The 122,985-nt window shown below is 36.0% G+C and overlaps 6 protein-coding genes across 8 annotated transcripts; 4 read left to right on the plus strand and 2 right to left on the minus strand.

The window, feature by feature from the left end:
* Positions 1–2,565: 2,565 nt before the first annotated feature.
* Positions 2,566–3,060, plus strand: LOC132563496 (SUMO-interacting motif-containing protein 1-like). The gene has a single exon (XM_060228255.1). It carries the CDS (start codon positions 2,566–2,568, stop codon positions 3,058–3,060), a length of 495 nt encoding a protein of 164 aa, XP_060084238.1.
* Positions 3,061–5,792: 2,732 nt separating this feature from the next.
* On the plus strand, positions 5,793–26,279 carry LOC132563489 (sterile alpha motif domain-containing protein 12-like). Of its 3 annotated transcripts, none has more exons than XM_060228246.1 (6): positions 5,793–5,864; positions 7,192–7,276; positions 10,885–11,068; positions 11,581–11,647; positions 14,145–14,221; positions 21,500–26,279. In XM_060228246.1, exons 2-6 carry the CDS (start codon positions 7,217–7,219, stop codon positions 21,571–21,573), a joined length of 462 nt encoding a protein of 153 aa, XP_060084229.1. In that variant the 5' UTR covers positions 5,793–5,864; positions 7,192–7,216; the 3' UTR covers positions 21,574–26,279. The 3 variants fall into 3 exon arrangements, with proteins under 3 accessions (XP_060084229.1, XP_060084230.1, XP_060084228.1); XM_060228247.1 differs by having other exon boundaries at positions 5,817–5,864; positions 7,179–7,276; XM_060228245.1 differs by lacking the exon at positions 5,793–5,864 and adding an exon at positions 5,963–6,039.
* Positions 26,280–32,171: 5,892 nt separating this feature from the next.
* On the minus strand, positions 32,172–46,568 carry LOC132563487 (trimethylguanosine synthase-like). Its single transcript, XM_060228244.1, has 12 exons — positions 46,503–46,568; positions 43,585–43,673; positions 42,768–42,843; positions 42,335–42,496; positions 39,606–41,157; positions 38,829–38,931; positions 37,447–37,554; positions 36,729–37,276; positions 36,372–36,503; positions 34,995–35,211; positions 34,608–34,686; positions 32,172–34,001 (listed from the first exon to the last, which is right to left on the minus strand). The coding sequence occupies exons 1-12, from the start codon at positions 46,560–46,562 to the stop codon at positions 33,072–33,074; spliced, it is 4,056 nt and encodes a 1,351-aa protein (XP_060084227.1). The 5' UTR covers positions 46,563–46,568; the 3' UTR covers positions 32,172–33,071.
* Positions 46,569–49,909: 3,341 nt separating this feature from the next.
* Positions 49,910–52,899, minus strand: LOC132563494 (alpha-ketoglutarate-dependent dioxygenase alkB homolog 7, mitochondrial-like). Its single transcript, XM_060228253.1, has 4 exons — positions 52,468–52,899; positions 51,292–51,465; positions 50,855–50,979; positions 49,910–50,084 (listed from the first exon to the last, which is right to left on the minus strand). Exons 1-4 carry the CDS (start codon positions 52,894–52,896, stop codon positions 49,961–49,963), a joined length of 852 nt encoding a protein of 283 aa, XP_060084236.1. The 5' UTR covers positions 52,897–52,899; the 3' UTR covers positions 49,910–49,960.
* Positions 52,900–54,040: 1,141 nt separating this feature from the next.
* On the plus strand, positions 54,041–66,345 carry LOC132563495 (cilia- and flagella-associated protein 57-like). Its single transcript, XM_060228254.1, has 19 exons — positions 54,041–54,511; positions 55,521–55,771; positions 56,221–56,386; positions 57,176–57,328; positions 57,743–57,888; positions 58,327–58,492; positions 58,674–59,000; positions 59,207–59,380; positions 59,830–59,991; positions 60,494–60,649; positions 61,402–61,495; positions 61,703–61,893; positions 62,165–62,338; positions 62,911–63,069; positions 63,760–63,903; positions 64,253–64,369; positions 64,719–64,850; positions 65,590–65,733; positions 65,936–66,345. The coding sequence occupies exons 1-19, from the start codon at positions 54,041–54,043 to the stop codon at positions 66,245–66,247; spliced, it is 3,639 nt and encodes a 1,212-aa protein (XP_060084237.1). The 3' UTR covers positions 66,248–66,345.
* Positions 66,346–70,650: 4,305 nt separating this feature from the next.
* LOC132563490 (uncharacterized) lies at positions 70,651–107,530 on the plus strand. The gene is made up of 12 exons (XM_060228248.1): positions 70,651–70,899; positions 75,280–76,242; positions 76,535–76,677; positions 82,074–82,357; positions 88,218–88,381; positions 98,144–98,233; positions 99,252–99,378; positions 100,161–100,236; positions 100,560–100,617; positions 103,204–103,289; positions 103,893–103,968; positions 107,372–107,530. Exons 1-12 carry the CDS (start codon positions 70,651–70,653, stop codon positions 107,528–107,530), a joined length of 2,475 nt encoding a protein of 824 aa, XP_060084231.1.
* Positions 107,531–122,985: the final 15,455 nt, after the last annotated feature.

Genomic DNA, 122,985 nt, shown 5'->3' on the forward strand with positions numbered 1-122,985 from the left:
CCCGATACTATTACTTCGTGACAGAACATACTTTAGTGTCCCGAAAACATTACTTCTTGACAGAACATACTTTAGTGTCAACATACCATTACTTCGTGACAGAACATACTTTAGTTTCCCGATACCATTACTTCGTGACAGAACATACTTAAGTGTCCCGATACCATTACTTTGTGACAGAACATACTTTAGTGTCCCGATACCATTACTTCGTGACAGAACATACTTTACTGTCCCGATACCATTACTTCGTGACAGAACATACTTTACTGTCCCGATACCATTACTTCGTGACAGAACATACTTTAGTGTCCCGATACCATTACTTCGTGACAGAACATACTTTACTGTCCCGATACCATTACTTCGTGACAGAACATACTTTAGTTTCCCGATACCATTACTTCGTGACAGAACATACTTAACTGTCCCGATACCATTACTTCGTGACAGAACATACTTTAGTGTCCCGATACCATTACTTCGTGACAGAACATACTTTAGTTTCCGACACCATATATTTTCTACGTGACAGAACATATTTTAGTGTCCCGATACCATTACTTCGTGACAGAACATACTTTAGTGTCCCGATACCATCACTTCGTGACAAAATATACTTTAGTGTCCCGATACCATTACTTCGTGACAGAACATACTTTAGTGTCCCGATAGTGTCCCGATACCATTACTTCGTGACATTACTTAGTGTGACATTAGACAGAACATACTTTACTGTCCCGATACCATTACTTCGTGACAGAACATACTTTAGTGTTTCGATACCATTACTTCGTGACAGAACATACTTTAGTTACCCGCTACCATTACTTCGTGTCAGAACATACTTTACTGTGCCGATACCATTACTTCGTGACAGAACATACTTTAGTTTCCCGATACCATTATACCATTACGATACCATCACTTTGTGACAGAACATACTTTAGTGTCCCGATACCATTACTTCGTGACAGAATATACTTTAGTGTCCCGAAAACATTACTTCGTGACAGAACATACTTTACTGTCCCGATACAATCACTTCGTGACAAAATATACTTTAGTGTCCCGAAAACATTACTTCTTGACAGAACATACTTTAGTGTCCCGATACCATTACTTCGTGACAGAACATACTTTAGTGTCCCGATACCATTACTTCGTGACAGAACATACTTTAGTGTCCCGATACCATTACTTCGTGACAGAACATACTTTACTGTCCCGATACCATTACTTCGTGACAGAACATACTTTAGTGTCCCGATACCATTACTTCGTGACAGAACATACTTTAGTTTCCCGATACCATATATTTTCTACATGACAGAACATACTTTAGTTTCCCGATACCATTACTTCATGACAGAATATCCTTTAGTGTCCCGATACCATTACTTCATGACAGAATATCCTTTAGTGTCCCGATACCATTACTTCATGACAGAATATCCTTAAGTGTCCCGATACCATTACTTCGTGACTGAACATATTTAAGTGGCCCGATACCATCACTTTGTGACAGAACATACTTTAGTGTCCCGATACCATTACTTCGTGACAGAATATACTTTAGTGTCCCGAAAACATTACTTCGTGACAGAACATACTTTAGTTTCCCGATACCATATATTTTCTACGTGACAGAACATACTTTAGTGTCCCGATACCATTACTTCGTGACAGAACATACTTAAGTGTCCCGATACCATTACTTCGTGACTGAACATATTTAAGTGGCCCGATACCATCACTTTGTGACAGAATATATTTTAGTGTCCCGATACCAATACTTCGTGACAAAATATACTTTAGTGTCCCGAAAACATTACTTCGTGACAGAACATACTTTAGTTTCCCGATACCATTACTTCGTGACAGAACATACTTTAGTGTCCCGATACCATTACTTCGTGACAGAACATACTTTAGTTTCCCGATACCATTACTTCGTGACAGAACATACTTTAGTGTCCCGATACCATCACTTCGTGACAAAATATACTTTAGTGTCCCGAAAACATTACTTCTTGACAGAACATACTTTAGTGTTTCGATACCACTACTGAGAGAAAGTCACTGCAGTTAATATATACTACATTGTTTTGTCCTGTTATAGAATATACTGATATAGTAAATTTGTGCGAACCGTGCAGAAATGGAGTCAACGATATAGAGACAATACACATAACTGGCTCGAGACGGGCCGCAGGTCATTTTATACTGTATGTGCCTGGTCTGATTCCACAGTAACACTTGCATCAAAATACCTATTAAAAAGGTTTTTTTTATAATAATAATACTGATCATCATCCTCTTCGACAAAATAGACCCTTTGATGTAACACCAGCTTGTTTCTTCCTAAATTAATGTCCGAGATTCATTACCAATACCGGACGCCTCTTTTAAGTAAATTTGATTTTTTATTCATTCAAACTACAACACACAGTCTGGAGTTTGGGTCCACTTGACAACTTCATGAACCGGGCACGGGATTGTGAGAGAGTATGGACAGTCTGTGCCTGCCTCAGTTTAAATGTTGATAGAAATTTTCACTCAGTAATGATAACTGATGGTAGCGTACCAGGAAAGACTGACTCTGTAATGATAACTGATGGTAGCGTGCCAGGAAAGACTAACTCTGTAATGATAACTGATGGTAGCGTGCCAGGAAAGACCGACTCTGTAATGATAACTGATGGTAGCGTGCCAGGAAATACTGACTCTGTAAGGATAACTGATGGTAGCGTGCCAGGAAAGACTGACTCTGTAATGGTAACTGATGGTAGCGTGCCAGGAAAGACCGACTCTGTAATGATAACTGATGGTAGCGTGCCAGGAAATACTGACTCTGTAAGGATAACTGATGGTAGCGTGTCAGGAAAGACTGACTCTGTAAGGATAACTGATGGTAGCGTGCCAGGAAAGACTGACTCTGTAAGGATAACTGATGGTAGCGTGCCAGGAAAGACCGACTCTGTAAGGATAACTGATGGTAGCGTACCAGGAAAGATTAACTTTGTAATGATAACTGATGGTAGCGTACCAGGAAGGTAGCGTACCAGGAAAGACTAACTCTGTAATGATAACTGATGGTAGCGTACCAGGAAAGACCGACTCTGTAATGATAACTGATGGTAGCGTACCAGGAAAGACCGACTCTGTAATGATAACTGATGGTAGCGTACCAGGAAAGACTGACTCGGTAATGATAACTGATGGTAGCGTACCAGGAAATACTGACTCTGTAATGATAACTGATGGTAGCGTACCAGGAAATACTGACTCTGTAATGATAACTGATGGTAGCGTACCAGGAAATACTGACTCTGTAATTGTAACTGATGGTAGCGTACCAGGAAAGACTGACTCTGTAATGGTAACTGTTGGTAGCGTACCAGGAAAGACTGACTCTGTAATGATAACTGATGGTAGCGTACCAGGAAAGACTTGACTCTGTAATGGTAACTGTTGGTAGCGTACCAGGAAAGACTAACTCTGTAATGATAACTGATGGTAGCGTACCAGGAAAGACTGACTCTGTAATGGTAACTGATGGTAGCGTACCAGGAAAGACTGACTCTGTAATGGTAACTGTTGGTAGCGTACCAGGAAAGACCGACTCTGTAATGATAACTGATGGTAGCGTACCAGGAAAGACTGACTCGGTAATGATAACTGATGGTAGCGTACTAGGAAAGACTAAATCTTGATCACTTATGTTGTTCTCATAAATGAAACAAAACAAAAACAAAAAAAAATGTCAAGTAATCAGAAGAGGAAAACTAAAATGTGATAAGTTGAAAGATACATTTCTATTGTAGTAGTCGTGCTTCTTCGCATACCAAAACCACAACTCCGAGGGTTCGTTTAAGCGTTTATTTTCAGATAGTAATAAAAAAAACCTGCTACAGATACAACATATATTACTACGAATCACACCTATTACACACTAAGAATATCACAGAATCAATGAGTGTCATCCTGACCGTAGTCAGTTACTAATTTAACAATTACACTGTTAACTACATTCCTATAAATTATACAGAAATTACAGCTTAATTATAAATTAACGAATATATAATATTAGACATTAATACACATAAAATACCCACCTCTTCAATGCGAAGAAGGTTTTTTTTTCCCGGACGAAGTCCGCCGAGCACCAATTCTGGCTCGAAGCTTACACTATACAAAAGGAAAGTACGATACACATCAAAGTCTCCTTCTTTAAAACTATAGACCTATACGCTTATTACAAAATGTAAATTGACCACACCCAATATTTGAATTTACTAGATTCCGAAAACATTTACTTTTACTTGAAACAAAACTATTACGTAAATTAAATATATTATCAAATAGATACTATATTAAATTATACTCATAGTTACATACTAAGTATCGGGTACTTACATTACTCCTATAGCTAGTGTCCCACAAATAGCAATTATGACTAGGTAACTTGTTAATGTCGCCGCATCGGCCGCTCTGCCCAAATGACCAGTGCGCTCCCCGATCACCCAATATCCCCCGTAAATATACTAATAATAGATAAGACAGACTGGACAAACCGGTTTACAAATACAAACGTCACATCCATCTCGCGCTCCACTCTCATTTTCACGTGCCATACTCGCGCGCGCGCTAAAATCCATGTCGCAATGCGCCACGTACCGAATAATACGAAAGGTTGACTTCCGGTTCTGACACGCGAACGCCTAACGATAATATTAAAACAATAACAATTGCATATAGCACATATATTAAAATATGTCAAAATAACATTACTACACTATCATTTTGAACTGACAGTAATTTGTCATCAAGATGACCGCCAAATTTTATGTGTAATGCTATCGTCTACTGGTTATTATTTTTTTTTCGTGTTTTTTTTTTTTTTTCAAACTGCGTCTGCGACCGGTCGGGCTGCACTAAATTGACTTGAAACGTTGTTCACATAACGTAGAGTAGATGGCTTCGGAAAAGTTGTAGATGTGGAAGCTGTGAAATAGTAATTAGTACTTCCAGCGTGAGGTCAGAGTGAGGGCAATGTGTTAAGAAATTTCCTTATAAGGTTGTAAGGCGATATAACGCCAATAAATATTTAAACAGAGAAGGGTTCACCTGCGATTCTGGATGGTGAAAGTGCCCAATCAAAATGAAACATCTCACCATTAAAGTATGTTTAGGATATCAACTGCTATATTTTTCTTCTTCTAAAGAAAGTTCAATTATTACTGGTTTTAGTCTCTTATCTGTTCCAATATTCATTCTAGCTCTTATTATTTCTATCTTTTTTTCTTTCTTTTCTATTTTAAGAAATATGTCGTTTTTACATTCCCTTTTTAGCTTTTCACAAATATTCTTTATCTAAGTTCGGTAATATCGTTAATATGCAACACATCAGAAGAAATTATAAGATATTGACTTTAAAATATGTTCAATTTTCATTCTGAATCTTACAAAGTTATTATTCACTTGTATTTCAAAATTCAAAATGTGAATGTGTTCCTTTTTGGGTACTGTCCAATCTAAATACAATTTTCCCTGTTTTAAATATGCATTGATACCTTTCTTGTTTGATAGCAAAATAAAAACGCGACAGCTAATTTATCCTTGAAGAATTCTTGCACTCATGATATACAATCAAATAAAAAAAAAGTCAGACACAATATTTGATCTCATGCTTGTTTGTTTATTTCCCTCAATGTACCCCTCATACTAAAATAAGAAGCGATCACAACATATATTCTACTTCCGCTTCCGGTATTTTTCAGTGTTTGTTGTTTACACTTTGGGGGTTTGACTTCTAGTCGTTGTTTTAGAGAAAGTATTACATGTGTCATAGCTACATCTATGTAAGTACACCAGCCTGTGTCGTGATTAATTGTATATTTTCATACGATAAAATGTTTAGTTCACCTGGCCAATAACACAGCAGTTTTGTCTGTGACAGGTCTTCACTGTACGTGTTTCGTTTCCGTATATTGTCCGAAGAGTGCACGTTAGTGACAATATAGGCCTATCATAAGGGTAGGTATAACATATTTAGTCCAAGCAAGTGATTAAAAAGTTCTAGTACATCTTCGTACAACCCGAACACGTTACTAAATCCAGAGCTGACCTTTGTAGAAAGCTGACATATAATGTATAATTAAATGCAGCTATCTGTTAAACCGCTTCAAAAAAGCGCCAAAAAAGAGAAAGCATGCAACGTACATAAAGCGAGAACTTTAATCACTGACCTCCCATCCACAGTTTATCCTGAGTGGCCGGTATATATCAGCACCTGTAACTCCTTACTGCCAAACACTGTGGATGTCATAATTATTCAAACTAAGAGAGCAAAAGTAGAAGCTTGATTGAATGACAATTTTCCCAATTCTTAAAGCGCATGACCGGTTATGACTCTCCACACATCTTTAACCTATAACCCATTGGAGACAATCTCTGTTAGTATAACTTGACTAGGTACATTACTGAATGAAGAAGGCTTGTTGACCAAAATCTGAAGCCCTCTGGAATTTGGGATGTATACAAATCTTGTAAGTAATGGAGGAAACCAAAGAACAGAAAACGCTGATATCCTTGATCAGGTGACGTATGATACAGTACAATACGTCCCTGCCTTGGTTCTCATAAATTTGTAAATTACATTCCCGAAGCCAAGCACTTGTGATCAAAATATCCATTGTTAACCACTTAGTACCAAAAGCTGTACCTTCCTTCCTAACTGTATGTGATCGTTGTACAGTATACAGTTGTATAAGATTTGTAACAAACAAATTCTGTACCTTGAATTGTAACACAAGTGAATTGTGTTAAGAAAACATTTTGTGACTAAGGATGAACTTTAGTTTCTTTATGGTCAGTAACAACTTCCATGTCATTTACAAATTGTATAGTGAGTATTTTATGTTAAGTGTTATCACAACTTGACCTAAAATTTATATATAGAAACATTGTTTCAAAACACTTCTCTGTTAATGGTGCTCATCAAAACTTTTGCAATTGTGTTGTGAACTGGCTTGACAAAAATCCAACACAAATTACTGATATGTTAGAACAGCTATTTTGATCGAAATGTAATTTAAAAAGTATTTGTCATTTTCGTATGTCAGCGATCTATGTCACCAATCAGTTGTTATGATTATCCTGGTGTATTTTTATAGGTTTTCCTTTCAGTGTAATGAGTTAGAAAAGAAGTAAGATGGACACAACTGCTGTTATAAAAACTGACGTCTCACAGCCCCAAGAGAAAACACCACAGGTAGAAAATGTGCATTGCCAAAAATTAATACAACAATTGATGACAAAAAATTCCTTGCAAATATTGAATGTGTCTTACTCTTTGTCTGTCCTATTGAATATGTCTGGTCTGTTATATTAAATGTGTCTTAAATGTTATATTGAATGTGTCTTGTCTGTTGTTGAATGTGTCTTGTTTGTTGTATTTCATAATGAATGTGTCTTATATGTTATATTGAAAGTATCCTGTCTTTTATCTTGAATGTGTCTTGTCTGTTATATAGAATGTGTCTTATATGTTATATTGATTGTGTCAGGTCTGTTATATTGATTGTGTCAGGTCTGTTATATTGACTGTGTCAGGTCTGTTATATTGATTGTGTCAGTCCTGTTATATTGATTGTGTCAGGTCTGTTATATTGATTGTCCCAGGTCTGTTATATTGATTGTGTCAAGTCTGTTATATTGATTGTGTCAGGTCTGTTATTTTGATTGTGTCAAGTTTGTTATATTGATTGTGTCAGGTCTGTTATATTCAATGTTTCTTGTCTGTTATATTGATTGTGTCAGGTCTGTTATATTCAATGTTTCTTGTCTGTTATATTGATTGTGTCAGGTCTGTTATATTGATTGTGTCAGGCCTGTTATATCGATTGTGTCAAGTCTGTTATATTGATGGTGTCAGGTCTGTTATATTGATTGTCTCAGGTCTGTTAAATTGATTTTGTCAGGTCTGTTATATTGATTGTGTCAGGTCTGTTATATTGATTGTGTCAAGTCTGTTATATTGATTGTGTCAAGTCTGTTATATTGATTGTGTCAGGTCTGTTATATTCAATGTTTCTTGTCTGTTATACTAATTGTGTCAGGTCTGTTATATTGATTGTGTCATGCCTGTTATATTGATTGTGTCAGGTCTGTTATATTGATTGTGTCAGGTCTGTTATATTGATTGTGTCAGGTCTGTTATATTGATTGTGTCAGGTCTGTTATATTTAATGTTTCTTGTCTGTTATATTGATTGTGTCAGGTCTGTTATATTGATTGTGTCAGGTCTGTTATATTGATTTTGTCAGGCCTGTTATATTGATTGTGTCAGGTCTGTTATATTGATTGTGTCAGGTCTGTTATATTGATTGTGTCAGGTCTGTTATATTGATTTTGTCAGGCCTGTTATATTGATTGTGTCAGGTCTGTTATATTGATTGTGTCAGGTCTGTTATATTGATTGTGTCAGGTCTGTTATATTGATTGTGTCAGGTCTGTTATATTGATTGTGTCAGGTCTGTTATATTGATTGTGTCAGGTCTGTTATATTGATTGTGTCAGGTCTGTTATATTGATTGTGTCAGGTCTGTTATATTGATAGTGTCAGGTCTGTTATATTGATTGTGTCAGGTCTGTGTCAGGTCTGTTATATTGATTGTGTGTCTGTTATATTGATTGTGTCATGTCTGTTATATTGATTGTGTCAGGTCTGTTATATTGATTGTGTCAGGTCTGTTATATTGATTGTGTCAGGTCTGTTATATTGATTGTGTCAGGTCTGTTATATTGATTGTGTCAGGTCTGTTATATTGATTGTGTCAGGTCTGTTATATTGATTGTATCAGGTCTGTTATATTTAATGTTTCTTGTCTGTTATATTGATTGTGTCAGGCCTGTTATATTGATTGTGTCAGGTCTGTGTTATATTATAGGTGTGTTATTGTGTCAGGTCTGTTATATTGATTGTGTCTTGTCTGTTATATTGATTGTGTCAGGTCTGTTATATTGATTGTGTCAGGCCTGTTATATTGATAGTGTCAGGTCTGTTATATTGATTGTGTCAGGTCTGTTATATTGATTGTGTCAGGCCTGTTATATTGATTGTGTCAGGTCTGTTATATTGATTGTGTCAGGCCTGTTATATTGATTGTGTCAGGTCTGTTATATTGATTGTGTCAGGTCTGTTATATTGATAGTGTCAGGTTTGTTATATTGATTGTGTCAGGTCTGTTATATTGATTGTGTCAGGTCTGTTATATTGATTGTGTCAGGTCTGTTGTATTGATTGTGTCAGGTGTGTTGTATTGATTGTTAGGTCTATGATTGTGTGTCAGGTCTGTTATATTGATTGTGTCAGGTCTGTTATATTGATTGTGTCAGGTCTGTTATATTGATAGTGTCAGAGTTGTGATATTGAATCTGTGATGTGTCTTAGATTGATTGTGTCAGGTGTGTTATATTGATTGTGTCATTGTTGTATTGATTGTGTCTGTTGTATTGATTGTTTCTTGTCTGTTATTGTGTCAGGTCTGTTATATTGTTATATTGATTGTGTCAGGTCTGTTATATTGATTGTGTCAGGTCTGTTATATTGATTGTGTCAGGTCTGTTATATTGATTGTGTCAGGTCTGTTATATTGATTGTGTCAGGTCTGTTATATTGATTGTGTCAGGTCTGTTATATTGATTGTGTCAGGTGTGTTGTATTGATTGTGTCAGGTGTGTTGTATTGATTGTGTCAGGTCTGTTATATTGATTGTGTCAGGTCTGTTATATTGATTGTGTCAGGTCTGTTATATTGATTGTGTCAGGTCTGTTATATTGATTGTGTCAGGTCTGTTATATTGATAGTGTCAGGTCTGTTATATTGATTGTGTCAGGTCTGTTATATTGATTGTGTCAGGTCTGTTATATTGATTGTGTCAGGTCTGTTATATTGATTGTGTCAGGCCTGTTATATTGATTGTGTCAGGTCTGTTATATTGATTGTGTCAGGTCTGTTATATTTAATGTTTCTTGTCTGTTATATTGATTGTGTCAGGCCTGTTATATTGATTGTGTCAGGTCTGTTATATTGATTGTGTCAGGTGTGTTGTATTTAATGTTTCTTGTCTGTTATATTGATTGTGTCAGGCCTGTTATATTGATAGTGTCAGGTCTGTTATATTGATTGTGTCAGGTCTGTTATATTGATTGTGTCAGGTCTGTTATATTGATTGTATCAGGTCTGTTATATTTAATGTTTCTTGTCTGTTATATTGATAGTGTCAGGTCTGTTATATTGATTGTGTCAGGTCTGTTATATTGATTGTGTCAGGTCTGTTATATTGATTGTGTCAGGTGTGTTGTATTGATTGTGTCAGGTCTGTTATATTGATTGTGTCAGGTCTGTTATATTGATTGTGTCAGGTGTGTTGTATTGATTGTGTCAGGTGTGTTGTATTGATTGTGTCAGGTCTATTATATTGATTGTGTCAGGTCTGTTATATTGATTGTGTCAGGTCTGTTATATTGATTATGTCAGGTCTGTTATATTGATTGTGTCAGGTCTGTTATATTGACTGTGTCAGGTCTGTTATATTGATTGTGTCAGGTCTGTTATATTGATTGTGTCAGGTCTGTTATATTGATTGTGTCAGGTCTGTTATATTGATTGTGTCAGGTGTGTTGTATTGATTGTGTCAGGTGTGTTGTATTGATTGTGTCAGGTGTGTTGTATTGATTGTGTCAGGTGTGTTGTATTTAATGTTTCTTGTCTGTTATATTGAATGTATTTGGTTTGTTATTGACCTATAAATGTAATGTGTTGTTGTCTACATTTCATTAGTTTTTAAATGAGATGTGTTGTTTTCTGTTAAATAGCCCAAATATAAGGAGAGTGTGACCAGTACAGCAAGTACACAGTCAACAGGCAAAAAGACAACGAAAAGCAAGACTAAGCCTCTTTATTTCTGGACATGTGCTGATGTCAATAAATGGCTGAAGAAACACTGCAGTCAGTTCCATGGCATTTATGGTGACCTACTTCTACAGCAGGAAGTCACGGGTCAGCAAATATATCTTAAAAACTGACGTGTTGATTACGATTGGTTGTTAATTAATTAAATTTCTATTCTTTTAATTGATTAACTTTTTAATGCTGTGTAGAAACATAGATTTTCATACTGTGTATGATACAGAACTTTTATGGATTTGATTTTTCATTTTTACTCTTACCATTTTCTGATGATTCCCAACGAAAGTTGACCACAAAGTTTACTTAGTTGTAGTTTTGGTAGCTTTTTAAATTGTCATTAAGGTCATTAATAATTGCCATTAAGTTTACATATATGCAAATGAGAAAATGTAATTGAACGATCAGATGTTTCATCACTAGTGATAGCCGTTTCTGATTTGTTTTGCTTTTGTTTTGTTTTTTGCTTTTTTAAACTTCTGGTCTTTATATATATGATGTGTTAGAGATTTTATGATTTGTAGTAAATATTGGAGAAATAATCTTTCTGCAGCTTAAAATTTTATATGTTATAACGTAATTATATATCTACTGATATATTTCAGGAAGAACTTTGATTCGTATGAATGAAATAAAACTAGAACGAATAGGAATTGCCAAAGCAGAACATAGGTATGTAAGAATAATTTTCATGATTAGCCCATCCATACCTCTACACAAAGTCCAAATAAATCCATCCATACCTCTACACAAAGTCCAAATAAGCTCACCCATACCTCTACACAAAGTCCAAATAAGCTCACCCATACCTCAACACAAAGTCCAAATAAGCTCACCTGTACCTCTACACAAAGTCCAAATAAGCTCACCCATACCTCTACACAAAGTCCAAATAAGCTCACCCATACCTCTACACAAAGTCCAAATAAGCCCACCCATACCTCTACACAAAGTCCAAATAAGCTCACCCATACCTCTACACAAAGTCCAAATAAATCCATCCATACCTCTACACAAAGTCCAAATAAGCCCACCCATACCTCTACACAAAGTCCAAATAAGCTCACCCATACCTCTACACAAAGTCCAAATAAGCCCACCCATACCTCTACACAAAGTCCAAATAAGCTCACCCATACCTCTACACAAAGTCCAAATAAATCCTTCCATACCTCTACACAAAGTCCAAATAAGCTCACTCATACCTCTACACAAAGTCCAAATAAGCCCACCCATACCTCTACACAAAGTCCAAATAAGCTAACCCGTACCTCTACACAAAGTTCAAATAAGCTCACCCATACCTCTACACAAAGTCCAAATAAATCCATCCATACCTCTACACAAAGTCCAAATAAGCTCACCCATACCTCTACACAAAGTCCAAATAAGCTCACCCATACCTCTACACAAAGTCCAAATAAGCTCACCCATACCTCTACACAAAGTCCAAATAAGCCCACCCATACCTCTACACAAAGTCCAAATAAGCTCACCTGTACCTCTACACAAAGTCCAAATAAGCTCACCCGTACCTCTACACATAGTCCAAATAAGTCCACCCATACCGCTACACAAAGTCCAAATAAGCTCACCCATACCTCTACACAAAGTCCAAATAAGCTCACCCATACCTCTACACATAGTCCAAATAAGCTCACCCATACCTCTACACAAAGTCCAAATAAGCTCACCCATACCTCTACACAAAGTCCAAATAAGCTCACCCATACCTCTACACAAAGTCCAAATAAGCCCACCCATACCTCTACACAAAGTCCAAATAAGCTCACCCATACCTCTACACAAAGTCCAAATAAGCTCACCCATACCTCTACACAAAGTCCAAATAAGCTCACCCATACCTCTACACAAAGTCCAAATAAGCCAACCCATACCTCTACACAAAGTCCAAATAAATCCATCCATACCTCTACACAAAGTCCAAATAAGCCCACCCATACCTCTACACAAAGTCCAAATAAGCTCACCCATACCTCTACACAAAGTCCAAATAAGCTCACCCATACCTCTACACAAAGTCCAAATAAATCCATCCATACCTCTACACAAAGTCCAAATAACCCACCCATACCTCTACACAAAGTCCAAATAAGCTCACCCATACCTCTACACAAAGTCCAAATAAGCTCACCCATACCTCTACACAAAGTCCAAATAAGCTCACCCATACCTCTACACAAAGTCCAAATAAGCCAACCCATACCTCTACACAAAGTCCAAATAAATCCATCCATACCTCTACACAAAGTCCAAATAAGCCCACCCATACCTCTACACAAAGTCCAAATAAGCTCACCCATACCTCTACACAAAGTCCAAATAAGCTCACCCATACCTCTACACAAAGTCCAAATAAATCCATCCATACCTCTACACAAAGTCCAAATAACCCACCCATACCTCTACACAAAGTCCAAATAAGCTCACCCATACCTCTACACAAAGTCCAAATAAGCTCACCCATACCTCTACACAAAGTCCAAATAAGCTCACCCATACCTCTACACATAGTCCAAATAAGCCCACCCATACCTCTACACAAAGTCCAAATAAGCTCACCCATACCTCTACACAAAGTCCAAATAAGCTCACCCATACCTCTACACAAAGTCCAAATAAGCCCACCCATACCTCTACACAAAGTCCAAATAAGCCCACCCATACCTCTACACAAAGTCCAAATAAGCTCACCCATACCTCTACACAAAGTCCAAATAAGCTCACCCATACCTCTACACAAAGTCCAAATAAATCCATCCATACCTCTACACAAAGTCCAAATAAATCCATCCATACCTCTACACAAAGTCCAAATAACCCACCCATACCTCTACACAAAGTCCAAATAAGCTCACCCATACCTCTACACAAAGTCCAAATAAGCTCACCTGTACCTCTACACAAAGTCCAAATAAGCTCACCTGTACCTCTACACAAAGTCCAAATAAGCTCACCCATACCTCTACACAAAGTCCAAATAAGCCAACCCATACCTCTACACAAAGTCCAAATAAGCTCACCCATACCTCTACACAAAGTCCAAATAAGCTCACCCATACCTCTACACAAAGTCCAAATAAGCCCACCCGTACCTCTACACAAAGTCCAAATAAGCCCACCAATACCTTTTAATCTGATGTTTCAGGAATGAATTTATGCAGTACATATTACGTCTTAGACTTCGGCATGAAACCGGAGATTTAAAGAATTTAGACCAGAAAGGTAGGTGTTGTGTCAACATGACATACATGTAGTATAGGAATCAGGAGATGACTGTAATTCATTTATTTGGTTGGGGTATAGTTCTTAATTCTTGTGATAAATACTTTTTATGCAATCCAGATTTATGTTGTTTTTGGTAAATACTGCATGATGACAATATGGTAGTGATTTGTTTAAATCACAATGACACGTGTTTCTAATGAATTGACTGAAACAGCATGAATATTTTGAGAAAACTTTGGTTTTATCCATGATCACTCTGCATGTGTATATATGTAAAGATGGAAGTAGTTGGAAAATCGTTGTGCTCGATTGGGAACCACTTCATACTGTAAACAGACTTAACTTGACTCAATCAAATTGTAGTGCATCATTATTTTTTTTTGCAAATAAGTGCATTGATGAATTCGCACACCAACCAGGATTGCTTTATAAACAGCATTCAGAAATAGCAGTCATATATAGCACATCATTTTCACAGACATAAAATACAACAGAAAATCTTCTTACATTACTTTGTCTTCAAGAACTCAGAAATTAATTGTGTTTTGGCAAATAAAACCTGATATTTCAAACACATGAAATATCATCAAAGATTTTTCTATGAGTCCTTCCCATATGGATTTATTTCATAACATGGCCAAATCCAAAAATGTAGTTCTTTTCAATTACATAATAGTTTTCTTCCAAATGTTAAATAGAAATACCCTTTCCCAAATTAGCAGAAAAAACCCTGCTCATATTCTAAAGCACAAATTCATGAGTTAATCAATTCCTTCGTCTTTATATTACAAGAATAAAAATGTTGGGTGGCAATTATGCAAAACTAGCACTTGAGCAAGACTGATACTTCTGTATATACATGTAGTACGTTTCAATACTACATAGATAATAAAGTAAGTAGTCTTGCTTAAGTCAATTTTTTTACAATTAAGGGGACAAAGATAAATCATTTAGTCTCTAAAAATCTTAAGACCAGGGTTTCAGAAAAGGTGAACAAATGCTTTCTCCTTTGTTCTCAATTATTAAACTGAAGGAATCAAAATGGAACAAAATTTTTAGGAAGAAAATGTCAACTAATTCTGATTAAGAGAATCAATCAGCACATCACAGATTTGAGAATAAAAAAATGGTCTTTGCTTTCATACCATTTATTGAATATCTTTACTAGATCATGTTACATAACGTATTCTAGTCCTTGTTGATTGGCTGGTAGAAATGTACATGTTACACAGCCAGGGAGTTATCTCCTGGCCAAAGCATCAGGTCTTCTGCAACAAGATCTTTGTAATCTCAGAAATACTAGACATTATTGCTTTGTTTTGTTAAAGGTAGGTACTGATGCATGACATGATTTGCTTTTTGTAGAAAGGCAAACAACCAAATACATAGAACGCTATGTGTCAGGTAACTTAATATGACTGAGTGTAATTATCAAATATCTCTGATGATGTACAGATCTTTTTGTGTCCAGTAACTTAACCAGTGTAATTATCAAATATCTTAACTCTAATGGTGTAAAGATCTTTTGTGTCTAGTAACTTAACCAGTGTAATTATCAAATATCTTAACTTTAATGATGTAAAGATCTTTTTGTGTCTAGTAACTTAACCAGTGTAATTATCAAATATCTTATCTCTAATGATGTACAGATCTTTTTGTGTCCAGTAACTTAACCAGTGTAATTATCAAATATCTTAACTCTAATGATGTAAAGATCTTTTTGTGTCTAGTAACTTAACCAGTGTAATTATCAAATATCTTAACTCTAATGGTGTAAAGATTCTTTTTGTGTCCAGTAACTTAACCAGTGTAATTATCAAATATCTTATCTCTAATGATGTAAAGATCTTTTTGTGTCTAGTAAATTAACCAGTGTAATTATCAAATATCTTACTTGTAATGTGTGTAACTTAAAAATTATCTTTTTGTGTCCAGTAACTTAACCAGTGTAATTATCTAATGATGTACAGAAGTAATTGAACCAGTGTAATTATCAAATATCTTATCTCTAATGATGTACAGATCTTTTTGTGTCCAGTAACTTAACCAGTGTAATTATCAAATATCTTAACTCTAATGATGTAAAGATCTTTTTGTGTCTAGTAACTTAACCAGTGTAATTATCAAATATCTTAACTCTAATGATGTAAAGATCTTTTTTGTGTCTAGTAACTTAACCAGTGTAATTATCAAATATCTTATCTCTAATGGTGTAAAAATCTTTTTGTGTCTAGTAACTTAACCAGTGTAATTATCAAATATCTTATCTCTAATGATGTAAAGATCTTTTTTGTGTCTAGTAACTTAACCAGTGTAATTATCAAATATCTTACTTGTAATGGTGTAAAAATCTTTTTGTGTCTAGTAACTTAACCAGTGTAATTATCAAATATCTTATCTCTAATGGTGTAAAGATTCTTTTTGTGTCTAGTAACTTAACCAGTGTAATTATCAAATATCTTAACTCTAATGGTGTAAAGATTCTTTTTGTGTCCAGTAACTTAACCAGTGTAATTATCAAATATCTTATCTCTAATGATGTAAAGATCTTTTTGTGTCTAGTAACTTAACCAGTGTAATTATCAAATATCTTAACTCTAATGGTGTAAAGATTTTTTTGTGTCCAGTAACTTAACCAGTGTAATTATCAAATATCTTAACTCTAAGGATGTAAAGATCTTTTTGTGTCCAGTAACTTAACCAGTGTAATTATCAAATATCTTATCTCTAATGGTGTAAAGATTCTTTTTGTGTCTAGCAACTTAACCAGTGTAATTATCAAATATCTTAACTCTAATGATGTAAAGATTTTTTTGTGTCCAGTAACTTAACCAGTGTAATTATCAAATATCTTATCTCTAATGGTGTAAAGATTCTTTTTGTGTCTAGCAACTTAACCAGTGTAATTATCAAATATCTTAACTCTAATGATGTAAAGATCTTTTTGTGTCCAGTAACTTAACCAGTGTAATTATCAAATATCTTATCTCTAATGGTGTAAAGATCTTTTTGTGTCCAGTAAATTAACCAGTGTAATTATCAAATATCTTACTTGTAATGGTGTAAAAATCTTTTTGTGTCTAGTAACTTAACCAGTGTAATTATCAAATATCTTAACTCTAAGGATGTAAAGATCTTTTTGTGTCCAGTAACTTAACCAGTGTAATTATCAAATATATTACCTCTAATGATGTAAAGATCTTTTTGTGTCTAGTAACTTAACCAGTGTAATTATCAAATATCTTAACTCTAATGGTGTAAAGATCTTATTGTGTCTAGTAACTTAACCAGTGTAATTATCAAATATATTACCTCTAATGATGTAAAGATCTTTTGTGTCTAGTAACTTAACCAGTGTAATTATCAAATATCTCACTTGTAATTGTGTAAAAATCTTTTTGTGTCTAGTAACTTAACCAGTGTAATTATCAAATATCTTAACTCTAAGGATGTAAAGATCTTTTTGTGTCCAGTAACTTAACCAGTGTAATTATCAAATATCTTACTTGTAATGGTGTAAAGATCTTTTGTGTCTAGTAACTTAACCAGTGTAATTATCAAATATCTTACTTGTAATGGTGTAAAAATCTTTTTGTGTCTAGTAACTTAACCAGTGTAATTATCAAATATCTTATCTCTAATGATGTAAAGATCTTTTTGTGTCCAGTAACTTAACCAGTGTAATTATCAAATATCTCACTTGTAATTGTGTAAAAATCTTTTTGTGTCTAGTAACTTAACCAGTGTAATTATCAAATATCTTATCTCTAATGGTGTAAAGATCTTTTTGTGTCTAGTAACTTAACCAGTGTAATTATCTAATATCTTAACTCTGATGATGTACAGATCTTTTTGTGTCTAGTAACTTAACCAGTGTAATTATCGAATATCTTAACTCTAAGGATGTAAAGATCTTTTTGTGTCCAGTAACTTAACCAGTGTAATTATCAAATATCTTAACTCTAATGGTGTAAAAATCTTTTTGTGTCTAGTAACTTAACCAGTGTAATTATCAAATATCTTATCTCTAATGATGTAAAGATCTTTTTGTGTCCAGTAACTTAACCAGTGTAATTATCAAATATCTCACTTGTAATTGTGTAAAAATCTTTTTGTGTCTAGTAACTTAACCAGTGTAATTATCAAATATCTTATCTCTAATGGTGTAAAGATCTTTTTGTGTCTAGTAACTTAACCAGTGTAATTATCAAATATCTTAACTCTGATGATGTACAGATCTTTTTGTGTCTAGTAACTCAACCAGTGTAATTATCAAATATCTTAACTCTAATGATGTAAAGATCTTTTTGTGTCTAGTAACTTAACCAGTGTAATTATCAAATATCTTAACTCTAATGGTGTAAAGATTCTTTTTGTGTCCAGTAACTTAACCAGTGTAATTATCAAATATCTTATCTCTAATGATGTAAAGATCTTTTTGTGTCTAGTAAATTAACCAGTGTAATTATCAAATATCTTACTTGTAATGGTGTAAAAATCTTTTTGTGTCCAGTAACTTAACCAGTGTAATTATCAAATATCTTAACTCTGATGATGTACAGATCTTTTTGTGTCTAGTAACTCAACCAGTGTAATTATCAAATATCTTAACTCTAATGATGTAAAAATCTTTTTGTGTCTAGTAACTTAACCAGTGTAATTATCAAATATCTTAACTCTGATGATGTACAGATCTTTTTGTGTCTAGTAACTCAACCAGTGTAATTATCAAATATCTTATCTCTAATGGTGTAAAGATCTTATTGTGTCGGAATAATTATGTATTTAACCTTCAGTAAGCTCAGGGACCAACTAATAACATTCACTTAACACCAGGAGGTAGACCTGTGATAGGAAAATGAAGCAGCATTTGTGTTAAGTTCTTTTGTACTGCATTGATATGGATTAGCTTTTGATATGTCATTGAATCATTACTGGAGAAAATTACTTAAGTAATGTAGACTGTAAAGTGACTACATCTAAGATCCATCGGTTCACTTAAACATATTAAATACATATAAAGATTTAAATCTTACAGTGTTTAGTAATGGGATTATGTTAAACCTGTTGATGTGTGGTAGTGGGATTATGTTAAACCTGTTGATGTGTGGTAGAGGGATTATGTTAAACCTGTTGATGTGTGGTAGTGGGATTATGTTAAACCTGTTGATGTGTGGTAGTGGGATTATGTTAAACCTGTTGATGTGTGCTAGTGGATTATGTTAAACCTGTTGATGTGTGGTAGTGGGATTATGTTAAACCTGTTGATGTGTGGAAGTGGGATTATGTTAAACCTGTTGATGTGTGGTAGTGGGATTATGTTAAACCTGTTGATGTGTGGTAGTGGGATTATGTTAAACCTGTTGATGTGTGGTAGTTGGATTATGTTAAACCTGTTGATGTGTGGTAGTGGGATTATGTTAAACCTGTTGATGTGTGGTAGTGGGATTATGTTAAACCTGTTGATGTGTGGTAGTTGGATTATGTTAAACCTGTTGATGTGTGGTAGTGGGATTATGTTAAACCTGTTGATGTGTGGTAGTGGGATTATGTTAAACCTGTTGATGTGTGGAAGTGGGATTATCTTAAACCTCTTGGGGGTTGGGGGAGCTTTGTATATTGGGAGAGCTTTGTATAATGGGGGTTGGGGGAGCTTTGTATATTGGGGGTTGGGGGAGCTTTGTATATTTTGGCTTGGGGGAGCTTTGTATATTGGGGGTTGGAGGAGCTTTGTATTTTGGGGGTTGGGGGAGCTTTGTATATTTGGGGTTGGAGGAGCTTTGTATATTGGGGGTTGGGGGAGCTTTGTATATTGGGGGAGCTTTGTATATTGGGGGAGCTTTGTATATTGGGAGAGCTTGTATATTGTGGGTTAGGGGAGCTTTGTATATTGAGGGAGCTTTATATATTGGGAGTTGGGGGAGCTTAGTATATTGGGAGAGCTTTGTATTGGGGGTTGGGGGAGCTTTGTATATTGGGGGAGTTTGTTATATTGGGGGTTCGGGGAACTTTGCATATAGGGGGAACTTTGTATATTGTGGGTTGGGGGAGCTTTGTATATTGGGGGTTGGAGGAGCTTTGTATATTGGGGGTTGGGGGAGCTTTGTATATTGTGGGTTGGGGGAGCTTTGTATATTAGAGTTGGGGGACCATATTGGGGGTTGGGGGACCTTTGTATATTGGGGGAGCTTAGTATATTGGGGGTTAGGGAGCTTTGTATATTGGGGGTTGGGGGGGGAGCTTTGTATATTGTGGGTTGTGGGTTGGGGGAGCTTTGTATATTTGGGGTTGGGGGACCTTTTTATATTGGGGGAGCTTAGTATATTTGGGGTTAGGGGAGCTTTGTATATTTGGGGTTTGGGAGGTTTGTATATTGGGGGAGCTTGGTTTATTTGGGGTTGGGGGAGCTTTGTATATTAGGGGTTGGGGGATTTGTAAAGTGGGGGAGCTTTGTATATTGGGGGTTGGGGGAGCTTAGTATATTCGGGGAGCTTTGTATGTTGGGGGTTTGGGGAGCTTTGTATATTGGGGGTTTGGGGAAGCTTTGTATATTGGGGGTTGGGGGAGCTTTGTATATTGGGGGATGGGGGAGCTTTGTATATTGGGGGTTGGGGGAGCTTTGTATATTGGGGGAGTTTTTTATATTGGGGGTTCGGGGAGCTTTGTATATTGGGGGAGCTTTGTATATTGTGGGTTGGGGGAGCTTTGTATATTGGGGGTTGGGGGAGCTTTGTATATTGGGGGTTGGAGGATCTTTGTATATTGGGGGAGCTTTGTATATTGTGGGTTAGGGGAGCTTTGTATATTGGGGAAGCTTTGTATATTGTGGGTTGGGGGAGCTTTGTATATTGGGGGTTTGGGGGAGCTTTGTATATTGGGGGTTGGGGGAGCTTTGTATATTGAGGGAGCTTTGTATATTGTGGGTTGGGGAAGGTTTGTATATTGGGGGTTGGGGGAGCTTTGTATATTGTGGGTTGGGGGAGCTTTTTATATTGGGGGTTGGGAGAGCTTTGTATATTGGGGGAGCTTTGTATATTGTGGGTTGGGGAGCTTTGTATATTGTGGGTTGGAGGAGCTTTGTATATTGTGGGTTGGGGGAGCTTTGTATATTGGGGGTTGGGGGAGCTTTTTATATTGGGGGTTGGGGGAGCTTTGTATATTGGGGGAGCTTTGTATATTGTATAATTTCAGTTTTTGTTCTAGTTAGATTGTAACAGATTCTGTATCAAATAGTATTGTATACTTACACCTGATATATCATGTGTATCATTACAGGTACTGGTTTTGAACTCAAACTACCAGAGAAATCCCGAAATACCAAAGAGCTGAAAGACAAACATCCGCCGTAACAAACAACCATTGTAGGCATGTGATATAGACACCTTGAATATCCCGTATCAATCTCATCTATAGAGTAGCTGTTAACAGGACTAATTGAAATGTTGCCACTAACATATCCACCACCCAAGTGACTGACAGACAGTGGAATGAATGCAGTAGTGATGGATGGAGAGTTCATGTGACTCCAGAATGCTGAAAGTGATATTTACTGTTAGACTTTTATCCTCCATTTGAACTTTTTAATGATCATAATAAGTTTGTAATTTTAGATTCAAGTGTGATAAGGAGAAGTGATGACCTACATTGGAGCTTTTGCTAGTAGCACCCTCACACTAGAAAAAGTAATGCTCTACCAATCCAGCTAAAGACTTATGTTGCATCAGCTGAGTGACAGACAGTATGTAACACTATATACAAGCCACACCGCCCTGTCAACTGAGTGACAGACTGTATTTAACACTATAAACAAAACACACTGACCTGTCAGCTGAGTGACAGAGACTGTATTTAACACTATATACAAGCCACACTGTCCCATCAGCTTAGTGACAGAGACTGTATTGAACACAATACAAGCCACACTGACCTGTCAGCTGAGTGACAGACAGTATGTAACACTATATACAAGCCACACCGCCCTGTCAACTGAGTGACAGACTGTATTTAACACTATAAACAAGTCACACTGACCTGTCAGCTGAGTGACAGAGACTGTATTTAACACTATATACAAGCCACACTGTCCCATCAGCTTAGTGACAGAGACTGTATTGAACACAATACAAGCCACACTGACCTGTCAGCTGAGTGACAGAGACTGTATTGAACACAATACAAGCCACACTGTCCCATCAGCTTAGTGACAGAGACTGTATTTAACACTATATACAAGCCACACTGTCCCATCAGCTGAGTGACAGAGACTGTATTGAACACAATACAAGCCACACTGACCTGTCAGCTGAGTGACAGAGACTGTATTTAACACTATATACAAGCCACACTGACCCGTCAGCTGAGTGACAGAGACAGTATCTAACACTATATACAAGTCACACTGACCTGTCAGCTGAGTGATAGAGACAGTATCTAACACTATATACAAGTCACGCTGACCTGTCAGCTGAGTGACAGAGATTGTATTTAACACTATATACAAGTCACACTGACCTGTCAGCTGAGTGACAGAGACAGTATCTAACACTATATACAAGTCACACTGACCTGTCAGCTGAGTGACAGAGATTTTATTTAACAATATATACAAGCCACACTGACCTGTCAACTGAGTGACAGAGACTGTATTTTACACTATACAAGACACACTGACCTGTCAGCTGAGTGACAGAGACTGTATCTAACAATATATACAAGCCACACAAACCAGTTCTTTTACAGTGACATGTAGATTCCAGTTAATATATATCTTCATTAGAGACTATATAAAAAATTGTTTGGTTTTCCTTTCTTTATTGTTTTGTGTACTCTTTATTTATTGATCCATTTGAAAAACTGATTCTGTTGTCTGTCCATCATCCATCTGTGGTCCAGCATCAAGTTTTTCTTTTAAACAACTTCCCTATAATCAATGGAGCAAATGTTTTGATATTTGATTTATATGTTCCAAGGATAAATCCTGACAAAGTTTGCAAAAAGAAATGACCTTGACCTATGTGCAAGGTCACAGGGATCAAATTTGTTAAAACCTTTGAATGACTTCTCATAAACTAAAAAGGTCTAGATGCATGATATTTGTCTGGTATGTTCCCTGGATGAAGACTGACAAAGTTTGCAAAAAGAGATGAGCTTGACCCTTATACAAGGTCACAGAGGTTGAATTTGTCAAAACCTGTGCAATGGTGTACATATTAATATATCTGTGATTAACACTGATTCTATTTGTGGTGAACATTGAATACCAGGTGAGTTATGCAGGCCAATTAGACCTCTTTTTGAAATTCTAACTGGGTTGAGTTTATTGTAAGACAATAAAATCAAATTTTTAGCTCATATGAGAGTCTCATATTGACCTATTGCGATCACCTTTATCCAGTGTCGTGCGTTAGTGCATCACACATCCATAAACTTTTAACATTTTGACTTCTCAAAAAAACCTGAACCAGTTTCAGTGAAATTTTGCAGAAACCTTCTCTGGTAAAATAGTGAATTATACAGTCGCCACCTCACAGGGGCCTGAGGGGTGGGGCTAAAAGTGATAAATGGATTCAAATTTTAAAAATCTTCTCAACACTCAGATATGATAGAATCAAATGCTCTTACACATGGAAACATCTTAAGGTGCTTTACCAAAATTGTGAATTTCATGGCCCAAGGGTCTCACATTACCCATGGGAAGCTATCAAAGTTTACACTGATTTATATCACAAGAATTGATTTTTGAGCATAATTTGTTTAATATCCAATGGAACTATTTCAACCTAAGTTAGAATTTTGAGCAAAGAATGACGTTCTGATGGTATGCTCCAGGGGCTGATGGGCGGGGCCAAAATGGTGAAATTGACTCAGATATGATCTACTCAAAAATGCCCTTCATGGATGGAAGCATCTTAAGGTGCTTTACAAAAACAGGTCTCACATTTCATGACACCTGAAAGCTACTTACCATTTCACTCTTTATTGCTTATCTCTAGGCCTTATCTCACTGATTGAATCCCATTTTTCTATTATAAATTCATTGTATTATTTCCTGGACTCCTGGAAAAAATTAACCAAACAACCATGAACACATGTACACATGCATTCCTTTGTTTTCGAAGATAGTTGTCATACTCTCTGATTGTCACTAATTTTATCATATTTTTCTCTGTAAATTCAATATTTAATCTATTACGTACAAACTTGCTATATATACAGGTCTGAAGTCTTTGTATAATGAGATTTCTTTGTAATTTTCTTTGAAATTGACACTTTAACCTCTTATTGCTTGATATCTATTTTTAGATATTAATGTACAGCTGTACCAATGTGCTGTTCTGGATGATGGTGGGTTATTCAAATAGCCATACGTCCGTGATCCCTCCTCCGTCTATCGGTAAACAATATTTTTATCAATATTTCTTGAGAAGTACTGGATAGATCTTTCTCAAATATCATATGTAGATTTCCCATGGTTGTGTCCATTTGATTTTGGGCCTGATGAAAAATCAAAATGGATGATAGGCAACCATTTTGGTTTTTTTCAATGAAGTTTATAATTAAGATTTCTTGAAAAGCACATGAAGGATCTCTCTCCATTCTCATATGTTGGTTCCCCTGGGTGTGGCCATCTAATTTTGGGACTGATCAGAAAAACAAAAAAAGACAGGTGGCCATCTTGGATTTTGTTATCGCTGTGTCTTGAGAACTATAGCATAGATCTTTCTTGAATTTCATGTGTATCTTTCCCTTGATCCCTGGTTGTGCTTGTTTGATTTTGGTACTAATCAGAAAAAGAAAATGGCTTACAGGTAGCCATATTGGATTTTGACTTCAAAAGTTTGTTATTGCTCTTTCATGTGTAGTTTCCTGTTGAACCCTAGTTCTGCTGGTTTGATTTTGGGACTGATCAGAAAAATAAAATCGCCGACAGGTGGTCATCTTGGATTTTGCCTAGTAAAGTTTGTCATTGTTTTGGAATTACCAAATTGATCTCTATCATATTTCATGTGTAGGTTTCCCTTGGTCCCTAGTTTTGCCTATTTTGATTTTTGGACTGATCAGAAAAAACAAAATGGCTTCCAGTTGACCGTCTTGGATTTGGCAGTTACAGATTATTATCCCTATTAATGTTCAAATTTCTTATCATTAACAGCAAAAACATAAAAGAAAAGAGAAAAGAAGGGAAAAGATCAAATTTTCAAAGAATAAATAAAGATCAAACAATGGTGGGCACCAAGATCCCTCAGGGATCTCTTGTTTATTTTAAAAATTCTTTGTGACATCTAAGTACATGTAGTGGCCTTTCCAAACATCATGTGTATCATTATTAATATTATGATTTTCATTTTTTGTTTGGTTTTGTTTGCTTGTTGATCCTAGAAAGCAATTTAAGAGTTTCTTCAGGAAGGAAAACTGATCACCTGCTAAGGGAAAAATGTCAAGTAATACATCAATTCATTTTACATACAACATAAGAAATTTGTAGATAGTTAATTATAAATGTAATGCATTTTTTATGTATTTTTCACAGAAAATTATGAAACAGACTGTAGTTTTTTCTGTTACTCATATGTTCAAAGTATAATTTTTTTTGTTTCATTCTATTTTTGAAAATATTAAAGAATAGATGCCAATGAAATAACAACCTTTAGACTATCTCTTGTCAAATATTCTTTCATTAGGGATGGAATATCGTATTATTTTACATAATATTGAAACCTTACTCAGTTAAAGGATACCCAACAACTTTTAAAAAATGTAAACCCTAGACAGCACAAATTTCCATGTCTACTAAAATCCTGTAGGATATAAATATATACAGATTATTCATAAATCTATTAACTAAGTAGGTAAACGTGTTGTTTTTCTATTTGAAAATAATGTATTGTGTGGAGGCAGATTAATCCTCTTAAATACAAGCACACAGAAAGTGAGGACATATTATTACGTTGTGATTGGATGGTCCTTCTACACAAACAGCTAAACAAAAGGAAGAATTTCTTTATATTTTGTATTATTTGTTAATTCAAGAGTGCAATAAATCGTTAGAATGACAGCTGTTGTGGTTAATGTTTGTTTACATTAAATTTTTCTCCAGCAATTGGTGAATTTGTTGTTCGAATTTCGGGTCAGAATGATATGGTTAAGATTGTTTACAACAAACATTTCCTCTCTTCAAAAATTTGTTGGTTTGTAAGCACAACTGGCCCAAAGGACCAAGTGAGCTGATGCCATAGTGCAGCGTCTGTCATCTGTCTGGCACCAGTTCTTCCATTTAACAGCTTCTCAATAACTAACAATCCAGGTGTCATGGTATTTCACCTAGGTCACAGGGATCAAATTTGTTAAAAAAAACCCTGGACAACTTCTGACTAAACACACAGAAGCATGATTTTGCCTGATAGGTTACTATGATGTTTGCAAAAAGAAATTTTTTAAAACTTTTAACAACTTCAGGGTAATGAAAAGGCCAAGATGCATGATATTTGACCGATAGGTCTTTGGGCGAAACCAGAAAAAGATTTCAAAAAGAGAAATGACCTTGAACCATATTTAAAGACACAGAAGACAAAATGTCAAAACCTGTAAACAGTTTGTATGTGCTATTGGTAGCCTCTGTAGTCGTACATTTACAAACAGGCATTTATGTCCAAACATGTACATACAACAAGAATATAGTGACCTTTTTGTGCCAAGAATGAAAAAAAATATGGTTTTGGGGGAAATGCTACAAAATCATTTCTTCAGTGTTTTAAGAAAGCGAAATATGAACATATTAGATATCATATATGCAAAGCAAGAAGTCCACAATTTTGAATACTTTGGGAACAGGAAATAATAAAAAAAAAATGCTCTTTTACATTAAGAGAAATTTTCTGAAGATCAAAAATACAACTTCCTACTGGAATCCATTTGTAATTATGTTCTAAAAAAACATCTTCAAAAGTATAAAATAAATTACCCATAAATAGTGAATAGTAGTTTCGTGCAAAGTAAATAAAATTGATTGACAATATTGCTTTGTATTTTTTGGGGAAAATGAGCAAAGAAATAAATCTTTTTTTGGATTGAAGTATCGTAAAATTAACTTGATATATAATATTTACACTTAGTTTTATTAGTACAAAAGGACCGTTACCTACACTAAAAACTCACTAAAGTGAAATTTCGACTTTCAAAATGGCCGTCATGTTCCCTGATCACCACAAAAATTAAATGTTCTTACAACTGCTGAATTAATATTATAACAAGAATGCTACATGACACATCTAAGTTGCTTTACACATTAAATACCTTATCTGGAATTCTATAAGACTTCTTTATCCTAGAATCTGATTGCTATGTTAGTGTTGGTTACATCATACAGTAATGTAGTTCTAATTGTACAAGTCAATCATACCTAATGCCATGGAGATGACAGTTGGTAGCAAAATCTACATTACTTGAGGTTTGTCTTAAACTTTTCGACTTTTGGATGCAAGGCTTACTAGTTTCCAAATGCATGTAGTATCCTAAATAGTACAGGATACTAGTTACATGGTCACATACCCTCGTGGTTCTCTGTCCAGTAGGACGCTGGCAATAATCCATGATATAATTAATGGCGTGGGAGCCGTGATGCTGGACGCAAGCATTGAACTTAACACTTCTCTTGTGCCTGGAGTGGATCTGACATTGTCCAATGTCTCGTAAGTGACGATAGATCCATATCTTGTAGTCACCATCATCACTGAGGTGCTCACTTATGTAGCCAGCTGCCAATGATATTAGGTATGTACCAAAGGATTTTGTCCGAAGGTATTCCATGTCTAACTCAGGAAAGTCACATATATCTGCAGTGGCATCATTGACAAAAAATGACTTGGCCCTTCTGGCAAGATCTGGCTCATTTTTACACACTGAGCTAAGTTGTTGTGAACATTAAGGCGCCGATTCATCTCGGCAGTCAGTGCCCTATTCTTTGCATCTCACTCGTGTGTTCTAACATATATGAGTCCGCAGAGTCTATGGAGAGAGGCTGTTACTATTCCAATGAGTACTTCGATGACATCAATGAAATAGTTGGAGGTAAGTTGTGTTTTGAAAAAACAGCCATTGCTTGAATTATACTAATATGACTTCACTACCCATCTGGATTTAGTTATGGATCTTCAAAGGTTAGTTTGTAGGTTGTCATGTTGAGTCAACCCAGGTTTAGATAAGACGGCATATTTGTTGTCAAACCAGGTGATGCCAAATCTGGCAAAATATCACTAAACCCTCAATTAACAATGATGTCATCTTTCTCCAGCCAGGGGAGACGATTCATAATGGCACCACAGCTTGCGATGAAAGATGAGTTGGAGTTTTGGGTGCTTGGGCAATATGGTCGAGTTTTAATAGAAACTCTTCATACATAGAATGTTTTATGCATTGGAAGACTGACCATAAAATAGATCCTCCATGGATGATAGTCAGATCTAACTCTCATTGTGAGAACGGTACTGTGTTGGACATGTAAAGTCTCCACCTTAGTTAAAAATGTAGAAAGTAATGTCAAAAGAACAATGGATGATATTGGGGTATGTGTGGTATATAATATATTGTTGAAAGATTTGTATTGTAACAATTGGTCATATAACATATTGTATTTACAAATCCTAACAAAGTGTGGCATTATCCCCCACGCACAGGTGTTGGTATGGAACCCAAATATGCTATATATAGCACTGTAATAATTTGAGACTTCACGCACTTATGTATCAGTACTTTGCACGTGAAGGTCTATTACAGTGAAAGCACTAGTAGAAAATAATAAACTCACATCTCCTCAACTTCAACATTATAGATATATATATAGAGATATAATTGAAAATATAGAATCAACACAACAAATGTGTTTCAGTAACGTTTTCAGGCATAACAGCTATCTTCAGGCAACAAAAGATTTACTATGTAAGAGATGTAAAACATGTAATAATAAAGATAATGATCACACACTGAGGGGCCAATGCCTTGAAGTTGTAGCTCAGAAAAAGCCTTCTTTTGAGGTTTTTAACTATATTTTTGCAAAAACTGAAAAAATATAATAAAAAAATGAAATGTTGTTAATAGCAAAAGGTTGAACTATGGCACTAAGTTAATATTTACAGAAAGTTTTGTGAAGTTGAGTTTGGAAGATATAGCCTGGAAAAGCCTCTTTTTGTGTTATCTATGTTTCCATAGAAACAGAAAAAAATATATATAAAGTGAAATGACGGCAATAGCAAAAGGCACAAATAGGGCAATGACTTAATATATACAGGAAGTTTTGTGAAGTTGAGTGGAACGGTTTGGAAGTTATAGCTCGGAAAAGCCCTCTTATGGTGTTTTCTGATTATGTTTCCATGGTAACAGAAAAAAAATATAAAAAGTGAAATGTCGACAATAGCAAAAGGCACAACTAGGGCACCAACTTAATATATATAGGAAGTTTTGTGAAGTTGAGTTGAACGGTTTCGAAGTTAGAGCCCGGAAAAGCACTTGGACGGATGGACGGACGGCTCCACGGGCGCATGGACAGAACCCAATTTAATATCCCCCGCAAACATGTTTTGCGGGGGGATAATAATACACATCGGCATGACTTGTATGTATGTTAGGGTTTGTTATAAATTAAGAAAGGCACTTGTCCTATTTCCACTATCGTTTAACAAGTCATGGGGTGATACACATCAAAGCCAAAAATCAAAACACTTTGCACAAATGGTAAAGTTTCGATTTATCTATATGCTGAATAATTTTGAATGGACTGAATACGGAAGATATTCAGAATGTCATTTGTTAACAAAAATTTGATATTTTTCTCACAAAATGCTTCAAAAATCAATAATTTTGACGGTATGCTTACTGTTTTAGTATTTTGGTATTTAGTTCATGGTTTGAATTTCCTATTTCATTAAAATAATTGTTTTTTATTGGTTTTGTGACAATCAGCATTCATAGTCGAGTAATTTAGTTACATGATTAATTAATTAGGCAAGTGAGTCATCAATTAATTTGGATTAAATATAAAGCCAAGTGAACCAACCTGGGAGCACAAAGCAATGTATCAGTGAGTGGTCTGTAAGGGTGAAAAATCATTAGGCTGACCTTTATGGGGAAATTAGCAGTGCTGGAAACCCCACCTTTAGAGAAAACAAGGGCCGTCAGAGATGGGTCATGCTCCCTGATTGGGCCAAAGTTGAAGTATGAAAAATAACAAAGGGCAATAACTCCTAACGTATGCAAATGAGAGTGATGGTCTTTATGCACTGCACTTATCCTTCTTGAGATTTATCTGCCTATGAGGTTTCATGTTGATACCTCTTACAGGTTTTGTGTTATGCCCCAGACAAAATTATGACAAATGACATTGACCTGTAATTCAGGTCGTAACTGTCACTGTTTATATCTTAGTATTAGAACTTAGTATTTTAACCTAATCGATCATCCCTGGCTTATCATCTAGAAAACATTTGGTCTGGACAGATGGATGACAACAAACACTAAAGGCTTCACGAGGAGGGAACTTATAAGGTATCTCTGTACAGAATTTGTTTAAATTCTGTCCATTTTTTAATCAGATATACATTGATAACAAAACTTTGACCTTGAAGTTTAAGATGACTGCCTGGTAACCATATATCCCTTTATTTCTACAGACAAATGGCATATATATTTGATCACTAGATCCCAAGGAGAGTCTGTTTAATTTTATACAGATTTATCTTGTTCTTCCTCTAGATTTGTTTATAAACTGACAGCTGGTCCAATGCCACGATTGACTGACAAACCAAGCATGGAAGTGAATTAAAATCCATCATCTTTACAATCATGACAACAAATGATTCTATATTAAAACCTTTACTGTATCATCTTGATGATATAATGATATTTGCTGTCTTTTTACTAAAAGTTAATATTACCCAGAAAAGTGTGTAGTTAAATATTCTGGCTGTTTTCCCTGATTAAGAAAGGGAATAAGTTTTACTGATTTATAAAGGGAATAAGTTTCATTGATTTATAAAGGGAATAAGTTTCACTGATTTATAAAGGGAATCAGTTTCATTGATTTATAAAGGGAATCAGTTTCATTGATTTATAAAGGGAATCAGTTTCACTGATTTATAAAGGGAATAAGTTTCACTGATTTATAAAGGGAATCAGTTTCATTGATTTATAAAGGGAATCAGTTTCATTGATTTATAAAGGGAATCAGTTTCACTGATTTATAAAGGGAATAAGTTTCACTGATTTATAAAGGGAATAAGTTTCACTGATTTATAAAGGGAATCGGTTTCATTGATTTATAAAGGGAATACGTTTTACTGATTTATAAAGGGAATAAGTTTCACAAATTTAAAAATGGAATAAGTTTCATTGATTTATAAAGGGAATAAGTTTCACTAATTTATAAAGGGAATAAGTTTCACTGATTTATAAAGGGAATAAGTTTCACTGATTTATAAAGGGAATCGGTTTCATTGATTTATGAAGGGAATACGTTTTACTGATTTATAAAGGGAATAAGTTTCACAAATTTAAAAATGGAATAAGTTTCATTGATTTATAAAGGGAATAAGTTTCACTAATTTATAAAGGGAATCAGTTTCATTGATTTATAAAGGGAATAAGTTTCACTGATTTATAAAGGGAATCAGTTTCATTGATTTATAAAGGGAATCAGTTTCACTGATTTATAAAGGGAATAAGTTTCACTGATTTATAAAGGGAATAAGTTTCACTGATTTATAAAGGGAATCGGTTTCATTGATTTATAAAGGGAATAAGTTTTACTGATTTATAAAGGGAATAAGTTTCACAAATTTAAAAATGGAATAAGTTTCATTGATTTATAAAGAGAATCAGTTTCACTGATTTATGAAGGGAATCAGTTTCATTGATTTATAAAGGGAATAAGTTTCACTGATTTATAAAGGGAATCAGTTTCATTGATTTATAAAGGGAATCAGTTTCACTGATTTATGAAGGGAATCAGTTTCATTGATTTATAAAGGGAATAAGTTTCATTGATTTATAAAGGGAATCAGTTTCATTGATTTATAAAGGGAATAAGTTTCACTGATTTATAAAGGGAATAAGTTTCACTGATTTATAAAGGGAATCAGTTTCACTGATTTATATAGGGAAAACAAGTTTCACTGATTTATAAAGGGAATCAGTTTCATTGATTTATAAAGGGAATAAGTTTCACTGATTTATAAAGGGAATCAGTTTCACTGATTTATAAAGGGAATAAGTTTCACTGGTTTATAAAGGGAATCAGTTTCACTGATTTATATAGGGAATAAGTTTCACTGATTTATATAGGGAAAACAAGTTTCACTGATTTATAAAGGGAATCAGTTTCACTGATTTATAAAGGGAATAAATTTCACTGATTTATAAAGGGAATCAGTTTCACTGATTTATATAGGGAAAACAAGTTTCACTGATTTATAAAGGGAATCAGTTTCATTGATTTATAAAGGGAATAAGTTTCACTGATTTATAAAGGGAATAAGTTTCACTGATTTATAAAGGGAATCGGTTTCACTGATTTATAAAGGGAATAAGTTTCACAGATTTATAAAGGGAATCAGTTTCACTGATTTATAAAGGGAATATGTTTCCTCCCCACAGCAAACATACACAGGTCACCAATAGCCATTAATGGACATTGTTGCATGTATCCATCAGTATAAAACCATGCACAGTTTTTATTTCATAACTTTAGTGTGTCAATCTTCAGATATCAGTAGAATGTCCGATGACAAACTCACACAAGTTACATAATTAATTTATCCATTTCAAATGCCTGCACCTTTTATTTTAAATTATCCTCACATCATCCAAACTGTTCACATTCTGAAATTAAACTGTAGCCATCTTGTCCTTTGCTCTTGTCTGTTTCACTATGAAACACTTTGTTCCCTTTCTTGGCCTCTGTCGATAAATTCTTGTTGTCTCTGGCCTCTAAGGAAATTCTGTTCTTATCTTGGGTCTCTGCAGACATACAATAACTGTCTTTAGCCTCTTTAGACATAATATCCCTGTTTTGGGCCTCAGAAGACATATTGTCCCCATCTTTAGCCTCTTTAGACATAATATCCCTGTTTTGGGCACCTGAATACATAATGTCACTGTCTTTAGCCTCTTTAGACATAACATTCATGTTTTGGGCCCCTGAAGACATATTGTCTCTGTCTTGGGTGTCTTTAGACACAACATCATTGTTTTGGGCCCCTGAAGACATATTGTCTCTGTCTTGGGTGTCTTTAGACACAACATCCTTGTTTTGGGCCCCTGAAGACATATTGTCTCTGTCTTGGGTGTCTTTAAACACAACATCCTTGTTTTGGGCCCCTGAAGACATACTGTCTTTGTCTTGGGTGTCTTTAGACACAACATCCTTGTTTTGGGCCCCTGAAGACATATTGTCTCTGTCTTTTGTGTCTTTAGACACAACATCCTTGTTTTGAGCCCCTGAAGACATATTGTCTCTGTCTTGGGTCTTTTTAGACATAACATCCTTGTTTTGTGCCTCTGAAGACATACAGTCCCTGTCTTTGGCCTCTGTAGATACATTGTCCCAATCTGGGGCCTCTGCAGACAAACTGTCCCTCTCCTGTTTCCAGGTGCCGTCCTCTCCTGTCCCCTGATTCCAGCCTGTATCAAGTACCAGGTCCCCATAGTATGCTGTGATAGTCTTTAGTTTGTTGTTTAGGAGATTCTGTTCGACCTCTACATGACCTCCTGGACCTGCCAAGGCTGTCAACTGAAATCAAAATATCTGTTATGTTAGCAAAAATTTCAAAACTAACAAAACAGACTGCGTCCTGAATGATGTTCAAACACTTTGAAAAAAAAGCTGTCCAAGACAGGATTGGCAAGACATCTATTTGGAAAGGATGAGAAAAGACAAACTTTAAATGGTTGACAATAAAGGAAATTAAATATACTATTGAGAAATTATAAATATGAAGCTGACTGGCCGCTCTACTGTTACTCAATGTTGTTTACAAATAGCCTACTAAGTTGGTCAAAGTAAAATTGGATAACTGTGTTTTTGAAGGTCAAGGTTTACTTTCAAACATTATTGAATTTCTTACATGGTAGGCACATATTATAGCCTTTCACTTCAGCATGCTACAAGCTCAACATTACTGCCATGGGCCTCTTGAATATTGCAGAGTTTTAACACATTTGACCCCTGTGACCTTGAAGGTCAGTCATTTCATTAAACTTCATCCCAGCATGCTACAGCCCCTAATAACACCTCTTGGTTATTGAGAAAAAGTTGTTTAAAGACAAAGGTTGATGAATGACAGATGCTATGGTATAAGCTATGGGCAAGTGAGCTTAAACCTAATTTGTGACTCACCTGCTCAAAGTCTGAATTCCTTGGAACAAAAAAAGCGATGTTACTTGTTACCTTCTGTGAAACCTCAAATATATCTGAAGTGTGACTGTCAAGGAAGATAACTCTACAGAACACATTTCATCAAAACAGGAACCAGTAAATCCTTTAACAAGTAATCTGATTATATCCTCATACAAATAAAGACTTTTTTATCAGTTTACGTGATATATAAGTGACATGTGACAGAAACTGATAGTGTCTTTAATATGATAACTAGTCAATGTCAAATTATTTGTGATGCTGTATAAATAAGTGTCTTTATTATTGCTAATTTTAGGTACATATATATCTGGTGAAACCAACTGGGGAGGGGTTGGCTTTATGGCCAAACACATATTGTAAGGATATGCTTTCAGTTCCATCATGGTCTCCAGATCAAACACGTCTGCATTTAGGTAGTCTGGCCCACCCCAGGGAGGACTAAGGAATATGACATCTGCCTTAAGTAGTGGCGCTACCTTAAGGAAGTCACCACAGATGAATTCGATTCTGTCCTCCACTCCGTACACAGCAGCATTGTGTCGGGCACACTCAATCTTAGCAGGATCAATGTCAACTGCAATAACTACAAACAGCATAATGTATTTTTATTGGTAAAAATGTATCTAATCATTTGATTGGGAAATCTATTTCTAAATCACTTTGAAGACATTTTTATAAAAGTTCATGTAAATCGTAAAATGAAAGCAATGTATGTGTTATACCTCTATCACAGGTAAATACAACGTAAGTGTCATACCTCTCTCACAGGTAAATACAATGTACATGACATACTTCTCTCACAGGTAAATACAATATATGTGTCATACCTCTCTCACAGGTAAATACAATGTATGTGTCATACCTCTCTCACAGGTAAATACAAAGTGTGTGTCATACCTCTCTCACAGGTAATAACAATGTATGTGTCATACCTCTCTCACAGGTAAATACAATATATGTGTCATACCTCTCTCACAGGTAAATACAATGTATGTGTCATACCTCTCTCACAGGTAAATACAATGTATGTGTCATACCTCTCTCACAGGTAAATACAACCTCTCTGTATGTGTCATACCTCTCTCACAGGTAAATACATTATATGTGTCATACCTCTCTCACAGGTAAATACAATGTATGTGTCATACCTCTCTCACAGGTAAATACAATGTATGTGTCATACCTCTCTCACAGGTAAATACATTATATGTGTCATACCTCTCTCACAGGTAAATACAATGAACATGACATACTTCTCTCACAGGTAAATACAATGTATGTGTCATACCTCTCTCACAGGTAAATACAATGTATGTGTCATACCTCTCTCACAGGTAAATACAATGTATGTGTCATACCTCTCTCACAGGTAAATACAATATATGTGTCATACCTCTCTCACAGGTAAATACAATGTATGTGTCATACCTCTCTCACAGGTAAATACAATATATGTGTCATACCTCTCTCACAGGTAAATACATTATATGTGTCATACCTCTCTCACAGGTAAATACATTATATATGTCATACCTCTCTCACAGGTAAATACGATGTATGTGTCATACCTCTCTCACAGGTAAATATAATGTATGTGTCATACCTCTCTCACAGGTAAATACCATGTATGTGTCATACCTCTCTCACAGGTAAATACAATGTATGTGTCATACCTCTCTCACAGGTAAATACCATGTATGTGTCATACCTCTCTCACAGGTAAATACAATATATGTGTCATACCTCTCTCACAGGTAAAAGCAAACTGGATAGCGTTGCCTCCAACACCACAGAATGCATCCACAATGACATCACAGCGACATCTATCCGCAATGTGTTCGGCAATCTTCTCAGGTGTGACTGAAAACCAGCCCTCTAAAAAAATCCAAAAAAAAATACAGATTTAAGGTTATTCAATCCCCATTTATTTATTCTCCTTTTTGCAAAAGTTGTCATCCTGCAACCTAACGCTTACTGATCAGGTGACAAGTCAAATTAACCAGATTTACTATATTTAGAAGTTGTAACAGAAAATTGCTGTGAAATGTAAAATATTAAAAGAAGTTGTTCAGCTGATCTAAATATAACAGGATTACATACCTCTATCTAATTTGATACCATCATCAAAACGTGTGAAGAGTCGATAACGTTGGGCCCAATACTTCCTAAGCTCAGGATCATTTGATATTTCCTCTGGAATTTTACCTTGTTTTTTCTTCTTTCTTCTTTTGTTCTTCTGTGGGGCAGATTTTGCATCACACTGAAGATTAGTATCATCAGAAAAGGTCTCCAAATCAGGAAAATTCTTTTTACTTTGTACCGAGTCATCATCTGATGATACAGACATATCCGACCAATCAATGTCTTCTATTCCATTTGCTGCAGCAAAATCTACAGCGAACTGAAACTTAGTATCTTCATTGATTACAGAGTTAGTAGCCTGTGGTCCAGTGGATATATCACTAGGACTAGATTTATTTAAAAATGCTTTCACTTTATTCAGCTTTTTACTTTTGCACACTTTGAGTTGATGTCCATCACCATCAAATCTAATGTGGACCGGCTTTTTACCCAAGTTCAGATAAGTCTTCCTGTGTTTGCTTTTAAAAGATAATTGTCCTTCTGTGATTCTTGGCTTTTTAACAACTCTGAAAGAAATAAGTAAAAATGTCATATCAAAACTGACAAAAGATTCATCTTTCTTACATCCTGTAATAAAAACTTACATGCCTTTTTTTCATAAATCGTTTTTAATTGATTGGTAGTGGTATATTGTAACACTATGGTATACTGTATCTGAATCCCAATATCTACATACATTTCAGATTGTCCTACTTCTTCCTCCAGAGAAAATCCCAAATATCTAAGTTGATCTTGTACCCTACTTTCTTCATCCATGTGTACATCCTCGTTGTCCATTTCATGGCTACAAAAAAGAATTTATATGGCTAACAAAGCATAAAGGGCATACAGGGGATGTCTCATACCAGTCATAAGACTACAAAACAAAGGATCACATGACTACAAAACAAAGGTCATGGGGCTACAAAACAAAGGATCACATGGTTACAAAACAAAGGATCACATTACTACAAAACAAAGGTCATAGGGCTACAAAACAAAGGATCACATGGTTACAAAACAAAGGATCACATTACTACAAAACAAAGGTCATAGGGCTACAAAACAAAGGATCACATGGCTACAAAACAAAGGATCACATGACTACAAAACAAAAGTTATTTATATCAAGAAATATCAGATATTTTTTCAAAAATATTGAAATTTATAAAGCTATAAATCAAAATGAGAACATTTAGCTAACTATAATCACATTTGCTCCTAGTCCCTCTACTATTTAGAATTGGACACAAATTGATGATATTTAGAATTGAATACAATCAGAAGTAAAAAGTCTTTTAACAAATAGCTTGATGTTTTGATCATGCATTCCTGTAATAAAAAAACAACAAATGTAATAAGAAGTCCTGCCAGAACTATAACACGATTCCTTAAACCATCTATCCCATAATAAGAAGTCCTGCCAGAACTATAACACGATTCCTTAAACCATCTATCCCATACATAAGTAAAAAGTCTTTTAACTGCCAGAACTATAACATGATTCCTTAGACCATCTATCCCATAATAAGAAGTCCTGCCAGAACTATAACACGATTCCTTAAACCATCTATCCCATAATAAGAAGTCCTGCCAGAACTATAACATGATTCCTTAAACCATCTATCCCATAATAAGAAGTCCTGCCAGAACTATAACACGATTCCTTAAACCATCTATCCCATAATAAGAAGTCCTGCCAGAACTATAACATGATTCCTTAAACCATCTATCCCATAATAAGAAGTCCTGCCAGAACTATAACACGATTCCTTAAACCATCTATCCCATAATAAGAAGTCCTGCCAGAACTATAACATGATTCCTTAAACCATCTATCCCATAATAAGAAGTCCTGCCAGAACTATAACATGATTCCTTAAACCATCTATCCCATAATAAGAAAAGACGAAGACAATAGCACTTTAAATACAAATTCAGACTTAGATACAGTAGAGCTGAGCAATGAATTAAACACCATCATACAGCTGTTTCATCTTTCTAGTGAAGGAAATACCAGATGGCAGAATATTGAGGGCGACCATTTTGACAGAAATGTTTTCCTGACTGGAAACTGACCTACTGGGAAGCTGAACTGGTCGTTCATCTGGAGGGTCATCATCACCTCCACATCCAAAACTCTGACTTGTCTGGCTAGTCATTTGGACAGGAGTGCTGGACTCTAAAATTAAAAACACAATAAACTTAAATGGCAAATAATGTCAAATTGCCCATAAAAAAGATTGCAATAATTGATTAAATGAGAAAATATCCTTCAGACATGAATGATATTAGGGAACTGCATTTAAGGGTTTTCTTTGATTGGTGATTGCCACCTTTAAAGCCAAAAACATGAGTTTATTTGATATTGATTAAACCTCTATAAGGACACAAGTGATTAGGAAATGACAGGCGTTAACATGATCTTCTCTCCCTTCCTTTTCTTGGTTACATTAGATGAGAGACTGGAAATTTTTAGCAGCTGCATCCTTTTCTAGGTTATGTTAGAGGAGAGATTGGAAATTTTTAGCAGCTGCATCCTTTTCTAGGTTATGTTAGAGGAGAGATTGGAAATTTTTAGCAGCTGCATCCTTTTCTTGGTTATGTTAGAGGAGAGATTGGAAATTTTTAGCAGCTGCATCCTTTTCTAGGTTATGTTAGATGAGAGATTGGAAATTTTTAGCAGCTGCATCCTTTTCTAGGTTATGTTAGATGAGAGATTGGAAATTTTTAGCAGCTGCATCCTTTTCTAGGTTATGTTAGATGAGAGATTGGAAATTTTTAGCAGCAGCATCCTTTTCTAGGTTATGTTAGATGAGAGATTGGGAATTTTTAGCAGCTGCATCCAATACTCACTTGAAGTGTTTTGACTTGCTGTGTTGGATTTGTTCTTTCTCCTCCTTCCAGAGCCTCCACCATCCACCAACTCCTCTTCCTTATTCCCTCCTTCTGAAATAAAACACTCCTTTTCATCCTTGGATTCATCTTTACTTTGAGAGTATTTTGTATTACTATCATGCACAGAGTCAATATTTGTGAGAGAGTGGCTATTATCACCAAGGCAACCATCTCTAAAGGAAGTGTTACCTTGACAAATGTTGCCAGGGGTCTCATCACCCTGGATACCATCACTATGGGTAGTTTTGCCCTGAAAACTGTTGCTAAGGCTAACATCACACTGAACGACATTAGTGTCCACTTTTGTCCCTGTGGTGGGGACTTGTACACTCCCATTAATGCTTAGACGGTCAAATTCCATTGAGAACTGGTTAAAATAGTACCAGTAAGTTTCTGTATAGTGGTCATTCCACATCTCCTGCCACTCTACCTCATAATCTTCCTCCTGGTCCACGTGATCATCCTCACACTGACCACTGACCACTGACTGATCACCTGGACCTGAGGCATAGGAATGCATCATGTGTACAATCTCTGATCTCTCATTAGACATATTGTCCTCCTCAGCATCCGAAACTTCATCCTGCTGGTGTGTATTCAACTGTTGCTGATTTTCAACACGACCTTTAAGTGTGGATTCTATAGCTTGATTGAATGATATCTGAAACTGGTTTAAAGATAATTTCTCCTGTTTCAAACCATCATCACACAAACCACTATCAGGTTTTGTCTTGTTGTCATCTATCTGATCAATATTTTGTGTTCCTTGATCATGTGTATCATTTATGTGATTCAGATCATCCTCTTCACACAGAACTGGTTTGCCATTTGAACCTTGTTCTTTGTTAACCTCTGATCTTTGACTTTGATTTGAATTTGTACTGCTCTCATTCTCAGTTGTAATGTGAGACAACATGTTCTCTGTGGCACTGTTTATCCTTGGATCCTTTATATTGTGTTTAACTTCTAAATCCTCATTGAATTTACTAATCTCTAACCTCTCTTCTTTGTTGTTGACCCTTGAACTCTCATCTGGTTTGCTGACATTTGAACTCTTCTTTGTGTCGACTTCGAAACTCTCCTGTAATTTTCTGACCTCAGAACTCTTCCTTGAATTATTGACCTCAGAAGCCTCAAACTGGTTGACATCTGAAATTTTTTCTCTATTGTTGACCCTTGAACCTTCTTCTGTTATACTTAACTCTGACCCCTCCTCTGTGTTGACCTCAACCTCTGTGGTGTGAGGCACACCTTTGCAGATTCCATAATCTATCTGCTCAGGGTACTTGTTTACCCAGCCCTCCCAGACTAAATATTCCCCATACTGGCCCCAGTAGCCCTGCCAGGCCTCCTCAAGGTCTAACTGTCGGAATTCTAGTACACTTTCTGGGGTGAGCTGAGGAAAGTCTACCAAATCTAACCCAGCTTTTTCTTCTTCTTCTTCCTTCATCTCTGCCTTTCTCTTCCTTTTCTTTTTCTTTTTGTGACCATGAGATTTCTTTTTCTGTGCCTGAAGTGAAAGTAACAAACTTTTACAGGGTGTTCAATTCTGCAAATTTTCCACTAGCCCAAGGGCCAGTGGGCCACTCTTTCTCACTAACCCTGATCAAAACTACTAGCCTCACTTTTGGATTTTTTCAATTAACCCTAAATGTTTCGTTTTTTTTTCTATAATTTACCGTATCCTCAATAAAATTAATCACATCTGTACTGTTCAATAAAACATTAAACATGTACAAATAATACTGTTTGTCTAGTTTCTATGCAATACGTTGATAATTAACATGAAAGAAATTAATTAACATACATGTACACAACAGGAACACATGAATTTATTGAACTGGTACATACCACATAGTCAAGTTAAATATTCAAACACATAAATATCAAGACGAAATCAAGTCAAACTTGTTTTTAATATAAACAAACTAATATATATACTTTAACTGTTTAGTTAAATCATAAATTTAAGACCAAAACATAATGTTAAAATGTCAATACAACTATTTCTACAAATTAGCTTCTGATTTTATTACATGGAAATTTAGCTTGTCACCCTGACCTTTACTGTCTAGGTATGAGTAATTTATCCTCCCGTCTCATTGCCAGTGAGAAACACTTAAGTATAGTGGTGATAATATCAAATCAAATTAAATTAACATCCATTATTTCCCCTAAGTGTGTGACAGAGTAAAAGTGTTCATTTATAAATACAAAATGTTTTAAGTATAAAGCCAACAAAAAGTTCTCAGAAATGTATATTTCAGAGGACAATGTTGTAAACATTTGTCAAGTATAAATCTCTTCATGTAACGAAAATATTTACTTAAATTATCTGGAAAGCCAACAGTGGCTTATTTTGATATGACCATGTCATGTGTGATGTAACACCTATCAAAGCAGTAGAACTAAGTAAAAATTATCAATTCAAACATTATAATTATCCCTGCAAATCCCTGCTAGTGGAATTGTAAACCCCTGTTTTATACTATCAGGAGTTGTAAAGTAAAATTTACTGGTACTGAAGTCACTACCAGTAAGTTCTCAAACATCAAGAAATTCAGGAGAAAACTTCAACATACCCTAAGCACATCAACAAATTTTGAGTATTCTTCGGACAAAAAGCATTTAAACATTTTTTCTTTCTCTCCAATTTAATGTGTGCCCTGATTTCATTGAAGAATCACCTTTCCTGTGAGTGGGCTGTTTCCACTACCAAATGATACTGGTAGACCCATCATCTTCATCAATCTGTCCTCCTGTGCTTCCTTCTCTTCCTCTTCTATTCCACTTTGTTCCTTCTCTCCATCACCCTCCTCTCCATCTTCTTCCTCTCCAACTTCTGCACTCTATACATCCATCAATAAAAAAATCCCAATTATCAAGTAAGAAATCCTACAGAAAACTTTACCATGATTCCAGGTTTTATTTATATGTCAACAGTAACCAGATAAAGCGCACTCTCTGCTTCATTTGAATGAATCATCTGTCACCACCTATCCAAAAACAGTTATTAACTTGAGATTTTTGTATTTTCAAATGGAACGACTGAATTGATGAAGTCTTTTTTGTGTTAGTGAAACAGATTTTTATGTCAATGTGTTACCAATTCAACCCTACCTGATCTGTTTCTGTACAGGAACTGTCACCATCTTTTGGCCATGTCACCAAGCTCTGCTTAACAAGTTCACTGTCACTTTAATTTCAAAAACACATATTTATTTCATATTGATATTGATATCCTGTGAAATAACTTGTTCGTTTTATCAAATATCTGATGGAATTCCAATGTGAACTCTCCACACACCTACAGTTCAGTATAAGAAATGGACAAATTTCCAAATTTTGCGCCACCTTACATCCCTAGCATCTGACTAAATTTAGATGGTGTCCAACTAAACTTGAAGAAAATCTTTTTTAAATACACATTATGGCCAAATCAATCAACATTAGCCCTATGGGATTGGAAGGAGAGCCTCTCCGTTTCTACAGTACTTGTATCTCATATCAAGGATATTTACATACCAGGTTCGGGCCCCATCCTCCACCATGTCCCAACTCCCTTCTGGTAAGTCAGTTCTTTCATATACAAATTATGAATTCTAGTCCACTGAGGAAGTTTAAAGTGAAAATCTTTTTGAAGGGCTATCAAGAATTGTCTAATTTAGGGGGATATTTTGGTCAAAGGTAACACATTTTCCTTTCCATAAGGGCTTTCCTCAAGTTTTCCATCTTTAGTATTTTAGTATGACCCTTGTGTGCTTCCATTTTAGCCAATAAGAAAGATAACAATAAGTCTACAACCTCCTTTACAATGGTAAAATAAATACAAGTTTTTATTTACATCCTTAAAATGTAATTGCTGATTTGAAAAAAAAGAAAGAAAAATTAAAAAAATAATTTTTAACAGTTGCCTACTGCCTATCCCATATCTCACCGAATGAAAGCTCTGGTACAATGGCACATGATATCAAATCTGTCCAACGTTAAGTGAACCTCCGCCAGGTGGCACCATCTGTGACACATCTGAAAAAGATCATAAATTTGGTTCATTATAAGTTCAGAGGCAACATCTACAAGTGGACACAATTTCACACCAAGTGATGTCAGAATTAAAATGATGTCATATTTACCTATCTGTCAGGAAAAAAAACACATAGAGAGGCAATCAAATTGAATCAAATCAGGAAATGAAACTAGTTGAGAAATGTTTGTGTGCAACTTTGTACTATCATGTACGAGAAACAGAATCTATTACCAGTACAGTGTATATATGTTCAAGATCATCATGAATGAGAACTTGTTACAGAAAGTCAGCCTTCAAATGAGATAAATGGATACCAACAACACAAAGGTAAGAAATTCTATTATTGATAACAAATCTACACCCATTATTTTGCCAACTCTCCCTTCTGTACTGACTTGGAGATGCCTTTTTAGCCCTGATGTTAACTACACAGTACTTAACGAATATGTGGCATTACATTCTATATAATTTATGAGTTTAAAACATCATTTTTTAAGATATAACTAGTTTGTTGTGTTTATCACTATGTTAAAGTTCATCGGTTTGTTTGTTCTGATGTTAACTACAGTGTGACCATGTAGCCTGTGACTGGTGCACTGGAAATTCTGAAGATCTATCATTCTGACCCTTGTATTTGTCTGTCCTAAGTAGATCCAGCCTCAAGCAAATCCAAACCAATTTTCTAAGACATTCTAATCCCTATATTTCTTTTTTTCCTTATTATAATCTCCTTTTTTGATGTATCTATGATACTTTGAAAATATAATGTTTTGTGACTTTTTTAATACAATGTGGCTAAAGCGTGCTGTGACAGTGAGGACACACGACTTGTCTATACAACATTGTCACAAGATGCAGAGGTACAGATAAAGATAGGTAAATGATATACCACCAAAAACAAGTAGTGCTTTGAAAACATCATCAACGTTGTGTAATCATGTAGGGTGACTTCCCTTTCACAACAGAACAATTGTCCTTCGCTTTAATGTTTATTTTATTAATTACTCATGTAAATACTGTTATCACAGCACACTATTGTAATGTTGAATTGATGAAGATGAAACAATGATGAAGATGAAGTAATGATGATGTGATGTAATGATAAAGAGGAAATAAATATGTGATCAGATATGTTGGTGGTATGATTATGATATGTCATGAAGATGAGATGATGATGTAGTTTTGATGATGATAGTGATGATGATGATGGGAAGATTTTGAAGAACACTACCCAGTATACAAAATCATCTCCTTACAAAGTATGTTTGTTATGGAAATCATACACCTCAATTTACCACTTAAACAAACATTTTATATTTGATTTTCAGAAATTCTATGTAGATCTAGCTAGATTGATTTACAAACCTTTGCATAGTCCTGAATGCATCATAATTATAATGGTTTTCGTTGTTATAACAAACAAAATAACATTTGTGTAAGTTTCAAAATCAACAGAAAATAAACCTAATGAAGTAATCCCAGCAGAACCTTTGTGTATTTACCGAATACTCTATATAAAATCTATGAGCCAGGGACCTTTCAGTTTCGCATTTCTCAATGTACTATATCTAGATGGAAGTTTTCTAACCATATCGCCTGTCGAATGTGTTAACTGGAGAGATATTTTGAAGCTAAGAATAGTTTTAAAAGCCATGAGAATAAATTGTTAAAACGTACACAACGGCCAGAAATTTTGTGACCGTCACTTTTGGTTTGTATGTATTTTGCATTGTGTGTAATCATGTGTGGTGTCATGTGATGTGTTGTATTCTTTTGTTGACCGGACTGACCACTCCGGACACATGCACGCTGCCTATTTTCCTGTCCTTTCCTGCTTTTCTGTCTTTCCTTTCACTTGGGCACCATATCTCAAAGGGGTTGGACATTCGAAGTTTGAACCTATTACGACAACTTTATCTATTGTATCTATTCATGATAGAAGTACACATCCCCTGCACTATATGCAGGGCAAGTTGCTGTGAATTATTTGTAAACGATTATTAATCATAAATTATTAATATTGCTGTACAAGTTCAGTCTTTCATATTTTACACATACACATATATTATCTCTTACTTCGGATGTCCAGTTCTTCACATTGTGTATTAAGAAGTAATTGTATAGTGCGTTTGATAATGTATTGTTAAAGTAGTTTGATGTGCTCGTATTGTATATTCATGTTTTTGTCTTTTTCGGGATTTTTTCGTGCCCGAAATAAATTTGAAGCAGACAACCTCGAGTCAAGTCGTTTTTTTTTTCAAAAAGAACCCGAATTTCACAATGGCGCCCATGTAGGGATTACAATCAGCGTGCCACATATTTAAAAACAAAAAGGCACAAAAAATCTTTAATAGTTAAATAAAATAATGCAATTTTGTATTAAATCTGTACATATATGATATTTACTCCATCATAACAATAGCCATTAATTGTAAAATTTGGTAACATATTTACTGTTATGATGATAACAATTTGAATTAAATTATTCGTGTGTTTGTTTATTTGATATGAAATAATGTCATTTCTTTTAAAAATATCATTTTTTATGTGAACTACAATAATTTAGTATCTGCAGGCTCGCTATTTCAATCTGAATGAAGTTATTCGGCACATATATTATACACTAATGGATTATATCTGTATTGTATAGGCATTCATCGGTAATTCTTATACGAAGTTTGTGTCCCAGTGATCCAAAAAGAATACTTCAGTCATCCACAGGCACTTTTATATAGCCAATCCACTGTGCAACAAGAAGCTTCGATTTTGCTCGATTTGTTTAAATTTGGTTGCTCTATATCTCTATTTATATTTTTGTTTGTCGTTACCTCAAAACAATCTGGTACTTCTTGAGTGACAATAACTCTGACTAGCTGACAGGTCAACATGTACAACACACGTGCGATCAAGGGCCGACGAGCAAGAACGGATTCAGTTTACACTACGTTTACTTTCACAGCAAAAAAGAGTTCCACATCCGCGAGGTTTCTGCTATTGGGTTTTGGGGCACCAATGGGTTTACAAAAATGCATTTAGCTTAAACAGTGTAATGTTACACCATGTTTTACATGTTAGGCGGGAAAACAAGCTTTGTGTTTATGTTGATTTATTAAAACACGAAAGTTCCAAGCTAATTAAGTACATGTATTTCTTTACTACATAACTGTTGACTGGATTTTTCAATAAGAGTAATACTGCTCTAAAGGACCGGTGTGTTTATGCCATACCGCGCGGTGTTGTCTTACGTCCGTCAACCTTTCCTTACAAATTGCTACATGTCGTGCACGCCTGCTCAGATTTTAATCAAATTTTATCGACAGCATCCTTGAAGAAACAATTTTTGGATAAATAATGTGTCTCGGCCTCTAAGAGTCGGGAAGACGGGACCCAAAATGTTGTTGTTATTGTGTGTGCTTTTTAAAATCTTATTCTTCTAGTACGAATGATAGGGTTTTATTCCACTTTCGTCCCAAGCATCTTTGGGTGAAGAAAATCGATTTTGTATAGACAATATGTTTCGACCCCTTGGGTGGACGGGTTGGGCTTGGCGGGCGGGATGGTGCCCAGTAGAGGAAACAGATCAAATTCTTTAATACTCAACTCTACTTCTAATGATAGGAATTTTCAATTATCCTGTAAAAATCATTTAGACATGGAACACAAATGGAGCTAACACTGAACCGCAGGAATTTTCTATTCCAACATGAAATCCAGCCAATTAGATGGCGAGGAATGGACAACTTGCATATCCTTAACCTTGTTATAAGGATGGGAACTCGCTTTCATCAGTGGATTACCAGAGTGCAGGCGACAAGAGGGGCCATTGCATGCTTCTTTTCAGTATACATGCATTATGCAATAAAAACGTACACCTGCAGAGAAAAGAAAACAAATATGTAATAAAGATGCCAACTATACAATGATAAATGGGGAGTTAAGGAACACAAATAGGAGAAAAAAACAATAGCACCGAGGAGCGCTAGAAATGTGAAATGGTGGCAATGTAAGAGGATTCTGGAGCAAGCGGAAGAGAGATTCGTCCCGACAAAAATTGTAACAATTGGGAGAAATAGTAAGCAAAGCTTTGCAGCGGATAATGTAACACTAGACACCACTGCTGAGAGAAACAATCTTTGTACAAGAAAGTAGGAATAAACAAGGATCTTGACATACCCAAGGAATACAACAAAATTCAAAATAAAGTAATCAAATAGTAAATCAAGAAAAAATTATGAGCAAAACATCACAATCAAAACAAAAGCCGACCGTGAAGTCATTTGGAACGATATCAACTACAACATCGGACATAGCAGATTTACACCAGGACCTAATGGTCAAGATGAAGGAACAGCAAATTACCTGTGTAAATGTCAGTAGTCTCTCTCTATTAAAGATCAGACTGTTACCGGAACTACAACAAAAACGGACAGAAGAAGGTCAATCTAACTGTAAAGGAAGGAACGGTTCTCAAATTACTGAAGAACCTAAAACCGGAAAATCACCACGGCTAAAAATGCTGCATGTATCTAAAACACATAAACGACATTTCTCAACGGTAGATGACTGGAATAAAGCTCAGGTCAGCGCAATTTTTAAGAAGGGGGACAAATGTATGGCTGGAAATATCGTCTGTGTTATGTCAAGTTTTTGAAACCATTGTAAGAGAACACATCCTAAAGTTTTTTGAGGGCCAGCGACTACTTTTCACCGAAACAGTATGGCTCCTTATTAGGAAGATCCAAATGTCTTCAACTTTTACAGGTGATGGATGCTGAATAGCCTTAGACAACGGTCAAATACATAAATGATTAATCAACAAACTCCAAGCATTTAACTTAAGTTAGCATAGCATTTTTGCAACCACCCCCTCCCCACCCAAAAAAAATCGTCTATTCATCAGTCGCTAGTTAGAAAGAATGTTTGTTTCTAGTTTAAAAAGGTCCGTTTCATTAATTTGAAAGTTTCCTTTTTTCTCTCTTTTCATTTTTGTTTAATAATGAGAAGATGAATTATGCTATGGCGTGTCACACATCGTTGGCTATTCCGTCCAACATCAACTTTTTTCATCAAAACACGTTTTACTCCCAATAACCAAAATGCCTAAGGGATTCGAACTATTTTTTTATGAATGACTTCGGCCTTTTTTTTTTTTATCAAAGTCATAGTGGGTCAACCGTGTTAAAATCATTTTTAAACAACTTTTTGGATCAGGGTATGGTGTTAGGCCTGTGGCATGCTGAATTGAAGAGCTACTGATGGTTTTCAAATTATCAACATTCACCTACTTAGCTCAAGGTCCAATTTGCTCATTTCTTTCTTTCCTTTTTTTTGAATGCTGAAATGAAAGGCTTCCAAGTTTGTTCAAATGAATGACCATGAACCACTTACAAGGTCAGTGGGGTGAAATATGACTCGGAGCTCTGATATTGGGTGTGTGTAGAATGCTGACGCGAAGGGATACCAGGTTTAATCAAATTGTTAACCTTGACCAACATTCAAGGTCATGGGGAAAATATGTTAAGTCTTCAAACAACTTTTCCATCCACAAATGGTGCACTGCATGGTGTTGATACTGGTTCTATAGTATGCTGGAATGATGGACTGCCACATTTGTTCAAATGTACAGCCTTGGCCCACTTTCAGGGTGACAGAGATTATATATATCAAGAACTGAAAGTTTCTTCTGGTCAACAAGCAACAGATCTTGGGTTATGGTATTTGTAGTGTAGCATTTTGAGGAAAAGAAGGTGATGTTTCAACTTTCTAGGGAGAAGATTATGTGTCTCTAGTTTTCAGGGTAATGTTTTTCTAGTTTCTAGTACTAAGGGTACTGTCTCCCTAGTTTAGAAGATTCCGTGTCTCTAGTACTAAGGGTACTGTCTCCCTAGTTTAGAAGATTCTGTGTCTCTAGTACTAAGGGTACTGTCTCCCTTGTTTAGAAGATTCTGTGTCTCTAGTACTAAGGGTACTGTCTCCCTAGTTTAGAAGATTCTGTGCCTCTAGTACTAAGGGTACTGTCTCCCAAGTTTAGACGATTCTGTGTCTCTAGTACTAAGGGTACTGTCTCTCTAGTTTAGAAGATTCTGTGTCTCTAGTACTAAAGGTACAATCTCCCTAGTTTAGAAGGATACCTGGTTACAGGTTTGTCAAGAATCAAAGGTAATAATTTTACTAATTGTTCAATGATTTCGGATGAGACACTATAATCACTATGAAGAAAAAAAACATAGACATATTTCAAAACAATCCTTTTATTCTATTTTTGAAATTTCAACAAAAAATGGAATTATCCATTAGCTTCATTTCGCATTATAACTGATATTCGTCTCTCCTTGGGGACAGGACATCCATTGAAAAAAGAATCCTCATTGGATAGCACTTCATGTGTATAATCATATCTTGCAACATCTCTGGAAAAGAAATAGAAAAGGAAACTAATGTATTGAACCATATTTCTTTGTTTTATAAACAAGAAAAGACTTGGTTTTTCATACTGTGTGACCACATATACAGATAGGAGATCCTAGAGGGATCTTGGCTCTCACTATTGTGTGATCTTTATTATAAACAAGAGAAACCTACCTTCAAACCTTAAGGAGAGATCTTGGAGGGAAATTACATCCACATTGTCTGGTCAATTCCCATCTCCACAGGTTATCAAAATTTATATTTTATTTGGTAAAATTTCAATGTTTTGACCTTGATCACTAGAATGCCATAGAAAATCAGTATACAAATGGAGCATAACATTTTGTAAATTTTGTAAACATCAATAGTAAATACATTATCAACACTAAAGTTTTACTGAAATTATATTTTGCCTTTGAAATACAACGGAGAACATTGTTAAATACAGTTACAAAATACTGAGCTTCCCTCATTACCTCCCTTTGCTTTTATTCTAGTATGAATTGTTCTATTGGAGCAAATCTATACAAAATACAATCTTTATTACCTCCATTTAATTTTCCTTCATGAAAAGTCCAACTCTACACCAACATATTCTTGGAAAACTTTACGGGGTTGATACTATTGGAAATCTGCAGTTCAGAACTAAGTGGACAAATATTATTCATGTCGTACAAAACTGATTGATTGTGGTCCAAACACATTACTTGTTAACATCTGATTTCAAACATAAAATATTATACAACTCTCTGGGCTGGTGTAAATGTCTTACTTCATAATGTAAAGAGATCGTCTGTCAAGAAGAAAATCTGCCCATCTTTGCTTGTCTTTGTCGTGTACAAGTCTCATAACACATGGTGATAGCAGACAAAGTCCCGCTATTGTACTGCCACAGAACTGCAAAATAACAAGCACATTAATGTTATTTTTCTTTTTTCAATTCATTCTTACTTGGAGGTTGATGGAGAGGAGACAACTCTAACAAAAATAGTTTCACAGAAGTTCTATCAGTATCTTTTGTAAACACATAAAACAACAGATAGAAAATTATTAAATAATTCAGTAAAATTGAACTTTTAAACACTGACTTGCTGCTAGTATCTGCTGAAATTTTGGCTCAAATTATATTCCAGCCCAACTGACTTATTGAGGTGCAAAAAAATGGAAAAAATGATAAATATAAATGTAGTAAAAGAAATGATTACATACCCTTACAGCATCTATATGTGGTTTTATGTGTCCATCTTTACTCAGATCTAGGATATGGACGTGAGCCAAGGGCTGTATACCAGCAGGGAATGCCAGGTCTCCAACTCTCTTTAAAATAGCTTCATTGTTCTTTGTCCATTTCTTTCTCTCTGTTTCTCTATACCCTTGGATAGCCTGTTTGTTGAGAAAGCTAAAACTGATTATTTGATATATATATGAGATTTTTTATCATTCGTTCCATAATGTTTTATGTCAACATTGAATTAAATGTTAACATCGAAAATTGTGATTTCTAACTTTGATCAATCTTTGTGCAAGTTTTAGTTCACAATTATCATCAAATAATTTGACAGATCTTGCTGTATATAATAATGTAATTCTTGTATGTCAAATTCTTACATTTTCATCATGGACAAAAAAATAAGCATGTGGAAAAATAAATAATGCTTAAGGTTTGCTGTGTTAACTGAGCTTTAACGTGATAAACAAAAAATCAAACAAATAATACTAATACATCTCAGTCAATTGTCAGTATGTACAAATGTAATCATTCATTTGGACAGTCTATAAAATATTGTTACATAAAGCAGGCTGCTTAAAGTTTTAGATATTGCTTAAAGTCAAAGAATTAAATACATATTGTAGTACTTTTGCACTTTTCTAACATATGTGTATAGATGACATGGAGCTGTGTAATTGATGTCTAAAATACTCACACCATCCCAATGATCATATGTGTATAGATGACATGGAGCTGTGTAATTGATGTCTAAAATACTCACACCATCCCAATGATCATATGTGTATAGATGACATGGAGCTGTGTAATTGATGTCTAAAATACTCACACCATCCCAATGATCATATGTGTATAGATAAAATGGAGCTGTGTAATTGATGTCTAAAATACTCACACCATCCCAATGATCATATGTGTATAGATAAAATGGAGCTGTGTAATTGATGTCTAAAATACTCACACCATCCCAATGATCATATGTGTATAGATGACATGGAGCTGTGTAACTGATGTCTAAAATACTCACACCATCCCAATTATCATATGTGTATAGATGACATGGAGCTGTAATTGATGTCTAAAATACTCACACCATCCCAATTATCATAAGTGTATAGATAAAATGGAGCTGTGTAATTGATGTCTACAATACTCACACCATCCCAATGATCATACTCATATCTTAGGCGTTTCATGTATGGCTCAACTTCATTAACCAACCGTTGCTCTTCTTCAGACGAAATAAAGTTTTGATACACAAGCATTGACGGACCAAGTTCCATTGCAGTTTGTGGGTCACTTGTAGTCATGAAAGAAATTCGGTCATCATGGATATGTTTGTTTGTAGTACTCTCTTTAGATGCAGTACAAAAGCAAAGACTGTCCTTCAACCGTCCACTTGACATTACTTTTGTCCGTAGTGACACACAAGAACACATGAGTTGACGGGATCCAGGAATATATTTTGATGAAAGGCATTTCTTTGAATACGATTGTTTTGCTGATATTGATATGCACGGAGTTTTAAACCGTGTTATGACTAACTTGCGAAAAGAAATCATAAATCCGGTCGTTTGACACGGCATACTTATCTTTAATTCTTGTTTCGTTTTAATAGCATCTTGCTATTGGAAACGCTTAAATGAAACGACTGAAGAACCAAACGTTTTACTGATTACGATTGTGATTTTAAGGAAACGGAAACGGAAATGCTACATGCCTGCGCATTGTTTCCCACAGCAACCACATTAAACAACTTCCACAGGTATCGATGATACCTAGATTTCGGTGAAAAACCAGCAACTAAGGCAAGTATATATGCAAGCCATTCTGTTTTTAAATCAATAATCAATATTTCTTTATGTTACGCATTTCTTGAATGAAGTAAATCACCGTTTAATGCGTTTAAAATGGAATATTTTCATCTGAACATGAATTGTTGTTTGGTGACAACGTCAACGTAGAGAGAAACATTAAATTGTGTTTACCTTGGAAGGATTATATAACATAATCTCAGCATATACATACATCGGTTGATTGGTGAAAGCAAGTATAGAGCTGACACAATTACCAGAATTCATATCACACTCTTCCTAGTTATTCTCACTCATGAAAAGACCACAAATGGCAATGTCTCTATCATGGTATGCGTGCATGTCTTTTTTCCGGATAGAATCGCCAGTTTGTCTTTACATGTTATCACTTATTCAATATAGTCGATTGCATACATAATTTACGCGGACAGATCATTGTCTTGCAACTCCTGCTGAAAATCTGTTGATAAAATTTGCTCTGACATATTTTACATACTTTACCTCTCTGCAGTACATATAGCAATCAGACATTTTAGTACATAGCTATCAGCCTAGGAGTTTTCAGTTAATGGCATCAAAGCTGAAGGGTAGGAATAAAACCATTGAAATTGTTGAATGCGTTCAGATTTACGAAATCATTGTACAATATGGTATTGTTGTAGGCTAGTGGAAATATAACCAAGATCACCACTTAGTTGTGAACTGAAGCCTCTTGAGCTCCTAGGATTCTAATCCCAGTCCTGTGGCTTACTAGGTTTACACTAAACTGATCAAGCCAAAGAAATCTGTCTAGCTAAGACAGCTTTACCAGGTTTACAAATCACTACAGTTACAACTCTACTATCGGCAAATACATGGATGCTACTGTAATCACATTCTTTTCTTTGTTATTTTCAGGTTGTGAGAGACAACAAAGATGTCGATAGCAATTGCACAAGCCAAGCACATCTTTGGTCTCAAACCAGGTGTGACTGGCAATATTTGTTATCATGATGAACAGACCATTGTTTATCCCTCTGGAGCAAATTGTATTTTATACAATATCGACCAAAAGTCGCAGAAATTCATTCCTGGCACAGATAAAAGTGAGGGAATGACAGCTTTGGCTGTCAGTCCAAACAGAAGATATGTAGCTATTGCTGAAAAGGGCGAAAAACCTACAATCACAATTTATGATCTTCACAGTCTCCGCAAACGAAAGGTCCTTAGCTCTCCAGATGTTCAGTCAAATGAATTTGTCAGTTTGGCATTTTCTCCAGACTCCAAATACTTGGTCGCTCAAGGAGGAAAACCCGACTATACGCTGCTGTATTGGACATGGGAAAAATCTAAAGTAATGGCTGTCACAAAAACATCAAACCCGCAGACCAACCCACCAGTGTATCAGGTATAAACTGTAAACTTCTATAGACCAGTTACCAGTATTGTTAAAATCTTTTGAAAGTTACTTTTCTTTTTCAGATCATAAGACTCTGTCTGCTAATGAGTAGAGTTTCTGTTTACTGATTTACATACAAGTTCCATTTTATAAGCCTGTCAAAAGCCTACCCCATGATTTTGTGTTCAAAACGTAGTAGGAAACTGTTAATTTGCATTTTTTCCTGAAATTATTGGTCATGTTTGAGATACACAGGTAAAGCAGTTTGGTTATGAAAAATACATCATTACATCTATATATTTATAAACTACATAACAATTACATTAATAGTAGAGAGATAAAATTTGTGTAAATAAAATTTCCTGATTTCTGACATATGATTGCCAGGTAATCAACTTGAAAAATGCTGAAAATGCAAAAGTACTACTAATTCCAATCTAACACTACAACTTTATAGAAGAAATTAATACATTTGTATCTGAACACCTGTCTTAAAATCAACAACACTGCCATGTTAACAAACTACTTACATTTCAGCAAATTCCTACTTGGAACGCATTCACAACATGACCATACGTAAACACAATGAAAATTTCACTTCCTGTAAAGCTAGTTTTCGGTGTGTAGACACAGATTTGAGTCTTTCCAAATAGTAATCTCCAACACAATGCAAAAATATTATTCTGAAAAATGTGAAACCCCACATTGTCCACTTCAAGATGACGACCGATCAGAACAAAATTGATATGTTTTTCCATATTTTTTTGCAATAAGCATTAAATTGTTAAAAAAAGAATTTAAGTGCTTAAAATTCCATGTCATCAGATTGTTGAAGCAATAAAATATCTGTATCTTTGTTGTTTAATTAGGATAATAATTCATTTTTATGTTATTTACTAAATTTGTAATCAATTAGGCAATTGGACCCTTGGGTCTGCTGTTGAAATAAATTATATAATTATAGATAAATTAATGAACAAGTAAATAATGATTAAAGTATGATTTTTAATGTTTACAGGTTAGCTTCAATCCTCAAGATAACACCCAACTCTGTGTCGTAGGAAATGGCATCTTCAAACATTTTCGCTACAGTGAAGGGAACCTTAAAACTTTCAACTTCCAAAAGATGGAGCCACAGAACTATCTGTGTCACGCCTGGGTTTCAGAAGAGCGAATCATTGTTGGGACCGACACTGGACGACTGCTTCTTTTTGAAGCTGGTGAATTAAAAAATGAATTTAACATTGGAGCTCAACAAAAGGATGCTGGGTAGGCCAAATTACAGACAATTATAAATTCTTTTGTATTTTTCTTTAAGATTCCTGATTTTTAGAATACAAAAATATGATATGGTACAAAGCATCCTTTCCAACCTTCCTTATTCAAAGCAGAGTGTGGATCACCTACAAATCCTTTCGGTTATTCATAATTTCAAAAATCCCTTTTGTTCACCAGAGTCTAGCTGCAGAAAGGTAAAGATTGAAAAAAAAGAGGTTTAAAATGTATGTTCTAAGTTTTTGAACTTTGCAATTTCCTTAAGAAAAAAGTTTGGCAATTATGACACAGAAACAGATTAGTTTGAAAATTATAAAGTTGAATGAATAATTTTTGTGATTTAAGTAATTTGTTATCTGTTCATTAAGAAATCTATCAACTTTATTGAAAATTTGTTAATATCAAGTATGTTATTCACACATGTTTTTTTTATCAATATTTAGGCGACCAAATGACGGTGAAGAGGCTTCTGCTATCCCAATCATTCCACAAGTTTCAGCCATTGTAGCATACTCCAAGGGTTTTGCTTGCTCATGCGGACCTGGTACTGTACACTTGTTTGAAAAAACTGATGATAAAGATTTCTTCAAGAAAACAAGAGAAATAAAGGTGTGTTACAATCTCAATAACACTGACTGTTTTGGTATCAGTACTGGTTGATTGATTACGTACTGCTTTAGTAAGAATGATCACAAAATCTTTTGAGAACTTATGTTCTTGCTTTCCTCTTTGGCAAAGATAGTGTTACATGCTATAAAAATAGTGTTGTGCCAGTAAAACATTTTATTGGTTCTTAGACATATCAGATATAGGTTTTATGAAGCATTTAAAATTCTGACTTTAACAGCTCTAGGCTTAAAAATGTGTGAACAATGAAGTCATGGTTTGGAACTAGATGCTCTGGGGTTTGGTTACAGAAAAAAAATTTGGTTTCTGTTCAAATATTTATTGAATTTCAAATTGAAATTTGGTTGATAAAACCACCAGGATATAAGCAGACTTGTCTTAGGTATATGTAAATTGTATGTATTTGTAGTTTAATGTTTTTTAATATGAAGGTTTGATATTTTTGAATATTAAAATTTATGATTTTGTTTGCTTAAAAACCAAGTCAAAACACCCCCCGACCTCCCCCCCAAACAAAATCACAAAGTGAAGCAAAAAGAAAAAAACAAAACAAAACAAAGATCTGAGTGGAGTTGGTATCAGAAAAAAATGTTTCTATGGAGTACCTGACAGAAAATTAAACCACAATTTCCAGGATGATAATCTGGTGTTTTATCAACTGAGCCGAAAAAAGCCTGTTCTGTCAGCTGAGTGACAGAGACCATATTTAACACTATATAAAGTAAAAGTCACATGGACTTGCTCCAATACTGACAAACATTTCTTGTTTAGATCCCACCAGACAACAACAGTGCCGACCCAGCAAAAGCTCAGCAACAACTGATAACATGTCTCACAGTCAGTCCGTCTGAGGAGACCCTTGTGTCCAGCACTGACCTTAGCCAGCTCTACTATCTAACACTGCCGAGTGCAGACCTTGGAAAGGTAAAGAAAAACCTTAGAAAAAAGAGATATATGTATGTGATTCAAAAGAATGAAAACAGGGAAAAACTAACTGTAGTTTATAATAAAAGTTATCTTAAGTTTATTGTGAAATATTGAAAAAATATGATTTCAAAATCATGATCTAGGGGTGTGTATTTGCATCTACATAAATCCAGAAAACAAAAAGTCTTTTAGTAATCATCAAGGTTATAAAAAAGGATGATATAATTACATTATTGTTGTACTTTAAAGGACAATATTTCAATAATTTGAAATTCTTATTTTTGGAGCAAATCAGCATCTGTCTATAAAGATGAAATTTTGTTGTTTTTGTTACTGATGATGCTAAGAATTAGAAAAGTGTAAGAATATATTCTTTATTATTGTGTTTTTTTTTTTAAAAAACAATTTTAGAGCGAGGGTGACCAGGCTCATTTTGAAGTACTAGCTCAGTCGTTCCACTACGGTCAAATCACTGGTCTGGATGTTTGTATCAGAAAGCCTCTGATTGCTACAAGCTCTCATGACAGATCCGTCCGAATCTGGAACTACGAGAACTGGTGTGTAATTACTTTCATTCGAATAGTGGCATGACTCATAACATATAAAAGCACTTGACTTTGTTCTGAATTATCGGATACATTGAAATTAAGAAATTTACTACATTATGGGGCTAGTATGATTACTTTTTTATCCTCAGTCACCTCTGTCAAAATATAGGCCCTTAGCATCACTGATGAGTCCTAGAAGGACACAACAGCTGTATGGTGCAGTTTAAATCTGTTTGGCTCTGTTGTATCTAACTCTAAATTTGTATATAAAGGTGCTATAGACATGCATGTTTTTGTACATTCTTTTTCATTCAATGCAACAAAGAAACTGTTTAAAGCAGATTCTAGTGAAAAAATGATCATCACTGCATATATTAGGTTACTGTATTACATCAGAAGTGAAATAACTATTGACTAAGTCATTAAAATCTATATATCATTTAACAGTAACCTGGAGCTGTATAAGGAATTTGCTGAGGAAGCATACAGTATTGCCCTCCATCCCTCAGGTCTGTACATTCTTGTCGGCTTCAGCGACAAGCTCCGTCTCATGAACCTTCTCATTGATGACATCAGGACCTTCAAAGAATTCACTATCCGTGGATGCAGAGAGGTACAATTTGACATCAATTGTAGTATTTATGTGTCCTTTTTTTTCAGTAGAGTTGTGAATTAACTCTCCATAAAGTAAAAGAATAGAAAAACTTTTCAAAAATGTGCTTTTTTTTTAATTAGATCTTCAGTTAGAAATTATCTGATATTTGTAAAAACTTATTGGTTCATGTTTATTACAGTGTGGTTTCAGTAATGGTGGACACTTATTTGCCGCAGTTCATAGCAATGTCATACAGATCTACTCCACATCAACATTTGAAAACACCTCAAACCTGAAGGGCCACAACGGTAAAGTCCGCTCGATTGTTTGGAGTGCTGATGACAGTAAAATGGTGTCCTGTGGAGGAGACGGTGCCGTTTACGAGTGGGAGACTTACTCAGGGAAGAGGGTTGGCGAAAGTGTTCTCAAGTCTTGTGGTTATACTGGAGTTGCAGTCACACCAGACGGAAAAGCCACTTTTGCCGTCGGCTCTGACAAGTCCTTGAAAGAGATTGCAGATTCACAGGTGAGTGCAATCTGTACTAATTCTATTCAGTTTTGTTAGTTAAATATCAAAAATTCAAAATCTTCAGAGAAATTTTAAAACTACAGTCACATTGTGTTCAAGTGGTGGAGATAAGTTTAGCATAGAAATTTAATAACTTATTTTTGTACTTGATTTTTATTATTCATTATTAGAATTAATATCACAATTTTGTGAAATGTTTGTAGATCCTTCGTCAGATAGAAGCTGGTGACATGACACTGAGTAGTGTGGCACTGTCCCATTCTGGTCGTATGTTGTTTGCTGGTACGGTCAAAGGAACATTGTGGTCACTGAAGTTTCCCCTTAATCCTCCAGGAGAGTGGACAGAACACTCCGGTCATGGAAGTCAGATCACCAAGGTAACAATGAGAATTCATGTGACAGAACTGTGACCTATCCCTAACATCAGAAAGTCCGTTAACTGTAACACTACATGTTTTAGAGTTTCATTTTTTTACCATTTGTTTTTTTGAGAATGAAAACCAAAATTCTTGAAAGTTATTTGAAAATGAGAAAGCCATAGCTTATTTCATAGCTTCCATGAAAAGAAAAAAAAACATGCAATAAGTGGTTTTGAAAATATAAAAAATATTGTGACATTATGTTTGTTTATAATACAGACACAACAAAATCTGAATTTTATTAGATAAACTTTCCTGTTCTTGAAGTCAATGTCATTAAAAAAAACTAAACACATTTATACTGTAGATCAAGAATCGTGTTGGTCAGATCAAGGGCTTTAACATTTTATAAATGTAATTTTTCCTCCTCATTTGCAGTTGACTTTAGTTACATTGTTTTCTGACAGATGAAGATAAGCTATGATGACCAGTACTTAGTTACTGTATCCGAGGATGCTTCAGTCATTTTGTGGAAGATCCAGGACAAAGAGGGACGTGGTCTGAAGAGGGACAAGGAAGTGGGCTGGGCTGAGGAAATTCTCATTACAAAGAGTGACCTTGAGGAAAAGGTAAAAGATTTACATAGATATGGCAATCAAAAAGCATTAGCTCTATAATGTCTTGACAAAATGTATGTTTTTGTACATAAATTGTAAAATGCTCTTGCATTGTTGTTTAAAGAAAATGATGGTTTGATAGAGACCTAAAAGCAGTGTTAGCTTTTATTATTTATCTCACAAACTATGATGCTTAAATGACATTTTTCATATCTCAAAGAACTCAAACTAACCATGCTTTATCTCATTTCATTCTTATACCTACTGTCAGTCAGTGATGTTCAAACTTTCCCTCAAATATTTTTTATTTACTTATCTTATCAATAAGCCCATATTCAGAAATAAGCCCGCCCTTATCTCTTGCTGTTCAAAAGGAAGCTGAAACTAGTAATAGACCTGTAACAAGTCTTTAGACCAGGATTTCTATGTTTGCTTCCTGGGCCCATTGAAGGTAAAATTTCAAACAGAACGAAAGTCATAGGAAATTGATTCCAACAATGTTTGTATTTTGTAGAACACGATGATGAGTGATCTCAAGACAAGGAACGATGAACTGAAGCTTGAAAATGATTATCAACTACGTCTGAAAGACATGAACTATAACGAAAAGATCAAGGAACTGACAGAAAAATTCATCCAAGAAATGGAAGCTTTAAAAACTAAAAATCAGGTAAACAGGCAAAAACATCATGTAAATGAGTGGTAACATCAGGTAAACGGGTGATAACATCAGGTAAACGTGATAACATCAGGTAAACGGGTGATAACATCAGGTAAACATGATAACATCAGGTAAACGGGTGATAACATCAGGTAAACGTGATAACATCAGGTAAACGGGTGATAACATCAGGTAAACGGGTGATAACATCAGGTTACCGGGTGATAACATCAGGTAAATGGCGAAAACATCAGGTGGTAAATGGGTGGTAACATCAGGTAAACGGGTGATAACATCAGGTTAATGGGTGATAACATCAGGTAAATGGGTGGTAACATCAGGTAAATGGCAATAACATCAGGTAAATGGGTGGTAACATCAGGTAAATGGCGATAACATCAGGTAAACGGGTGATAACATCAGGTAAATGGGTGATAACATCTGGTAAATGGGTGATTACATATTTACAAATATGTATAAAATAGAATGTGTGTGTGTGTGTGATGATAAATTCATCTAAAACGCTCTTTTGGAAATTTTTTTTTAAACTTTTGACATTTTCACTTCCTTACATCAAAAGTTTTGTAAGAAAGCTCATTGTTAGAAATAGCATATCATAATGTTGTTTATATACTAAATGTAAAACAATATAACAATTTTAGACATAATTATTATCAAGATAATTGTTTTTTGATATTTTTGCCTTCAGTCTTGTTTTTCGGTTCAATTTTGAAAGAAAACAAATTATTTTCTTTTGAAAGGTTTTGAAGACCGACAAAGATAAGGAAGAAGCAAAACATGAGGAAGAAATGAGAGAAGTGATGGATAAACACACAAAAGAGCTCCAGGATCTTGGTAAGACAAAACTGAAGGAATTGGTCCATTAAACACTTTTATGTCTGCTAGAAAGTTTTTTGCTCTCATATTTCCTTTAGATTTCATACTTTGTTTTTATTTCCATACTGAAGAAATACGTAGAAATGAGAATTCTCCTCTGCCTTGTTTTGTTATCATTCATTGGTTTTGTGTTATGTTATCATCTATCAAATCTTAAATATACAGAATCGGCCAACAACCAGAAGCTGATGTTGGAGTACGAGAAATTTCAAGAACAACAGAGCAAGACAATGAAAATGCAGGAAGAATATGACCGCCTGCTCCAAGAAAAAGAAGAAAGCAAAATGAGGGCCATGGAAGAACTGACTGAGTACTATGAGACAAAACTCCAGGAGAAAACCACTCAACTGGAACAGGTATGTGTTGATCTGTGTTAAAATAAATTATCTTAAAAAAAGATGAAAAAAAAAAAAAAAAAGTTTTTGTACAGTTTTAAGGTAAATGAAAAGTGAAACAGAATGTGAACCTGTTGATCCATGTTAGCATAATTTTTTCCGCGGAAAAAAGGAAAATTTTAAAAAATGGAAAGTTCTTGAAAAGTTTTAATTGAAAGGTAAAGTGAAACAGAATGCTTAATATATACCTCCACACTCCACACTGAGGCCATGATCTAAACCTTTTATACAGGCTCATGATGAGGCTAGGCAGTCACTGAAGGAATATGAGGAAACTAAGAAACAGATTGAGGAGGATGCTGATCGAGAAATCCTCGATATCAAGAACAATTATGAGATCAGACTTCGCGCTGAGAAAGAGGACAACATCAAATTAAGAGGAGAAAGTGGCATCATGAAGAAAAAGGTAGATTTCAAAACAGTCATTTTTTTAGTTCAGCTTGGAGATTCAGACTCAGTTCCATTTTTGCTTTGGATATTTGTTTCATTCCAGATTTTTTAGGAAATAAGTCTGTTTTTATTGTCTTAAACTGATGCAGGTACAACTTTAATGTCGACATGTGAATTTTAAGTCTTTATATTAAAATCACAATACCTTTTATGTATCATATCTAAATCATACAACCTCACAAGAAAGGATAAATAAGCAAAACTAAATACAAGTTAAATAATTATAAAACAATTAAAAATTTTATACTGAGAAGAATGTGATTTATTTTAACACCCAAAAAAGTACCAAAATGACACTAGTGTTTATTGAACAGCATTCAACTGAGATAAAGGTGTTCTACTTTTTCCTCACCGAAGTTGATCAAACAGAACAATGAGAAGGTTTCTTTCTTGGACCCTCAAATTCTTATGATTTTGAAATACTGAAGGTCATATATCTGAGAAAAAATATGTCCCCTGTGATTAGAAAAGATTTATTTTGTAAACAGACAAATCTCCAACATCATGAACAATGCTTTTTATTTGTAGTTCACAAGTCTACAGCGAGAAATTGATGATCACAAAGAGGAAATTAAGAAGTTTCAGGCAGAAACTCAGAAACAGACAAATGTGATCCGTAACATGGAAAAGGACATTATGGGTCTGAAGAAGGAGATCCAGGAAAGAGATGATACTATTCAGGACAAGGTAAGGTTGATATCTTACTTTGGTGATGGAAATACAGGGGAGGGGTTGGGGATATAGAACCCTCTGTGTTAGGGGAGGGGTTGGGTATATAGAACCCTCTGTGTTAGGGGAGGGGTTGGGTTATAGAACCCTCTGTGTTAGGGGAGGGGTTGGGTATATAGAACCCTCTGTGTTAGGGGAGGGGTTGGGTATATAGAACCCTCTGTGTTAGGGGAGGGGTTGGGTATATAGAACCCTCTGTGTTAGGGGAGGGGTTGGGAATATAGAACCCTATGTGTTAGGGGAGGGGTTGGGTATATAGAACCGTCTGTGTTAGGGGAGGGGTTGGGTTATAGAACCCTCTGTGTTAGGGGAGGGGTTGGGTATATAGAACCCACTGTGTTAGGGGAGGAGTTGGGTTTATAGAACCCTCTGTGTTAGAGGAGAGTTTGGGTATATAGAACCATCTGTGTTAGGGGAGAGGTTGGGAATGTAGAACCCTGTGTTAGGGGAGGGGTTAGGTATATAGAACCCTCTGTGTTAGGGGAGGGGTTGGGTATATACAGCACTATACTGGTTGGTAGATGTAAAAGATTGAATTTTATGTACAATTTGACAACATAATATTTTCTGAAATTTAACATGTTTTACATCGTAGGTCTAGATCTAGGTCAACCAATAAAATTTAACTTTGTCGTAATTGATTTATAGGAAAAGAGAATTTACGACTTGAAGAAAAAGAACCAGGAATTGGAGAAGTTTAAGTTTGTGCTAGACTACAAGATTAAAGAATTGAAGAAACAAATTGAGCCCAGAGAGAACGATATAAAGAGAATGAAGGACCAGATACAGGAGGTAAAAATCATCTGTCACCAAAACATTATCAAAGCTCCAAAAATCAATAATTTTACAAGAAATAGCCAAATTGTCTGTTCCATTTCACAATCCGTAAAAAAGGGATGCAATTTTTTCAAAACAAAATACAAAAATAATATTGAAAGATAAAAAGAAATGTCACATTTTTTTTTCTTTTCTTTTTTTCCCCCAAAGTGTTTGCAGGCACATAACACTTATAAATTCTTGAAGAAAACAAAAGTACTGTGTCAAATATTTTGCCAATCAGAATTGGTTTGAAAAGGAAGGTAGCATATGTCTCTGATTTTTATTAGAGATGTACCAAATTATCTGGTTACCATGTTTACAGATGGAGAGCGAGCTTGAGAGGTTCCACAAACAGAACACACAGCTGGAGCTTAGTATAAAGGAGCTGACACAGAAACTCAGGGCTACTGATAAGGAGATGCACCAGGAGAGACAGAAGGTAGGTCAAGGTCATCATATCAAAAGGTTAGGTCACTATGTAGTAAGATCAAGGTCATATCAAAAGGTGAAGGTCATCATATAAAATCAAGGTCATTCTTTTATGAATTCAGTGTCAGCATAATAGAAAGTCAAAGTAATTTTATCACAGATTTAAAGTCATAACACCATAGGCCAAGATTATTGTAGCACAGGGTCAAGGTCATATCACACAGACAGGTGAAAATTTAATAGTCTTTTCTTTGAAAAATGCGTCAACTGTACAATGTAAATTTAGCCAATAAAAATTCATGATAGAAGTTTTCACAGCATGAATGTGGCTTTAGATTTCATCAATTTTTGTGCTGCAGGTGCGTGATGTTGAAGCAGTGGTGAAGAGATTCAAGACAGATCTACACAACTGTGTGGGATATATACAGGACCCGAAGATGTTGAAGGAGAGCATCAAGGCTTTGTACTCTAAACACGTCCAGGAAGATGTGGTAAGTAATAATAATCAAAGCCCAGAGATTATATACAGGAACTAGTGGTAAGTTAAGAACACAGTGTTTTTATTGGTTTACAGTGGTATGAATGCAATAGGATGCAGATATATTCTGTGTAACATGTTAGAGATGTATGTCCTTTTACAGCACCCTTTGTTCGATATAGACACCAAATGATTTGGTGAAATAGTCCCTTTTATAAATCACCATTTCTTGGATAAAACATTCTCCTGTTTGTTGAGACTAAAATCAGGATTTGGCAAACAGTACTATGCATTCTTATGTACATAATTACATGTATTCATGTTCAGATCGTTCATAAATGTTCATGTCCACCTCATCATATGCCGGTTATTTTTCAAATGATTATCAATACTGCATACATTTAAATAAGGGCATGAAGTATAATGGAGATTTCTTGTAATATGAAATCAATGAAATTGAAATAAAAAGAGTAACTTGAAAAGATAAATGTGTTACAAATTGTCAGTAATCAGGTACATATGTATAAGTAGTACACTAGACTATCATTTACTGAATCACATTTTTCATTACCAATACATAATAAATTTAGCAAATGCAAAATACTGCACTATCATCATGATTGACAACAAATACTTTCCCCTTAAGACACAACCTGTCAGTCACTTCAGTAATAATTCCCTTTAAGTACAACTTTTAAACAAAAAATAGACAAAAAATAGTACAGTGTGAGGAAAATATGTTTTCTTTCTAGACGGAATCAGCCAGTGTAGACGCCGACATCCAAAAGGAATACAGTCGACAAAGGGAACATCTGGAACGATCCGTAGCCTCCCTCCGCAAAAAACTTTCCAAGGATTCGGAAATCCACAGAGCAGACAATGTTAGAATTATGCAGGTGAGTTTTTCTCTTTAGACATAAATAAAGTGAAATGTAGTTCTCACATTCACAAATTAATATTTCAAATTCTGATATTTTAAATTTTGAATATTTGGAATGATACTCATCAAAATTCAAAATATGAATGCTCTGCATTTTTTGCAGAACATTTAATGCATGTAATATGAAATTTTGATGTTTTTCATTTCTTTCTTTTCAGGAAAATGTGTCTTTGATCAAGGAAATTAATGATTTACGTCGAGAGCTCAAGATAGCTAGAACACAAATCCATGATCTTGAAGCAGCAATGGGACTTCACAGCAAGAAGAACAAAAACGATACTGCAACCATCGCTGCCATCACAGCCAAAGGACCAAATGCTCTTATGGAGAAGGACATGGAAGAAAAGAATAAAATCATTGAGATGCAGATGGTAGAAATTCGACGTTTACGTTCTGAGATATCTGACTTAGATTTAGGCTCCAGACCACCATCATCTCATCGTCTCCCACCTGTACAGTTAGTGTCATGATCGGACAAGTATTGGACTCTGCTGGATTCATCATGAGAATATTTTGATCATGCTTAGAGTTAAAGAAAATGGTGATATGATAAGCCTGATAACGTATACGGAAGACATTCACATATTCTGAAAATTTGTGCTTTTGTATGTCAAAATATCTGATCACTGTATATGATGATGATAGGAAGTAAAAACAATATTTTGAACAAAACTTGTCGGGGATCTTGACGGATGTTTTCAAACATGTTTCATAAATTAGTGTGCACTTCAAACAAAGCTGCTATTTTGAGAAAAGTTATTGTACTTAACCCTGCTGACTTTCTGTCAACTATTTTTATATTGTATCAAGCAGTTGTTTATTAAATATCTCTTAAGAAAAACAAAGTACCATAATTCTATAAAGGAAATATATTTACTCACTCTGCTGAATTGCTGAACCAAAACTGGACATAATTTTTTTTTTTTTTTTTGCAAAAAATCATTTTTTCTCATAATATAAAATTTTAATATCACACCATGTTAATGCAGGGAGATAACTCTGTGTATATTAAATTTGTTGATTATATATTTTATGAAGTATCTTCATTTTCTTTTTTTGGGGGGGAAATGACAGGTTTTATTCAGGCTGTGATAAATTCAATGTTAACACTATGTATCATTTTCCTGGCAGATTTTCATGCTTTCCACATGTTTACATTTTTTAATAAAAAATAATCTGAATTTTTTTTTCAGATTTTCCTTTTGAAACCTTGTATTTGTTAATGATATACTTTACTGAATCTAAAAAAATCTTGAAATAATACAAAGTTTAATTGTGGAGGAAATATTTTCAGGAAAATATCTCTCCTAATTTTTACAATATTTAGAACTGTAAATTGTGTACATAAAATGTATAATATTTTTTTTTATAGTCTACCACACTGTTTATGTGGGAGTGCTGTAAGATCAAGTGAATTCTGTGATAATCTTATGTATAAATAATTTAATTAAAATAGTTTTATGGATAAAAGTTTTTCTTTTATTTTTGAAAGTAGAAGGAGAATGTGACCAGGTGTTTGGGGAGAATAACCGTCTTATGCTTTATTGTCTACACCACCATGTTAGTCACTGTCACATTTTAAAATGACAACAAGATATACAACAATGTTACCAACACGCAAACCAATGAGCATCAAACATGCCCAGCTTCATATCGCACAAAGAAATAGAATATTTCTCAATACTGGGATACCTAACATTCCAGTGAGATGACACTACAGAAAAAGATGTCATATTACATAACATTTTTATATATTCAGCCCAGATATACCTACATAAATGTGGAGGTACACAACAATGTGGCTCAGCACAAGGGCTTGGCAACACAGCTACTTAACATCCTCACTGCATCTGTATTTACAAGGTTTAGGCAGGCATGGTAAAATTTATGATTAGGAACATTTTATATATAACTCGGTTATAAATCGCACTAACAAATTTCCTAACTTTCTAAAGCAAGGTTTGTTTTCATTAACTATATCTGTTTTACCCATTATAGAAAGGGGACATAGAATGTTAAAAGAATATGAACATATTGTCAGCTTAACTCCAACTCGAAATTTATCAAACCATGGCAACAGAGTGATTACTCGGGAACTCCTGAAAAAGTACAAGGAGAATTAGACCAGTTGTTCCGGAAGAGTAACCGTCTTCAGCTTGATCAGCGACACCTGCCATGTAAACCTTGGTCAGTGCAAGCAAGTAATGTCAGGTTTTCAATGAGAACAAGGTATTAAACAACGGAACCTATAGGCAAACTAATGAGCATCAAACAAGTCCAGCTTCTTATCACACAAATAGAATATTTCTCATTGAGATCATTATGACGACAGGCAAACTTTCCCATAATTCAAACGGACATTCCTAAAAAAGTACAATAAATAAGACCAGGTGTTCTGGAAGGGTAAGATGTCTTCTGCTTTATAAACCACACCCGCCTTAATAATGTTAGTCTAAGTTAAAATCAGATTATAAGGTAAAAAATCAGAGGACAGGCGAACAAACAAGGGTCATTAGAAAAAAGGACAGAAAATTAAAGGTGATTAAAAGGGGATTTTTAGATCAATTATACGAAGACGTACTTTGACCAGAAAAGAGATTTAGACATAAACAAAATGTAAACAGATAATGAAAATAAAATGTAATGAAATAATTTATTAAGGATAAGAATTACGTATTTAACACCAGAAGACTTGAACGATGTTCACATCATTACACGTATATTCATTAATATATAAACAACACACAAACGGTACCACAACTGGCTACCAGTCCCAAAGTTTTTGTAAAGAATTCTAAATTCTTATATTAGCTTATCTCCCCCGAACTTGAAGATGAAACTCCAAACAATTATCAAAGAGACCAAAATTATGAAGTACAATTTTATTTCAATATTCTAGGTCGAAGGAAACAGTTCATTGAATTTTTCCTGAAATTATTTGAGACATACAGGTAAAAGAGTTTGGTTATGAAAAATACATCATTGCATGTGTATATATATATAAACTACATAACATTTACGTTAATAGTAGAGAGATAAAATTTGTGTGAATAAAAAATTTCCTCTGATTTCAGACATGTGATTTCCACGGTTACCAACTCAAAAAATGCAAAAACACTGCTAATTCCAACTTAATACTACGACTTTATAGATGAAATTTATTTTTGAACACCTGTCTTAAAATCAACATCACTGTCAGTGTAACAAACCACTTTTATTTCAGTAAATGCCATCTCGGAAACATCTAAACACCATGAAAATTTTACTTCCTGCAAAGCTAGTTTTTGATCCGTAGACACAGATTCGAGATTTCCCAAATGGTAATTTCCAACAAAAAGCTAAAATATTATTCTGAAAAAATTTTGAATAAAACCTTTATAATGGAGTATTCCAATGAAGAAAAACAGCATGGCCACACCAGAGACGTATATATCACATGTCTCTGGCCACACCGATAAACTGTGTACTGCTACCTTAGAGACGGTGATCTGTCTTTGCAAAACCGGTAAAGTCTTTGCAAGTTGGTTATTTCCGCTATCCTTGTTTGGCTTACAACATGATTGGAGTGTTTGGACGACGATTTGTTTGGTGCCGTTTATATTATCAAACTTGTGTCCTGTTGACATGATTTTGATGAGTTCAGCTAGCCCCATCATTTAGTCTCCGAATTTTGTCGAAGATATTTCGGCCAATTTGTAATCTTCTTTAAGCCCCTAGCATCACTGCCGAGTTCAATATTCAAAACAAAACAGGAGTTTAATGTAGTTCCGTTCAGAGTTTCGTAACCTTGAACCTATTTTTTAATTGATATTTGTTCTTCAATGGTAGAAGGCAAGGTCTAAAATTTATATGAACCGCTAAAAAACACACTTTCTTTGAATTATGAGTCTGGTATCTCTAAGTCTGCTGCCCTTTTGGTTCTAAACTCTAATTACATTACTTAAGTTTATTTTGTTTAATAATTGGATTTCCTTGTCGTCAAATTCACAAAAATGAACAAAAAAGTCTGATTCGTGGTAAGTGGCCGACAATTATTCCCACGACAATCAATCAAAGAACCAAAAACACTTAGAAATAAGGATATATAAGCAATATGAAAACCACAAATTGTTTATTTAAGTAAATTTATCACTTAAGATATATACACCGAAAATTGAAAAAGTAGAATGTTGATAACAGTATGTATTGAAATGATATATTAGATGTGTTTTTAACCTTGACTGTTCACAGAACGACAAAACGTAATACTGCCCCGGGAACACTCTGTGATCATGTTAATATTGATATACCCCGTGATGCTTCGATGGTAAACACAACTCGCAACGATAATGACCTCCGTCATTTACAAACACTCTACGTGTTTAGTTAGATTTATAATTTATTAACAAAACGTATCTGAAGGTATTTATCCCGTGTTTATTTTTAAAATATAAGGAAATGTTGACGGATTTACAAGATTTAAGGTGTGGAGGTATCTGGGCGGAATTTCTATTTGAATGAGCTAATATGGAGATTTAAATGAAGATATTTCAAGCTGACATGATGAGGAATCTTGTCACGACTTTGTACAGATGGAATGGAACACAAACCCGTATCGTCAATCCCTGCTTATTTACGATATGACGTATACCACGATTTTAGATACAAAATCATTTTGATCGAGTTATTTTTTACGTATCTTTTTAACTTTAGGATAAATGGAAAGTGACAAGTGAAGCGAAGCTAATGGTGTTTTTTTAATTTAAAACGCACACATATATATATATATATAATGGTAGACTTAAATGCTAGCTGTTTTTAATGAAATAAGTGGTTTGCTTTTTCTATGAACTTTGATTTTTAAAACAAGTGTAACCCCAGATACCCAGACATAATGACAAAACGACGTATGTCCAGCTACACACTGAGTTCCGGGATTGTTAGATTTGAGGACATGGACGGAAGTGGAATACATTCCTGGACCACCAGTACGAACCGCAATGATGGAAACGTTACCATGGAAACATATCTGGACATTAACCAGAGTGAGATGTTGGAGCGCAACTATTCGAATTTTCCAGGAGAGAACAACTGGATTCTGTCGAAACCCCCTAAGGAACCACCTGTGGATTACGATATGAAGGTAGGGACACTTACACATCACTATGAATATCACTAATTGCTTTATCAATTAATCATTTTTATTGCTCACATATACGAAATTGAAAGGGTATGGATTAGTTTATTCAAAAGGCATACAACGAGGACGTTATATCATAATTGTTTAATCACGTGTCTGTAGAAGATATCGTATATAAAACGAGATTTCGTAATATTGAACATCAGAAACTGATATTTTCTTGTTTTTGTTTTGTTTTTTTTTCGCTTTTTAATCTAATTCTATATAAAACATCTTGATAGAGACGTGATTTTAATTATATTATCTTTCACATAGAACATTAATTACGATATCTTTTATTCTTAATAAAACATATCGTACAGGTAAACAAAATTATGGGCCGACATTGCTTCATGATTATATCGTACATGTACTGATAGTTATACAATTCATGTTAGCTTGCCTCTCTCTCTCTCTGTCTGTCTGTCACTCTGTCTGTCTCTCTGTCTGTCTGTCTCTCTGTCTGTCTTTCTCTCTGTATCTGTCTGTCTGTCTGTTTGTCTGTCTGTCTTTCTCTCTCTGTTTGTCTCCCTCTCTGTGTGTCTGTCTGTCTGTTTGTCTCCCTCTTTCTCGCCCTTTGTCTCTTTCTCTGTCTGTCTGTCTGTCTGTCTGTCTGTCTGTCTCTATCTCTCCCTCCCTCTCTGTCTGTCTGTCTCTATCTGTCTGAGTGTGTGTCTCTCTCCCTGTCTGTCTCTCTCACTCTCTCCCTCTCTCTCTGTCTGTCTGCCTGTCTCTCTCTCCCTCCCTCCCTCTCTGTCTGTCTCTCTCTGTCTCTGTCTCCCTCCCTCTGTCTGTCTGTCTGTCTCATATGGAAACCAGTATGAAACAGAAAAAAGTGATAAGCAGGACGATACCTCTAAAAACATTAAATTCTCGTACACATCTGAAATCTTGGAGCTAAGGTCATTTTCCGGGGAGATATATTTTACACACAAAGTTTAATACACTTTTAAGAATCAATTTAAGACGTTTTCATAACCTATCCCAAATATAATACTGATCTGTTCAACATTTTGACTTATACATGCAAAACAATAAGGAGAACAAGTTAGAATAAGAAAGGGTTCTGGTTGTCTAGATTGTCCACTAATTAGTTTCGAACCTTTTTTTTGTTGTTTTTATATAAGAAAGCACGACCAATATAATATTGCATTGGTTTGGAGTGGAAGGACGGGGACGCCCCGGTAAAGAACATTGACATCGGGAATGAGCTGGGTACTAATGTCAACTAGAATTTAAAATACCAATTCGTGGATTTACAAATTGTGGACAAGTGAAAAGTAATGATGATACGCATCTTCGTTATCATCACCACAATGACATAGAGGTGAGGGACATATACCCACACGAAATAAATCACTTTTAAGACCGCTATACCTATGTCTAATTCGTGGTAATACCGACAGATATCGGTAACCAACATTCATTTGGTAGAAGGCTACAACAGATAGACCATACACAAGTCTAGCAGTTTTTTATTGCACTCTTTCCACGGCATTTGACAGTTTATGAGAAAAAACATCCCAGACACAGGAGACATTTTCAGGAGTTGGTCGAAGACCTGTATATAGTATTGAGAGTCTCCTTACTAACTTGATAATTCAATTGTTTTAAAGAAACGAAAACAGCCTTCGTTTTAGCAGGATTGATAAATGATGACAATAAGTTTTAAAATTTAAAGGAAACCACACGTTTGACATAAATAAGTATTCATTTATGAAATATTTTCGTCCTTTTAGACGCGCATATATATGACGTGAAACACCCGATTCATTAACGTTTAGTGATGATAATTCAACCGTGACTCCAATATGTTTGAAAATGACTTTCATTTCATGTCGACAATGAAAGTGTTTTTGATGATAAAAGAGATTAAAGTGCAGTGATTGCTTTTAAAACTTACGCGTAAATCGACGAATAATATCTACTTGATGATGCAGCGACACTTAAATTGATATTCTGTAGCGCGTAACAACACTTCACTTGAATGTTGAGGAAATATATGTCTATTACGACACGGGCATACATTGGTGTGAATATAGCCTTAAATGTTATGGCGGAATATTTCATTGCGAATTGAGACCTAAGCGGCCTTCTTACGTTAGGTTTTTTTCAATATATAACTCACCATTTTATAATGATAATTTTTATCTCTTCAGTAGTACGTGTTTACTTTGAATGCCATAATAAGTATACACTTCTCTCTTACCTGATAACAAATAAGTATACAATTCTCTCTTACATGATAACAAATAAGTATACAGTATCTCTTACCTAGTAACAAATAAATATACAGTATCTCTTACCTGGTAACAAATAAGTATACAGTATCTCTTACCTGATAACAAATAAGTATACAGTATCTCTTACCTGGTAACAAATAAGTATACAGTATCTCTTACCTGGTAACAAATAAGTATACAGTATCTCTTACCTGGTAACAAATAAGTATACATTATCTCTTACCTGGTAACAAATAAGTATACAGTATCTCTTACCTTGTAACAAATAAGTATACAGTATCTCTTACCTGATAACAAATAAGTATACATTATCTCTTACCTGGTAACAAATAAGTATACAGTATCTCTTACCTTGTAACAAATAAGTATACAGTATCTCTTACCTGATAACAAATAAGTATACAGTATCTCTTACCTGGTAACAAATAAGTATACAGTATCTCTTACCTGGTAACAAATAAGTATACATTATCTCTTACCTGGTAACAAATAAGTATACAATATCTCTTACCTTGTAACAAATAAGTATACAGTATCTCTTACCTGGTAACAAATAAGTATACATTATCTCTTACCTGGTAACAAATAAGTATACATTATCTCTTACCTGATAACAAATAAGTATACATTATCTCTTACCTGGTAACAAATAAGTATACATTATCTCTTACCTGGTAACAAATATACAGCATCTCTTACCTGGTAACAAATAAGTATACAGTATCTCTTACCTGGTAACAAATAAGTATACAGTATCTCTTACCTGGTAACAAATAAGTATACAGTATCTCTTACCTGGTAACAAATAAGTATACACTTCTCTCTTACCTGGTAACAAATAAGTATACAATATATCTTACCTGGTAACAAATAAGTATACAGTATCTCTTACCTGGTAACAAATAAGTATACACTTCTCTCTTACCTGGTAACAAATAAGTATACAGTATCTCTTACCTGGTAACAAATAAGTATACAGTATCTCTTACCTGGTAACAAATAAGTATACAGTATCTCTTACCTGGTAATAAATAATTATACAATTCTCTCTTACCTGATAACAAATAAGTATACACCTCTCTTACCTGGTAACAAATAAGTATACACTTCTCTCTTACCTGGTAACAAATAAGTATACACTTCTCTCTTACCTGGTAACAAATAAGTATCTCTTACTGGTAAGTATCTCTCTTACCTGGTAACAAAAAGTAAGTAACAGTACTTCTCTCTTACCTGGTAACAAATAAGTATACAATATCTCTTACCTGGTAACAAATAAGTATAAACCTGGTAAGTATACAGTATCTCTTACCTGGTAACAAATAAGTATACAGTATCTCTTACCTGGTAACAAATAAGTATACAGTATCTCTTACCTGGTAACAAATAAGTATACACCTCTCTTACCTGGTAACAAATAAGTATACACTTCTCTCTTACCTGGTAACAAATAAGTATACACTTCTCTCTTACCTGGTAACAAAGAAGTATACAGTATCTCTTACCAGGTAACAAATAAGTATACAGTATCTCTTACCTGGTAATAAATAAGTATACAGTATCTCTTACCTGGTTACTTTTTTATTTTATTGATCAAGCGTAGACAATAGGTCAAACACACTTTTAATTTTATTTTCGCCAGTGATTTGAAAATTACTCATCATACTTACATTGTCAGTAATAATGATTTTATTGTTAGGGTTAAATTGAAATGCTTCAATACTGGCATGCTAAGCTGGAATCAAGGGGAAATGTTGATGCAGTATTTAACCAAATTCTATAACTTATAATCTATGTTATTTTATGTATATGAATACATAAGATAATTACTCAATTTTGAATAAGATATATCATAGAGAAATAAGACCGTTTACAAAGAAATGAGACATTTTATAAAATAATACTTGATTCTTTTATTTTCGATATGTAATGACAGTAGATAAATATCACAACTCATAAGAACGTTTCGTCATTATGTCTACCACCAATACTTCAGTAACCCGCGAAAATATAATCACACAGAAATACTTGGCTTTGCAGTATCTTTCTTTGAGAGCCTGCAATGCAAGGTTCTCAGTATTTAAATTTGTTGTCATTTCAGGAACAGCGAAATTCGAAATCAAATGATACCAAGATGTCTGCTATTGCATTGCTTTCTGGATTTGCGGAAAGGACCTCTATGGTAGGAGTGGCATATATTCATACGTCCGTTCAACCTATAGCTAAGTTGATATGGACAGTCCTCCTTCTGGGCGCTGTGGGGGCTATGATTTTCCACCTGGTGTTCCTCAGTGAACAATACTACTCACGACCAAAACAGACCAAGATTACTATAGAATTTAGTAACCTACCTCCCCCGGCTATCAGCATCTGTAACACAAACCCTATAAGACAGTCTCAGCTGTCACTCGCGTCTAAACAACTTAAAGAATTAATAACTCGTACTCACCCTAACAAATATAAAGTACAAGTTGAGGAATTAATAACTGGTTTGAATGAGAATTCAAAAGGCGGAACCGGAAATGATACAGAAGAGGGAGTAGGCGGTAATTCTACCATAAATATTGTTAGTGATAGCGGAGGGAGTGATGGTGCCAGAAGTGTGGACGGTGGGATTACTGCAAGTAGTACCGGAGGGAGAAGAGGAAGAAATAAGGATGGAGAACATGAAACTGGTGAGTCAGATGGTGGTACTAATACTGGAGGTAGCGGAAGTGGTGGTACCGGAAATGCAATGGGTAGTACTAACATCACGACTACTGGGGGTAGCACCGGAATCTCAGAACGTGGTACTACCGAAAGTAGCACAGGAAGTAGTAGTGGTGATGGTACCGGAATCTCAGAAGGTAGTAGTACCGAAAGTAGCACAGGAAGTAGAAGAGGGAGGAATAGTGGAGGTGATATTGGTGGATCAGGAAGTACTACTGACAATAGCAGTACTGATGGAGACAGTAGGGAAAATGGTGTTTCCGGAGGAGGGGGCACTACCGGAAGTGGTTCAAAGAATGGTAACAGAAATGGAGGTTCCGGACAGAGTGCTAATGGAAAAACTGCAGAGAGTTTTGTAAGTAGATTTTAGCCAGGTAAATACGGTAAATATGAGCTTCATTATCTTGTTACATCAAACACATTGTCTTCGCTTTGCCTTGAAATAGCCACCAGTATATCAGTTACCTCTGTTTGAAACTCCGATTTTAAATGCTTTACAAATTACAAAACATCTTGTTCTGATATATCAATTTAATTCCAAAATTACAGTGAAAGATTTTTTCGAACATAATTATTCAATTATTTTCAAAGGATAAACATCACCTTGAAATAAGACTATTGCATGCAAATATATTTGTATATTTCAGTCAAGAAAGCGGAGGTTTGTGGAAGACTTAGCTACGTTAAACCTTACTGACAGAGATGAAAACCCTATTGATACTGGAGCTGGCGATGACCCACTTACAGCCCTCATGACCACCTTCAAACAACTCTACATGAAGGAAACCAGGTGCTTTTTTTTATTGATCTACCTGTAACTTTTTATAGAATAGGTTTCTGTTAGTTTAAATTCCTGCGTACAATTGATGAAACAAAATTGATTATCATTGTTTTGCGGTTCATTGTGAAGCCAATTTGGACTAGATTCAGATTCTTTATTTGCCGTGAGCCATACGACTCATAGGCACAAAAGCAATACAAATACATAAACATATGTAATACAATACATATATAAGTACTTCCACTCATTTACACTTACACTCGCACACACACACACACACACCCACCCACACACCCTCCCTCACACACACACACGCACGAACGAGCATACACTCACCCGCTCATACGTATTCATTGTTCAATTTATTTGTTAAACAAAATGTCTGAGGCTTTCGGATGAATTAACGCTACCGTCTCAACAGCTTGACTTGCGATGGCAAACTAAGCACAATCAGCACGTGAAATGAGAACCGAGTTCGTGACAATAAAGACACCAGACCATCGAACACAAAAAAATGGGATACAATGATTACGTCATCAAATTACACAAATTCTCATCACCAAGCGCTTCCAAAAACAGCAGCCGACATCTTTCATGGTTATATTGATGTTGGGAACAAAAAGTTCGATATCGAATCAGCTATGATATGTTTACATCATAATGTAGCTAGGCATCTAGTAATGGAGACTATACACTGCATATTGATATGAAATCAGTGATAAAGGAAATCATGTTAACGGGCTGATGAAGCGGATATGGTTATAAGGTCAATGGGTTAAAGTTTAACACCATCATATAATATGGCTTTGTTTGTGTTGGTAAATGTATGTCTAACCATCCTACATCTAGTCAGAAATAATAACGTTACTACACTCTGTCACCTATCACCTACATCTAGTCAGAGATAATGATATCCGCTTCAGTTACTACACTCTGTCAATTACATCTAGTTAGAAATAATGATTACCGCTTCAGTTACTACACTCTGTCACCTATCACCTAATCAGAAATAATGATTACCAAATCTAGTCAGAATTAATGATTACCAGAAATACATCTGCGGGAAAAGAAAAGAATTAGATGTGTTTATGAAACACTATCACCTACATACTTTTGGGAATATCTACTGTGTCAGAAATAATGATTACCGCTTCAGTTGCATGAACACTCTGTCACCTGAAAACTACCGCTTCATTGTTCTAACTCTGTCACCTATCACCTACATCTAGTCAGCAATAATGATTGCCGCTTCAGTTACTACACTCTGTCACCTACATCTAGTCGGAATTAATGATTACCGTTTCAGTTTACACTCTGTTACTACATCTAGTCTACCGCTTCAGTTGTACACCTGTCACCTACATTCTAGTCAGAAATAATGATTACCGCTTCAGTTACTACACCGCTTCTCTGTCACCTATCACCTACATCTAGTCAGAATTAATGATTACCGCTTCAGTTACTACACTCTGTCACCTACATCTAGTCAGAAATAATGATTACCGCTTCACTCACTACATCTGTCACCTATCACCTACATCTAGTCAGAATAATGATTACCGCTTCAGTTACTACACTCTGTCACCTATCCTACATCTAGTCAGAAATAATGATTACCGCTTCAGTTACTACACTCTGTCACTTACATCTAGTCAGAATTAATGATTACCGCTTCACCTACATCTAGTCAGAATTAATGATTACCGCTTCAGTTACTACACTCTGTCACCTACATCTAGTCAGAAATAATGATTACCGCTTCAGTTACTACACTCTGTCACCTACTACATCTAGTCAGAAATAATGATTACCGCTTCAGTTACTACACTCTGTCACCTATCACCTACATCTAGTCAGAAATAATGATTACCGCTTCAGTTACTACACTCTGTCACCTATCACCTACATCTAGTCAGAAATAATGATTACCGCTTCAGTTACTACACTCTGTCACATCTATCACCTACTAGTCAGAAATAATGATCTAGTCAGTACAAATAATGATTACCGCTTCAGTTACTACACTCTGTCACCTACATCTAGTCAGAATTAATGATTACCGCTTCAGTTACTACACTCTGTCACCTATCACCTACATCTAGTCAGAAATAATGATTACCGCTTCAGTTACTACACTCTGTCACCTATCACCTACATCTAGTCAGAAATAATGATTACCGCTTCAGTTACTACACTCTGTCACCTACATCTAGTCAGAAATAATGATTACCGCTTCAGTTACTACACTCTGTCACCTATCACCTACATGTAGTCAGCAATAATGATTACCGCTTCAGTTACTACACTCTGTCACCCACATCTAGTCAGAATTAATGATTACCGCTTCAGTTACTATGCTCTGTCACCTATCACCTACATCTAGTCAGAATTAATGATTACCGCTTCAGTTACTACACTCTGTCACCTACATCTAGTCAGAAATAATGATTACCGCTTCAGTTACTACACTCTGTCACCTACATCTAGTCAGAATTAATGATTACCGCTTCAGTTACTACACTCTGTCACCTACATCTAGTCAGAAATAATGATTACCGCTTCAGTTACTACACTCTGTCACCTACATCTAGTCAGAATTAATGATTACCGCTTCAGTTACTACACTCTGTCACCTATCACCTACATCTAGTCAGAAATAATGATTACCGCTTCAGTTACTACACTCTGTCACCTACATCTAGTCAGAAATAATGATTACCGCTTCAGTTACTACACTCTGTCACCTATCACCTACATCTAGTCAGAAATAATGATTACCGCTTCAGTTACTACACTCTGTCACCTACATCTAGTCAGAAATAATAATGATTACCGCTTCAGTTAATGACTACACTCTGTAATGATTACCGCTTCAGTTACTACACTCTGTCACCTACATCTAGTCAGAAATAATGATTACCGCTTCAGTTACTACACTCTGTCACCTACATCTAGTCAGAAATAATGATTACCGCTTCAGTTACTACACTCTGTCACCTACATCTAGTCAGAATTAATGATTACCGCTTCAGTTACTACACTCTGTCACCTACATCTAGTCAGCTAATGATTACCGCTTCTACATCTAGTCAGAATTAATGATTACCGCTTCAGTTACTACACTCTGTCAACTATATCTAGTCAGAATTAATGATTACCGCTTCAGTTACTACACTCTGTCACCTATCACCTACATCTAGTCAGAAATAATGATTACCGCTTCAGTTACTACACTCTGTCACCTACATCTAGTCAGAAATAATGATTACCGCTTCAGTTACTACACTCTGTCACCTATACACTCTGTCACCTACATCTAGTCAGAAATAATGATTACCGCTTCAGTTACTACACTCTGTCACCTATCACCTACATCTAGTCAGAAATAATGATTACCGCTTCAGTTACTACACTCTGTCACCTACATCTAGTTAGAAATAATGATTACCGCTTCAGTTACTACACTCTGTCACCTATCACCTACATCTAGTCAGAGATAATGATATCCGCTTCAGTTACTACACTCTGTCACCTACATCTAGTCAGAATTAATGATTACCGCTTCAGTTACTACACTCTGTCACCTATCACCTACATCTAGTCAGAAATAATGATTACCGCTTCAGTTACTACACTCTGTCACCTATCACCTACATCTAGTCAGAGATAATGATATCCGCTTCAGTTACTACACTCTGTCACCTATCACCTACATCTAGTCAGTCACCTATCACCTACATCTAGTCAGAATAATAATGATTACCTGCTTCAGTAATGACTACACTCTGTCACCTATCACCTACATCTAGTCAGAAATAATGATTACCGCTTCAGTTACTACACTCTGTCACCTATCACCTACATCTAGTCAGAAATAATGATTACCGCTTCAGTTACTACACTCTGTCACCTACATCTAGTTAGAAATAATGATTACCGCCGTTACTACCTATCACCTACATCTAGTCAGAAATAATGATTACCGCTTCAGTTACTACACTCTGTCACCTATCACCTACATCTAGTCAGAAATAATGATTACCGCTTCAGTTACTACACTCTGTCACCTACATCTAGTCAGAAATAATGATTACCGCTTCAGTTACTACACTCTGTTACATCTACCGCTTCTACTACACCTATCACCTACATCTAGTCAGAAATAATGATTACCGCTTCAGTTACTTACCTACATCTAGTCAGAAATAATGATTACCGCTTCAGTTACTACACTCTGTCACCTACATCTAGTCAGAAATAATGATTACCGCTTCAGTTACTACACTCTGTCACCTACATCTAGTTAGAAATAATGATTACCGCTTCAGTTACTACACTCTGTCACCTATCACCTACATCTAGTCAGAAATAATGATTACCGCTTCAGTTACTACACTCTGTCACCTACATCTAGTCAGAAATAATGATTACCGCTTCAGTTACTACACTCTGTCACCTACATCTAGTCAGAAATAATGATTACCGCTTCAGTTACTACACTCTGTCACCTACATCTAGTCAGAATTAATGATTACCGCTTCAGTTTCTACGCTCTGTCACCTAGCACCTACATCTAGTCAGAATTAATGATTACCGCTTCAGTTACTACACTCTGTCACCTACATCTAGTCAGAAATAATGATTACCGCTTCAGTTACTACACTCTGTCACCTATCACCTACATCTAGTCAGAATTAATGATTACCGCTTCAGTTACTACACTCTGTCACCTACATCTAGTCAGAATTAATGATTACCGCTTCAGTTACTACTCTGTCACCTACATCTAGTCAGAGATAATGATATCCGCTTCAGTTACTACACTCTGTCAATTACATCTAGTTAGAAATAATGATTACCGCTTCAGTTACTACACTCTGTCACCTACGTCTAGTCAGAAATAATGATTACCGCTTCAGTTACTACACTCTGTCACCTATTACCTACATCTAGTCAGAATTAATCATTACCGCTTCCGTTACTACACTCTGTCACCTATCACCTACATCTAGTCAGAAATAATGATTACCGCTTCAGTTACTACACTCTGTCACCTACATCTAGTCAGAATTAATTATTACCGCTTCAGTTACTACACTCTGTCACCTATCACCTACATCTAGTCAGAATTAATGATTACCGCTTCAGTTACTACACTCTGTCACCTACATCTAGTCAGAAATAATGATTACCGCTTCAGTTACTACACTCTGTCACCTACATCTAGTCAGAAATAATGATTACCGCTTCAGTTACTCTCAACTCTGTCACCTACATCAGAAATAATGATTACCGCTTCAGTTACTACACTCTGTCACCTACATCTAGTCAGAATTAATGATTACCGCTTCAGTTACTACACTCTGTCACCTACATCTAGTCAGAATTAATGATTACCGCTTCAGTTACTACACTCTGTCACCTGTAGGATCTAGAAGTGATGTGAAGGTGTACCAGATTCAGTGTGTAGGATCTAGAAGTGATGTGAATGTGTACCAGATTCAGTGTGTAGGATCTAGAAGTGATGTGAATGTGTACCAGATTCAGTGTGTAGGATCTAGAAGTGATGTGAAGGTGTACCAGATTCAGTGTGTAGGATCTAGAGGTGATGTGAAGGTGTACCAGATTCAGTGTGTAGGATCTAGAAGTGATGTGAAGGTGTACCAGATTCAGTGTGTAGGATCTAGAGGTGATGTGAAGGTGTACCAGATTCAGTGTGTAGGATCTAGAAGTGATGTGAAGGTGTACCAGATTCGATGTTTTCTATCATGTATCTGGTAAGTTTCGTACTTCATCCCTTGTTTTGTGGTGTTTATATATATATATATATGTGTACCAGTTTCTAATTGTGTTTTCTATATTGGGTGATCTAGTAAGTTGTGTACTGTAGTTATTCAGTGTGTAGTGTTTATATATATATATTGTGTATTGTAATATTCAGTTGTTATCTAGTTTCTGATTTTGAAGGTGTAAGTTGTGTTATATGTAGTTATTGTATATTGTAATGTTGGGAGAGGACCTAGTTAGTTGTGTTATCTGTAGTTATTGTGTGTAGTAATGTTGGGAGAGGGTCTAGTAAGTTGTGTTATATGTAGTTATTGTGTACTGTAATGTTGGGAGAGGGCCTAGTAAGTTGTGTTATCTGTAGTTATTGTGTGTAGTAATATTGGGAGAGGGTCTAGTAAGTTGTGTTATCTGTAGTTATTGTGTGTAGTAATATTGGGAGAGGGCCTAGTAAGTTGTGTTATCTGTAGTTATTGTGTATTGTAATGTTGGGAGAGGGCCTAGTAAGTTGTGTTATCTGTAGTTATTGTGTGTAGTAATATTGGGAGAGGGCCTAGTAAGTTGTGTTATCTGTAGTTATTGTGTGTAGTAATATTGGGAGAGGGTCTAGTAAGTTGTGTTATCTGTAGTTATTGTGTGTAGTAATATTGGGAGAGGGTCTAGTAAGTTGTGTTATCTGTAGTTATTGTGTATTGTAATGTTGGGAGAGGGCCTAGTAAGTTGTGTTATCTGTAGTTATTGTGTATTGTAATGTTGGGAGAGGGCCTAGTAAGTTGTGTTATCTGTAGTTATTGTGTGTTGTAATGTTGGGAGAGGGCCTAGTAAGTTGTGTTATCTGTAGTTATTGTGTATTGTAATGTTGGAAGAAGGCCTAGTAAGTTGTGTTATCTGTAGTTATTGTGTATTGTAATGTTAGGAGAGGGCCTAGTAAGTTGTGTTATCTGTAGTTATTGTGTACAGTAATGTTGGGAGAGGGCCTAGTAAGTTGTGTTATCTGTAGTTATTGTGTACAGTAATGTTAGGAGAGGGCCTAGTAAGTTGTGTTATCTGTAGTTATTGTGTATTGTAATGTTGGGAGAGGGCCTAGTAAGTTGTGTTATCTGTAGTTATTGTGTATTGTAATGTTGGGAGAGGGACTAGTAAGTTGTGTTATCTGTAGTTAATGTGTATTGTGATGTTGGGAAAGGGCCTCGTAAGTTGTGTTATCTGTAGTTATTGTGTATTGTAATGTTGGGAGAGGGGCTGGTTAGTTGTGATATTTGTAGTTATTATTTAATGTAATGTTGGGAGAGGGCCTAGTTTGTCGTGTTATCTGTAGTTATTGTGTATTGTAATATTGGGAGGGGGCCTAGTAAGTTGTGTTATCGGTAATTATTGTGTACAGTAATGTTAGGAGAGGGCTTAGTAAGTTGTGTTATGTAATGTTAGTTATTGTGTGTAGTAATGTTGGGAGAGGGCCTAGTAAGTCCTGTTATCTGTAGTTATTGTGTACTGTAATGTTGGGAGAGGGCCTAGTAAGTTGTGTTACCTGTAGTTATTGTATATTGTAATGTTGGGAGAGGGTCTAGTAAGTTGTGTTATATGTAGTTATTGTGTACTGTAATGTTGGGAGAGGGCCTAGTAAGTTGTGTTATCTGTAGTTATTGTGTATTGTAATGTTGGGAGACGGCCTAGTAAGTTGTGTTATCTGTAGTTATTGTGTATTGTAATGTTGGGAGAGGGCCTAGTAAGTTGTGTTATCTGTAGTTATTGTGTATTGTAATGTTGGGAGAGGGCCTAGTAAGTTGTGTTATATGTAGTTATTGTATATTGTAATGTTGGGAGAGGGCCTAGTAAGTTGTGTTATATGTAGTTATTGTGTGTAGTAATGTTGGGAGAGGGCCTAGTAAGTTGTGTTATATGTAGTTATTGTGTATTGTAATGTTGGGAGAGGGCCTAGTAAGTTGTGTTATCTGTAGTTATTGTGTATTGTAATGTTGGGAGAGGGCCTAGTAAGTTGTGTTATCTGTAGTCATTGTGTATTGTAATGTTGGGAGAGGGCCTAGTAAGTTGTGTTAGAGGGCCTGTAGTTATTGTGTATTGTAATGTTGGGAGAGGGCCTAGTAAGTTGTGTCATCTGTAGTTATTGTGTGTTGTAATGTTGGGAGAGGGCCTAGTAAGTTGTGTTATCTGTAGTTATTGTATATTGTAATGTTGGGAGATAGCCTAGTAAGTTGTGTTATCTGTAGTTATTGTATATTGGAATGTTGGGAGAGGGCCTAGTAAGTTGTGTTATCTGTAGTTATTGTGTATTGTAATGTTGGGAGAGGGCCTAGTAAGTTGTGTTATCTGTAGTTATTGTATATTGTAATGTTGGGAGAGGGCCTAGTAAGTTGTGTTATCTGTAGTTATTGTGTATTGTAATTGTAATGTTGGGAGAGGGCCTAGTAAGTTGTGTTATCTGTAGTTATTGTGTATTGTAATGTTGGGAGAGGGCCTAGTAAGTTGTGTTATATGTAGTTATTGTGTATTGTAATGTTGGGAGAGGGCCTAGTAAGTTGTGTTATCTGTAGTTATTGTGTATTGTAATGTTGGGAGAGGGCCTAGTAAGTTGTGTTATATGTAGTTATTGTATATTGTAATATTGGGAGAGGGTCTAGTAAGTTCTGTTATCTGTAGTTATTGTATATTGTTATGTTGGGCCTAGTAAGTTGTGTTACCTGTAGTTATTGTATATTGTTATGTTGGGAGAGCGCCTAGTAAGTTGTGTTATCTGTAGTTATTGTGTATTGTAATGTTGGGAGAGGGCCTAGTAAGTTGTGTTATCTGTAGTTATTGTATATTGTAATGTTGGGAGAGGGCCTAGTAAGTTGTGTTATCTGTAGTTATTGTGTATTGTAATGTTGGGAGAGGGCCTAGTGTTGTGGTAGTTGTGTTATCTGTGTTATTGTATATTGTAATGTTGGGAGAGGGCCTGGTAAGTTGTGTTATCTTTAGTTATTGTGTATTGTAATGTTGGGAGAGGGCCTAGTAAGTTGTGTTATCTGTAGTTATTGTGTATTGTAATGTTGGGAGAGGGCCTAGTAAGTTGTGTTATCTGTAGTTATTGTGTGTAGTAATGTTGGGAGAGGGCCTAGTAAGTCCTGTTATCTGTAGTTATTGTGTACTGTAATGTTGGGAGAGGGCCTAGTAAGTTGTGTTATCTGTAGTTATTGTGTATTGCAATGTTGGGAGATGGCCTAGTAAGTTGTGTTATCTGTAGTTATTGTGTATTGTAATGTTGGGAGAGGGCCTAGTAAGTTGTGTTATCTGTAGTTATTGTATATTGTAATGTTGGGAGATAGCCTAGTAAGTTGTGTTATCTGTAGTTATTGTATATTGGAATGTTGGGAGAGGGCCTAGTAAGTTGTGTTATCTGTAGTTATTGTATATTGTTATGTTGGGAGAGCGCCTAGTAAGTTGTGTTATCTGTAGTTATTGTGTATTGTAATGTTGGGAGAGGGCCTAGTAAGTTGTGTTATCTGTAGTTATTGTATATTGTAATGTCGTGAGAAGGCCTAGTAAGTTGTGTTATCTGTAGTTATTGTGTATTGTGATGTCGGGAGAGGGCCTAGTAAGTTGTGTTATCTGTAGTTATTTTGTATTGTAATGTTGGGAGAGGGCCTAGTAAGTTGTGTTATCTGTAGTTATTGTGTACTGTAATGTTGGGAGACGGCCTAGTAAGTTGTGTTATCTGTAGTTATTGTGTATTGTAATGTTGGGAGACGGCCTAGTAAGTTGTGTTATCTGTAGTTATTTTGTATTGTAATGTTGGGAGAGGGGCTAGTAAGTTGTGTTATCTGTAGTTATTGTGTATTGTAATGTTGGGAGAGGGCCTAGTAAGTTGTGTTATCTGTAGTCATTGTGTATTGTAATGTTGGGAGAGGGCCTAGTAAGTTGTGTTATCTGTAGTTATTGTGTCTTGTAATGTTGGGAGAGGGCCTAGTAAGTTGTGTTATCTGTAGTTATTGTGTATTGTAATGTTGGGAGAGGGCCTAGTAAGTTGTGTTATCTGTAGTTATTGTGTATTGTAATGTTGGGAGAGGGCCTAGTAAGTTGTGTTATCTGTAGTTATTGTGTACTGTAATGTTGGGAGAGGGCCTAGTAAGTTGTGTTATCTGTAGTTATTGTGTATTGTAATGTTGGGAGACGGCCTAGTAAGTTGTGTTATCTGTAGTTATTGTGTGTAGTAATGTTGGGAGAGGGCCTAGTAAGTTGTGTTATCTGTAGTTATTGTGTATTGTAATGTTGGGAGACGGCCTAGTAAGTTGTGTTATCTGTAGTTATTTTGTATTGTAATGTTGGGAGAGGGCCTAGTAAGTTGTGTTATCTGTAGTTATTGTGTACTGTAATGTTGGGAGACGGTCTAGTAAGTTGTGTTATCTGTAGTTATTGTGTACTGTAATGTTGGGAGACGGCCTAGTAAGTTGTGTTATATGTAGTTATTTTGTATTGTAATGTTGGGAGACGGCCTAGTAAGTTGTGTTATCTGTAGTTATTGTGTATTGTAATGTTGGGAGAGGGCCTAGTAAGTTGTGTTATCTGTAGTTATTGTGTACTGTAATGTTGGGAGAGGGCCTAGTAAGTTGTGTTATCTGTAGTTATTGTATATTGTAATGTTGAGAGAGGGCCAAGTAAGTTGTGTTATCTGTAGTTATTGTGTATTGTAATGTTGGGCGAGGGCCTAGTAAGTTGTGTTATCTGTAGTTATTGTATATTGTAATGTTGGGAGATAGCCTAGTTAGTTGTGCCCATTCTCTTTGATTTATATATTTATCAATAAAATGTGTTATATTACAATATAACAGTTTTAATAGTTAAGATATCTTGCCGTGTTGACGCTTTCTTTTTACTTTTCGTTGTAATTTTATTATATAGTTGTCAACTCGTTTTTTAACAAATTACTTTTAATCATTATTTAATTTACTCGATTGAAACACTATATGACGAATAAGAGTATTATTTGTGAGTTTTACTTTATCTTAGACCAACAGATGATAGAAATTGGAAAATATTCATTTGAAAATGGTATCCGCTTTCCGGGGCAATGTTAAGGTCAAACATCGGTTTTACACCGGTATACAATATGTCTGCAGATCATTGAATTTAGAGAGAGATGCGTTTGTTGTTTTGGTTCAGTGACTCTGATCAAACATTTAGTTCTACTCCACAGGGATGTGGATAGATTCTATTGATGTTCTGTATCATTAAATGTAACGAGTTCTGTCACTTACTCCACATTTTTAACGATTTTGTGTAATTATTCGTTGACGGAAACCCTTTAAATTGTACATTATACGTGGAGACAAATTGTTGTAGTGCTTCAGAATTCATTATATAAAAAGCCATCAACTATATTAACGACAGTACATATCACTTATTAACATCCAAACGAAATCTATTACAGACTAGACACTGTTGTTAAAGAAAGTAGGCTACATATCCTTTATTATCATCCAAACGAAATCTATAACAAACTAGACACTGTTGTTGAAAGACAGTGAATATCGTTTATTATCATCTAAGCGAAATCTATAAGAAACTAGACACTGTTGTTAATTTGAATTGAATTGATATCATTTTTTTTAATACTCCTACATGTAATTTTTATACAACACGTTTACCATGCTATAAACATCATAGAAAAAAAAAGAAAGACATCGCGCCCTTTCGACATATATAGTGCAATGACAAACTAAAGCAGCGGGTTTATCTGTTCAACATTTCTGTTTGGTGTGTACCGCCAGGTATCCAGATGATTCTATTTCTGGACACGCCGGAGTATATACACGGGATCACGGACGGATACGGAGCACGTGTGGTGATTCACGAACCGGATACGATACCTTACCCTGCTGAAGACGGATTCTTTGTACCTGCCGCCTTCGAAACAAGTATCGGACTCAAACTGGTAAAGTGTTTGGTTGATCTGTATGTTCTGGCTGATTCCATTGCAACACCCGTATTAGGATATATAAATTACATTTTCTTTCATCCAGCATATTTTTTCTTTCTTTTTGTCCTTCATAAGTATTTCTTATGAATGTCCTTCCTTTTTTCACTACTGCATCATATATCCATATACATGTTTACATATATGTTCATATATAACCTTAATAAGTTACTCAATATACCGCTCGGCTAGGGAGAACTCTTACTAATCAGCCAGGGGTCCGCAGTTCGAATCCTAGCGAACCCATCGAAATAAGCAATGACCTCTGTTACATACTACACAATGTTTAAGTTTTATTCCCTGGCGGCGCTGGAGCTGTAAGGGATCTGGAACTCTGTCAGTCTGCTCTCAAAAGAGACTATCTTACATACACCATTGCTTTCATTTCTGTTCCATTTTGCTAGTATTTCTTATTTCTTTCTACCTAATCACCACTCCTACATTCTTATCATCAGTATTTTGAAATATTTTCAAAAATCCGCTTTCTGACTTTTCACAAGTGAATGATTTCATTGTCATATATTGTAAACATTTTCATTCCCTTCCATGATTCTCGGTAAAGTTATATGCATGTAGGAATGAAAATTTCATGTCAGCAAAACAAAAATTAAAAAATTACAATAACTTATAACTTAACAACCTATTGATCCACACCACTTACCATACTCAGTATACATCAAACTATCGCCCTGTAACTGATAAACTTGTACGATCGTTATCAATGCTACTGAACTATACTCAGTGTACATCAAACTATCGCCCTGTAGCCGATAAACTGGTACAATTGTTATCAATGCTTCTGAAATCCAGTAAACGTTACTAACTATTGAATATTTTGGTACACTGATAATGATTTGTGTGTATTATATATCACCATGACTACCAGCCAGATATTAATCTATATGGAGTACTGTACTTACTAGATATATTTCCTCTATTACCTATTACCATGGCTACCAGCCAGATATTATCTAGATCGAGTACTTTACTGACTAGATATATTTCCTTTATTACCTACCATCATGACTACCAGCCAAATATTATCTATATCGAGTACTTTACTGACTAGATATATTTGCTGTATTACCTATCACCATGACTACCAGCCAGATATTATTTATATCGAGTACTTAACTGACTAGATATATTTCCTGTATTATATATCACCATGACTACCAGCCAGATGTTATCTATATCGAGTACTTTACTGACTAGATATATTTCCTGTTTTACATATCACCATGACTACCAGTCAGATATTATCTATATCGAGCAATTGGTCGGCTAGATACGATAAAGCTGTGAAACCATGGTGAAACTTGATCAATAAAAAGTCCTATGTTATTTACAGAGATTGGAATGATATTGATTTCGGTGGATATTGATAATAACCTTATATATATATAGTTTTTCATTATTTACCCAGACTTATGAAGCGTGTCTCCTTGTCCACGGATTCGTTTGTACTTTCGCATTCCGATGCATAGATTAACTGATTATTTATAACAGAACCAGTAACAAATTCTCCGAAGACGTGATCAATATAAGATACTTCATGGGGAGATAAATCTAAATTACATTTTTAGGTCACCTGACCCAAAGTCATGGTGATTTACAGCGATCATAGTCCGTACGTCCGTCTATCCGTCGTACGTCAACATTTCCTTGTCAGTCCGTCTGTCGATCGGCGTGCCTTAACTTTCCCTTGTCCATCCATCAGTCGTACGACGTGCGTTAACTTTTCCTTGTCCGTCCGTCGTCGAACGGCGTGTGTTAACTTTCCCTTGTCCGTCTGTCCATCGTACGGCGTTGTTAATTTAACGTTCAGATAAAAAACCATCAAGAAAATACCAGCATGGTAAAATAATCATAATTCAAACTCAAATTCAATAAAGCTAGTGCAAAATATGAACAAAATGACTATTTACATGGAGACTCCTGAAAAAGTACGAGGAGAATAAGACCAGGTGTTCCGGAAGAAGAAGCGCCTTCTGCTTCATCGACGACACTCGACATGTTAATCTCGGTCTATCCAAGTAAGTAATGTCACGTTCTCAAATGAGAACAAGGTAAACAACCGAACCAGCAGGCAAACTAACAAGCATCAAATACACCCAGCTTCATATCGCACAAAGAAATAGAATATTTCTAAATGAGATCACTATGGCGACAATAAAAATTCCCCATAATTTTCATCGACATATATCTTTTGAATCCTTGAGTTACGAATGTGTCAGTCAGTTGACGACTTCTTGCACGAAAAATCGTGATAATGGGGACAGGCCCTCGAATCGAATCAACTATGACATGTATATACCATAGGTTGGTAACGTAATTTGCAGCCTTTTATCAATAAAATCTCAGATGAGAGCAACATTTGATTCAATTATAATATACAGAGTTATGGCCCTTTGCAGTTTTATTTCCATGGCCTCTGTGAATACGATAAGTTGAGTAAACATGAATAAATTTTGATGAAACTTGGTTGCAGCCTTATATCAATATGATATTGACAACGGAACCTATTCATTTGTAATTGATCGAGTTATGGTCCTTTATGACAGGGATTTTAAATTGTAACATGGTGTCCGTCCTCCATATCCGTCCGTCACCTTTTATCAAGAAATCGCTACTAGTTATAAATAGCTGATGGAATTTTGACAAAGTTCTGTTTGAAGTTTCTTTGAGGGAAGAGGGTCCAGTTTTATATGAATAATGAAGCTGGACCTCCGGTAGTCTGATGACACGGTCCAGTTTTATAGGAATAATGAAGCTGGACCTCCGGTAGTCTGATGACACTGTCCAGTTTTATAGGAATAATGAAGCTGGACCTCCGGTAGTCTGATGACACGGTCCAGTTTTATAGGAATAATGAAGCTGGACCTCCGGATGACAGTCCAGTTTTATGATGACACGGTCCAGTTTTATAGGAATAATGAAGCTGGACCTCCGGTAGTCTGATGACACTGTCCAGTTTTATAGGAATAATGAAGCTGGACCTCCGGTAGTCTGATGACACTGTCCAGTTTTAAATGAATAATGAAGATGGACCTCCGGTAGTCTGATGACACTTTCCAGTTTTAAATGAATAATGAAGCTGGACCTCCGGTAGTCTGATGACACGGTCCAGTTTTAAATGAATAATGAAGCTGGACCTCCGGTAGTCTGATGACACGGTCCAGTTTTATAGGAATAATGAAGCTGGACCTCCGGTAGTCTGATGACACTGTCCAGTTTTAAATGAATAATGAAGCTGGACCTCCGGTAGTCTGATGACACGGTCCAGTTTTATATGTCTGATGACACGGTCCAGTTTTATAGGAATAATGAAGCTGGACCTCTGGTAGTCTGATGACACTGTCCAGTTTTATAGGAATAATGAAGCTGGACCTCCGGTAGTCTGATGACACTGTCCAGTTTTATAGGAATAATGAAGCTGGACCTCCGGTAGTCTGATGACACTGTCCAGTTTTATAGGAATATTGAAGCTGGACCTCCGGTAGTCTGATGACACTGTCCAGTTTTATAGGAATAATGAAGCTGGACCTCCGGTAGTCTGATGACACTGTCCAGTTTTATAGGAATAATGAAGCTGGACTTCCGGTAGTCTGATGACACGGTCCAGTTTTATATGTCTGATGACACGGTCCAGTTTTATATGAATAATGAAGCTGGACCTCCGGCAGTCTGATGACACTGTCCAGTTTTATAGGAATAATGAAGCTGGACCTCCGGTAGTCTGATGACTCTGTCCAGTTTGATATGTCTGATGACACGGTCCAGTTTTATATGAATAATGAAGCTGGACCTCCGGTAGTCTGATGACACTGTCCAGTTTTATAGGAATAATGAAGCTGGACCTCCGGTAGTCTGATGACACGGTCCAGTTTTATAGGAATAATGAAGCTGGACCTCCGGTAGTCTGATGACACTGTCCAGTTTTATAGGAATAATGAAGCTGGACCTCCGGTAGTCTGATGACACGGTCCAGTTTTATAGGAATAATGAAGCTGGACCTCCGGTAGTCTGATGACTCTGTCCAGTTTGATATGTCTGATGACACGGTCCAGTTTTATATGAATAATGAAGCTGGACCTCCGGTAGTCTGATGACACGGTCCAGTGCGTTAAATTTGCTCTGTAGAAATGCAAAGATTTTATCCCAGTTTTGTTGAAAGCATCCTTGAAAACTTGATGTTGTATAAACAGATGGTCTGGTCCCTTCGAGGACAGCTGAATTGGTGAAATAGCGATAAACTGTAAAAATCGGTTAAAATTCATGAACTTTGATCGTATTTGGTCTACAGCGTTATTGGATGAAAGTAATTAAGTTCTGCTTAATCTAAAGGAATGAACACCCTTGAGACATAGAGATGGAATACAATAAGGAAAAGAGAAGTTTAAAATCCTTTTATAAGAATGAACAATTGCGAAACAAGCTGTTTAAACTTATATGATCACTCTTGTTGGCCCGGATGAAAGCGCGCGAGAGGTCTTTTTGTTGGGAAACCGCAGTACTCGGAGGGAAATCCGCGTGGTCGGGCTGGTGACCGCTTACTTTCTCACAACCGTTCCGGGACTCGAACCCCCGGACAGATACGTGAAAGAAGAGTATGTTACCACTATTACACGTAATGGTTACATATCTATATTTGCATGTAATGATGACGTCAGACAGAGTAACCATTATACGTCATGGTTACATATCTATATTTGTATGTAACGATGACGTCAGACAGAGTAACCATTATACGTCATGGTTACATATCTATATTTGTATGTAACGATGACGTCAGACAGAGTAACCATTACAAATATCAGGTATTACAGAGTAATTAAATGTTTTCTTATATCAGATATTTACATGGTTACATAGTAGTTACATGTTTATACATCAAGTATTTATTGGTTAAACAGTAATTATATGTTTATACATTAGGCATTTACATGGCTGCATAGTAATTGTGTGTTAAAACACCAGGTATTTTCGTGGTTACACCGTAATGACATGTTTATATGTATCAATTACTTACATGGTTACACAGTAATTTATATGGTTATCGACATATAGTGTGTAGTATTCTGATAAGATATTTTTGTACATGTATTGTCATTTTGATCTATGCAATGAATTTGCATATTTTTGTACATAGTTCCTGTTGCTGTATGTGTTTATTTTTTACATGTGTATTTTTACTTGTGTGCCTGTATGAATACTTCTGTAAATTGTCCTTATCAGTGAATAGGGTATGCATGTGTGTGTGGTTTCATGTAAGTGTGTCTGTGTGCAAGTCTGGTAATATTTCCACTTTCTGTAATATTTTCATGTCTAGATGGAATCATATTATTGTACATAGAAATTCATTTTAAAGAAAGCTATATTCACTTAGTGACTAAAGAATTTCCATATTGTTTTATAGAATTATTCTATAACAAATCTAGGTACTTCACCATTTTTTATTTTTCCTCTCCATCTATCCTATTATGACATTCCACATAAGAATACTTAGGTGTTTTGTTTATGTGTCCTTTCTCTATATTTTCTTCTTTCTCACCTTTCACCTTTCCTGTCACGACCTATATATATCATCCCTTAAGACTGAGTGTTTTGACAATTACATGTTTAATTTAACTGTGGTTTATTTGACCGATGGTCTCTCTATGTTTAAGTTCTTGTTTGACGATCAAGGGTAATGATCTAGCCCAGTATCGGGCGGCTATCGGTTGTTTCTATCTTCGTATCACTGGTATACCTATTTCACAAAAGTTTTTCATCTATATAGATATGTTTAAGTGTTTTAATGACTGCAGGTTTAGAGTGATATTTATCTTAACAAGATTGTGCTGTTTCATTCATGTCCTTCTTGCTTGTATAACTGATAATTCATGTTTCCTGATAATACTGCATCTCCTTCTACTTGTCTGTAATGATATCCATCCTAACCCTGGCCCCTCTGAAAATAACGATATATCTATCTTTCACCTTAACATCCGTAGTTTGAGGAATAAATTATCTCAATTAGAAAATTTGACATCTGATTTTGATATTGTCTGTGTCACTGAGACTCACCTTGATATATCTATAACGGATGCTGACGTACTCCTAGATGGTTATGAATTATACCGTAAGGATAGGGGATCTCCGGGTGGGGGTATAGCTGTATACACATCCAGGCTCTTGTGCACCCGTCGTAGAGCTGATTTAGAATTTCGGGTGGGTGAAGTTATTTGGACGGAGATCCAGTTTCCAAGGAAGAAATACTTGTTGTGTACTTTATATAGACCTCCGAATATCTCACACGCCTTTTGGAATCACTTTCGACTTTCTCTAGAATCCGCTTTTCATGAAACTACGCATATAGTTGTTGTTGGTGACATTAACGTTGATCTCCTGACCATAGAAAACACACATGCACTTACTGACATTGTTCACTCTTTTCACCTGACCAACGTTATAGACAGCCCGACACGCATTGGACGCACGACTGCTACACTACTTGACCCAATTTTTCTATCTGACACGTGTATTTCTAATTTTTCTGACGTAATTGACATAGATAACGGCCTTTCTGACCATAAAGCGACATCTGTTGAACTGACTGTTGAGACTGCTGTTAGAAGGGCATATGAACGCAAAATTACTTGTTATAGAGAAGCAAATTTTGAACTTTTTAATGACAAACTAAACGACACTGACTGGTTAGATGTATTTACGACGTCGCATTCCCCGGATGATATGTGTGAATCATTTACAAACAGATACCTAGACAACTGTTACTATCCGACCTAACGACAAGCCCTGGTTCAATTCGGAATTACGACGTGAAATTAGCAAAAGAAACAGACTACTAAAAAAAATTAAAACTAACCGCACTCCAGGCAATCTGACTAACTTCCGGAAACAACGTAATCATGTTAATAATTTAAAGAAACGTACTAAAGAAAATTTCTATGCGGACATAAATGGTATTTTAGATCGTTATTCTGACTCGAACCCCAGAAATTTTTGGAAAATTGTCCGCAGACTTCTAAAAACATCTGACTCAACAAATAACATACCTCCCCTTATTAGCAATTTTGGAAATCTTGAAATGACAGTTGAAGGTAAAGCCAATATTCTAAATGATTACTTTGTTTCCATTTCTACCATTGACGATACTGACGTTGACATACCAGAAATAGAGCTACGGACGGACGCTACTCTATCAGATATACCATTTCAATTAGACGACATTACTGACATTCTAAAATCTTCACATGTTAATAAAGCTGTTGGCAGTGATACAATAAGTCACATTATGTTAAAAAATACTGCAGAGTCGATAGCATATCCATTATCTCTAATTTTTAGATCTTCCTTCGATACTGGTATCTTTCCGTCACAATGGAAACTAGCTTTAATTATGCCATTATACAAAAAAGGGAATAAAAATGAGTCTTCTAATTATAGACCAATAGCTCTTCTCAGTACTCTTGGCAAAGTTTTTAAACGTTTGGTTGTAAAATATCTAAATAACCTTTTACTTGATAATTCTTTGATTTTTAAATACCAGTCAGGTTTCCAGCCTGGTCATTCTACTGTTCATCAAATTTTTGAAATTTATCATACATTATGTGAAAATATGGAAAATTTTGAGTCAACATGTTTAGTTTTTTGTGATATTTCTAAGGCGTTCGACAGGGTATGGCACAAGGGACTGAATGTGAAATTAGAAAATCATGGTATATGTGGAAAACTTTTAGTTTGGCTGAACAACTATGTCAGTAACAGAAAACAGCAAGTTTGTGTAGGAAATAGTAAGTCTTCCGTTAAATCTACAAGTTCAGGTGTTCCACAAGGTTCAGTATTAGGCCCCTTACTCTTTATTTTGTATATAAATGATATAGCTGATAACCTTGAAAGTCTTTCTAAACTGTTTGCCGATGATACTTCATTATTATGTTCCGGTACTTCCCTTTGGACATTGAAACTAAAATTAATAACGACCTAGCTAAAATTCAACATTGGGCAGAAAAGTGGCTTGTTAAATTTAATCCCCTAAAAACGGAAGCCTTACTTATTTCAAACATAGAGCATGATCATGTCATAGATATTAAATTTAATAATGTGAGTGTCGATTTTGTTGAACATCATAAACATCTAGGTGTAACTTTAGATGAGAATTGTAAATGGGGTAAACATATAGAAAACATTTGTAAAGATGCATCTAAACAGGTAAGTATCCTACGTAAATTAAAATACATGTTAAAGAGACAAACTTTAGTCAAAATCTATAAGGCTTATATACTTCCATTATTAGAATACTGTTGTGAAGTTTGGGATGGGTGTTCTCTCAGTGATGCAGACAAACTAGAAAAACTTCAGTTTGAATCTATCAGAATTATCACTGGTTTACCCTCTTATACCAGTAGAGAATCACTGTATTCTGAGAGTGGTCTAGAACCATTATCAGAAAGACGCACTAGAAGAAAACTACAGCTTTTCTACAAAATAGTTAATAATCTCACTCCAAATTATCTGTCTACTCTATTGTCCCCTTTAGTATCTGAAAATTCACAATATAACCTCCGTAATGCACAAAATTATTCTTTACTAAATTTCAGACTACAACTAACAAACTTATCTTTCTTTCCGTCCACTATCCGACTTTGGAACCAACTTGAACTTGAACTTAGACAAAGTGTTTCTTACTCTATCTTTAAACATTCTCTTCGACCCACTACACTAGTTCCATATTATTGTTTGCTTGGTAGTCGTAAGGCTGATATACTACACGCTAGGTTAAGAAATAAATCAAGTACCTTAAATAATGACCTTTTCAGATCCAATCTAATAGATTATCGTTTCTGTCAATGTGGACACCCTGTTGAAGATACTTACCACTATTTTTTTGTTTGTAATATTTATTCGGACCAGAGAGCCATTCTGTACCGAGAACTAAATAATTTTATCCCTCTAGACCTGCAGTTACTCCTACATGGTAGTATTATCTACTCATATGAAGATAATGTAAAAATATGTCAAATCACTCGGCAATATATACTTGATTCAAACAGATTTTGATCTTTATCTCTCTATCTACCTCCCTCTATCTCCTTCCGTGATGAATGTAAAAATATTTGGTCTCTCCTTGCTCCGACACAAGTGGTGACGTTTTTTTTTCTGAAGGACCCGGATGCCAGGAGAAAGCGATATTCGCACGGGATGTGATGAACTGTAGAAAAGTTTGAAAGTTATGAAAAGCGTTTTGTATTTTTACTTGTGTTGTTTGTATCAGGAGAGACCGCTCTACATGAAGTTATTTAAACAAACTCTCTCTCTCTCCCCCCCCCCCTCTCTCTCTCTCTCCCCCCCCCCTCTCTCTCTCTCTCTCGTTTTTTGTATATTATAATTGTATTTAAACATGTCGTCTTGTCTTGTTAATATGTATTTTGTAAAATTTTATAGGAAAGGGCTTTATATAAGTTAGAAAACTTGTGCCCAATCCTGCTTGTATACTTTGTACAAATAAAATATGTTTAAATCAAAACCATTACACGTCATGGTTGCATATCTATATTTGTATGTAACGATGACGTCAGAGAGTGCAGCACATGAAATCCACACGGGAAATGTAATTAAGAAACATATACACTTTTGAAATATGAATGACTTCCGGTTACCTATTTTTTCTATGACATTATATCGTTTACCACTGATAAATATCGCTCACCTTTACAGGTTTCCATGTCCCGACTTGTGTCTCCATTTGGAATTTGTACAGACGAAGATATTTTTTTTCGGGAACATGGTGTCAAATACACATTTCAGGTATCAGATAAATTTCTCAACACTTTTCCACGTTTTGCACATTATGCATACATATTCCTCTAAACCCAGGTGCTAGAAGCACTAATTTAATAAATTCCTTTTCCAGCAAACAAATCGACAACAGATTTATCTTTATTGTATTATATAATACATCTCTATTCAATTACCTAATAGGATAAACAACAACAAATACAAAGAATGTGTTTCACATAGACACTACCACTGATTTATCAACAAAGCATGTTCAATCAAAAATACGCTTCGTTGACATTTATATATATGCACCTGCAAGACAAACAATAGTAAACGTTATATAAAAGTTCTTGAAACTATTTCCCCTAAAACTATGTTTTAATATTAAGAATGAATTCGCACAATTTAGACAAAAAAAGAACAAAAGTACGTTTGTCAGCCGCTTCCTGTGTCACCTTAAAGACACATACAAGTAACACGCGGTGTGAATTAGAACGTGCGTATCTCAGATCAACAGACACCGGTTGAAATTATATTCATATTCACTGTAAAAGCACAATATTTCTTCTCCTTTTTGTAATCTGTTATTTAAAATCATTTCTTATAATTGCTTCTGTAGTAAACCACGATTATTTTACCTGTTTCGGACTCTCCCTCTACCGTTTGTTTGTTAGTCCCACCGTCCGGTAGACGCTTCGGATTTATAAACGTTCTATTAACACTGATGTTAAAATAGGGAACGCACGCTGTTTCCGGTCTTAGACTATAAGAGCAGGTGCGAACTAGGCGAAAGGCCGTAATAGTGGACTCGTTTAATAAATAAACAGATCAGGCTAGTGGGCTTTACTTTATACGTAAGAACATCAAACACAATGGTGAAGTTTAGGTCCCACAAAGAAAGTCTAAGATTTAGCGATAAAAAGTTAAAACATATAAATATGATTATACTTGATAAAATCAGAATAAATATGGATTTGTTATTAAATAAATACATATACATAAAAATAAAATTCTATTCATAACACGTTGACATGTATTTGATCAGACCTGTCTGTGGATGTGTAAGGCCAGAGAAGTGATGACGTCATGTGGATGTTTGGGCCCACATGCTCATGACAACCTCTTAAGGACAAATATTGATTCTGACGTCAGATTGTGTGAAACTCGCAGAGGTAAGTGTGATAAGTAAGTAACCAAGTACTATACGTGTCACCTACAAACGTACCGCACACAAAGACACGAGCCATATACAAAATAACACAGATAAAGGTCACGCACAAAGATATGTGTCACACACAGATAAATGTCACAAACAAAGATATGTGTCACACACAAATAAATGTCACAAACAAAGATATGTGTCACACACAGATAAATGTCACGCACAAAGATATGTGTCACACACAGATAAATGTCACGCACAAAGATACGTGTCACAGTAAAATGTCACAAACAAAGATACGTGTCACACACAGATTATTATCACAAACAAAGAAATGTGTCACACACAGATAATTATCACAAACAAAGATATGTGTCACACACATAAATATCACTCACAAAGATGCGTGTCACACTGCCACACACAAAGATGCGTGTCACACTGTCACACAATTTTTTTTATCACAAACAAAGATGATTGTCACACTGCCACACACAAATATCTGTCACACACAAAATGAGTATCGACAACAAAGGTAAGCGTGGAACTGATTAAGACACATGTCTTACAGAGACACGAGTATGACTCACAAATCTTTGTGTCTAACAGAATTATGGTTTTAACGGACAAACTTCTCATGAAACTTGAGGTAGATTTACTGTTATTCTTTTTTATTTAATTTTAGTAAACAAGGCGACACACCTGATTTGGGATATAATAAGTTCTATACTATTTATATTACATGATGTAGACATTATGACTTAAATATCATGTGTGTCACTTTTGTTACAGAGAAGAGATGTGCCAGTAAGCTTGCTCAGAGATTTCGTGCTAAAACACTACAATGTGACTGTCCTCAAGCTTGCAAGTAAGTTCCGTTGTTCGCTAATTAGACGTGTTTTGCACATTTAGTCCACCGACTTCTCTATGCAACATTTCAAGAGGAGAACTCCAAGCAAAAGATCTTTTTTTATATAATGTTTTAAGGACATCTGAACACGAACACACACGCACGCACACACGCACGCACGCACGCATGCACACGGTACACACAATTCTGATCTATTTCTAAGAGAAATCGTTCAATTCTTATCTCAGATAAATCGTCAAATTTAATCCATTTCTGAGATAAAACGACCAATGAAAACAGAATCGGATGTTCTACACATCTTGACCTCGGTTTTTTTTCAGGGAAAATAAATACACGAAGTTTATCAGCACACATCAATATCCAACCAACGAGTATTTGGTACGTACAGTGTCGTAATTGTTGTCTTGTTTACACGTGGTGTACAGATGACACGTGACTTTTAGTTCACACAACCACTATCGTGGCAATTACATTGTGCTCACAATTTATAGTTCATGAATTGTATCTAATTCTTTTGCTTTTTATGAATGATAAACTATAACTTTACTCAACTAATCTCTTAGTTTTGAATTTAAGATTTCAGAAAGGGGAGGTCCAAATTTTAAATTGTCGCGGGAAGGGTTAAAAAAAACCCACCCCATAAAGAGCGTATTGCAATAATTGAAGATGAAAAAATGGAACTTTTTTTGTGTTTGTGTTTGATTTCCAATTTTCTGATATCTGAAATCTAAAGGAATGTGACTGGGAGTTCGTCGTATCTTTTCTACAGACATTGTTAATGGGTATATGTCTCGGCTATTGTCAGTGTTCGCACGTGCTTCCTGATCAGCGTGAAAATAAAATCCATTATAATGAATTTTTGAGCCAAGCTGATGATATTTGACAATATAAGATTTTTTAACATTTACATGGTTATGGCACAAAGCTATCCAGAAGCACTTGTGATTTAAGGTACGATAAATGAAATGTGGGGCATGGCCATCAGGACGCCATCATTGTTTGCAATGGAAACGACACCAGTTGACGGATTTCACTGTCGATGACGAATGTTTACTCTAGTTTTAACCAGGGGTTTAATGGCCCATGACCGCAGCATGTACACCGGCATGTTAAACATTTACACAATAATCACTTAATGTCCTTATTTCACCTTATTATAATGCAGATAAGGCAGGGTTATCTACTCTTGTGAGCAAGCATTGATAGTGACGTCATTTGTTTGTGAGAGTGACGTAATGAGAAAACGACTTAATTTTTCTCGCACAACTTAATGATGTAACAAGCAATGCCTGCTCATAACAGAAGATAACTCTGCATTGCGAAAAGACTGAGTAAACGACTGAATTTTACAAGCAACCTATTCTTCATCAAGGTTACTTCCCTTCGTTTTATCTTATGGCCAATAATTAAGCTTAAGAAAACATTCCATCGGCAATAATGTGTCATCTACAACAACAAAAAATGTCATGACAGGCCTTTAATCATTTGAATTTTGCCTGGAATTATTGTAACTTCTGTGACTCCCTGGAACTTCGTAAAGTTTGTCTTTTGTCCTCGTTACTTGTGATTATTCCTGTTGACCTGTCTGTCGACCTCTTCACGTGTGAGTATTCCTGTTGACCTGTCTGTCGACCTCTTCACCTGTGATTATTCCTCTTGACCTGTCTGTCGACCTCTTCACCTGTGATTATTCCTGTTGACCTGTCTGTCGACCTCTTCACCTGTGATTATTCCTGTTGACCTGTCTGTCGACCTCTTCACCTGTGATTATTCCTGTTGACCTGTCTGTCGACCTCTTCACGTGTGAGTATTCCTGTTGACCTGTCTGTCGACCTCTTCACCTGTGATTATTCCTGTTGACCTGTCTGTCGACCTCTTCACCTGTGATTATTCCTGTTGACCTGTCTGTCGAACTCTTCACCTGTGATTATTCCTGTTGACCTGTCTGTCGACCTCTTCACCTGTGATTATTCCTGTTGACCTGTCTGTCGACCTCTTCACCTGTGATTATTCCTGTTGACCTGTCTGTCGACCTCTTCACCTGTGATTATTCCTGTTGACCTGTCTTTCGTCCTCTTCACCTGTGATTATTCCTGTTGACCTGTCTTTCGTCCTCTTCACTTGTGATTATTCCTCTTGACCTGTCTTTCGTTCTCTTCACCTGTGATTATTTCTATTGACCCGTCTTTCGTCCTCTTCACCTGTGATTATTCTTCTTGACCTGTCTTTCGTCCTCTTCACCTGTGATTATTCCTGTTGACCTGTCTTTCGTCCTCTTCACCTGTGATTATTCCTGTTGACCTGTCTTTCGTCCTCTTCACCTGTGATTATTCCTGTTGACCTGTCTTTCGTCCTCTTCACCTGTGATTATTCCTGTTGACCTGTCTTTCGTCCTCTTCACCTGTGATTATTCCTGTTAACATGTCTTTCGTCCTCTTCACCTGTGATTATTCCTCTTGACCTGTCTTTCTTCCTCTTCACCTGTGATTATTCCTGTTGACCTGTCTTTCGTCCTCTTCACCTGTGATTATTCCTATTGATCTGTCTTTCGTCCTCTTCACCTGTGATTATTCCTGTTGACCTGTCTTTCGTCCTCTTTACCTGAATGTGATCGTCAAGAAAATGTAAAGAAAATGTGTGTTGTTCTATAATATAACCTACAACATACAGTGGTAGTCTTTTCCATGTGTTGTATGTAAAAATCATTGTAATGAAACAAAATATCTTGAACTTTGAATTTGCGTACTGGTAAAGCATTCCATTTTCATTTCGCCGTCCGGGATTAATTCTCCGATCGGGAACAGGTGAGTATGATGTGCTCACTTATCCGCAAAGGAGGGGTTTTCCCAGTGTTCTCCAGTGTCCTCAATATGTAAGGTCCTCTCGCATACGCTTCAGTGTGTGGTATCACGTGTGGTAGATGTGGTGTGTTGATTTGACCTGTAATATAATCAACTGTTTCAGTACATGTTGCTACAAGGTGTTTGTGAAGGCGACAGACTGCATTGCACTGAGATGAAGAGACAACTTAGCGATCCACGGCTATTGAGGTAACTACTGTGAAAATCTCACTCCGGACTCCGGTAACCGGACATCAAAAATTATACACCATAATTTTCTTTATTAATGAACAACCATATTATTATGTCTTTAAGAAACAGTATAATTCTATGTACTAACTGTGTCGATCTAAAGAATAAATCACACCTCAACAATCCGGACACTCATTATTCGAACACTCCTTATCCGGACAGTCACTCTCCAGGTACTCATAAACCGAACACTCTAATGCTAAAATTTTGTCAAAAACAGCAAACAACAACAGTAAAACGGCAACAAACAACAGCAAACAGCTGCAAACAACACCAGTAAAACAGCAACAAACACCAGCAAACACCAGTAAACAATGGCATCAAACAGCAGCAGAAGTTTGAATTTTTATCATCTCTACATATTTAAATAAATAAAAATTTAATTTTGTAAGTGAAGAATGTAAATGGAATAAATTTATGCTTTTTGCAAGTAAAATGATAATAATTTGTGAGTAAAGCCTGTAAAAATGCAAAATATCAACAATACACACCAAAATGCCCCATACATGTAATATACCATGTACTCTTGTACTTAATCTGTATGTAATTCTTTTTTTTCAGTCTGAACTTTCTAAAACTTGTGGTGTATTACGAGGACCTGAATTACGAACATATAAAGGAGACTCCGGAAATTGAGGTCAGTTAAACCAAATAATTTCTCTTGGTAAATTATGCATTATTTATCTCATAAATGCATTATTTATCTCAAAATGAAGGAGATAAAGACAGTAAAAATGTTTCACTTCTATACGAGATATTACGATTTACCTCCCTTCGATTGGTGCAAGAGAAAGTGTAAGGAAGGACAACTCTTAATTGAAAATTTATCTGTGTGATTCAATAGTTTTAAATACATTAAAACTATACTGATTTATTAAACAATAGTTTTACAGGTTAGGTGAACATTATAAAAAAATCTTTGATTAAGAAGTATACATGGTACAAATCTCAAAATAGCATACAAGCGTATGAAATTAGTACAGGGCACTAAAGATACCATACGTATGTCACTAGTACAAAGTACAGATCACAAAGATATCATACGTATGTCACTAGTACAAAGTACTGATCACAAAGATATCATACGTATGTCACTAGTACAGAGTAGTACAATAGTACAGAGTACAGATCACAAAGATATCATACGTATGTCACTAGTACAGAGTACTGATCACAAAGATATCATACGTATGTCACTAGTACAGAGTACTGATCACAAAGATATCATACGTATGTCACTAGTACAGAGTACTGATCACAAAGATATCATACGTATGTCACTAGTACAGAGTACTGATCACAAAGATATCATACGTATGTCACTAGTACAGAGTACTGATCACAAAGATATATACGTATGTCACTAGTACAAGATATACGTATGTCACTAGTACAGATCACAAAGATAGTATGTCACTATACGTATGTCACTAGTACAGAGTACTGATCATAAAGATATCATACGTATGTCACTAGTACAGAGTACTGATCATAAAGATATCATACGTATGTCACTAGTACAGAGTACAGATCACAAAGATATCATAGGTATGTCACTAGTACAGAGTACTGATCACAAAGATATATGTATGTCACTAGTACAGAGTACTGATCACAAAGATATCATACGTATGTCACTAGTACAGAGCACTGATCACAAAGATATCACGCGTATGTCACTAATACAGAGTACTGATCACAAAGATATATGTATGTCACTAGTACAGAGTACTGATCACAAAGATATACGTATGTCACTAGTACAGAGTACTGATCACAAAGATATGATCACAAAGATATACGTATGTCAATAGTACAGACTACTGATCACAAAGATATACGTATGTCACACTGATCACAAAGATATACGTATGTCACAAAGATATCATACGTATGTCAGTACAGAGTACTGATCACAAAGATATATGTATGTCACTAGTACAGAGTACTGATCACAAAGATATACGTATGTCACTAGTACAGAGTACTGATCACAAAGATATCATACGTATGTCACTAGTACAGAGTACTGATCACAAAGATATACGTATGTCACTAGTACAGAGTACTGATCACAAAGATATATGTATGTCACTAGTACAGAGTACTGATCACAAAGATATACGTATGTCACTAGTACAGAGTACTGATCATAAAGATATACGTATGTCACTAGTACAGGGCACTGATCACGAAGATATACATATGTCACTAGTACAGAGCACTGATCACGAAGATATACATATGTCACTAGTACAGAGCACTGATCACAAAGATATACGTATGTCACTAGTACAGAGTTCAGGTCACAAAGATAGCATACGTATGTCACTAGTACAGAGCACTGATTACAAAGATATACGTATGTCACTAGTACAGAGTACTGATCACAAAGATATCATACGTATGTCACTAGTACACAGTACTGACCACAAAGATATACGTATGTCACTAGTACAAAGTACAGATCACAAAGATATACGTATGTCACTAGTACAGAGTACTGATCATAAAGATATCATACGTATGTCACTAGTACAGAGTACTGATCACAAAGATATACGTATGGCACTAGTACAGAGTTCAGATCACAAATATATACGTATGTCACTAGTACAGAGTACTGATCACAAAGATATACGTATGTCAATAGTACAGAGTACAGATCACAAAGATAGCATACGTATGTCACTAGTACAGAGCACTGATCACAAAGATATCACACGTATGTCACTAGTACAGAGTACTAATCACAAAGATATATGTATGTCACTAGTACAGAGTACTGATCACAAAGATATACGTATGTCACTAGTACAGAGTACTGATCACAAAGATATCATACGTATGTCACTAGTACAGAGTACTGATCACAAAGATATCATACGTATGTCACTAGTACAGAGTACAGATCACAAAGATATACGTATGTCACTAGTACAGAGCACTGATCACAAAGATATCACAAAGATATCATACGTATGTCACTAGTACACAGTACTAATCACAAAGATATACGTATGTCACTAGTACATAGTACTGATCACAAAGATATCATACGTATGTCACTAGTACAGAGCAGTGATCACAAAGATATCACACGTATGTCACTAGTACAGAGTTCTGATAACAAAGATATCTGTATGTCACTAGTACAGAGTACTGATCACAAAGATAGCATACGTATGTCACTAGTACAGAGCACTGATCACAAAGATATCATACGTATGTCACTAGTACAGAGTACTGATCACAAAGATATCATACGTATGTCACTAGTACAGAGTACTGATCACAAAGATATACGTATGTCACTAGTACAGAGTACTGATCACAAAGATATACGTATGTCACTAGTACAGAGTACTGATCACAAAGATATACGTATGTCACTAGTACAGAGCACTGATCACAAAGATATACGTATGTCACTAGTACAGAGTACTGATCACAAAGATATACGTATGTCACTAGGACAGAGCACTGATCACAAAGATATCATACGTATGTCACTAGTACAGAGCACTGATCACAAAGATATCATACGTATGTCACTAGTACAGAGCACTGATCACAAAGATATACGTATGTCACTAGTACAGAGTACTGATCACAAAGATATACGTATGTCACTAGTTTAAGTTGGATATGTTACTTTTTCACGATTTTACGATGTGGAATTTCAATTAATAGGGTTATCTGTTCTGTTTTTAGTCTAACTGTTATCACCAGCAACATTATTGCTGTTAAATGAAACTTTTGCGAAAAAGATATCACAGCGAAACTTCAATGTTCCGCTGAAATATGGATATTGGAACTTTTTCATTTAAAAAAAATCGGACCTTATGCCTCATTCGGTGTTGAATATCATCTTGGTCATGCCAAGAAATAGTCGACGCTTATCAAATTATTTATTTTTTGTATGTGACTTTTCGTGAATGATAAATAAAATTTATAACTGAATTCAAGAGAAAATGATTATAAGTCAAATATACACTGTGAGCTATGTTATTTAGTCACCTTTTCTGTTTCCTTGTTAGGACGCCCAGTTCCTGTCAGATGTGGGCGGGGCACTTGGGTTATGGATCGGACTCTCACTGCTCAGCGTATTTGAAGTCCTTCAGCTTATTGTGGAACTGGTTAACTTGATAATATTTAAGCAACCTGCAGAACGGTCGCGAAAAAACTCTTGTCTATAACGACCACACAAACATCCATGTCTATAGTGACTACATTAACACTCCCGAGGATAAGGACGACACAAACGCACTTGTCTATAACGACGACATAAACGCTCCATTCCATAACAAATGTATCAAAACTCCTGAGTATACCGACCACAAAAACGCTCCTGGCTATATCGACCACACAAACGCTCCTGTCTATAACGACCTCACAAACGTTCCTGGTTATAACTACCACACAAACGCTCCTTTCTATAGCGAAGACACAAACGCTCCTTTCTATAACGACCAAAAAAACGCTCCTGTCTATAACGACCAAACAAACGCTCCTTTATATAACGACTACAAAAACGCTCATGTCTATAACAATCACACAAACGCTCCTTTCTATAACGACTACAAAAACGCTCATGTCTATAACAATCACACAAACGCTCCTTTCTATAACGACTACAAAAACGCTCCTGTCTATAACGATCACACAAACGCTTTTGTCTATAACGACCACACAAACGCTCATTTCTATAACGACTACAAAAACGCTCCTGTCTATAACGATCACACAAACGCTTTTGTCTATAACGACCACACAAACGCTCATTTCTATAAGGACAGCATAAACGCTCCTGTCTATAACGATCACACAAACGCTTTTGTCTATAACCACCACACAATCGCTCTTGTCTATAACGACCACACAAACGCTCCTGGTTATAACGATCTTAGAAAAACACTCCTGTCCATAACCACCACACAATCGCTCTTGTCTATAACGATCTTGCAAACACTTCCGTTTATGACGACCATACAAACGCTTTTGGTAATAACGATCTTGCAAACACTCCCGTGTTTAACGACCACACAAACGCTCCGGTCTATAACAACTTCACAAAGGCTTCTTTCTACAACGACCATACAAACGCTCCTTTCTATAACGACCACACAAACGTTCCTGTCTATAACGACCATTCAAATGCCTACAATGGCCATACAAACATACCTGTATATAACAACCACAAAAACCTTCCATTTAATAGACACATAAGTATATATAATAAACACTCAAACACACCTGTATATAACGACCACACCAACACTGATGTACTCTTGACTATAAGCGTAAACGTCATTTCATTGAAGCAATATACAACAATTAGAGTTTTCAACGAAAATGTAGTTTGTCAAAATTCGGAGAAAAAAAACCTTACAAGCAAATACATGTGAGAGTCATGCGAGGGTTGTTAATGAGGTGGTGTATAGTGAGAAACGGACAAGTTTACTTTATCAACATTAATTGTTTAAATATAAACAATGCAAGTTTTATGAACCTATTTATTTCAATCGGTAGGTTTTCGTATTTTAATTAAATTACATAACAAAGACTACATATATTACTGTACTCTGTCTTCATCTCATTTTCGCATTTCAAAATAATTAAAAATATTGTAAAATGAAATATGATTAAGATGTAATATTGAACCTGTTTTACTCGATGGTTGGTGTTGTGCTGCTGGTGATGATGTTTACTTGCTTAGAGTCAATTATTGATTAAACATTTTGTATAGAATACATATTTTTTTCGTCGTATGCTACCAGTGGCCGTCTATAGAAATCTAAATATTTAACTGTGAGGTAATTTCTTGTGTTTTTCTCACATGTGACATCTCTAATTGTGACATATGATTCTTGTGTTTTTCTTACATGTGACATCTCTAATTGTGACGTATGATTCTTGTGTTTTTCTTACATGTGACATCTCTAATTGTGACGTATGATTCTTGTGTTTTTCTTACATGTGACATCTCTAATTGTGACGTATGATTCTTGTGTTTTTCTTGCATGTGATATCTCTAATTGTGACGTATGATTCTTGTGTTTTTCTTACATGTGACATCTCTAATTGTGACGTATGATTCTTGTGTTTTTCTTACATGTGACATCTCTAATTGTGACGTATGATTCTTGTGTTTTTCTTACATGTGACATCTCTAATTGTGACGTATGATTCTTGTGTTTTTCTTACATGTGACATCTCTAATTGTGACGTATGATTCTTGTGTTTTTCTTACATGTGACATCTCTAATTGTGACGTATGATTCTTGTGTTTTTCTTACATGTGACATCTCTAATTGTGACGTAATATTCTTCTGTTTTTCTTATTTGTGTAATCATTAACTATAATGCAATATTCTTGTTTTCTCTGACCTGGGTCATCATTGGTTGTGACATAATATTATTGTGCTTACGTCATCGTTAATTAAGATATAATATTATTGTGTTTTCTTACTTTTTTCATCATTTAATTTTTGTTTATTTTGAACATTTCCGTGCAGCCCGTTTCTCCAAAAACCAAACCAAATTATAATTCGAGCGCCTGCATCTCAACAAACTTGTACATGTGCACTTGAAAACCGGAACACGAACAATGCAGCCGGATATGTATCTACAACTGCGTGGCTATACTATCACAAATTTTGTCACACATTTCCACTCTAAATTTCCACTGAAGTATTTCAAATGCGCTTTCGTAGATAGTTATAAAATTGTATACAAATAATTTATATATCACAAAGACAATAAGGGGGTCTTATTGGTAGATAGTATGTATAAACATACATGACTGCACGTGCGGGTGTCGTCAGAATCACAATTCTTAATCAGGGTCGACGAAATGATGGGGTAATATATCGACCAATAAAAAAGACTTACACGAAAGAAAATTTATTTTATGGTGTGAAAACTTGTACATAAGTGTGTATTGGTAAAGACCCTAAAACAAAGGGGGTAAATCCTGTGAGATAATTCATGATACACGAAAATGATACCAGAGACGATTATGATAGCTGTCACCGAGGTACAATAATTTCCAGAATGGCGTCAGCTGGAAAATATCGACCATCCTCCCATTAGTTTTTGAAGAGTTATTTTCTCGTGCGGTCGAGTTCATCTTTATTGTCAATAGGGGCTTACAGAATTGGTACAATGGACATTGCGTTCAGGCGAACACGTGTTACCTCTGTTTCTTTGTGGCAACAGCTCGCAAAAACTGCAGTAGCACCGCTACGTATAGCAGCAACACATGTCGGCTTTGGCCATCACTTATACTATTGATTGGTTCTGGGGTAAAATACCCGCTTGTGTGCATGGTGGTAAATCCTGACAAGATATCGATAAATAATTGTGTGTGTGTGTGTGTGTGTGTGTGCGTATGAGGTGCGTGTGTGTGTATGTGCGTGTGTGTTTGTGTGAGTGTTTGCGCGCGCGCGTGTGTGTGTAAAGTGCCTGTATCGCGGACTTGGATATGAACGTGATCTGTGCTTAGTGCAACATTTCAAATGAAAATCCATTGCTTTGACATTCTTTCTAAAAACTCTGATACCACAGGAGGACCAATCCGGTACCTAAGTAACAGCCTTAGTAATAAATAAATTTCGTCACGTAAACTTTTTTCCCGAAGAGAAAAACATATAAGTATATTGTCAGGAACATGTAACAGGTTATATCATATTTTAATACGTCACATCAATTTTCCATTAAAAGTTCTTCAAAATAACACAAGTTAGGTTTTACATGTTAAACAATTGCGAGTAAAAAGTTTCTTCAGTTAAAAATTTGTTTCCTAACAAAAAATCTACCTATCATAAGACTCCGCGACAAAATCTAGACTTTATCGAAATACATCCGATTATTCTTGCGAATTTGCTGTTTGATGTATTGTGAAACATATACGTTCCTGTGCTCTACATTTGCTGGATTTTTTTCCTGAAACATTTGAAATATCTAATGAAGGGTCGTGACATGACAACCAGCTTGACCAATAGTACAAAGTACGGTCATTTTTCACAATAAACGCCATTACGGTATCTTATTTCCTGCTGACCGGATCAACTGGAAACACCAGTCTGGTATAAAAGTTAACCGCTCTGTGTGGCAGTCTCACAAAGTAACTGATAACATAATGTTGTCATGATGTGGACTTGCGCAAGACTACCTGGCTTCGTGAAGTTTCGTGATTATTCATAAATTATCGTATGCTTGTGACCGAGGGGCACACACATCTTACATTTCATGAACATTAAGTCTGTAAACGACGGAGTTTTTGTCTAACACTAAAATAATTTCATCCAGAGTCATAATACATCTGACTTTGGTGTAAATCACTGACTTTGAAATTTGATGTCACAAATATAATAAAAGCCTTTGTTACTAAAAGACATGTGAAATGTGTTTGTTAAAACGTTTTACAGAACAAAAAAGTTCAGAATTCACATCTTTATATATCCCGGTTACAAACAAGTTAAATAGGTGTATTGATCGCAGTATCAGCTCTTGTGTCTTAAAACGTACGACAAATAAAACGTGCTTGCCTTAAGGTAGGTTGATTCTAGTCCTCGCTTTCTGTTGAATTAAACATGTAACATTATTGATATTCTAAACAAACCCAGCGGACCTGATTTTGATTGTTTTAGGTTTCACACAAGGACTTGGTACATACTCAGTTTTGATGTTTCACACAGGGACTTGGTACATACTCGGTTTTGATGTTTCACACAGGGACTAGGCACATACTCGGTTTTGATGTTTCACACAGGGACTAGGCACATACTCGGTTTTGATGTTTCACACAGGGACTTGGCACATACTCGGTTTTGATGTTTCACACGGGTACTTGGCACCACTTCCCTAACCCATGGTATGCAAATATATGTATATATTAATCAAAGGGTTTTAATTCGTGCCAAATCCCTGTGTGTTTTGTTCCAGTGACGTATACATGGTATTAGGAACTCCACTGAGGTTATCTATTGGATGACAAGGAGTGTTATCAGTCAAACTCCGTCAAACAGCCATACGTCTACAGACTGATACAAGTTGATCTACATACGGACAACCACGTGGAGATTATTACGGACAATTCTGGACCTAAATGAACAAGTCAAGCGACATATTAAGGAGAATGATGCCCGATTTTTCGCCTCAGTTTTAAGTAAATGAGTAAATTAATCCAGTCGGTGCAAACATGCTTTTTTTTTTAGATATCTTACTTCAAGAAAAAATTAATCTTTTCATAACATAACAATTTTCTTTAAATTATCTCATAAGATTTATAAGATAATGAGATATTTCTATTGATTTCTAAAAGTGTGAGACAGATTAGCTCTCTTACCCGGCCGAGGTCGATTGGCACAGGCATTGCTGATAAAATCTTAGTCCTTGGTACGGTAGGTAATCCGGATATACACTTTGATAAAGAATGGTGAAAAACTAGTGCGGTAGATATCAATGTAAGAAATCGCGGTCTATGAAATAACGTGGGTTAAAATGCGATGCATAGCAAGCGCCCGCACTTTAACGCGGTCGTTCTGATAACATTTTAAACGACAGCTTTGTCTGTCTACTATAAACATTTAAATATCTGGAGTTTTTATTTTGTGGTAAAATACGGACATTTAATATAAAAATGTAAACTATTATTCAGGACAGTAATGTGCTACACATATATATATACATTGTTTATAAGTATTTCCTGACAAACACAATTATGTGATGTATTGAAATATCATTTCAACACGAATTAATCAGTAATGATTTCTTAATAATCAAAACAAAATGCGCTTGTCAACATATTCATTACGTCTATTTTCAAACAGCAAACAGATACTTCGAGTTGTTGGATTTTTTTCAGTAATTTAAATATTGAAAAATTTGCACCTTAAATTTATAAATAAGATATATACTTTTGTATCACCTATGTTAAAGCTGAATGGTTCATGGCGTACAGTGTTACAATGTTCCACGCGCAGATTTGTTTAAATACCGCTTTTGATTGTGTAGATTTGCTGCATGTTTAGACAAACATATCATCGTAAATTATGTAGATAGATTGTCACCAAGTTATTTGATAGTGTAACGAAAGGTAAGACCCGTCACTGTCGACCACTCGGCTCGCTCGACAGGTGTCGACTTTGATCAGTTGAGCAAAGCTCTCCCCGATAGCCTATCTCCACATCTGTTACATTCTCTCGTTCAAAACATGTTCAGGTGACGAAACCAAATGTTCTAACTTGTCATCTTCTCAGAACTTATACCTGATACACAGCTGTCTGGGCGAGTGTCAAGATATGATTGGGCAGAAATTTACCTCTTCTTCAAAAGGTCAAAGTTCAAACAGATACGAGAAGAGTATATTTCAGTGATGGTGTACATTTCACGGATGTGTGGAGAGAATGACATGTTTATACACAGTATGATTATGTAGATACAAGATTCTTGTTCTGTTTAAAAGTTAAAAGCTTTTAACTACGTGTAACTGATAAAGATCTGCTCACAACCTCCGAGAAATACTAGGATAAGGAGAGGTTCGTTATGTATCATAGTACAGAAAAAATGTCTTACTTTTTATTGATCTATTTTTTAGTTTATTTATTAGCACATTGATTTATCGTTATCAAATATAATTGTTATTCCGATAATAAATTTCTTTAAATTAGTTCCTAAAGCTTGTTATGGTACCATCAAGGACTTCTATATCGAGCCGTGTTGTCATTGACCTGTGTTAATAAAAAATATTACTATCATGAAAAAACCCACCAAAACAAAACTAACAACTCACGAAAAAGATGAGAAAAATAAACAAACCTGACAACTCATGAATAAAAAAAATAAACAAATCTGACAACTCCCGAAAAAGATAAACAATAAATAAACAAAATTGACAACTCCCGAAAAAGATAAACAATAAATAAACAAACCTGACAACGCACGAAATAGATAAACAATAAATAAACAAACCTGACAACTCACGAAAAAGATAAACAATAAATAAACAAACCTGACAACGCACGAAAAAGGTAAAAAATAAATAAACAAACCTGACAACTCACGAAAAAGATAAACAATAAATAAACCAACCTGACAACTCACGAAAAAGATAAACAATAAATAAACCAACCTGACAACGCACGAAAAAGATAAACAATAAATAAACAAACCTGACAACTCACGAAAAAGGTAAACAATAAATAAACAAACCTGACAACTCACGAAAAAGATAAACAATAAATGGATAAACAAATAAACAAACCTGACAACTCACGAAAAAGATAAACAATAAATAAACAAACCTGACAACTCACGAAAAAGATAAACAATAAATAAACAAAACTGACAACTCAACAAATATATAAACAAACCTGACAACTCACGAAAAAGATAAACAATAAATAAACAAACCTGACAACGCACGAAAAAGGTAAAAAATAAATAAACAAACCTGACAACTCACGAAAAAGGTAAACAATAAATAAACCAACATGACAACTCACGAAAAAGATAAACAATAAATAAAGAAACCTGACAACTCCCGAAAAAGATAAACAATAAATAAACAAACCTGACAATTCACGAAAAAGGTAAACAATAAATAAACCAACCTGACAACTCACGAAAAAGGTAAACAATAAAAAAACCAACCTGACAATTCCCGAAAAAGGTAAACAATAAATAAACAAACCTGACAACTCACGAAAAAGATAAACAATAAATGGATAAACAAATAAACAAACCTGACAACTCACGAAAAAGATAAACAATAAATAAACAAAACTGACAACTCAACAAATATATAAACAAATAAACAAACCTGACAACTCACGAAAAAGATAATAAATAAACAAACCTGACAACTCACGAAAAAGATAAACAATAAATAAAGAAACCTGACAACTCACGAAAAAGATAATAAATAAACAAAACTGACAGCTCATGAAAAAGATAAACAATAAATAAACAAAACTGACAACTCACGAAAAAGATAAACAATAAATAAACAAAACTGACAACTCAACAAATATATAAACAAATAAACAAACCTGACAACTCACGAAAAAGATAATAAATAAACAAACCTGACAACTCACGAAAAAGATAAACAATAAATAAAGAAACCTGATAACTCACGAAAAAGATAATAAATAAACAAACCTGACAGCTCATGAAAAAGATAAACAATAAATAAACAAACCTGATTTATGAACCTAAACGATGACATACTTCATGAAACGGGAAATATCATGTTTTTAGTTTGACGTGGAAAAGGGAAAGGTAATGTACCGTGTGTTGAATTTGACGTGGATACAGAACGTAAGTGTACCGTGTGTTTGACAGGGAAGAGGGGACGGCAATGTATCGTGTTATTAGTTTGACAAGGAATGTACCATCTGTAGAGTTTGACAGGGAAGAGGGGACGGGAATGTACCGTGTTATGAGTTTGACAGGGAAGAGGGGACGGGAATGTACCTTGTGTAGAGTTTGACAGGGAAGAGGGGACGGGAATGTATCGTGTTATTAGTTTGACAGGGAATGTACCATCTGTAGAGTTTGACAGGGAAGAGGGGACGGGAATGTACCGTGTTATGAGTTTGACAGGGAAGAGGGGACGGGAATGTACCGTGTGTAGAGTTTGACAGGGGAAGAGGGAACGGGAATGTATCATGTGTAGAGTTTGACTGGGAAGAGGGGACGGGAATGTACCATCAGTAGAGTTTGACTGGGAAGAGGGGACGGGAATGTACCGTGTTATGAGTTTGACAGGGAAGAGGGGACGGGAATGTACCATGTGTAGAGTTTGACAGGGAAGAGGGGACGGGAATGTACCGTGTGTAGAGTTTGACAGGGAAGAGGGGACGGGAACGTACCATGTGTAGAGTTTGACAGGGAAGATGGGACGGGAATGTACCGTGTTATGAGTTTGACAGGGAAGAGGGGACGGGAACGCACCATGTGTAGAGTTTGACAGGGAAGATGGGACGGGAACGTACCATGTGTAGAGTTTGACAGGGAAGTGGGGACGGGAATGTACCATCTGTAGAGTTTGACAGGGAAGTGGGGACGGGAATGTACCGTGTGTAGAGTTTGACAGGGAAGAGGGGACGGGAATGTACCGTGTGTAGAGTTTGACAGGGAAGAGGGGACGGGAATGTACCATGTGTAGAGTTTGACAGGGAAGAGGGGACGGGAATGTACCATCTGTAGAGTTTGACAGGGAAGTGGGGACGGGAATGTACCATCAGTAGAGTTTGACAGGGAAGTGGGGACGGGAATGTACCGTGTGTAGAGTTTGACAGGGAAGATGGGACGGGAACGTACCATGTGTAGAGTTTGACAGGGAAGAGGGGACGGGAATGTACCATCTGTAGAGTTTGACATTAAGATTTTTATCACGAAAGTTTTTATCTGAAGTAGTTACTTACAAGGTAAATACACAGTACTTAGATCTTTGTCCTGTATACAGTGTAGAAATGTTATCTATTAAAGATGCACACATACCACGCCATCAAACCCGATAACACTATATATAGACTGATACAACAAGAAGACAGCGGGCACCTTCACTGAAATAAACGGGAATAAGCCTTTAGTACTCTATACAGTCAATGACATTTTTTCTGCGTCAAAACCCTTTAGTCAAGCTCAGATAAAAAGATTCTACTACACAGTTCTCCTCCTTGTTGTCGTCTTCGTCCTCTTCCTCATTTTTCCTCGTTGTTTTTGTCGGCCCAGTCAATGTAGAATTATCTGCTGAACGTCAAAATCCCGAAGTCAAACTATAGCATACTCCTCCCCCACCCTCCCCCGCTATTCGCATCGTCCAAATACCCCAGCGTCATCCTCCTTCTCTCCCCTCTTCCTCATTTTCCCTCCTTTTCATCATCATTCTCATTCAATTGCTCTTACCTTTCTCCATTCCCTATCCTCTTTCTCCTCTCCAGCTCCTCTCCTACCATCCTCCCCATCACTCTTCCCCTCTTCCCCGTCGTCCTTGCCCCTCCTCTTCCTCTCCCCTCCTGCTTCTCCTCCACCCCTCTCCTCCTCTTTCTATCCTCGTCCACCTCTACTCATCCTCCTCATTCTCTTCTTTCTCCTACTACTCTTCCTCCTCCTCTCCTTATCATCACTCTCTTCCCCTTTCCTCCCCTCCTCCTGTCTCCCTGTCCTGTCTCTATCACAGGTCTCGATATGACATATGTGACACTTAATATTGACAAGATTGAGAAACGTTTTGATAGATGTTTAATCATGTCTTTATTCATTTTCGTATATTTCTGACTTACAATTCAATACAAATGTATAAAAAGTTTCGTGTTTATATCGATTTGAAGTTTGATATAAAAAGGTATCATTTGTATATACATGTATATAGATAAAGTAATAACGACAGAACGGACAAGTAAATTGTCACATTTCTGAGACTATCCGTCGCTTTATAAAGACACAAATAATTACAGGAGTTACCACATGATACAAAGTTATATACTAAAGGCAATAACGATCAAATCATAATTTCTCCATAGTCCTTTCAGCCAGTTGGACACCAAAGGCCACTAGGAAAAAGACAAAAAACATTTTATAAACTGTTGTATCAGTTATATCAGTGATTGTGTACAGAAAATGTTGTCGGTGTATCAGTTATATTAGTTATTGTGTACAGAAAATGTTGTCGGTGTATCTGTTACATCAGTGATTGTGTACAGAAAATGTTGTCGGTGTATCTGTTACATCAGTGATTGTGTACAGAAAATGTTGTCGGTGTATCAGTTATATCAGTTATTGTGTACAGAAAATGTTGTCGGTGTATATGTTACATCAGTTATTGTGTACAGAAAATGTTGTCGGTGTATCTGTTACATCAGTTATTGTGTACAGAAAATGTTGTCGGTGTATCAGTTACATCAGTGATTGTGTACATTTATGTTACATCAAATATACAGAAAATGTTGTCGGTGTATCTGTTACATCAGTTATTGTGTACAGAAAATGTTGTCGGTGTATATGTTACATCAGTTATTGTGTACAGAAAATGTTGTCGGTGTATCTGTTACATCAGTGATTGTGTACAGAAAATGTTGTCGGTGTATCAGTTATATCAGTTATTGTGTACAGAAAATGTTGTCGGTGTATATGTTACATCAGTTATTGTGTACAGAAAATGTTGTCGGTGTATCTGTTACATCAGTTATTGTGTACAGAAAATGTTGTCGGTGTATCAGTTACATCAGTTATTGTGTACAGAAAATGTTGTCGGTGTATCAGTTACATCAGTGATTGTGTACATTTATGTTACATCAAATATACAGAAAATGTTGTCGGTGTATCTGTTACATCAGTTGGTATGCCCAGAAAATGTCGGTGTGTCTGTTATCCTACTTTCTCTACGTATGGGTGTCATAGAAATAAGCATTTGTTTATTTTATACATGATAATGATTCTTGGAGCTTATACTTACAATTTGCGACTCACAATAAACTGTGGTTTGTACGATATATATAGACTCACTTTTCGAAAATGGGAAAACAATGCATTTTCGATTTTACAATCAATGGGTGTTTAATGATTTATCGTAAATCAATTTCCACTGTATTATTAAATAGATTGATTATATAATGTCTCTCCACTAAACACGATGAACATGCCTTGTAAAACATCAATACTACAATCACACCAAATACATTAATATGATTGATTGAAATGGAAACCTGACTCCGTTAAAGAACAACGGTTTGGAGTGACCCCAATTAATTATACCAATTGACAAGTGAATTGTGTGTCGGTCCCACCATTAACGTACAGATACACATATAGGATTTCGATTTTCATGGAAGTACACAAAACTCAATTTCAATGATAAAGTGTTATGAACTATAATTTTGGAGTCATGTGATCTAGGATCTTATCTACAGATACGTTGCTGTTTGAAATAACGTTTTCATGTCGAACAAACCAAACATTTCTGTGACACCCCTACCTGTGACAACCCCCATCCCTGTGACGTGACACCCCCACCTGTGACCCCCCCACCTGTGACACCCCCACCTGTGACGTGACATCCCCACCTGTGACACCCCCACCTGTGACGTGACACCCCCACCTGTGACCCCCACCTGTGACACACCCACCTGTAACGTGACATCCCCACCTGTGACACACCCACCTGTGACGTGACACCCCCACCTGTGACACCCCCACCTGTGACACCCCCACCTGTGACACCCCCACCTGTGACGTGACACCCCCACCTGTGACACCCCAACCTGTGACGTGACACCCCCACCTGTGACACACCCACCTGTGACACCCCCACCTGTAACGTGACACCCCCACCTGTGACACCCCACCTGTGACGTGACACCCCCACCAGTGACCCCCACCTGTGACACCCCCACCTGTGACGTGACACCCCCACCTGTGACACCCCACCTGTGACGTGACACCCCCACCTGTGACCCCCACCTGTGACACCCCCACCTGTGACGTGACATCCCCACCTGTGACGTGACACCCCCACCTGTGACATCCCCACCTGTGACACCCCCACCTGTGACGTGACACCCCACCTGTGAAACCCCCATCTGTGACGTGACACCCCCACCTGTGACCCCCACCAGTGACACCCCCACCTGTGACACCCCCACCTGTGACGTGACACCCCCACCTGTGACACCCCCACCTGTGACACCCCCACCTGTGACGTGACACCCCCACCTGTGACGTGACACCCCCACCTGTGACCCCCACCTGTGACACCCCCACCTGTGACGTGACACCCCCACCTGTGACACCCCCACCTGTGACGTGACACCCCCACCTGTGACACCCCACCTGTGACGTGACACCCCCACCAGTGACCCCCACCTGTGACACCCCCACCTGTGACGTGACACCCCCACCTGTGACACCCCACCTGTGACGTGACACCCCCACCTGTGACCCCCACCTGTGACACCCCCACCTGTGACGTGACATCCCCACCTGTGACACCCCCACCTGTGACGTGACACCCCCACCTGTGACATCCCCACCTGTGACGTGACACCCCCACCTGTGACACCCCCATCTGTGACGTGACACCCCCACCTGTGACACCCCCACCTGTGACGTGACACCCCCACCTGTGACCCCCACCAGTGACACCCCCACCTGTGACACCCCCACCTGTGACGTGACACCCCCACCTGTGACACCCCCACCTGTGACACCCCCACCTGTGACGTGACACCCCCACCTGTGACCCCCACCTGTGACACCCCCACCTGTGACGTGACACCCCCACCTGTGACACCCCCACCTGTGACGTGACACCCCCACCTGTGACACCCCCACCTGTGACGTGACACCCCCACCTGTGACGTGACACCCCCACCTGTGACACCCCCACCTGTGACGTGACACCCCCACCTGTGACACCCCCACCTGTGACGTGACACCCCCACCTGTGACACCCCCACCTGTGACACCCCCACCTGTGACACCCACCTGTGACACCCCCACCTGTGACACCCACCTGTGACGTGACACCCCCACCTGTGACACCCCCACCTGTGACGTGACGCCCCCATCTGTGACACCCCCACCTGTGACGTGACACCCCCACCTGTGACACCCCCACCTGTGACACCCCCACCTGTGACGTGACACCCCCACCTGTGACACCCCCACCTGTGACGTGACACCCCCACCTGTGACACCCCCACCTGTGACACCCCCACCTGTGACAATCCCACCTGTGACACCCCCACCTGTGACGTGACATCCCCACCTGTGACACCCCCACCTGTGACACCCCCACCTGTGACACCCCCACCTCCTCCTCACTTTCTTTCTTCTGCTTCTTCTTCTTCTAAAATGTTCGGTAAGATAAAATTACGTTATCAGGTCTGTGTATTGATAATAGGTACGTTGATATCTGCTTATTTTAATAGCTTTGATGAAAATGATACTAAATAATGTATCATTAATATGAGACCGACATTTTCCACATCCGTCCAATGGAATTGTTCATCTGTAGTAGATGCCATTATTGTATGATTGACGGAAGAAGTTTAAAATCATCAAATATCTTCTACCATAACACAAATCAAGAGGTCATGACATTTGGTCAGTCGAAAGTTTCGTCTCAGAAGGCATTGCAAAATAATTAACCTGCGAAAATGAAAATTCCTGAAGGCACAAATTTAAGAGAATGAAGATAGAGATAAATTTATAGATTTGATTTTTTCCAATTTGATAGTTAATATGTTTTCATTAATTTGATAAGTCAAATATTCACAGCAGTGATGAAAATAAAACGGAGATAAAAAAGCTTACTTAAGCTCTTAAAAATAAAAAAAAATCGTCGTGTTTATTCAAATTTTAAAAGAGATAAAACTAAAAGGTCTAAATGGCATGTAACCTCATTCTGATGAAAATGGTATTTATATATGGTTAGAGGCTACACGACAGAGGATTTATTAAAGGTTTTTATTTGATTATCTGCGTTGTTTACTTGATGTCGAATGATGCTGGTGAACCCTCATTATGTAACATTAGATAATGACGTCATCAATTGGGTACATGGATCAAATAGCTGCCGTCATAGGGAGTACGGTATTTGTATGAAAATTTCACCTGTTGGCTAAAAATTGGAAATGAGTAATAGGTGAATTTATCACCAAGTTCCACCATGGAGACTTACGGAAGTATGTTACCTCTCTGTGACAGGTCTTTTTGTGGATAACGTTGACATATTTGTATGTTTAAAAAAGGCATTCTCATAGCTGTGATTTCAACAGAAGTACAGTCTTCAATCTACAATACACATACTGATATGATAAACCGATACACATACGTCATTCGACTCACATCAAAAGATGTCTGTTTAAATTTATCTAAAAAAAAAGAAGAAAAAATGGAGAACATTGATATGTTGAACAGATGTTAATTATATTTTATTAAACTAAATCAAGATTTTAAAACATTGATGCAAAGTCACGTTTGTTTATTGATATATGTCTCCCTGGTTTATAAGAAGATGTTTTTACCCATTCAGTAGATTAAATACTTTGTGTCAAAAGACACGTAAGATCGTTGCAACTAATATATTTATAGGCTTCCAATCAGTGTCACTTACGATGTTAAACCAGTTCAATCAGCAGAAATAGCAGAAATATCAACGGTTCAGGTCAAACGTATTGTATTGTCCATAAGTAAACGAATTATGAACAAATAACATGAACTTCATCAACGCCCCTAATCATGAATGGGGGGAGAGAGAGAGAGAGAGAGAGAGAGAGAGAGAGAGAGAGAGAGAGAGAGAGAGAGAGAGAGAGAGAGAGAGAGAGAGAGTTTTATTTATTTACTTGTTTATCGGTTGTACATCCACTATTGCGGCCTTTCAGCTGCCGATTGGTTACTTGTATGACAAGCCAATTAATATGCAATTGAAATACAGCTTCGTTGTTACACAACATTACGCAACTAGCTATACTACTTGAATAATAATAATTTCAACAAAATTTCAGTCTGAGTTTCATTAATGACCTGGCTAAATTATAAATACAATTATCGGTAAATTTAGCCTGGATACCATTATATAATCAAAGTTACTCAATGTGACCATAAATCGGCGACACGTTGTCATCTTCACTCGCTAATT

This window comes from Ylistrum balloti, unplaced genomic scaffold, assembly GCF_031769215.1.
Source record: "Ylistrum balloti isolate Yb309-2 unplaced genomic scaffold, AGI_CSIRO_Ybal_v1 Utg371748, whole genome shotgun sequence".
Lineage (NCBI taxonomy): Eukaryota > Metazoa > Mollusca > Bivalvia > Pectinida > Pectinidae > Ylistrum > Ylistrum balloti.

What these genes read in the sequence shown, in the direction of transcription:
- LOC132563496 (XM_060228255.1), top strand. Translation starts at nt 2,566, where the DNA reads ATGATAACTGATGGTAGCGTACCAGGAAAGACTGACTCTGTAATGATA.
- LOC132563489 (XM_060228246.1), top strand. Translation starts at nt 7,217, where the DNA reads ATGGACACAACTGCTGTTATAAAAACTGACGTCTCACAGCCCCAAGAG. An exon ending in CCCAAGAGAAAACACCACAG is followed by an intron (nt 7,277 to 10,884) that starts GTAGAAAATGTG and finishes TCTGTTAAATAG; the next exon opens with CCCAAATATAAGGAGAGTGT. An exon ending in ATTGCCAAAGCAGAACATAG is followed by an intron (nt 11,648 to 14,144) that starts GTATGTAAGAAT and finishes CTGATGTTTCAG; the next exon opens with GAATGAATTTATGCAGTACA.
- LOC132563487 (XM_060228244.1), bottom strand. Translation starts at nt 46,562, where the DNA reads ATGTTGACCTGTCAGCTAGTCAGAGTTATTGTCACTCAAGAAGTACCA. An exon ending in ACAGCCCACTCACAGGAAAG is followed by an intron (nt 41,158 to 42,334) that starts GTGATTCTTCAA and finishes CTTTCACTTCAG; the next exon opens with GCACAGAAAAAGAAATCTCA. An exon ending in TGCTTTTACCTGTGAGAGAG is followed by an intron (nt 35,212 to 36,371) that starts GTATGACACATA and finishes TGCTGTTTGTAG; the next exon opens with TTATTGCAGTTGACATTGAT.
- LOC132563494 (XM_060228253.1), bottom strand. Translation starts at nt 52,896, where the DNA reads ATGCCGTGTCAAACGACCGGATTTATGATTTCTTTTCGCAAGTTAGTC. An exon ending in CACATATAGATGCTGTAAGG is followed by an intron (nt 50,980 to 51,291) that starts GTATGTAATCAT and finishes GTTATTTTGCAG; the next exon opens with TTCTGTGGCAGTACAATAGC. An exon ending in CGATCTCTTTACATTATGAA is followed by an intron (nt 50,085 to 50,854) that starts GTAAGACATTTA and finishes TTTCTTTTCCAG; the next exon opens with AGATGTTGCAAGATATGATT.
- LOC132563495 (XM_060228254.1), top strand. Translation starts at nt 54,041, where the DNA reads ATGTCGATAGCAATTGCACAAGCCAAGCACATCTTTGGTCTCAAACCA. An exon ending in CTATCCGTGGATGCAGAGAG is followed by an intron (nt 58,493 to 58,673) that starts GTACAATTTGAC and finishes TGTTTATTACAG; the next exon opens with TGTGGTTTCAGTAATGGTGG. An exon ending in ACAATGTTAGAATTATGCAG is followed by an intron (nt 65,734 to 65,935) that starts GTGAGTTTTTCT and finishes CTTTCTTTTCAG; the next exon opens with GAAAATGTGTCTTTGATCAA.
- LOC132563490 (XM_060228248.1), top strand. Translation starts at nt 70,651, where the DNA reads ATGACAAAACGACGTATGTCCAGCTACACACTGAGTTCCGGGATTGTT. An exon ending in CAAGTATCGGACTCAAACTG is followed by an intron (nt 88,382 to 98,143) that starts GTAAAGTGTTTG and finishes TCACCTTTACAG; the next exon opens with GTTTCCATGTCCCGACTTGT. An exon ending in ATTGTGTGAAACTCGCAGAG is followed by an intron (nt 99,379 to 100,160) that starts GTAAGTGTGATA and finishes CTTTTGTTACAG; the next exon opens with AGAAGAGATGTGCCAGTAAG.